The sequence below is a fragment of the Mustela erminea genome, chromosome 16, assembly GCF_009829155.1.
Source record: "Mustela erminea isolate mMusErm1 chromosome 16, mMusErm1.Pri, whole genome shotgun sequence".
Lineage (NCBI taxonomy): Eukaryota > Metazoa > Chordata > Mammalia > Carnivora > Mustelidae > Mustela > Mustela erminea.
In genome coordinates, this window is record NC_045629.1 from 9631077 (window position 1) to 9775255 (window position 144179).

The 144179-nt window shown below is 40.0% G+C and overlaps 4 protein-coding genes, 1 long non-coding RNA gene and 1 pseudogene across 9 annotated transcripts; 3 read left to right on the plus strand and 3 right to left on the minus strand.

Annotated features, from left to right (window-relative positions):
• Positions 1-15981: 15981 nt before the first annotated feature.
• On the minus strand, positions 15982-64584 carry PLAG1 (PLAG1 zinc finger). Of its 4 annotated transcripts, XM_032316333.1 has the most exons (5): positions 64371-64584; positions 30705-30808; positions 23120-23218; positions 19802-20160; positions 15982-19276 (listed from the first exon to the last, which is right to left on the minus strand). In XM_032316333.1, the coding sequence occupies exons 4-5, from the start codon at positions 20041-20043 to the stop codon at positions 18019-18021; spliced, it is 1500 nt and encodes a 499-aa protein (XP_032172224.1). In that variant the 5' UTR covers positions 20044-20160; positions 23120-23218; positions 30705-30808; positions 64371-64584; the 3' UTR covers positions 15982-18018. The 4 variants fall into 4 exon arrangements, with proteins under 4 accessions (XP_032172224.1, XP_032172225.1, XP_032172227.1 ...); XM_032316334.1 differs by lacking the exon at positions 30705-30808; XM_032316336.1 differs by lacking the exon at positions 19802-20160.
• A 375-nt stretch (positions 64585-64959) lies between these two features.
• Positions 64960-71869, plus strand: CHCHD7 (coiled-coil-helix-coiled-coil-helix domain containing 7). 2 transcript variants are annotated; one of them, XM_032316347.1, is made up of 5 exons: positions 64965-65089; positions 66586-66656; positions 68122-68191; positions 69662-69760; positions 70521-71869. In XM_032316347.1, exons 3-5 carry the CDS (start codon positions 68138-68140, stop codon positions 70623-70625), a joined length of 258 nt encoding a protein of 85 aa, XP_032172238.1. In that variant the 5' UTR covers positions 64965-65089; positions 66586-66656; positions 68122-68137; the 3' UTR covers positions 70626-71869. The 2 variants fall into 2 exon arrangements, with proteins under 2 accessions (XP_032172237.1, XP_032172238.1); XM_032316346.1 differs by lacking the exon at positions 66586-66656 and having other exon boundaries at positions 64960-65089.
• Positions 71870-72818: 949 nt separating this feature from the next.
• LOC116575161 lies at positions 72819-76689 on the plus strand. Its single transcript, XR_004279628.1, has 2 exons — positions 72819-74006; positions 76229-76689. It is a non-coding gene; the product is annotated as an uncharacterized LOC116575161 (long non-coding RNA).
• Positions 76690-97841: 21152 nt separating this feature from the next.
• On the minus strand, positions 97842-98704 carry LOC116575376 (annotated as a pseudogene).
• An 11629-nt stretch (positions 98705-110333) lies between these two features.
• LOC116574925 (ATP synthase subunit ATP5MPL, mitochondrial-like) lies at positions 110334-110510 on the plus strand. Its single transcript, XM_032315937.1, has one exon. The coding sequence runs from the start codon at positions 110334-110336 to the stop codon at positions 110508-110510; it is 177 nt and encodes a 58-aa protein (XP_032171828.1).
• A 5683-nt stretch (positions 110511-116193) lies between these two features.
• On the minus strand, positions 116194-135591 carry SDR16C5 (short chain dehydrogenase/reductase family 16C member 5). Its single transcript, XM_032316494.1, has 7 exons — positions 135505-135591; positions 132829-133175; positions 128066-128197; positions 125764-125863; positions 123635-123779; positions 122866-122991; positions 116194-120714 (listed from the first exon to the last, which is right to left on the minus strand). The coding sequence occupies exons 2-7, from the start codon at positions 133159-133161 to the stop codon at positions 120621-120623; spliced, it is 930 nt and encodes a 309-aa protein (XP_032172385.1). The 5' UTR covers positions 133162-133175; positions 135505-135591; the 3' UTR covers positions 116194-120620.
• Between the last annotated feature and the right edge of the window lie 8588 nt (positions 135592-144179).

The window sequence follows — 144179 nt, forward strand, 5'->3', positions numbered from 1 at the left end:
CACACACACACTTTCTCATATATCCAGAGGAAAGAAAACTTTAGGCCACTATCTCTCATGAACACAGACACAGAAATCCCTAATAAAATATTAGCAAATCAAATCCAGCAATATATAAAAAAGGATACCACCTCACAATCAAGTATGGTTCATCCTAGGAATACAAGGCTGGTTTAACATTCAAGATCAATCACTATAACTCCCCATATTACTATACTAAATAAGTAAAAACATCATCTTATCAGTAAATGCAAAACAGGCACTCAACATAGCATCTATTCATGATTAAAAAAAAAATCATACAAACTGGAAATAGAGCTTCCTTAACCTAATAAAAGGTCTTCATGAAAACCCTACAACTAACATTATATTTGATGATGAGAGACTGAATGCTTTCTCCCTAAGATATAGAACAAGGCAAAGATGTTCTCAATTACTGCTTCTATTCAATACCATACTGGAAATCCTAGTTTGTACAAGAAAAAGAAAAGACACAGTGACTGGGAAGCAAGAAATAAAACTGTCTTTATTCAAGATGATTGTAGAAAATCCCCCCAAATCTACACACACACACGCACACACACAAACACACACAATTCCCTGGAACTAGTAAGTGAGTTTAGCAAAGTCACAGGAAAAAAAGTTAAAGTTTTGTGTATACTTATACATCACCAATGACTAACTGGATTTTGAAATTTTTAAAAATACCATTTATAATAATAGAAAAAAAGTAGTGACAAAAAATGTGCAGAATTTGTATGCAGAAAACTACAAAGTAGCAATAAAAAAAAAAACCCAAAAGATGATCTGGATGATTAGATCTATACCCTGGTTCATGCATTATAAGACTCAGTATTTGAAAGATGTCTATTCCTGTTAATTTGATTTATATATTCAGTATAATCATAATCAAAATCCAAACAAGCTCTTTAGTAGACATTAATAAGCCAATTCTAAAATGTACACAATCTACACAATGTATACGAAAACAAAAGGAATAGCCAAGATAACACTGTAAAGGAAAAATATACTTGGAAGACTCACATTTCCTGATTTTGAGACTTTTAAAGGAATTATAACACTATGATGCTGGTAAAAAGAGAGCGGTACAGGTCAACAGAACAGAGCAGAGAGGCCAGAAATAACCAAGTAATGCTGGTATAATTGGATGTCTATATGCCAAACAAAATAAAAGAGAAGAAAAGGATCTCGTACATACCTCACATCTTATACAAAAATTAAATAGAAATGGACCATAGACCTCCATGTAAAACATAACAATACACAACTTTTAAAAGAAATCTAGGAGAAAATCTGTATGATGCAACAATCCACAAAGGAACAAATACATAATCTGGATTTTATAGAGGTTGAAAACTTTCTCTCTTTCAAAGACACACTTAAAATGATTAAAAGACAGTCACAGACTGAGAGAAAATATATGCAAAATACCTATCTGATAAAGGATTTCTATCCAAAATATAAATAGAACACTTAGGATTCAATAATAAGAAAATAATGAGTCTAGTAAAAACCAAAAGGTCTGGTTTAAAAAATGGGCAAAGGCTCTGAACAGATATTTTATTAAAAATGATAGATGCCAATAAGCATATGGAAATGTTCCCAACATCATTATCATTGGGAAATGCAAATCAAAACAACCATAAGATTCTAGTTAAAATCCAAACATCCTATAATACCAAAACACTGGGAAGATATGAGAAAACAGGACCTCTCATTCATTATTGAAGGAAATGAAAAATATGCTACAGCCATTTTGGAAGATGGTATAAAACTTTGTTACTATGTTAATCATATACTTATCATATGATCTAGCAATCATAGAATATTTGCTATCCAGGCAGCTTACCCAGAAAAAAAAAAAAAACAACACTTTATGTTGTAGGCAAAGGCCATACACAATAAACCAAGGAAACACACATAAAATCGAGGAAACTTTTCTAGGGTTTAACAGATTTCATAGATTCTTCACATGTAGTATTATAAACCAAGGCAAATAAAATTCACTTTCCAAGTTTATTACATTCCTAAGGGCAACTAGAACTCTGCAGTCTTACTGACTTGATAAACCAGTCACAGAGTTTGAAGGGAAAACAGTAGCTGGAAAGGTGAAGGGGGAGAATCCCAGAAAGAGTGGCATCGAGCAAAAGGCAAATTCTGTGTATAAACTGGTCAGGATTCCTAACCTTTGAAATAGCCATCTACTTACTGGGAAGACTCCAAACAGTCCCCACTTAAGCTAAAAGAAACTTTGTATCAGTTGCAGCCCACCATAGAGGAGCCAAATCTCAAACAAACCCAATACTCTTCAGAGAAACATACCAAAATCACAAAATTACTAGAAATACAAAGAAAAAAAAAAACATGTGAGCCATACATAAGAAAAAAAAAAATGATTCCCGGAGGCTGACCCTAAGAAGGAGTCATGACTAGAATTAGCAGGAAAGACATTAAAATGGGTGTTGAAAGGAATAAGAGTAAATAGACACCTTAAACAAACAAGAGATCTCCACAGAAAAAGAGAAATTAGAGAAAAGAACCAAATGAAAATTATAGAACTTAAAAATACACTATTGGAACGAACCATTTCATTAGATGGTCATATAGAGCTACAGAAAATAATAAATGCTAAACTACGTTGCAAAATACCAGGATATTATGCTGGGGGTTGTGCAGGTAGGGAGGTAAAAGGATCCTTTCTTGAGGGCTAGGATACAACAAGTGAGTAGGGAAGAATTAGTGTGTTGTGGGGTGTGTTTCAGGGAAGGTATTTTTGTCTACAGATAAAAGGAGAGTTGTGTGTGACAGACTAATAAAGCAGGGAAAATAGGACACTAATGATTAATGGGATGAAAACATACCAAGGAAGATCAAAATTAACAAGAGGAAGAAGTGAAATATATAACAGCTCTATCAAACTCACAAAAGTAAGGTAGAAGAAAAAGACAAATAGTCCTAAAATGATATAAATGATGATAACATAATATTATAATATTATACATTATAATGTACAATGTTTGTGATGATATCATAATATTATATAATATTATATATACTAAGTATAGAATAAGATAGAAGGGAATAAAATAAAACAGCCCAAAATATGAAGAACCAGACAAAGACGGTTAGATTAAGTGAAAAATTAAGAGCCGACTGTGAAGCTGTTGCACACACACACAAAATTAAAGCAGACAAAAAAAGTTTGACATCCCAAATGAACTGTGATGGTTTTTGATGGGTCAACTTGGTGGGGTACAGGATGGAAGGGAGGATGGCAGACTGAAGGGACTTCCAGTGGAGATAAAAACATCATGAGAGAACCAAAGCAAGCGAGCCCAAACCTGAGGGAAATGAATGATTCTGTGGCAAGTCCAACTACCAGAACTCATCCAAGAATGCCTGGAGGATTTGAAGTGAGCAGTCGTCCCAGTGAAGATAAGAAGGTCAGTTGTAACTGATCAAGCAATGCTTAGAGTTCTCCAAAACTATCAGCAAATGTTTTAAATTCCGAACAGGAAAGCCACTGCAGGAGAAAGCAATGCCTGTCGTTATTATTATTAAATATCTTCTCAGAGGTTTTGGTAAATATGATAAAACAAGAACATGAAATGACGGGCATGAACATAGAAAATATATAAAAGTATCTTTTCTGTTGATGGTATGAATGTACACTTTAGGAAGTCCAAGAGAACAGTGGAGGGAAAAAAAACCCAACCAGTTAGAATAATTGTGCAAATGTGGTTAAGTAGAGATGAAATAAATATTAAAATAAACCAACTACTTTTTAATGTTCTAGTTGTTAAAATCTAGATGTGAAATGGGAAGACAACTTTTAAATTACATAGGAAAAATTTTAACAAGACAGATTGAGGGCCAACATTAAAAGCCTATTATATTAAAAGACATTAAACAAAATCTTAAAAAATGGAGATGTCTCCCATGTTCTGGATGTCTAATTTTCAATTAGAATCAACAGGTTGTGGTGCATAAACAATGAATTTTAGAGCACTGAAAAAAATTAAATTAAATTTTAAAAATGTTTAAAAAAGAATCAACAGGTTTTTTTTCATAATTGAAAAAAAATTCTTAAACTTCTTATATTGAACACATGCCTATGAGGATAGCTAAGAGAACCAGGAAGGGTGCCTGGGTGGCTTAGTTGGTTAAGTGTCTGCCTTTGGCTCAGGTCATGATCCTGGGGATCGAGCCCTGGGTGGGGCTTCCTGTTCAGAGGGGAGCCTGCTTTTCCTTCTCTGTCTGTCTCTCTCACAGCTTGTTCTCTTTCTCTTTTTCTCTTAAACTTTTTTTTTTTTTTAAAGAAAAAAAGAACAATAGAGGGGAGATTTGCCATATTAGTTATCAGAACTTATGCTAAAGTCACCTTAAGCAAATAGTCTTGGTGTACTAATGGACAAATAAATCAGTGGAATGGAGAATCTCCACTTAGATCCCAATTTATATGAGAAATCAATTTATGACAAGTGTGGAAGTTCAGATGAGGACAGGCCAGTCAATGGTGATACCAGCACAGCCATCTCTTCTGCGAGATAGTAAAATTCTACCAGCATCTTACCCATGATATAAAAACAAACAGATTGAAATGTAAATATAAAAATCAAATCAGTAAAAAATCTTATAAGAAAATCTGGGAAGTAAGGGTAATACAGATACTCTTCAATCCAGTTATTCTATTCCTTAGAACCTATCCTGTATACTAAAGCCTGGAAATCTAAAGCCACAGAAGAAAATTTAGTCACGTCTGACAATATAAAAATTTAAAACTTTAAAAATGGGATCTATGACATCATTTGGTACCAAAGGCATGAAAAAACAATATTGCTGGAAAAAGCTTATAATGCAGATGGAAAAATGATAATTTCTCTATTATACAAAGCAAACTTACGGATTGACCAACAGCAAACATCTTGTGAAAATGAGCAAAGGATCTATGGATAGCAAGAGCAGAGGCAAAAACCCAAATGAATGAAAAGACGTTCAAATTTACTAGTAAGCCCGGGAAATGTTAATTAAAGTAACAATTAAAATATCTCTTTACTCCCATCAGACAGGAGAAACCGTAAGGAAACCTAATGCCTGTTACTTACTGGTTGGGAAAGAGAGCGATGGCGTTTTTAGGTATTGCTGTAGGAACACGAAGTGTTATAGCAACTGAAAAATAAAACGTTTTTGGAAAGCAATCTGGCAACATCCTTTAAAATTAAGATTTCAAATACTCTTCAACCCCTTCTGAGAGTTTGTCCCATGGATCAATGAATAAGGAAATGTGATCATGAATGTTTACTAAAGCATGGTTCATAAGTCTTCAAGACGAGGAAACAAAAAGATTGCCCATCATTCGCATTCTTATAAAATACCTAAGCAAATTCATTTAAATATATTGGTAAGCAATGCTTAATGTTAATGTATTAGATACAATTAATAAGTTTTGATGAGTTGCATTAGTAATGTTTGTTTGGAAAATTTTGTTAATTATACTTACAAATTTTATAGCTAGGTGAGAACTTGCACCAATGCACCAATGCATTCCTCTTATGCCCCCAAATTCCTTGGGATATTCCCAGATCCTAATAATGAAGAAAGTGACATTATGGTAGTAACATCCATCTGGAAAAATAAGCACATATAAACAGCAACTTAGAGAAGAATAAACACATATAAAAATGCTCACCTTCTTCCAACAGTTAGAAAAAAGTAAACACACGTAAATTGGTGTTACTGTTTTGAAGAGCACTCTGGCAATATTTATCAGAATTTAAGAAGTTTGGGAGAACTCAAAATTCTGCAAGCCCTGTTGAAATATCCTACTGTGGGAGGGGTGGGGATGCATTGTTTTTAGTGACTCAATACGTGATCAATTTTGAAGTCCAATAAAAGTTTCAAAAATACACATTTGACATTCACAGGTTCCTAATTCCCTGACGTGCATGCTGCCTCCTTCCTTGAGGGTACCTCTGCCACTGTCCCTCCACACACGCTGCCTTGTTTGCTCCTGACATTGACATCCTGGGCTTGCTGGCCATGCTGGGCGCATTAGTGGTCTCTCTCCAAGCTGCACTTGCACCAAACAATTCAGGAGTTTGGAAGCTGGAACCCCATCAAGATCGTGTGCTTCAGGTTGGGTGGGCACCAGGGAGGGAGGGGTATGGAGCAGTGGGGTAGTCCAGGTCATCCCCCAGTTTTCGTTCATCATGAGTGTTATCTCTTCTTCGCAATCACAGTGTCTCCTCTTCAAACATTCAAAGTGGGTATGCATACTCTGAAGCAGCATTGGTAGGGTGTTGGGGAACACTGAAGTATGCCTTGGTTGACACAACTGTCCACTTTTGAGACCCAGGACCACATACTGGATGCAAACAAAGAGGTATAGTTTTTTAACAGGATCTGGAGTGTATTTGGGGAGCATTGTGACCAGGAGCAGGGAACCCTGGCTTTCACTCCTTGGGAACTGACTCCAATGAATGTGGGCTCCATGGGAATAGAACTTGGTCTTGTCCAATACTGTAGTCCCAGCACATGGAGCCTGGTGCATAGTAGATGCTTAATCAACATCATTTGTAGAATGAATGGATTCTGTTCATCAGGAATCAAACTTGGGCAGGAGGTGCTGGCCATACTTAGAGCAAATCCAGTCCCCCCAAACTGAATTATTGTATGGGGTTCCAACCCTGAGATTTATTGAATTTTGATGCCCAAGGGGTAGTCATCATTGGTCCTTCTTCTTCCTAATAGTGAGAATTTGGGAGTCTCTTTATGTTTCTTCAAAAAGTTGAGTTTCTCCAGTATTCTTTTTGTGCTAAATTGCTTCCGTCCAAACTAGATTGCTCCAAATCTCACTCCATAGTACCATGTTATATGGTTTCATGTGGAAGTCTCCAGAGTTTTCATGTGTGATCATACCTTGGTATGTAAGCCCTAGCCACACACCCACATGAGGACATCTGCATTACAGTTGAATTTCTCTTTCAAAATGCTTACTCACTAGCAAATGATCATAACTTTAAATTTAACCAAATCATTATCATTATTGTTCACCACTTAAGTATCTTCTGCTTTCTTGAGATGTCCATGTTGATTCCATTATTGCTTCTCTGGGTTATTTGCAGCTTTTTTTTTTTTTTTTAAATAACAATTGAGTAATTTACTTTCTAAATGCTTATGTGCCAGAAGTTATATTTTGTTTGGACGTCTGTTTGACAACTCGTTTGGTTTTGCTGGCTTCTATCACTATTTCGGGTAAGTATGATGTCAGTTCTGATTTTCTTTCAAATTGTAGGTTATCTGGGACCAATATTTTTTGTATTTGTTTTTCATTTATTCTCATAATTCCCCATATTTTCGTAAGATTGTGGCTTGATCAAAGTCTCCTAGCGTTTCTAAAATATTGTTCCATATATTTTGTTGTTAGTTTGGTGTGAAAATACTCAGTCCAATTTTCTTGACTTGGTGAAACAGACCTTTTTTGGTAATCTTCTCCAGCACATGTTGATCTCACGTGTTGGATCTTCTTTCAGCTTGGTGCCAGTGGGTGGGTGGGTGGGATTCTCATCATATTTTTGGAGTACTGTCTCCCCAGTACTCAATCCTCACCTTTCTCTCTCCTGGATGCCTGGGTATTGGCTCTCCTGAAACTATAGTGGTTAAGGGGGCAGGCCCTGGGGTCAAATAACCTGGTTTAAACCCCACCACTTCAGGTTACCAGCTCTCCGAGCCTTCACTTCCTCATGTAAAATGAAGATAGTAAAAAGTACTGACAAGGGCAGCAGAGACACGTTTTCATTATCTTCCCAGAATTTGAATTTTTTTTTTAATTTTTTATTTTTTATAAACATGTATTTTTATCCCCAGGGGTACAGGTCTGTGAATCAGCACTCACCAAAGCACATACCCTCCCCAATGTCCATAACCCCACCCCCCTTCTTCCAACCCCCCTCCCCCCAGCAACCCTCAGTTGGTTTTGTAAGATTAAGAGTCACTTATGGTTTGTCTCCCTCCCAACAAGAAACAGAATTTGAATTTTAAAGGCAAAGCACTAGACTTTTAAGAGATTCTGCTTGTAGCCTTGCACGTGGTAGTGGCGTATCTCCCAGCCAGGGCTGGCTCGGCTGGGGGAAAGTCAGCCACCTGAATTGAAAGCAGAAGGAGCTCTGGGCTGTGTGAGGAGACCCCGGGGCCCTGCCTGGTCTAGCTGCATGGCCCCAGGACTAGTCTATAAAGGCGAGGGGAGAACTTCCAAGGTCTGCTTTAGTTTTGGAGTTTGCTTTTTTTTAAAGGACAAATTGATTTTCACTATGTAGAGTAAGCAAACAAATGGGTTCCCCTTCAGTGGCTTCTTAGTCAGTGGTCTAATTGCGGAGGAGAAAGGGCAAATTAAAGTTTAGATAAGATCAAGGGAAATTTCAAAGGGAGAATTTCTGTTACGAGAACTTGAAATAAGATCTAAGAACCCTATCTACTGATACCTGTTAACTAGTCACACTCCAGAAATTTTAAATAGAGCTAAAGACTCCATGGTCTGAGATTTTGAAGTCCAAATTGATAAGAATTAGAGCTCTCACAGGTTCTTAGTTTTGGTCCATCGTAGGGAAAGCATTTAGAGTGGTTTACTTCTGAAGAAATCATACGTTCTTGTGGAATTTGCTTATTTTGGTGCAAAAGGGCAGAATAAAATGGAAGTTTTGACACAATCTTTGGTGTATCAGATAAACTTTTCTATAGAACAAAGGTAATTCAAGTGATAAAATTATTACTTGCAAGACTTTCTTTTAATGGTTAAGATGGTTGATGATTGATTACACTTCAGCCAACAAATATGTGTTATTTGCCAGGTGCAGGGAACTGTGTGAACAGGGTGTTGCCCTCAAGTACTTACAAGAGTTAAAAATATACACACCCTTGAGAAGATCTCAAATGCTGTAATAAATATTCAGAGGGAAAGTAAGTTACCTTTCAGTGGGTGAGACAAGAAAAGGTATGGAATGGAAGAGCCATCATTTAAAAAGCGGGTGGAAGATGGTGAGATTTTGCTATATGGATTCATAAGCAGGACCATAGAAAGGAAGCATTGCAGGGGCAAGTGTAGGCAAAGGGATAGATAAGCACAGGGAACAGTGAGTTAACGTCACATGAAAATCAGAGAAAGAGGAAGAGGAGGCAACGGGCAGACTGCTAAGAATAGATGAGAATTTTCAGGGTCCTTCAAATCATCGACTAGTACTGACTTCACGCTCTCTTTATCAAGGTACAGTTTAGAAGCAAATATGGAAATAGCATATGAAAGAATTTACAACAGAAGATACAATAGTAGGTAGCACTTTACTCCTGCAAAAGGTAATTGAATTTTGAAAATTGGATGAACTGAACTCATCTGTCTGAAGTCTTTAAAAAATATGGTCTTGGAGACCTTTAAAAGGGTGTGTATCTGTGACAGCCACTGAGCACCACAGATTCTGGGGTGGGAAAAACTGACATACCTTGAAATCTTAAATAGGGCATGGCTTAGGCTATTAACCTACTTGCACAATGAGCGTTCCCAGGGCATGAAAATCTGGTTACGGGAGCCTTCTTAGAAATGTCATCAGGGGGCGCCTGGGTGGCTCAGTGGGTTGAGCCGCTGCCTTCGGCTCAGGTCATGATCTCGGGTCCTGGGATCGAGTCCCGCATCGGGATCTCTGCTCAGCAGGGAGCCTGCTTCCCTCTCTCTCTCTCTGCCTGCCTATCTGTCTACTGTGAACTCTCTCTGTCAAATAAATAAATAAAATCTTAAAAAAAAAAAAAGAAATGTCATCAGGGGTGTGTGCATGATAATAACAGATCAATTATGTATTTTTAGAAGCAGGACAGTTTACCAACATCATGCCTATAAGACTACCAAATGCACTAACAACACTTTGAAAGGTCTCCCCCATCCCCACCCCATAAAAAGATTAAAATTCTCTAATAACAAATAGAATAAACCAAAAGTTAAATCTTTGCAACAATTCTAATATCATAAAATACAAAATTCTGCAGCTTATGTGAGGATCCATTATACTTCTGACTCTCATCCCCTCAGAACCCCAAGCCTTATTATAAGTGGTATTATAAATCGACTATCTGCCTATTTTCAAAAAAGATGCAATTTACATTTCCACGTGTGCATGTGTAATAAATACTGGTCTACATTTCAAGTATGCTACTACTGAGTAAAGGAAGGTTAGTCTGTTCTCATTTTAAAAAAAGATTTTATTTACTTATTTGACAGAGAGATACAGAGCGAGAAAGGGAACACAGCACTGCGAGTGGGAAAGGAAAAAGCAGGTTTCCCACTGAGCAAGGAGCCCAATGCAGGACTCAACACCAGGACCCTGGGATCATGACCTGAGCCAAAGGCAGATGCTTAGCAGCTGAGCCACCCAGGCACCTTCTGTTCTCATTTTTTAAAAACTTGTTCATTAGGAGAAAACCCTTCATCATCTGCAATAATGGAAGCCAAGATAACAGTACAGAAAAGGAGATTCTGAGGACTCATTTATGCACACAATCTCCACTAAGCACTGAGCTCGTGTGTGTGTGTGTGTGTGTGTGTGTGTGTGTTTCTTTTCTAAAGCAGTCAGAATCTGGGAATATGTTCTCTGGCATAACAGCATTATCAGAGAAAATATTTCTACCAGCACAACTAAAGAATGAAAGTTGAATCTGGTCATATGAAACAGGCTTCTCCAGAGAAAACAATCAGATGTGTGTATAAATATATAAATGAATGAATGTGTGTGTGCATGTATACTATATGTGTGTGTGTGTGTGTGTGTGTATGTGTATAAAAGAAATTAGCTAATGTAATCATGGAGGTTGACCAAGTCCAAAATCTGTCAGACAGGCTGGCAGGCTGGAGATCCAGAGAAGAGTTGATTTTGCATTCTGAGTTCAAAGACAGTCTGGGGGCAGAGGTCCCTCTTGCTGGGAAACCCAAGTCTTTTCTTTTAAGGCCTTCAACTGATTGCGTAAGACCCACCTGCACTATGGAGGGTAATGTTCTGAAGATTTATTTATTTATTTGGGGGGTGGGTAGGGGCAGAGGGCAAGAATTTTCAAACAGATTCCCCACTGAGCCTAGAGCCCCACCCTCGGCTCAATCTCATGACCCGAGATCATGATCTGAGCCGAAACCAAGAGTCGGACACTTATCCGACTGAGCCATCCCGGCACCCCATAAAGTCAATAGATTACAAATGTTAAGCACGTCTAAAAAGAACACCTCCGCAGCAACATTTTGTCTGGGTACCCCAGCCTAGCCAAGTTGACGCACAAAATTAACCATCACACTAGCCAAGAGTCAAACATCTTCAGAGTAGAAAAATTTATTATTGACCTCTGTGTTGAATAGAATGCAGGTGAAGTCAAGACATTCTGGGTTTTATCGTTTGTTTTAGTTAGGCTGAAACTCCCAATATTTGACCATTTTTGATCTGCAAAAAAGGATAACTGGGTATGGCTCAATATGGTATTTAGGCTTTCCAGCAGTTGCAGGGACGCTGCCATTATCACTTAGATGCCTGATCAGAAAACCTTTTTTATAAAGCTGATTTCTTTGTAATACCCCTAGGACTTAGCACAAAGTGATGCCTTTTGCTGAAGAAATGCCTGATTAAGGAAGAGTGACAGCCAAAGTCAAGCTATGTATAGTCAGACTTGAAATTCCATCTTCCCTCAATGTAAACCATTGGTATGAACTTCTTAAGAGTGACACAAATGAAAAATGTGCAAACTACTTTTCAAATTACTTTTCCATAAGGGAGATTATGCCTTAAGTGAATTAATCCTAAATGTACTTTTTCAAAGTATTTTAACTAAGAAAAGCATCATGTTTTGATAACTAGTCCTTGAAATATTTCAAATGCATGAATTTAAATAAAAATGTATTCAGTGTTAAGAATTAACAAAGCCATGCCTTTTGATTTTCCGGAAGCAAGCTGGCGAAAAGAGGGACTGCTGACACTGCAAATTGCTCTTCAGTCTTTTTCTCTCTGAAAGTGGGAGAGCCTTGAAACAGGAAAGCCAAAGGTAAAAAAGAATTTTCCTATCCCCCTGAAAGAGGCTATCAGATACATAAAACATGTTTTCTACAGCTGATTCCTGCTCAGATTATTAACTGAATCGTCAGATAATGTAGCTCTCTGCATTCCTGTTTCACTGATGAGCCTTAGAAGTGGTGTGCGTGCTTTGGTCCAGAGAGCTGCCAAGGGAGGGTTTTCAGCAACATTTTAGACAAAGAGCCCAAAGGAAACCTCCAAAAGGATAATTGATAGTACCAGCAGACAGCAGGTGTTAAAGGAATGCTTAATGCCAATCTTTTCTCACACGAACAAGAGACATTATTGATTTATACATTCTAATTCCTTTTGTGGAGTTCTTTTTTGGATGCTCATCTGGATTACAGTTCTGATGCAGGATCTTTTGACTTTTTTTATTTAGTTTCTATCCTTCCTTTAAAGTACAGAAGTTTTAAAATAAAACGAAGGACACCCTGGAATTTTACATTTCGTTTCAACAACAAAGTATTGTCCTCGAGTCAGCTATTAGAATTGTATATTTACCCAATGAGAAGATATTTAAAATTCAAAGTGAAAAGAAAAAGTGATACCCAATAGAAATGTATCATCTATTAAAATTTCAGGAAGATCTACATTATCTAAAGCCATTCTATAATTTTATTCATATATTTTGTGGAGTTCACATATCTTTTTCTTACAGCAAACATAACACTGTAGGCCACAAGAAGCTGCAGTACTATTGTTTCGTTAGCAGCAAATTAATATTTTATATCTGGGTAACTGGACAATAAATAGCCTGCTTCTTTGGATGTGGATGTTGAAAATGTAGAATCACTGCAGCTTCAGAATGTGATTGCTATTTTACAGAGCTTATACACACACAAAAAATACGATCTTTGTCTATATTTTATACAAATACAACAGTAGTTTGTGAATACATTTTAAGTACATGATATACATGATAAGCCACTTGATCTCCCAATATCACAGAAGAGCGATTTTAAATGCAATAAAAATATACAAAATTCAGCCTGGAATGCAGATTTTTCTTTTCTATTTTGACTCAAAACTTTATCATTCAAACGTTTTTTAGAGTACTAGTCCAAACACTTTTTCGTCAGCTAAAAATACAATTTCAGCAGTCCAGCTTATGTTCAGGCATGATGCAATCCATTTCCTAATGGATTCCCAGTTTTTGTTAAATTCAACGGGCTGTTAGTAACATACAGCATGTTCTTCACTCCACACCATATTACAAAGCCCACTTTTCATTCTGAGTTAGAGTCACCTTGTGGACAAAAGCTGGGTTTGTTCTGATAACATTTGCACGTCCAAGATTTCCTTTTGCAAGTGCACGTGAATACATTGTGGTGGGTGGTGTTAAAAGTCTGTTAATGACAGATTAAGTCACAGTATAAAAATATATTGTACACCTTTACGCCTAATGGAGTCCTTTTTTTCCTATGGCTAAAAAAATACGACTGAACAAGACAGAGACGTTTGTAGCACCATGAAGAGTTGTATCCCAAGTTACATTAGCAGCATGATCCAACATAATATTGAAGGAGTGTTTCTGAGAAGATAAACATTCATTCTGGTTCATCTGTACCACTGAAGCTTATACAAGGAAGTGTTTCAAACATTAGCAATAGTTCCGTCATTTCTAGAGCAAGATAAACTTATCAAAAGACACTGCCTTTCCATCCTCAAAGGGTTGGTAACGGAGAAGGGCCTAAGGGTGATGATCTGTGTGTGCCTTTACCAACGCAGGTGTTACCAGTTTATGTGATCCAAAAGGCACTCCGTATGGGTTTCTAGCACAAAACTACACAAGGCGACTTTCATGGATCTATGGAATCACAACAGACTATCTGTGCTGTAGACACGGCTGCTGACACAGTGTGAGAACAAATAAGACAAGGTCAACTTAGGCACTATTTGGCAGAGATAACAGTCCGCTATTGCTAATGAGGAATACTCGACATTTAAAAGACCTCCTCCAATGTCACATGGATCTCAGTAGGCTAGAAGCAACTTGGGTGAACTGGTATTTTTTAATTTACAAACTGGGAAGACAGTGTGTTTTGAAACACGTAAACCTTGTAAAAAAATAAACCATTGTAAAACCTTATGAAAAGACACACACTGATTCTGTGCAATATAGCAAATTGATAAGAAAACACTGTAAAAATGTACCTGTTTAAAATACATCTACCATTTTTGAACACAAAGCATTATATATCAAAGGCCTACATATATATCATCTAATGGCACTTGAAACAAATTATAATAAGTCTTAAAATAAAAGGCATAACCTATAAGAAAGTTTCTGTAAAGGTTTAGATTCGTTTTGAAAGTGCTATATCTTGTAATATGTGTAGTATAGAGGTTGACCAAGCTCTATTTTTTAAAAAAATATTGGCCTATATATGTGTATTGCTTACTAGATGAATGATCCTGAAATATGTACTCTTTAACATTCATTATTAGCTTAATAAAGCAATCAGCTCTGGCTCATGTTTCAGTCAGTATATGGTTTTTAAAAACCGCTACTGTCCAAATTAACACAATATATCACTATATTCCACAAATGACTAAGAATAATAAAGCACAAGCAACAAATAGGCAAAAATACATAGCTTGGAAAAAACACTAAGTGAAATTAAAAAGTCGCACAAAGAGTGGTGTGTGATCAGCCAGGACAACTTAAGTTTCTGAAAACTGTACTTGGTAATAGCTTTTAAAATGTGAGTTTTAACAGTGACCAGTAACTATAAAGATGATATTTGCATACATCAGCGGATAATATTGCTTACAGTGCTGAGACCCTTCCACACTCATGCTTGTGTCTGGTGGTTGAATTCGTACACATGTGTGGAAGTTCAAACTGAATGAGGTTCAATATCTTGTCTGAGGTCCAAATTCTAAACTGAAATATTTTTACTTAATGATAATCCCTTTTTTTTTTTTTTTAACCAAGTGAAGGCACTACTAGAAATTTCAAAGATGATGATTCTGGCCATGGGGAGAATGAAAACAGCATTGGCAGTAATTATTTTTAATCACATCCAGTTGATGTAAAAACAAATGTCAATTTTTTTTCTAGAAAAAAAAGAGCCAGTTCTGAGTTACATCCTTGTTAAATCACTGCGCAATTAAAATAAATGAATCTGCCTCATGTTTAACAGAAATAATCTCAGAAAGGGTTTAGTGACCAGTATAGTCAATGTGAAAAACACAAGCCGAATTCCCTCTTCCTCACATGTGTCTCAAGTCTAGGAGGTGGCAACAGGCAGAGCGGTGTTCACATGAAAATTAAGACTACAATGTTCGCCCTGGTGCTCTAAAAGACATGCCTCCATGTATCTGAATTCCATGCAGGGCGAGAATTAGGTTAAAAATATACATATATATATAGCGCCATTCCCCATTTCCAAAATGTCTTACTGAATAAATCCTGGTACTCCCTTTTTTAGTTGTTTATTAGCAGTGAAATACAGCCTGCTAAGGCCAACGTCTCAGGTCATTAATTTGACTTTTCCTTAAGCAAATTTTAGACAAAGTAGTGCTTCCACACTTGTATTTGTAACTTCTGTGTAAAAGTACATTTTCTATTTATTTGTGCTCTGTCACCAATTTTTTTCCTTTTTTTTTAAAATGGTGATTAAAGCAATATTGAACACTAATCATTCAACTAATGATTTAAGTAAGCAATCTGTTTCATAGAAACTAAAGGAAGCAGTAATAAAGCAGAGCTAAAAGTCTACTTTCAGAGCAAATATTCTCCTAATCAAAAGCTTAGGAGCAGTTTGAAAAATTTTAAATGTATTTCCTTATTAAAACATATATAATTTTAATGCCTTTGGAACACACTTTTTTTTTAATAAAATGTATTTTTTATAATAAAATTTAAATACATAAGTATAAAAACTACTGCTCCTAGAATTAAAAAAAAAATAGGAGCATGATAAAATATCAGGAGCCAAAGCTCCCTTAAGAGAGCAACTCTGATTCTATGAAGTGCGATATGTGTGTGTGTGTGTGTGTGTGTGTGTGTGTGTGTATGTATAATATATATAGTGAAACCCCCATTTACATTATTACAATTTACATTTCTCCACAAATTATACTACTCCCAAATATTTTAAATAATGTATTATATTCAGTAATCTGCACTCATTTTTAAAAATTCTTGGTAAACATCACAATCTGCAGTGATAATTGGCCCTACAAATGAAAAAAGAAGCTTCCGTATAGGGCTAATGAGTGCTCAAATATTTTTTCTTTTTTTTTTTTTCCTTTTTTTTAAGAGATATATACTCTTTTATAAACCTTCCCCTTCATACCCACCCCAAAAGACAGGGTCCCAAAATAAGTGCTTAATAGATATGTTTCATAGGCTGATGTCCCAACCAATATTTAGAAAAGTATAATTTCACCTTCAAAAAGGCTATGGTGGTTGTCTAATATGAGGAAAGTCCACAATAACTACTTTATTCAGTGAACACAATATTCTTAATTGTTACTTTCACATTACCTAAGACAGTGCTTATTCAGCTTTAGTTTTCTCCCCCCTCTAGAAATTTAACGGATTTGCAGCTCTCCCCCAATTTCCCAGAGACGTGTAAAAGTGGGGTTTTACTGTATATATTTTTAGTTGCTTAGAACTTTGTGGTCATTCCTCAAATAGCTTTCTAATGCATTTAATTTTAAAGTCTCCATCTGAAAATAGCAAGGAAAGATAAATCAACACTGAATAAGAAAGATACCATGGGGGGTAGGGCTGTTTTGTTTTCTGCTTTTGGCTCTTATGGGAAAGAAAACTGTATTAAATTCAGCAAGAATTGATGTGAGCGATATGCTTTTCCTTTACTCCTCAAGAGTCTAGTTTCCAACCCTGGCAACAAGGGACAGGGTCCCTAGACAAGTTCCCAAGAACCAAGGGCTTCACATCTATCTTCGTAGGAGACTATCACGCCACAGAAGAAGAGACAGTCCACTCTGGGATAAACACCCCTGACATCTGTGGTTCCACAATGGCTTTCGATTCTGAACTGTGGACTGACAACTAAAACAGAATTGCTGGCTGCACCTGACCCACCCTTTGGCCATGAGAGGTGGAAATGATTAAAGAGATCTAGCCATACACTGACTCTGAAGACTCGGATGCTGTAACACAATGAGCACTATTAAACTGGAAAGAGCGACTTTGCAATGTGGCAAAACATCCTGCATACAAGTTTAAGGCCAACTACGGAGTAACATGGAATGCGTGTCACCTCACCAGGAGTCTCTTTTTTGCTATAAATACTGGTGCTTTGTGTTTAGGTTTTGTTTTCCTTGTATGTGCATAATATAGACGGCAAATATTTGAGCCAGACAACAGCAAAGTCTTCAAAATATACTGACCTGAAATTATGGTATATCTAAGAAACATCTATTATCTCCCCAGACTGGATTCTGAATTCATCTGAAAACATTTGCTTATGAATCCATTTAGAGAGGAGTAAAAATGTAAAAACTTTCAGGTTATTCATATACATTTTAGAAAATGTACATTCTGTTGCAAACATCTTTAATGAGACAAATGTCAAAAGCTAGAGCCACTGTTATTGGACAGAACTGAAAATTTTAAGATCTCAAAGCAATTTGAATGTGGGACTCGTAAGACTTTACTGCTAATAATGGCTTTCCTAGAGGAAAAAGCATCTTAAAATATGACAATTGGCAGTGAGTGTGGACAAAATACCAGGTAAACATAACTGAACGCAAATGGTTCCAAAGCTCGTTTATAAAGCTTGTTTCTATTTCATACTGGCTTAATGAAAATTGGTACTGTACAAAAGCAGAAGTTTTTATGCGGTTTTAAAGTAGGCACTAAAATAAAAATGGTCCTCTAAGGCAGGGCTACACATAGGTTTCTGTGATCAGTCCACGTCTGGGACGCCTACTGAAAAGCTTGATGGAAACGTGGCAGTGTGGTGCTGGTGCTGAAACTACTGGTGAACGCTGCTGACAGGGAGTGCAGGGAGCCGAGACCTAGAGTGTTTGCAGGATCCTGAAGATCCTGTGTCTGCGGGGGCAGCTGAGACACAGAAGAATGTGCTTCCTCTTGGGAATAGCTCATTCCCAGGCTCCCCACTGAGATAGGATTATAGGGAGGGCCGTTGAGGGGTATGAAATTAAACAACTGGGAAAAATCCAAGGCAGGCGTATTTAGGGGGTCACTGATAGAAATAGAGCTTTTTGACAGGGAGAGGTCCCCTGCACCATCATCCAGGGACCCGACCTGAGGATCCAACCCTAGTTTAGATGATGATGCTTGGGAATCCTGGGATGAGGAAGGCCCGCCACCTTGCAGCTCCATCAAATAACTCTCAATCTCCCCCTTTAGTGGCTGTTCTTTTTCAGGAATAGAAATGGCATATGAGGTAGAACTGAATGGGTATTTGAAAGAAAGGTGGTGAGAAGGATGGACAGCGTCCATCTCTATTGGGCACGTCATTCCCAAAGGTAAAGTCGTGATCATTTGGTGGGCAGGTCCCGAGCTCTGCATGGACTGAAACGGAGTGTTATAGAGGTTTAACTGCAGAGTGTTTGTGAATGGCTTTGACAACAGTTCGCTGGAAGGTAAGGACATCACCGGGAGGAGCTCATCTTTTATAGGCACAGAAACGTTGCAGGTGAATGGATCCAGAAAGTCCACCGGTTCGGTTTTGACTTTCAGAAGTTCTTGATTGTGACTCTTCTTCATGTGTCGAGTCAGGTGATCCTTCCGCCCAAATCTCTGTGCACAATACTGACAGAGGAAGTCCTTCCTTCCCGTGTGCACCACCATGTGTCTCCGGACATCCTTCCGGGTGTAGAAGCGGCGATCGCAATGCTCGCACTGGTGCTTTTTCTCTTTCACCCCGCCGGACGACTTGCCGGCGTGTGATTTAAGGTGCTCCAGCAGCACTCCCGTGCTCTCGAAAGTCTGCAGGCAGACCTTGCAGGTGAGGTCGCCGCTCGTCGCGGCATGCAAGGCCAGGTGACGCTTAAAGCCGAGCTTGGTGTTGTAGTTCTTGCCACACTCTTCACACTTAAACGTCTCTTTGTTGGGGTCATGCGTATGGAGGTGATTCTTCAGGTGATCTTTCCGGTGAAACATTTTCTCACAATAATTACACTTGTGGGTTTTCTCAGGAGAATGGGTAGCCATGTGCCTTGAAACACAGACATATTCTGTCAGTATCATGACACAAATGGCAGGGAGTCACTTTTCAAATGGAAGCTAAGCTGCTATGCTAAAACCGGCTGGCTCCCTGCTAACGGACACGCTTTAACTTAACATGCGCTACAAGGACAGTCAATACCCCTAAACACTGCAGAACTCGAGCCGCTGAAGTTGCCACTTCAGGATTCTCTGGTTCGTAGCTATTACTACAAAAGCCAGTGAGTGAGGATGAACATACTCACGTAAACGTCCATACCCTCTCCTTGTAATCTCTTTGCACAAACGGAAATTCTACTCTTAATAAGCATTTCATTAAAAAAAAAAATCCAAAGACACTAGCACATCAAAGTATGTGACTTAGCATACTAAAGCTAGCCAACATCTAATCTACGTTAACATTTCCTCTCTGCAAAGCAGCTCAAGAATGTGTATACAAATATATATACGTTTACAACGGCTTCACATGGCCAACATAATAGAAAATATAATCTGAAAGACAAATAGAGTTTAATACCTTTGTAATTTGTACTTAGAAACAAAGGCCTTGGTGCAGTCTTGTTGTATGCACTTGTAGGGCCTCTCTCCTGTGTGAGAGTAGGAGTGAACCTTTAATTTCTCAACACTGTTAAAGGCCTTGTCACACAGTTGGCAAGGAAAGTTTTTTCTTGGTTTGGTTTCACCACGCTTACGTTTCCCTGAAGGGACTTTCTGGGTATCTCTTACTTCTGACAAATCACCAGGAATGACAGTGGCCATCGCAGCCTAAAGCAGGCCTTCTTGTTGGACACTTGGGAACTGCCCAACTCCACTAAATGATTTAGCTTTAGGTGGCTTCTCAAGTTTCATGTGGTCGTAAAAGAAAGCAAAAAGGGACTGGAAAAAAAAATAAGAAACAACTAGTTTGTAACTAAATTTAATTTTTAAAATTTTTATTTGTTATGTGATGCTTTTGAATTCAAAAAGAAACCATAAAATGGATTCAGCTGGTCTAATGTAATATCTGTAGGTCTCTTTACATTTGCCAAAATACATATTAACGCATTGCTCAGAATGAACAGTTCACACACCCCCAGAAATTCCACCTGACAAATGTCGTACTTAGGCAAGGCAGTAGTGATCGCAGGAACTCTCAGGAAGCATCAAAACATGACACTCAAAGTGGCACTATGAAGCTTCAATTTCGACAAGGTAAGATTAGACAACAGAAATCTGACTAAAAACAGAAAAATGTTTCTACAAATATTTTAAGGTTGAAAAACCATCTTAACTTGTGTAAGTAAACTCTAATTGGACTCTGTGTTATAGAGAAATACAGAGAAGCGACTAGAAACTCTTTTAGGCACCCTGTGAACCATTCAGTCCAAGGAAGAAGTGTTTAATGCAGCCACGGGAGGCCTGAAAGAGTTGAAGGCACCATCCAGAGTGGAAATTTGCTCTTGATACCAGTGTTAGCACACACAGAGGGATTTCTGAGTCAAGAGTGGAAATGACTTCTTTTCGTAACAATGCACATTCTTGAAATGGTAACACCTTGTGAAGTTATTTGAGGTGAGGATCATGGCTCCTTATCACTTGGGGGAAAAAGATTTGGTCAGGGTAAGTTTCTTCACCTTTTTGCACATCACAAAAAATGATTCTGTTCACTGGGCACACTGAGGTTAGTGCATGAGCCAGAGTCCTCAGGCCTCCCGAAGAGCTGAGGATATCAGTCTTGGGCACACCTGTAACCCATGTGCAGTACAACGGTGTGACTTTTGGCTTGGAGCCCAATACCTGTGCGAGGACGCAGCATTACGGAGGCATTTCAGGTAAAAAGGTGTATCAGAGCTTTAATGCACTATGGCTGCTCTGAGGAAGAAGGACATGTACGGATCACATGGCAAAGAGCATGTCTACTTACACAGAAATGTTTGAATTGATGGGAACCTTTGGAAATTCATGGACAAGAGATAATAAATATTATTAACTGTATTTCTAAGAGTGAGAAACCACCTCCCCAAAGATCCACCTGATACAAAAGAGTTAAAGAGACTCAAGTTTCATGACTGCCAATCTGGCAAAGTACTTCTAAGAGACACAGAAATGAGGAGACCTACAGCCTCTCTTGAAAAGGATCGTTCTTTTTTTTTTTTTTTTAAGATTTTATTTATTTATTTGACAGAGAGAGATCACAAGTAGGCAGAGAGGCAGGCAGAGAGAGAGAGAGGAGGAAGCAGGCTCCCCACGGAGCAGAGAGCCCGATGCGGGACTCGATCCCAGGACCCTGAGATCATGACCTGAGCCGAAGGCAGTGGTTTAACCCACTGAGCCACCCAGGCGCCCCGAAAAAGATCTGCTTTTTGAAGTGAAAACTGCATGTGGCTAAATGATGATTAATCAACCACTACTCAGTTGGACTTTTCCACCTATTATTTACTTAGAAACAAACAAAAACCAGTCTCTTTATAGCCCTTGTTTTGGCATCGGACTGACCCTAGTTTGCCTGTAAGAGACAGATGTGTCCTGCTGAGTCCTGCCAATTCCAGTTACACTTTTTTTTTTTTTTTAAGATTTTATTTATTTATCAGAGAGAGGTGGGGGGAGAGAGTGAGCACAGGCAGACAGAATGGCAGGCAGAGGCAGAGGGAGAAGCAGGCTCCCTACCGAGCAAGGAGCCCGATGCGGAACTCGATCCCAGAACGCTGGGATCATGACCTGAGCCGAAGGCAGCTGCTTAACCAACTGAGCCACCCAGGCGTCCCTCCAGTTACACTTTTGCAGGGGCTCTCTGTTTAACCTAACTTCTATAAGACTAAGTGTATATTACAGTGCATCCCTCTGTGTTTTAACGTAGAGGCTGTCACGAAACAGGCAAAATAGGGCTGTTATCCACTCACTTGATTGAAATGGAAGGCTTGTGGGTTAAGTTAACCAGTGTCTGCTTTGTGTACCCGTTCTTTATCAGTAGGGAGACACAGACAAGGCCTTCCCTTCAAGCTGTGCGAATTGTCTAAATCTCCTCTGCAGTTTAAAAGTGACATTAACACAGTTAACACAACTGACATTACTAATGCTAACACAATATGCTCCCCAGTTTTAGATTTCCTAACTCTCAGGGACTTGTTCTTTTCCTGTTACATTCTCTTCAAGAGACAGTTTCTCTAGCTCTCCCAGAACTATTCTGCTGTGACGAGCAATGGCACTGTAAATTGGCAGAAAGCACTCTGCCAAGACAGGAAAAAAACCCAGTAATTTTGACTTTTTGATTTCCTAACATGATGCTTTTATGCACCTATTTAGAACACTGTGGGAAATGAGCTGATAAACTTGTCAACTGTAAAATCAGCACGGAATGCAAAATATCTAAGTCCCTGTATATAACGAGTATCTGAAAATATTTCAAAGACTGGTCATATTTGTCATTGTTGTATTATGAGTTCCAAGCATAAGGGGCAGAGAATTCCAGTTGGGGAAAAAAATGTAACTTCTAAGTCAATCAAAAAAAGTATTGAAAGTACACCATGAAACAATATACAGACATTTGATTATATTAAAGTTGGTGATAATATGGAGTAACAAGTAAATTCTGTTATCTTTGGATGTACATACTGAGCAATGAAGAACTGCAGATTTCAAATATTACACTTTTCTAAGACCAGCTGAAATTTTTTCATGGCTAATAATAGCTTTTCATCTCAATATATTACAGAACTCAAATTAGTTACAGGTGCATTTAAAAGTACAGGATAATATAAGGTTGTGAACTCAACATTGAATCCACATTCATAATATGCATATCAAATACTTTAAAGAAACATGCAGAGAACTGTAGTGATTCTTGTTCAATACATACCTGATGACAGATGGAAAAAGCCTCAGACCTTGATCTTAGCCAGTCCCATTGACTCTTCGTGGAAGAGAGCGGAATCCAGTCCTTCCCATTTTGGCCAATCTGTGAAACAAAGAATAAGAATGGACTACACTCTAAATGGAATCAGTATGTAAATGAAGGAAAATAAAGGATAAAAGAATTGCAATTTCATGGCACATGCTTACATTCCATACTCTGCTGGTAAGTCATGCATTAATTTTCACCAGTTGCAAATTTTTATTAGTTCTAAGCACACTTACATGACCAAATGAATGCAGAAACAAAAAGTAAAGTAGTATTACCTATATAAATGGCATTTTGTGATGCTGAATGACTCCCGCTTCTTTCCCAAATTCAATTTTTAATTTTTTAAAATCTAACTTGCCTACTGAGAGAAATGGATATTAGGGTTACTATCTTTAAATGAAACTGATCAAAATTTCATTAAATTTAATAATATTATGGAACAGACAAAGTCAGTGCATCTGGAACCTTATCAAAAGAGCAGACTCCTGAAGTAAGCACTCATCTGCCCACGGGACACATACTTGTGCAAGGAGGGTATCTCTGAGCTGCACTTTTTGCTACCTGCAACACCTGCTGATCTATTTCCCAGAATGCTGCAAGGATTGCTAAAATGGAGCAATAACTCTGCACTCTTTAGATTTCAAAACCATGCAAGGGAAATTATATACGGGTTTGCTGCAGAGGTATCAGGAACAAAGCATCATTGGGTTTTAAAAGATCACTGTTGAAAAAATATTAAAATATCTGTAAAAAATGCCTATTGGCATGATCTTCAGTTAACTAAGAACATGCATAGAGAAAAAAATCTGTTAATAATTCCTGATTGTACAAGTAAATGAGAAAAGAATGGTCAAAAGGCAGAAAAAACAACTATAGTATTATCAATTGTAGAGACTACAGGGCACAAAGAAATTAATAAGCTCTGAATATTTTAAAGTTGAATGTTCAGAACTCACGACTGTAAGAGCATGAGGGGGATAATATAAATCAAATGGTTAAAGGACAATAATAAAAGGATTCACCAATGACAAGCTAAACGGAAACAATTTTACATAATGTTCCAAACACAAATCTAATTAATTTCTCCTAATATCAAATATTCACATACTTTAAAAAATTTGATGTGTAAATACAATATTTACTAGAGAACATTCAAGCATCATTACAAAAGTAATAGAGGTACATTTGAAAGCAGCATTATTCTCATAGTTGAAAAAACAAGAAAAATACAAATTCAGACTCATAAAAGATATTTAAAAAGTTAAAGCAAAAGCTCCATTCGTTTGTAAAGCACAGGACATGCATAAATGGAAGAACTGAATTCCGCACATCAAAATTGTAAAATAATAAAATTAACTTTGTAAATACTTACTTGCCCAGGGCACATACTGAGGTTTTGGTAGGGTAGTTAAGAACATGAAAGCCTGCTTTGTGTATTGTGTTATTTTAATAATATAAATACCCTGCAAGTATAGAGTGTTTTCATCTCTATGGCCTCCCTGGAAAATTCAATGGACCTGAGAGGTGGGTGCATTTATCATCACTGCCATTTTAATGTGAGAGGCTCATAGAAGCTGACTATCCTGACAGCATGTATGTGGTCAAGAAGGGGCATAAGCCTTAAAAATTCCTTTTTCCACTCTTACAGGGCTGCATTCTAGGAGAAGGGTAGGTTGGCAAACCATTACGCAAGTGGATAAATCCCATATTACATTTAAAAGACAAGAACAGGGAACAGTGTCTATTTTCTCTGTTGGAACTGCCAATATGATCCGCAAAAGGAAACAAATATAAGACTTTGCTTCTTTTAATAAAGACAGTTTGCAAAGTAAATTTTAAGTAATTTATGTAACAGTTAAAAAACTAGCATATCTATCTGAGTGGACAGTGATTTGGGCAGAAACAAATATAGAAGCTGACTAGTAAACAATACATTTTTGTATTTTTCCTGACCAAATCAATTTTATTGCATCTCAAATAATTCATAAAAATTTCAGTGATGCTTATTCTTCAATGGCACTTATAATAAAAACTTTAGAGTTGAAGCATTTCAATATAGTTTAAAATTTCTATCTTGATTTGAAATACTAGTATAGTCTACAAAATTACCTATACTTTAGCCTGAAATAAAACAATAAATAAAGCCAAGATTTTCATTCATTTTATCGCAGAACATAATTCCAAAGTCACAGTTAATTTCCCTAACTTCAATCTAACTATTTTGAGTTTTTATGAGTGACCCAATAATTTCAAAGGGCTGCTAATTATTTCCCCAAACAAAGGAAACCAGGAGCCAGTTAGAGTTCATTATTATATGGCTTGATAAAATAAACATTGAAAAATATACCATTTGCATTTATGTAATCCTAACTAAAATGTCAACTAAACTGATCTGTGTTCTTTTTTATAGAAGTAAGAAAGACTTCTAAAAAGTAACTACTATTTTCTGAAAAGTCTACAACAAAATGTCTTCTCTCACCTTTCTTTTTTATGTGTCAAAGAGCAGTTATTATGCTTTTCAAACGATTCAAATTCTTTGCCTTGATCTAATAATTGTGAAGCAATATACCCATATACCCATTTCAACTCACTCTGAGAAAGTCACAACACTTCAGGACGCCCTTCCAGTTTTTGCTGGTACGGAAACACACATTTATTTTCTAGGGCAACTTCGCATACATAAAAACAGGAAGTAAAGGGAACACTGTGTGTGTGTGCACACACACATGTTCATCATCCTATGTTTTACATTCTAGAACAGTGACTCACACAGAAACATAACAAGCAAAAATGAATTATACATCAGAGGGTCTACTAAAACAAATTCCTATGACAATGCTGGCGTAAGAACAGCCCTGTACTGCTTCTATACGTGCAATTCCACAGTCACTCATCTAACAGCTGTGAATTCTTAGGACACTTACCTGCATCAATAATTTGTTCGTATTTAGGTTAAAAGTCAAACACACACTTTGATAATTAAGGGCAAATGCCATCGATAATCAAAGCTTTATTTATGCTCCCATATGCTAATCATAAAACACCATGAGTAAACAATGCAGAAAATGTCAACATTTGCTTAAAACATGTTTTTCATATAAATAGGTAGCTTGCAAAAGGAAACTTACCAATAGTCAATACTTTAATTCACATGTACAAAACATAACAGAGCTTCAGATAAGAAGTGAAAGAAATTAACAAGGAATAGCAGACCAATACTGAAGTAAGGGCAATGGCATAGTCAGCACACTTTTTTGATCAGGAATGTTATGTGGAAATTTTCACTGCATTCCATTTCTGTAGGTGTGTAGAATCCCTTATTAATGGAAAATAAGAGAAGTATATCTTGCAAGACTATTAAAAACAGACTGTAGGCGGCATTGGGGCAGGATCTCTGTCAGTTTTATTTATTCACTGCTCTTTCCCCTAAAAGTAAAGTTTTACTTATTTATTTATTTTGAATGAATGAAAGTAATTAAAGCAGGGCATGTGCTTTCCAGCATCAAAATGAACTATAGGCTTGCTCAATCACCATAACAGACACAGGACAGAATATACGTACCTATGTTCAAGTAAAACATAATAATGGTATGGATACAATTTGGTCCAACAAACTAAGCCACTAACAAGGTATTTTTGAAACTTACCGGCTATTTGTAAAGGCTTAGATTAAAACAGCAGCAACTGTTGTAAAGTCTAAAATTATTTGTTTCAGAGAACAAGCCTTCTCAGACTGATCCGCTGCTAAGGAATCAGTACAAGTAGGTAATATCGATCCAGTCCCCATTCCTAATAAAAACTGCTCAAGTGAAAATATGCCTGGTACCTGCACCCATGCCTGACACACAGCAGGAAGGATATAGCAGGATGGTCAGATGGTGAGATGGGGCTGCTGATGCCTCAAGAGGACAGAAAGAAGCAGGAGACAGGGCAAAGAGCTGGGATTGTGCCTGACCCACCAAAGCTTTAAGTAGGTACCTGATTAACACATTTTGTACCCCAAATACTGACAACTACAGTACTTGTTTTCCTATAGACGTCATAGTTAACTAAAACTAGTAAAAATAACTCTGCCTGTTTTGAATGACTGTACTCGATGTTTACAACTTCTGAGCAGTTCATTAAAACGTAGTTCTAGCACACCCCTTTTGACACTTAGCATAAAATTTAGCCATACTCATATGTAGAAAGTATGTTTAATGTACAAATAATAAAACCCAACAGACAAGTGAAGGGAAAAAGCCGACCTGTTTGTTTTTAAGAACCAACAGGAAAAAAACAATGGATTCCAAAGTGGAACCCACAAATCCCAACATCAGTTCTCTCTCTGTACAATTAGGATGTTCCTTGTGGGCCACCTTGAGCCTGGGTATGGCTGTTTTATTACATTCTCTAGAGTACCCAGAGAGAAGGAAGAGACAATCAAATTTTGTTTTCCAATTCTGAAATATTTTCTTGGTTATTTATTTTATAGAACATAAATGTCATGTTAAGTAAAAATTTTTTTCTTCTCTTTTAAAACCTCTCTTTTAATGATCCGTGACTTAGAAGTCAGCATTTCCTTTAAAAAAGTACATGGAGGATTCTTCCCCCCTAAGATTAGTCTTGTCAAAATAAAAAGCTAAAAACATACACATGGGTGGCATATCAAGTATTTCCATTTTCATCACATAGGGTGATCTTAGTATTTGCAAACAGGATGTGTGAGGGGAACTATTTACAAGGGAAGCAATGGTGCTTGGGAGAGAGCAAAGAAATCAGTGATATGTGAATACCAAGTAAGATTGCTTTATCAAGACTTTAATGGCTTTTAGAGCTTTTCTTGGCTTTGTTTTTTGGTATGAAACATTTCTAAAATACTGGTGCTCTGGCTAGGTATAAAGTAAGTGATTCACAGGTCAGCCCAATTTGAAAATTGCCTATTTCCCAAATTGTGAGGGGCTGTTTTTATGACTACTGACTTCTTATATTCCTGGGGTGACAACAAAAACGCCAGACATCAACTCTAAAAATGTTCACACGAATGGACCACAAACACCTGGAGCACATGCCTCCATTCATTTAGGGTTAACTGACTGATACTACTAAAATGACGAACACAGCATCATCTAGGTTCCATGTTTGAACTCTCCAAGCACTCCTACTGTGTCTGTCTACAAATGCAAATGGGAAAGCAGAAACAGCACATGTTCAAACAAAAGTGACGAGGAGAGAAGGTTTTATGTAGTTACAAAAGCTCATGCAGAGAATTAGTTTTAAGCCATCTCAAAATAAAGTGCACTTGAAATACAGGCTAGCACTGTGCTATACGAGAAGATATAAGTGTGTGTGTGTGTGTGTGTGTGTGTGTGTGTGTACATGCACACACACACAAAATCTTGAGCAGCATTAAGCTGTATCATGAAAAAGAGCCCAGTCCAGGGAAGGCTCTGTATTTGCCATTACTCTGTCCTTAAGTTATGCCCGTGTAACCCTGCAGGTCACAACCACCTCTGGAAACCACCACCTCTATGTATTCCTATAGTTGAGTAAATAGGATTAACTCTAGGCAAAAATGTCAAGTCGGGGTGGCCACTCCCTCCTCCACCTCCAGAGGATACATACACTGCCCAGGCCACCCCAGTCAGAAGAGATTTGGTAATTACATTCCTAGACCGATTTAACTTGAACGAGAAAGAACTTCACAATGTTATGCCTGGGGGTGCCTTTTACCTCTAATACAGACTGTGACACTCTCCTTGAGATGACCTGTCTCCCCCACCCCCGGGGATTCTAAATTCAGCTGCAGGGAGACGATTATTCATCTTTCCACCCCCCAGCACCTGGTCAGCATCCTGGCATGTAGCAGACACTTGATAAATATTTGTTGACCATGACTATAGTCTTGATAAGGGATTTCAGAAATCAGAACAGCAGGTAAACATGTTTTGGTGTTTCTGCAATTTCACATCAGCATAAAGCAGGCTCAGAAGACAAACCCTGTAGGAGGAGGCTGTTTGTTTGCTCAGACGGCAGAGGAGAAACGTGGGGAGCATCACAACCACCTGGGTGGGGGTCCCTCCAGTTTCTGTCAGGGGATGCTGAAAGCTAGGAACATGTGGACACATACTAGCAGGGGCCTGCAGGTGGCCCGACAGGCAGGGAGACATAGCTGGGGTGCGCTCCATCGGCCCAGATTTTCAGAACATATCTGCTTTCACATGTTCTGTCCCACAGCTCCTTGTGCGCACGCAGCCTGCATCCCTTCCGACTTATCGTTTGGAAATAGCCAATGAAGTTTTACAGGAAAGAAAAAGGAATATTCAAAATCTTGGAAGAGGATGTTCTTTATGGGAAATTAAAATGTAAGGATGATGTTGAAAATGTCAGAAAAAATGTCTGAGGGATTACTGATAAAAGAAAAATAAAAAAGGAGAAAATCTACATAAATGTAGTTGGCTCCATCAAAGGACTGAAAAACTTTTTTCTTTTTTCGAGCTGCTAAACCAGTTTCATCAAAAAGCGGTTCAAAAATGACAATGAAGTAGAAAAGGAAAAAAAAAAACCCCATAATCTGCAACACTGAAAAACCGTTAACATCTTAAAAAACTGACTATATAAATATGCAAATGACTAAAAATTTATGCTAACTAGATTTTAATGCTTAATTTTCAGAGAATACTGTGTTAGGAATTTTAGCCAGATTAGTTTATGTACATTTTGTTTGACTGTAAAACTCTGTTCATGCACAGTAGGGGACCCTGCCTGGCTCTCAGGCTGTGTCCTCTTTTCCCCAGGGCCCGCCCCTTGCCTGCGCTCAGTGGAGTTTATGACCTTGAGCCTATCCTCTGGCACTTGGCCTAGCCATCTTTATTCATACCATTCTTACTTCCCTAGGGCTGAGGGTCCTGGCCTCTAAACCTTGATCCTGTGTGTGAGGTCCTGCTGACAGACTTACCTGGTCCCACATCCACAGGCGCCTGGACTTCCAAGTATCACTATCAATTCTGTGCCACTGAGCTGCACCTACAGGCTGGAAAGCCCAGATGCTAGGGCGTGTCCCCTTCCCAACCAGGCTAGCAAACTGCTCTTGCCCCACGAAGTTCCTTACTCTAGCATCTGCCCCATCCCAGCAAGCAGAGCGAGTAGCCTTCTCCACCTGCCCGGAGTTCATCGGATCCCTCTCAGTAGACAGGAAGAAGACATAGTGGTAACATGGGATAGTCTATCACTCTGAGCAAGAGGAGAAAGAGGAGCTTAAAAGTTCATCTGCGGGCTATTTGGGGAACATGAACAAATAAGCTTTTACGGCAGCTATGCATTTTGTGCACAAAGTAAGGAAGACTGCTCACTGCCAGTATTTCAATCCTTCCATTAGACTATAACTATTAATAAAGTCCTGCTGAACACAATCCATATTGATAGACCTTAAAATAGTAAGTGGCATGCTTATTATGTGGCATGCTTTTCAAAGCTTTTAATACGGTGTCTTAAATTATTCTGAAACTGAAATAATGGATCACTTTGAAAGCCATGCCATATAATGATAAAAGCCACCTACCTGAGGCCCTGCTCCAAACTCTACAAGGTAACCTTATTAATAGACCATCACAGAATGAAGCATTCTGGGTGCCAAATACGGCCAATGCAGCACCAAGAGGCAACCTAAAAAGAAAAGAAGAGTTAGTTTGAAATTACAAAAGTGCGAGCCAATCTGGTTAATGGCGTATGAGCCAAACTGGTTTTTATTCATTATCATATTTTTATACTTTATCGGAAAATCTAGCTCAGTTCCTGTTAGAAACAAATGTGAAACACATAAAATATTTACAGTACACTGAAAAGTGAAAAGTAAATAAATCAATACCCCTAGATTTAAATATCTCCCCACCGAATCACAAGTTATCTAGATTGTTCATATTTTTATTCAAATATTACTCCCAGTTTACGGTCATTCCTCAAACTTGCTGCTTATTTCCCTCATTTACATTTGAAACACATCTCTAACAGTTTCTATGTAACAGTTTCTGGAAAAACTTTTGAGGTGTAGATCTTGTTCTAAACAACAGCTTGGAGAAACCCTCTCAGATTTCCTCAGGTCATGTGTTCGCAGGCAAGGGTGCAAACCAGAAATGTCCCAGAGTAGAGGCAGAGTAAGGAGAAAGACAATTGCTCAGCTCCTGAGTGTGTCTTTACAATGAGACTACCATTCATTTTAAAGTGCATTCATAGGTGGCAAGACCATCTTCAGCAACACTCAAAGAAACACAAACATGTACCCCCAAAGTACTCAAGTTTTCGGATTACTTACAGCTTCGTTCTGTTGGTACAAGTAAGGAAGGCCTAACACCAGGGGTAGTAGAGCAAGAGAGAAAAGGGATTGCTGGGAGGTCTGTACAGAAGTCGTCTACTTCATTTCTCCAGACCAGAGTCAACGCTCCATCGTATGTGGCTCCTCCTCCATTAAGATAAGTAGCTGACACCAATGTAATAAATATTACCAGCACCTATTATGTACGGCACCAATCTGAACTTATTGGGATGCAAACAGGCATGACCCCTGTTCTCAAGGAGTCTCCAAGACAGCTGTAGCCATGGCATAGACACCTTATGCCAAGTGAAGCAATATGCCTGTTAATTAAAATAAAAGTTGCCCTTATAAGGCAGTATTAGAAGGACAAAGCAACAATAAAAAACAATATTATGGTATAAACAAGTACCTCAGAAGGTCAGAAAAGGAAAAGAATACAATGGAGTTCTGGTGATTTTTACCTTGAAGAAAGTACATTAAAGGAAAGGGGACATGAGAGTGTGAGGGGGGGCATGCCAGAAGAACTCTGAGACAAGCACCACAGATTATTACAGATTCAAAGATGATGCTCTGGCTGGAGTGCAGTGTGGTTTATAGACATCGTAAAGATTCAAATGAGAAAAGTGCACTGAATCCCACATACACTCACATACTAATGACAAGAAGTGGGGCAATTCTGAAGCACTGACAACAAGCACTCAGGGCAGTGACGGGGGTTGGGGGGTGGGGGGGGAGGGAAAAAGGTATAGGGTATGCTTATTCAAATGAGATACAGAAGTTGGGTGCTGGAGTATCTAAAGCAGAGAGCCAAAAAGCAGCACAAACGGGCACTTCCTAGAGGAAACCGGACAGGTCCTTAAGTGCCTGACCACAGTGACTAAGGAGATGCAAAGAAGTAGACAGGGCTGTACAACTCACTCCTACACAGACAGACTCAAACCAAGTTAATGGTTAAGTCATGGTGGTATCTAGTGACAGCCACTCTAATTTAAAGAGGGAATGGGCAGAGACAGAGCTTCAAAGAGAAGGAAGAAAAAGATGGCAAGCCCCACAAAAAGACAAAACTACAATGAGTTCTAGAACCACCCTGAAATTCTTGCCTAGAGCTCACCACTTAGGCATGAAGACACCACACTTCAGCAGAAAAGACTACGGGGTGGGGTGGGAGGGAGGGCAAGAATGGGGACGGAGGAGGAGGGAGCAACACTCCCATGTGAATTGCCAGTTGAGCAAGAAGGAAGTGACTTCCAACAAAAGGATGCTTTCTTCCAAAGAGCTTTGCCCTGGAAGAGAAGAAAAAGACAGGCTGGTAGCTGAGGGGCAACTCGGGATGCCAGGTGGGGAAGACCTGGGACAGCTTCTGTGCTTAGTGAGGGCAAAGAGGCAGGGAAGAGAAAGGGAGCATTCTGGGAGACGGGACACAATGGGAGCCTGAGAAAAGGGAGAACTTTTCATCTCAGATGTGAAGAGGGCCTTCTTTACTGAGCTGGGAGAAATGTAAATTCAACCCCATAAACGTTTTCATAAAAGAGGCAAGAGATGCAAGGAGTTTGCTTAACCCTGCCAGTGCCAAGTAGAAGGGTCATATGAGGAGAATGACGGGGAGCAAGGCACTTGGCCAGAGTGAATGTTAGAAAGACGCTGAGGAGAACAAGAGAGGGTGTCCCGGAGCATCCCTGATGCTTTCAAAGAAACAAACAAAATTTGCCATAAGAATTAAATTTTGTTAGTAGTTTTTGGTGGGAATGTAAACTGTTAAAATGTTCTGGACTACATTGTGGAAATATGTAATCAAAGCCCTTTAAATGTTCATGTATGCTGATATGTTGACCTGGTAAATTTCTAAATGTAAGCCAAAAAAAAAAAAAGAAAATGAGAAAGAAAGAAAGGTAGGAAACAAAATTTAAGTATAAGCATGTTCAAAGTATGTTTTAAGAATAAAAATTGGTAATGTCTAATAAAAGGGGTAAAGTATATGTTTAAGACAGAATAACTACTTAGCATTAAAAACCTTGCATTCAAAGAATATTAAATAACAACAACAAAAAAAACTTGAATCCCTATCTCACAAAATAAACAATACTTAACTTCAGATGGATCGGAGACACAAATGTAAAACCTGAAACTAAAAAATTCTAGAAGAAAACAGACAAAAATCTTGTGACATTCAGTTAGTCAAAAATTCCCTGGGTACAACACTGAAAGCACAACCCATAAAACAACAAACTGATAAAATGGATTTCATCAAAATCCAAAACTGCTGTACAAAGGACCACATTTAAAAAAATGAAAACACAAGCCACTGGAAGGAAATCTTTGAAAAGCACAGATTTGATAAAGAACTTATACCTACAATATATTAAGACTTCCAAAACTCAACAGTAAGAAAACAAAACAACCCAACTGAAAAATGGGAAAATATCTGAACAGACATTTTGGCAATGAAGGTACACAGATGGCAAACAAGCACATTAAAAGATGCTCAACATCACAGTTCATTACAGAAATGCAAATGAATACCACAGTGAGATACCGCCATCTACTTCCTAGAAAGACTAAAATGAAAAATACTGACTATCTGACTGGATCAAATACTGGTGAGGATGTAAAGCAAATGGAACTCCTACCACTGGCAAGAAAGGTAACAATAATTACATCACTTTTTAGAAGTTGGGCAGTTTCTTAAAATGTTAAACATGTGTCTACCATATGACACAGCCATTTCACACCTATGTGTTTACCCAGGAGATATGAACACACATATCTACACAGAGGCTTGTACATGAACATTCATGCCAGCTTCATTTGTAACAGTAAAAAAACCAGACACAACTCAAATGCCAATCCATATGTGAATGGGTGAACAAGTTGTAGTAGCTTCATGTAATGGACTTTGCTAACTTACAGTAAAAAGCAACGAACTACTCACACACACAGCAACATGGAGGGACCTCGAAATAATTACGCTGAAAGAAGTTAGGCAGAAAAAGTAAATATTAAATGATTCCATTTATATAGAATTCTAGGAAATGCAAACTGATCTACAGTGACAGGAAGCAGCTCAGTGGTTATCTGGGAACAGGAGGGGGGATTGGGAAGGAAAGCTCACCAAAGGACATGAGTAAACTTCTGGGAATGATGGTTATGTTCAGTATGTTGGTTGTGGTGAAGGTTTTAGGGATGTGGACATATGTCACAACTTTGCAAATTGTAACCTTTAATTGTGTGCAGTTTATTAAGTATCAATTGTACCTAAATAAGGCTAGAAAAAAAGCCCATGTTTTCATATTGAAAGAAACAAAATTAATGAGGATGACAAAAATATCTTCAAATGAATTTACTGAAGTATGCCAAAAAACAAAAGACAAAAAACAAAAAAACCAAAGCCAAAAACCCAAACCACTTTCTGTGAACTGATAAACTAAAATCCTTTATAAGGGCAATGACCCAAAATGACGAAAATCTTTCTTTCCCAATCTGGTGGCGGGGGGGGGGGGGGGGAGTGGAGAAAAAGGGGAATCTTGGCTTAATTTTAAGAGTCACATTCAGTCCTTACTAGAAAGGCTACGTCTTGGCAGTGCTTAGAGTCACATTCTCAGCTGTTGCCCGTGGAGGAAGCCAGTGCAGTTCACCTGTCGCTTTATAGACTGGCACATCGTACCAGATGATTTAAAGGCTCCAGGAATACACTCTCGCTGGAACTGAGACCCACAAATAATACATAGTACTGGGATAAGTTCCATTTATCAAATACCAAAGGAAGCACCCACTGAAGCAACTCAATGCAGCCTCTGTACAGACCTTTTAAATATGTTAATTAGCGGTAGCCTTAAAAAGAAAGAAGTGCCTTGCTAATTGGTAGGCCCGCCTTTGATTAATTAAAAAAAAAATAAACGAAGTTACACTCGAGCCAAGATAACAAAGGAACAAGTACTAGCCAACCTTGGACAGGTAGTCAGGTAGGGGGAGTCAGAAACTGGAGTGGGTCTGGGTAACTTGAGGTGATTTGTTATTTTTGGAGCCACACACAGCAAAAGACAGACTGGAGCTAAGAGACTTGCAATGGGTGGAGGGGCCTTATATAAGTCCTTTTACCAAGGGCTACTGTACTGATAATTTACAAATTATCTTAAATGTAGGTACCTGTACAATTTGCTCCATCCACTCCCAATCCCAGCATGTTTTGAGATAATTCAGAAAACAACCAATCTTTGTGTGCTTTCGTTGCTTTCTGAAACAGAATTAAGTGGGGATTCTTCCAGTTTTTATTTAGGATAACATTTTTTTCAATGAAATCTGACCTGGAACTATAAACTCACTTAGGCCTTTGCAGTGTTTGCTGACAGGTAATTAACAAAAGGGGGTTTATTATTTTTTTTTTTTAAGATTTTATTTATTTATTTGTCAGAGAGAGAGAGAGCGAGCGAGCACAGGCAGACAGAATGGCAGGCAGAGGCAGAGGGAGAAGCAGGCTCCCTGCCGAGCAAGGAGCCCGATGTGGGACTCGATCCCACGACGCTGGGATCATGACCTGAGCCGAAGGCAGCCGCTTAACCAACTGAGCCACCCAGGCGTCCCAACAAAAGGGGGTTTAAATCTGTCTTCAGGGTCCTCTTTCTTGAAGCTCAACCTGGACCTGGTGCAGCCCATTCTCCACTACAGGACTCATGCCCGCTTGCTCCCCTGGCCCACTCTGAGAGGAACATGTATTGCAGAAAGGCTGCCCGTCCATAATCCGAATGGGTACAGTTCTGGCAATTGTCTTTACACTGCTCCTTTGTGACTCGGACTTGGGAGAGGGCCTCACCCCACAAACACTTCTATCAAATCAGAGCCTCAAGCACTACAGGGAACAGTGTGTAGAGGCAACAGGCTTGCCTTTTGGGAATCAGAAAAGTGTCTGAATCCTGCCTGAGCCTTACTGTAAGCGCAGCTTTGGACAACTTAATCTCTCTGCAAGACAGGAAAAGATACTTACCTTGTGGTGAAAAGCGAACGGGGGTCATGTATGTCCGGTCTCTGGCATCGTTCTGAGGGTTCAAAATGCAAAGCTATTATACTCAGTGTGTTACTCAGAAGTAAGTGCCAGCCCCAAATGGCCTGATGTGTACTTAAAAGTAAGGGGCTTGGATTTTTTTTTTTTCCTGGCACAGGCTCCTATTGAATCACAGCCAATAGAATCTTTGAAGGACAAACAATGGCAATACTCCATGTAAGAAGACTGCACGCATGTGTGATGCTACATGAGTATTAAGAGTGATGCTTGGTGAGTAGTGTACCTTTATCTTCTCATCTCTGTGACACAGGTGGTGTGTGTAACGTAAATTTTATGGTGGTCAGAGTGGCAGATAAGGCCAAATCACAGCTAAAACAAAACACATCCATGTGGAGCCAACAGTCATTTTGCATGTTGAACTGAACGGTAATTTGGTATTATGTGATTATGACCACCCAGGGATGGACTGACCCCTGCCTGTGGCTAACTGTGGGAAAAGATTATATTGCGTCTCCAAAAATATTAAGATTACTAAAAATCAGAGAAAACAGCTATGTATTAGGGAAAAAATGCACTCCATCGAAGTACTCGACAAGTACACCTCAAATTCCACACTGACTTCTACAACATGGGAATGTCTCTTTCACATACCATCTCAGATTAATCCCCTACCTTCATCCTCCTAAAACTGAAGCAAGGGGTGGCAAGAAGAGTGTGAAAATGAATCCCATCTTGCAGAGCCAGGCTGGCGGAGGGATTAGGTACAGAGGGAAGGCACCGGGAGGCGATGGAGATCCAATACTAGGAAAAAAAATCAGTGCTCAACTACAACACACCACAAAGGAGGTTGCTCTAGTAGATAGCACTTCTCTCAGTTTTAAAACAAGCAGTGTGTGATTTCTGAGATTTCCAAATGATCAACTTGTGTTACTTTCACACTCTTCCTTTCCCCTTGCAGAAGAAATGCTTCTACACACTAGATGCAATTTCAACTAAATAAATTTACACTGAGTCCACCTTGGCAAACTTCACCTTTGGCAACACAGTTTATGTCAAATTTACCTATAGGTAGGTACCTGCCACGATATGGACACTTGCTTGTCTTCTTGTTTTGAAGAAACTGATTGGCATTGATCCTGATCATGAGGTAATGAATGATACAGAGACCTGAGTATGTATTTTTCCACATATTTACCTACGTGATATGCATGTTTTGACCTTCCTGAGCCTCAGTTCTCTAATTGCAAAGAGAACACAGTCAATTCTTGATTAACTGGGATACCTTAATAAGACAGAAGGCCACAGAAAATCATGGCTAAAACAAAATTGGTCATAATAATACACTGACTGGTGCTACTTCTGCATTTTAAACTGAAACTCATTTGAATAACACAAAGCTACAGATCAATCTGTGCTGGGCATGAAGGGGAAAAGTGACCTCAGGAGTAACAGAAAAACCAAAAACTCAAAACCAAAAAAACAGGAAGGAAACTCGGATCTGTCTTTAATATCGTCCACTAAATCTCAGCAAAGACTCTAGAATCAGTTCCAGCACAGCAGAGATCTTGCTTTTTACTGTCCATTTCTGGGACCCTAATATCTAGAGCAGACAGAGGCCCTCAAATATTTTTTGAAGCAACAGGACGAGGAAGAGAAGAGAGGGAGGGCGGGAGGGAAGGTTTTCCTTCTATCGGCCCAACGGGTCTGCGGAAGGAAACAGCTGCCCAACCTACTTGACTATCTTTGTGAATGATTAGGAGCTGACTGAGTACTTTAAATTTGAAAATTCTCTTGGATTTCCCTTGAGTACCCAGCAATCAAGAACACCTTGTTCTCTTTCTTCTCTTGGCCCAACCTCAACAGATACTATGACACTGCAGTCACTGTGCCATCTTGTGGTCATGTCTAGCAAGTTCGTCTTCCTCAATATACCAATTAGGGTCTCCCTACCTGCACAGAGGCTCTTGGAACGAATGGGCTCTAAGACTAAAGTTTTGGATGAATAGCTCTCCACTATTTAATTCAACTATCATGGAAAACAAAAAGATGAATCAGTTACCGGTCCCACCACCAAGAAGCGTGTAATTTAGAAGGGAAGATACAGCAAAAGAATATTTATAATTACTGGTAACAAAACAGAAGGTAGAAAATGCCCCCAAATAGTGTGGATTAAGAATAATGGGAATTCCTAGAGATAAAAGATTCATTCAAGCTTTGAGGGTGAAAGTTTGGGAAGGAAGAGCCAAGTGAATGGTGAGTGGAGAGAGAGAAGCCATGGACCTGTGGCGGGGGGCTGGGAATGGTATGCAGCACCAGTTTGTGGAGCAGGGACCAGGGCAGGTGCAGTTATTTCTTCCTTGCCCAGAGCCGATGGCATTTAGTGCTGAGTAAAGGCTGAGAGGGACCAGGAGGCTGAAGGAAGCTGAGCACCAAGGAAAAAAGCACTTTTATGGGCGATGTCAGACTCACTTGTGCCTGTGGAGGCAATCTTGTGTGGGGGTAACGGAGGCCAAATGGACCAGCTGCGATGCTGTGGATAAAAAATCATTTACCTTTTTGCAGACTGAGTTTCTTCAGCTCAAAAGGGAGATCATTAAACCCCAGAATTTGCTACGAGGGATAGATGGCATCTGCTATCACATGCAAAGCACAAGCCACAGCCAGTGGCACTCGAGAGTTTTACTTAAATGCTGAGGAACCAGTAACACAAAGACCCTGGCAGTGTCTTTAACAGATAAGGGAGAACTGGCACAGGCTTTGAAGAGCAGGGGAAGGATGAGAGGGGACAGTGGCCGTGACATAGGACCAAGACTGCTCATGACACACAGGTGTTTAGGGAAAGGAGTATGGAGGCGGGCAAAAGGAGGAACCCTACCACTTGCAGAATGGACAAAACAGATGGGCCAGTGTACGGGGAGAAGGCAGGCCATGGAACAGGGGGAAAAACCATGTCACTGTACTGTCAGAAAAGCAAAAGAAGAGAATTCCATGGAGACGGTGATCACTGTAAGAACTAAATTCTACTCCCTTTTGCTTTGGAGACTTGCAAAGCAAAATGTCTGAATCTAAATGTCTGGAAAGCAAAAAATTGTAATCCTGGAAAGAACTATGTCAGGGGACAGAAGAACCAGCATGGAATGCTGGGGATGAGGAAGGAGTGCCATGGGAGAAATCTGAGGCTCGAAGCTCTTTGGAGAAATGGTATCTGCTGAAGGGGAAGGTAGAGAAAGAGTTTTCTTTCCCTGTGTTTGTTCTTAAGACAGCAGAGGCTTGGCATGTTTACATGCTGACAGGTCAGGTGGAGAAAGGATAATGGATTAGCAGGGACGAGACCCAGCACACAAGAGCAGGTACAGCAGGACAGGCTGTGTGAGGATGCTGACCAAAGACCATAAACACACAGAGGACAGAGAAGACAAAAATGAACATGGCCTCACACAGGAGGGGACACCCGAGCACAATTTTCAAGGGTGAACTGGCACTGGTCAAGTGGGCAAAGGAGGTGAACATTTCACCAGAGGAAATGGCATAAGTCAGGGCAGGCATATGAACCCCAGACTGATGAGCCTGTGGAACTTCAGGTTGGTGCTGTGGGGGTGTAAATGGGAAGGGAGCCAGAGGGTGTGACCTGGGACCAAATCATGACAGGCCGTGGACTCAAGCTATCCTTTCAGGACCACTTTACACATGTTGTTTCTTTCTTTCTTTTTTTGAAAACGTTATTTACTCATTTGAGAGACAGAGAGAGCGAGAGAGAGCGAGAGAGCACAAGCAGGGGGAGCACCAGAGGGAGAGGGAGAAGCAGACTCCTCGCTGAGCTGGAAGCCTGACATGGGGTTCGATCCCAGAACCTGGAGATGATGACCCAAGCCGAAGGCAGACGTTTAATGATCTGAGCCACCCAGGCGTCCCTACACATGCTGTTTCTAAAGCATCTGGTGATGTGGCTGTCCCAGGCACTTGGAATCCCAAGGAAAGAAAAAGCAAGGATTCTTCCAGGGTGGGGAGTAGTGACGTGGGAAAGAGAGCAGCTGATGCAATGGAATATTTTGGAGCACTAGCAAGCTGGGGAGGCAGAGAGCACGTGAAGACACGCCAAGGGAAAAGGAGAGGCTGAGAGTGTTAACAGTGTGAGACCACCAGGTCCAGCAGAGCATGGCAAAGTGGATGGAAGGACACAAGCTGTGGCTGGCAGGGCTCACTCTGGGGTTCAGATGCACAGAGGTGAGCAGGCTGAAGTGACGATGACACTCTGGAAAGCTGAATGCAAACATGAGGTACTTTTAGTTTGTATGATAGTGTCAGAATCTTGATTGTAATAGTTGACCCTTCCTAATTTTTAGATTTCTCAACTGACATCCACCTGTTTAATACTCAAGGGTACCAAAAGAGGTGCCAATTTGAATCCTTTTTTTTTTTTAAAGGAATTAGGCAATGTGAATAACCACTTCCTTAATTGATTTGCTTTGAAAATTCTGAGTAGTTCAGAACGTGGCAGGTGAGTGTTTTCCCGTCACCATAGCATGAACTTGGGAGTGTGACTCTACAGCCATCTTTCACTTGTCCTGCAACATCAATGATCTGACACAGGGAGAAGAAAACCAGAGAGGAGGAACAAGGGTCTGAAGAGCTGAACCAGAGGTTATAAACCCACACACTTCCTGCACTTTCTGACAGAGGCAGCGCTGTGTGCCCTCCTTCGCTTAGTGCCAATCTCTCAGGCAGAAGGAGGCTGAGAGTTCTGGTGCAGCGAAATGAGCAGCCTCAGGTGTCAAGGGCAAACGTAATGATGGCAGCAGGAGGGACAACTCAGAAGGGAAAACATGAAAGAGAAAGATGTTCAGGAAAAATCAAAAAGCATAGACAGCAGCAAGGGTTCTTTAAGTGGTCGTGGCCCACATCGGGGAGGGTTAAGGAAATGGGCATGCCCACGTAAGCCTAGTGACACAAGTCCTCCCAAGGGTCAAAGTGGCCAAACAACTACCAAGCCAGAGGAAGCATTTATCATTTTCTCCACCCATTTCACACCTAAAAATTTATCTGCAAAGATGCAAAGAAGCCAAGATGTACATAAAGATTTATGCACCAGGCCATTCATCTCTGCTTATGTAAGGACCACGAATAAGCTACACAGCCAATGACAGGAGAAGGTTAAATACATCGTGGCGCTCATTCACAAGTAGTCTAGCTTTTAAAGAACAAGTAGAAGTAACATAAAAGTACAGGGGAGGGGTGCCTGGGTGGCTCAGTGGTTAAGCGTCTACCTTCAGCTCAGATCATGGTCCCAGGGTCCTGGGATTGAGCCCCACATCGTGCTCCCTGCTCAGCAGGAAGCCTGCTGCTCCCTCTCCCACTCCCCCTGCTTGTGTTCCCTCTCTTGCTGTCTCTCTCTCCATTAAATAAATAAAATCTTAAGAAAAAAAAAAAAAGTACATGGGAAACAACATTAACACAATGTTAGTTTTTCAAAAAGTAGGAAAAAAAAAAGATCTCAATTCGGTTTACCAAAGTATTACCTAGGTAGTTTATTTCTAAAAATTTAATTTTTAAATTCTATTAATATATAGTGTATTATTAGTTTCAGAGGTAGAGGTCAGTAATTCATCTGCTGCATCCAATACCCAGTGCTCACTACTTCATGGGCCCTCCTTAATGCCCATCACCCAGCCCCCCACTCATCTCCCCTCCAGCAACCCTGTTTGTTCCCTACAGTTAAGAGTGTCTTATGATTTGTCTCCCTCTCTGATTCTGTCTCATTTTATTTTTCCCTCCCCTCCCCTATGACCCTTTGTTTTGTTTCTTAAATTCCACGTATGAGTGAAATCATATAACTGTCTTTGTCTGACTTATTTCACTTGGCATAATGGTCTCTAGGTTCTTTTCCTAAGCACTTTAAAGAAAAAAAATTGCCTATTTGTATTTAACGTAGTTTTGATTATATGAACTTTAATATTATAGCAGAAATATAATATCATATATCTATATTTACTACATGTGTAATAATGTAATTCTTCTTGCTAATGGTACATAACTCAGTATTTATTTTTCCAAAGACTCAATCTTTCTTTCCAACTTTTCTTTACAGGAGACTCCAAAAAGTTTGGAGGTAAGAGCAGAATGTGAATCTCCCATCAAATGAGGGGCCACAGATGCCTGTCAAACAATTTTCCAGAATGCAACCAGCAAGAAACAGACTTGCGGGAAACTCTAAACCAAACCAAAAAGACCCCACTTCTTGCTTAACCGACTGAGCCACCCAGGCACCCCAAAAGACCCCACATCTTAAACAAATTTTAAGGGGGAACAAAGAGAAGGGGTAACCAGTAGATCAGAAAAGATTTAAGAGATATTATGAACTACCTGTAGATACAGCCTTACAGGTCCTGCAAACTGTTAAAAACACTGAGACAATTGTAGATATTTGAACATTAACTAAATATTTGGTGATACTAAGACATTCTTGTTTTTGAGATGTGATGATCATATTTCATATTGTGATTATATCTCTAGAAAGGGTCTGTATGTTTTAGAAATACACACCAAAAATATGTAATGATAAGAAATAATCTTGCATCAAAACAGCGTGCAGAAAAGATGCACATGGGTAGGGGAACAGCCAAAATACAAATGGCTACTAAGGTGGTAACTACTGAAACTGGTTACAGGTATATGAAAATCCTTCTAGGAGTCTCTGTGCTTTCGTGCTTCTCTGAAATATTCTAAAATAAAAAGTCCCTTAAAAATCTCTCAAGGCAGAACTACACGTAACCGCTATATGTGGCATATTACAAACCATGGGTGCTCAATAAAAACTGGTGAACAGTGACAAAGTCAGAAATTATTTACACGTAGTTTATGACACAACTTGTGTGTACTAAGGAATGCACATGACCATTTCTAAAGCCCTAACCCCGCCACAAAGGTTACAGGCCAATCCACTGATGGATACTGCTCTACTGAAGCCAAGTAGTTCTCTGTACTTGCATGTGAAAGGAACAGGGAAACAACTATCTTCAGTAGTCACCGCCTTTCAATCAAATAAATTACTTTTTTAGAAATAAGTATTCTGGGAGAGGATTTTTAACATTTAGGCTTTCAAGTACTCATCATACAATGGGTGGGTAACTTTAACTCTCACAAGGGTGGAGAACAGGTTAGTCTAGCAGGATCAGAGAACTATGTCAGGCTGGGGGGGTGGGTGAATATGGGGACTCATGGAGGCAATGGCACACCACTGGGGAAGGGTCATGGAGCAGACAGACCAGGCACCAGGGGAAGGCATCTGTTGGCCAGGTGGGTGTGTGTGTGCATGTGCACGGAAACCAGGTTGGCAAAGTCTGGGAAAGGAGGCAAAGATGTGATGGTCTGAGGAAGAAAAAGGAAGTCCAGACACAGTGGTAGAGTCAAGTGAGGGCTTCAAGCTGCTTTGGTCAGGACAGCCTTGAACATGTCTATTGGCTGAAGAAAAATAGTCAATGCAGCATACACATTTCCATATTCCGTGGGACAAGAAAAAAAGGAATAGGTTTGTGGTAAGGGAACAGATAGTAGGTAGGGCATATCTGATAGACCCAATTTCCTCAGTGAACCTGAGTACTTACCTAATGTCTACTATCGATTCTAATTAGAATCTCAGACTATTAACTATTAATAGATCAGTATTAATCATTAGAACATAAAATATTATTTTTATTTTGTTAAATACTAGAATATAAAAGGAAAATATTAATTACTTAATAGATTTATATTAGTCTATTAATGATTATTAGATTATTAAGATCCTAGTTCTGTAAGAACTATTATCATTGTCATCATTATTAGCTTGAAATTCATAGAAGAGAGTGGAAAAGGTTGCTTAGACAACAAAAGCCATTTGAGCACTTACTTACATGAACCAGGTATTATGCTGAGAATTTTGTTCATGCATCATCTCATTTAATACTTACTTCACTTCTCTGAGCCTCACTATCTTCCTGTGTATGAGGGATAAGCACAGTACATATCTTATGGAGTTGTTACGGGCTTTAAAAAAAAAAAAATAAGTCCCTAGGTACAAGTGTGCTGGACATCAAGCACAGAGTAAGCACTTCCTAGTGTCAGGGGTTACTGTTGCTCCAAGTGAGCTACCTTCCCAATTCACCAGGTCTGTAGCAGGGCCGCCTGGCTGCCACTGCATTCCCCATGTAGCTAACCAGTCTGCCGGGGGACTCCTGCCATGAGGCCAGAGCAGTCCAGGGGTGAGCATGTACAGGGAGAGAGGTGACTGGGGGTGGGGGTGGCTGGTAGTAGGGCGGTGGCACAGCCATGATGAGGTCCAGCTTCAAAGTCTAGGGATAGGTGAAGGGAGTGACATTCTCGAGGAGGCCCAGAGTCATTGCCAGCAGCCAGGAAAGCAGATACAGGCTCCCTTGTCCGTAGCCCGCTCAGGCTGATTCCAAGGAAGCAAGAGGTCCTGAAGTTTGGAGTGCCTGATTTCCTATGGGGGGACAAGGAACAGTGTAAACAGGTCGGCGTGGGGGGTGGCAACCCCCAAGAGCTCTGGGTTAGGTGAGAACACAGGACCCAAGACTCCACTTCTAAATGTTACAACAGCTCAAGCCTCACAAAATTTGCCAAGTGCTTGCTGTATGAACCTTTCTGGAAAATTAAGACTTAGCTTTATGAGTAGGGGAAGGATATCCCTGACTGGAAGTCAGAGCAAGCTGTGTGCTAGGGACTAGAACACAAGCACTGACTCAGGACTCTTGGGGCACAGAAGAACCACTGAGTCAGGTCTGAAAGGACACTGTCTAATGAGAAGTGGGAAAAGAGAATCCCAAGCTGAAGGACTTGAAGGAGCCAAGGGCATGGTGGATTCCAGGTGGTGCTTCGGGTAACCACCTATGGTACGGGCTGAACCAAATGATCCTGAAGTCTACTGAAGATGGCGGGACTCTTAAAAAGGAGTCCTACAATGGCTGTGATTAATAGGTGTGTTACACTCTGAAAAAAAAAAAAAAGTCTCTAAGAATGTCCAGTACCTTTTTAGTATTTTAATTGGAGTGAAAGGAATAAGGTGTGACCTTTCTGGAGATGTGTGACAGCCTGGAGTTTAGGGTACCCTCAGCAGTCAAGTGATTATGCTCATTTACAGATTCACCCTCTGGGAAAACCCAATGCAGATTTCAGAACACATTACTCCCCAGGACTGAGACACAGTGAGTACTTCCCTTTCCTGAGTCCCTGGTGTGGTCATGTAAACACCAATAGTGTGGGTGAGCTGTGTGTCTCCCCAGTCGTGTCTCCTCACACTGCCCTGTGTACCACCCATGTGAGACCCCCCTCCCTCCTTCTGTATGTTGGCCTCTCTGCCCTCCTGTTATGTGTCTATGTGGCTTCCTCTATGGGTACCTGTGGGTGTGTGAGCACACATGCATGTGTGTGCACAAGTGTGTCAACTCTCTTCTGAACTTCTCTGTTGTTCTCCTTTCCCAGTTCGGGATATATAGATCTCTCTCCTCTCCCTCACTCTGGTATATGTATTTGTGCATCCCTAAGGGTGTGTGTGTGTATGTGTCCGCGCGCCCATGTCTCCTTCTCTGGCCTCTGGGAGTCTGTTTCTCTCTCCTACTGAAGGTATGTGTATGTGTATGTGGTGTCTCTCCTCTGATTCTGGGGGATTTCCCTCCTACTCTCTGGATGCCTGTTGTGTGTCTAGCTCCTTCTGGGCATGAGGGTACCTTCCCCTCCCCATCCCAGTATGAGTGTACCTAGTGGGAGTGTGCCTCTCACAACCTTCTGGGTATGTGTGTACAAATGATCTCCCTTCACATACTGGTAGGAGTGTAACTCTCTCTCCCACCTTCTGGAAGTATGTGTATCTTTCCTGTCCCCCCAAGGTCAGTGTCCACATCCCATGCTTGTATGAGTATGTCTCCCCCCTCCCACCCAACCTGGAATCTGTCTCTCTGGCTCCACCCCTTCCACCTTCTTTTACCTTTTGGATGTGTGCACTCTCTCCCCTTCATCCAGTTATCGGTGTCCCCAAGTCTGGGGCAAGACAGACACAGAGTTTCTGTATCTCTCCCCAATCTGGGTATGAGGTGAGTGTGCGTCTTTCTCTCTCTTCTCTCCCTTAAGTGTGAACAATAACTCACACATCTATTCATAGACATAGCATCCCTGGGCATACAGGTCTCTTCTTCCCACTCTGTGTTCAGTCTGTGCATCTCTGAGTCTCTCTCTCGGGGACTCTGGGTACGTTGTGTCCTCTCCCACCATAAGCACGTCTGTCTGTCTATCTTTCTTTGGGATGTGTGTACTTGGCTCCATACCCCACTGCAAGGCTTGTCGAGGACAAGGAATGGCCTTCTAACTGTTGTGGGGAGGGCTCAGGTTGAGCACGGAGGGGTATCAAGGGTGGGTGGGGGGCAGCAGAGACGAAATAAGCTACCTCCTTGCCTCCCAAACTCACTGCCCTGCACTTCACAGTTAGCAAGACACTGGCTGCCACTCTTGAGGTCAACACCCACGTGTTTTCCTGCTGACTTTTCTATGGGCCCAGTGCTGCTGCCATTCTTCTCCTGGATGCTGTACTGGGACACCCACTGGGAGGACTCTCATCACACAGCACCTAGCCACTGCTCCAAGCTTCCTCAGCTTCCCTTCACCATAGCCAATCCTTTCGTCGGGCCCTGTGGACAGAGCGCACATCCCCAGTTATTTCCTGTGTGCCTGGTTCCAGAGGGAGAAAGAGGGAGGGGGTCGGGGCTCAGTCTAGCGAGGAAGCTGGACAAGCGCAGGATAGGAGGATGCTAAGAGCAGGGAATGGAATCGGCTGTGCCAGCACAGAGATGTCATCCCAACTGCAAGACAGGCAGGTTGGGGACACACCCAGCAACCAAGTTACAATGGAGGAGGGGAGGGAGGAGGTGAGGAAGGTGTGAGCTGGGGTGGGGTGAGGTGTCACTGGTCCCAGGGAGCTGCACTCTCAAGGACACGAGGGAGGGGGGTACCACCATACCCCAGGCCCTCTGGCTACAAGGAAAGGGCAGTCGTGAATGAAGATGAGGCCCAAGGTGGGAGCCAGCTGGTAAAGGGCAACCCATGTGCTGCTCCGGAGTTCTAAGCAGAGTGTGGGCCAACTGTCCCCAAAGAGGGTATGTAATGGTACTGCAGAGTGGCTCTCTAGCCTCATCCCCTACCTTGCTGCCTCTGCCTAGCTGGGGTCCCCCTCCATCAGCATCCTCTCTGGAACTGCCCCTCCCAGGCTCTTCCTGGTTTGTTTGTTCTCATCAGTTAGGCCTCTACACAAAGGTTCCCTCATCAACATGTCCTCTCTAATCACTGTCTCTAAGGGTCCCTTCTCCCCCAGGTCTCCAACTCTTCATCCCTATATTCCTTATTTCCTTCATACCACCTGCCATAAGTTGAGGGGATTCTGTCCACTGTCTCCTTCACTCAGTCTGGCTTAGTGTCTGGCCCAGGGGAGGCCCTCTGTCATGTCTTCTCATGGAGTAAGAGATGTGAGATAAAGTGACCTGCACACAGACATGGAAATGTTTGTGGAAACAGAAAAACAGGCCCAGAGGCCCAGGAGGAGGGTAGAGACTGAGGCTTTCATAGCACAAAGCTGCCAGGCACCGGTATGGTAGAGAGTGGAAGCCGGTGCTCAGGAAGGGTATATACTGAGGGAAGAGGAGGTCCCAGGAACCCTAGGAAATGGCCAAATGTTGGAGGAATGGGCACCCTCGAAGGGAAGTCCCTAAGAGGTGTCAGAGCAGGAGCAGCAGGGCCAGAAGAGTGGGAGTGGAGGGGGATTTCAGAAGCCTATCAAGTCGTGCAGAAAACCCCAGAGGGAATACAACTGAAAGATGCTACTACTGATGGATGTTCTCTTTGAACACAGACGGCAAAGAGTGGGGCAGGACCAGGTAAACAGAAAGGGATGAAGGAAACAGACTGGACTGAGACCACCCTTTCAGGAAGCCTGGCACTGACGGGAAGAAAGAGAAGATACACAGTTGGTGGGATGGAAGGCAAAGGTCTACAGTATTTTGTTTCTGACAGAGGAAGACTGAAGCATATTTGCAGGTGGACAGGAAGAGATGGAAAATACCAGAATGGGAGGGGTGAGGAGTAACCCAGTTGGCTCCAACCGACTGAAGCATGCCTCCCAAGGCCATGAGGCCCAGCCTCCCCTAGACAGACTCCTTAGGCTCCTCTGAAGCTTGTCCAACCCACAGGAGGTAGGCCACTATTCTGGAAGAGCAAGAGGAAAAGAGGAGCCGGGCAGGGGGCTGTGTTGATGGCTCCTGTCTTCTCTGTGGACTGAGCAGGCCACTGGGTACGAGGGTGGGGGAACAAGGTGAGGGCTGCAAATCAGTGAGGAGAGGACTGACCAAAGGAAGGAAGAAGAGATACACTAAAGACTAGCTCTGTATCACTAAAGACCCAACTGTGAATCTCAGGGGTCAGGGGTGAGGGTGGTTCTCATTCCCAATAGCATGAAAATCCTTCATGATCTGATACATCCTGGTCCCAGTCCCCCTTTCCAATCTCACCTGTCATCATTCTGTTCACCCCTGACACCCTAGACTCCAGTTCCAGGTGAGGGCCCAGCATGTGCCACATGCCCAGAAGGGTCACCCCTCCCAAATGTGGCTCTAGGACCACCTCCTCTGTGGAGAGAATAACCTACTGCTATCAAACTACTTCTTCCTCTATATGTCTCCTCTGTTTCATGTCTCTAGAATGGAAGTACTAGACCCACATCAGAAATTCCAAGTGAATGTAGACAGGCTGGCTTTGTGCCTAGGGGCTTGAAGGAATGGTAGGGTCATTAATAAAATTTCTGAAGTCTGAACTGCTAGTTTTAGGGATGCTGAGAGTTTGAGAAGCCAGCCTTCTGTTCAGACAACCATGTCAAAAGAGGCCCTTGAAAATGCACATCAAGAACTTGCCAGTGAGGAAGGGACAGCAGTGATAAGGACTGGAGTTATATGCACGACAGTGGGCCACTACTTCAGATCTGGATTATAGTAACATTTCTGTAACTCTCGTCTCACACCCGTGGGCTCCACTTATTCTGGATTCTGAGTCGACTTTACTTTCCTAACTCATCCTCCTGTATTCAAAAAGCTAGAGTGCCTTCTACAGTGTGGAATGCAAACTCCCTGGGCTGGCAATCAAGACTGTTCAGAATCAGGCCTCAGCATACCTTTCTATTCTCACCTTGTGCTACCCTCAACAAACCCTCCCTTTGGTATTCTGGTGGCTGAGGACAATAAGCACATTTCTGCCTGCTCACCTCTGCTACAACCATTCATGTGACCTGAAGGCCCTCCCTTCTTTCTGCCCATTCTTAACTCATGTTCAAAGCCCACCTCAAGTTCCCCCTCTCCCTCCCTGGAACACCTGTCATGTTTACCATACCACTCATTTTGCATTTTAAGATCTGCTGCTTTGTGTTCTCTTTCATATACCAACCTATCATCCACAAGGCATAGAGAAAGACAAGGAAGAGGTAGAAGGCAAATATAAGTACCCCATGAGGGGCAGGATGTACTCTTCCTACTTCTGGCTCCCATCTGGAGAATAAGGAAACTTCAAAAAGAAGATGGTTTGCGACGGTACTCACTGGACAAGATGCAGACAGGTATGAGAGGAAAGCTTTGCAGGAGCTGGCCAAAGTAAAAAACATGCACAGTCAATGTGGGGTATGTCTCTAAATCCTCTAAATCTGGATCTGGAACTTAACTTGGAATTTTGGAGAACTTGGGATGATACCATATACTGCATTAAATTCTTTGAATTCTCCTGAATGTTAAGATAGTCAGTGACATTTCCATCTCAGAAGCCTAATATCTGAAATTAACTAAACACTATTTTCTTTTGTCATAAAAAGAATTATATTGTTTGCTGAATGAAAACCATTCAAAAAGAGACATGCATTCTGAGGGGAAATGGTTTTGCTGTAAATGTATTTTGAAGCAAAAACTGATGAAACTATTCTTACTGATATCATTAAATCCTATAAAACAAAGTTTAGGTTTATATTTTTAAAAATCTCCTTAAACTTAGCAAATTTATACCTTTTCCCCAATTCCTAATACATGGCTTAAAAATAGACAGGGACGCCTGGGTGGCTTAGTTGGTTGGTTAAGCATCTGCCTTCGGCTCCAGTCATGATCCCAGAGTCCTGGAATCGAGTCCTGAATTAGGCACCCTGCTCAGAAGGAAGTCTGCTTCTCCCTCTGCCTCTGCTGGCTGATCCCCCTGCTTGTGCTTTCAATATCTCTCCCTGAGAAATAAAATCTTAAAAAAAATAAGTGGATATGTAATATGTTCTAACTTGAGTTAGTGTCAACTTTATGACCGAAAATTTTATTTTTACTTACTTTTTTAAATAAATACAAAAATTCCGATCTGGATATAATTTAGGCTTATGCTAGCAAATTAATGTCTCAATAACTAGCTTACATGGCCTGCCCATCCTAAAGACTTACTTACACAAAGTCACAGAATTCCAGTTTCTAAAATAAGGATTGCTCCTTGAATACACATAATGCCTGCACTTTCTATCTCACAAGACTGTGGTAAGAATGAAATGAGAGAATACAGGTAAGAGCAAAGACTGCTATCCAGCCAAAGTCCTTTATAACAGATGCATGGTAGTAATACTCAAAATATTTTGGGTGATATAATTTAAAAGTCATGTTGGCTAATGATTCGGGGAATACTTTAACCAATCCAGTTAAGTTTCTTTTTCTTTTAAACAGAAACAGTCTCTTTTTGTGCTCATTTTGGTTTTGCTTTTACCGGGAAGAACTTTTCACTAAAACTCGGCTAAAAAAAAAAACCAAAAACAAAAATAAAAAAAACTTCTACTAGCTCTCATCTTTAAAGGATCAAAACATCTGCTTTCGTACTTGATCAGTTTCAAGCTCTCTGAAAAATACTCGTACAATTCCACCTTATTTTAGTGAAGTAACTGATGAAGCCGATGATAAAGGTGTTTACCTTTAAAAACTCCCAAATTTCATTTTTTGGCAGCTGAACACCATCCTTCTGAACCGTTTAACTTCAAAAATCTAGATTTAGTACAGCCTCAGACACAGAAGCAGGGTATACGAAAACATCTTTAAAATCTATAGTAATATGTGTGCTTATTTTTCAGAAGTGGTTTTGGACGTCATGGCTTGACACAAAGCACGGAAAAGCAGTGCATACAGTACAGAGGCACTGCCATACACAGGGTGGCAGCACTGAGAAGGAAATCCAGACTGACGGCAGAACGCCTGAATGGCCAATGCAGCCTCCCAAGTGTGCCTGGAATCTGATTATGAAAACACTTCTTAGACACACGGGGATTTTGGTTTTAATTAAGAAATTCCTTTTAATTCTGGCAGAGGTATTCTGCATTTTAGAAAAGCTCTCATGAGTCAGCCTCTGAAAGTGATCAATTGCACTTTTCTGAAAACAAACTACTTTCTCTTCCTCCTCCTGCACTGATAAAAGGTAAACTGAGTAGGATTAAATTTAAGCACCACATCATACTCAGTGTTTAAGCAGAGCAACTGTATCTCAAGTGTGTGTGTATACATACATACACCCATTTTGTTGTTGTTGTTGTTTTATGGGTTTTCTTCCCCCCAATTTATTTAAACTAAAACCAAAAACAGTTCACCTATTTCTCCCCACCCTCACCCCACCCTCTGCCCCTGGGAACTACCAATCTGTTCTCTGTATGTATGAGCTTGGTTTTATTTTTGCTTAAAGGTATTTAAATTAATTTAACATATAAAAAAGATCATAGAGTATTTTTCCTTCTCAGTCTTACTTCACTTAGCATAATAGCATCAAAGTCCATCCACACTGTCACAAATGGTGAGATTTCATTCTTTTCTATAGCTGAATAATATTCCATTATATATAATATAAAGTTTTATAATACTATACATTATATTATATACAATATTATATATAAGTGCCACATTTTATCTATGCATCCATCCATGGGCACTTAGGTTTTTCCCATATGCTGGTTATTACAAATAATGCTGTGCTGAATATGGGGGTGTACATATCCTTTCAAAGTTAGTGTTTTCATTTCCTTTGGATAAATACCCAGAAGTGAAATAGCTGGATCATATCGTAGTTCTATTTTTAATTTTTTGAGGAACCTCCACACTATTTCCCACAGCATCTGTACCAATTTATATTTGTACCAACAGTGCACAGGGTTCTCTTTTCTCCACAGCCTTGCCAACACTTGTGATTTCTAGGCTTTTTGAAATAGCCACCCAACAGGTGTGAGGTGATTATCTCATGGTAGTTTTGATTTGCATTTCTCTGATGATAAATGATGTTGAGCATCTTTTCATGTGTCTGTTGGCCATTTGTATGTCTTCTTTGAAAAAAATGTCTATTCAGATCTTTTACCCATTTTTTACTTGATTTGTTTGTTTTTTGCAACTGAGTTGTATGAATTTATATATTTTGGACATTAGACCCTTACCAGATAAATCATTTGTAAATATTTCCTCCCATTCAGGAGGTTGTTTTTTCATTTTGTTGATGGTTTTCTTGCTGTGCATAAGCTTTTTAGTTTGATGTAGTCCCACTTGTTCATTTATTTGTGTGTGTGCATGGCTTTTGGTGTCAGATTTTAAAAAATCATCACCAAAGACCTGTGTCAAGGAACTTACTGCCTATGTTTTCTTTTAAACCTGGTTTCAGGTCTTACATTCAATTCTACAATGAGTGTGTTTTCCTCATTGTATATTCTTGGCTCCTCCACCATAAATTAATTGGCTATATATGTGTGGATTTATTTCACGGCTCTCTATTCTGTTCCACTGATCTATGTGTCTGTTTTTATGCCAACACCATACTGCTTTTATTATTACAGCTTTGTAATATAGCTTGAAATCAGAGAATGTGATGCCTCCAGCTTTGTTCTTCTCAAGACTGTTTCAGCTATCTCATGTCTTTTGTGGTTCCAGACAACTTTTAGGACTGTTTGTTCCATTTGTGAGAAATGCCACGGAAATTTTCAAAGGGACTGCACTGAATATGTAGATTACTTGGGCAGTATGGACATTTGAATATTAATTTTTCTAATCCATGAGCATGGAGTATCTTTCTATTTATTTATATCTTCTTCAATTTCTTTCACGTTTTCTAGCTTTCAATATACATGTCTTTCACTTCCCTGGTTAAATTTATTCCTAGGTATTCTTTTTGATGCAATTGCAAATGGTAATGTTTTTTTCTTTTTGATAGTTCATTATTAGCATATAGAAATGCAACAGATTTCTGTATATTGATTTTGTATCCTACAACTTCACTGAATTAGGTTATTAAATTTAACAGCTTTTTGACAGAGTCTTTAAGGGTTTCCACATATATAATATCATATCAATAGCAAATAGTGGGCAGTTTCATTTCTTCCTTTCCAATTTAGATGCCTTTGATTTCTCTCTTTTTTTGCCTAATTTCTCTGGCGAAAACTTCCAATACTATATTGTATAAAAGCAGCAAGAACAGGAATCCTTGTCTTGTTCCTGATGTTAGAGGTACTTTTCACCATTAAGTATGATGTTAGCTATGGGCTTGTCCTATATAGCTTTTATTAAATTGAAGCACGGTACCTCTATGCCTTCTGCACTGAGAGTTTTTATCATAAATGGATATTGAATTTTTTCAAATGCTCTTTCTGCATCTACTGAGATGATCATATGACTTTTATACCTCATTTTGTTAATGTGGTTATTATTTTGACTGATGTGTGGATATTGAGCCATTCTTACATCCCTGGAATAAATCCCACTTGATCACAGTATGATTTCTTTAATGTATTACTGAATTCGGTTTGCTAACATTTTGTTGGAGATTTTTATACCATGTTCATCAAAGATATTAACCTGTAATTTTCTTTTCTTGTGACAACCTATTTGGTTTTGGTAGCAGGGTAATGCTGGCTTCATATGGTGAATTTGGAAGAATTCTCTCCTCTTCTATTTTCTGGAAGAGTTTGAGAAAGATTAGTATTAATTCTTCTTTTAATGTTTGGTAGAATTCACCAGTGGAGCCATCTGGTCCTGGACTTTTGTTCACTGGAAAATTTTTGATTAGTGACTCAATCCCCACACGAGTAATTGGTCTGTTAGTAATGGGTCTGTTCAGATTTTCTATTTCATCATGAAACAGTTTTGGTAGATTGTATGTTTCTAGGAATTTATCTGTTTTTTTCTCAGTTATTCAATTTGTTGGCATATTATTGTTCATGGTAGTCTCTCATGATCCTTTCTATTTCTGTAGTATCAGTTTTAACATCTCCTTTTTTCACTTCTCCTTCTGAGTCCTCTTTCTTTTTTTCTTAGTGAGTCTAGCTAATGGTTTGTCAATTTTATCTTTTCAAAGAATCAGTTCTTAGTTTCACTGATCTTTCCTATTGTCTTTTTAATTTCTATTTATTTCTGCTTTAATATATGTTATTTCCTTCCTTCTACTAGCTATGGGCTCTATTTGTTCTTTTTCTAGCTCCTGGAGGTGTAAAGTTAGGTTGTTCATTTGAACAAGAAGATACAGCATTTGTAAATATTTATGCACCCAAAATAGGAGCACCTAAATATATAAAACAAATATTAACAGACATAAAGGAAGAAATAGACAGCCATACAACAATAAGGGACTTTAATACCCTACTAACACCAATGGAGAGATAATCCAGACAGAAAACCAGTAAGTTAACATTGGCCTTAAATGATATATTAGACCAGACAGACTTAACACACATTCACAGAACATTCCACCAAAAGGAACAGAATACACGTTCTTCTCAAGTGCACATGGAACGTTTTCCAAGATAGATCATACGCTAGACCACAAAAAAGTCTTCAGAGGATTAAAATCATATCAGGCATCTTTTCCAACCACAGTGGTATGAAATTAAAAATTAATTACATGAAGACAACTGGAAAATTCACAGACATGTGGTGATTAAGCAGCATGCTACTGAACAACCAACTGGTCAAAGAAGAAATCAAATGAGAAATAAAAAAGACAAATGAAAATGGAAGTGTAACCTACCAAAGTTTATGGGATGCAGCAAAAGCAGTTCTAAGAGGGAAGTTCATAGCGATAAATGCCTACCTCAAAAAACAAGAGAAGACTAGTGCATATTTAAAAAGATTACCTGAGCTATGATTAGGAGTGCTCCAAAGTAGAAACTTCTTTTAAGAATATGATCTTGGGAACAAAACTGCTGTTATTAAATACAAGCAGCTCAAGTTTTAAAGTAATTGTCTTTATTATGTTATAACGTTCAAAAAGAGAGACTTTTAAGGAAAACTATAATGATCTAATGCTACTTTAAATGCTGTATTAATGTAAATGCTGTAATGTAATGTAAATGTAATATAATGTAAATGCTGTATTAATCTGTAATGCTACTTAAAACGAACTAAGATACCCCTAAGAGTCTAAAATGCTTAATGATTAAAAATTTCAAATGCAGTGGATATTCAAGTGACATAGATAAAAACAGTTCTAACACATTATCACATTCTTCCTTCAAAAATAACTACAATAACCAAATATTACTTGATTCTCTAAGTAATTTTGTGCCTCTATTTGAAAAACATATTCTCATTGTGTGAAAAGATAGATGTTTATGAAATTCTACAAACTGTCAGATAACGATATGTATTCACTTTGTTTACAAACTTCTAGGCATATAAAAATAAATTCAGGTACAGAACAGCTTTCAAATTAAGATTCCCTAATTTCAGTAGTACATCAAGTTATCCAAATATTTAAAACCTTTATTCTATATCTAATTAGATATGTTACATGATAGTTATTTCCATTTTGATTTATAATTAAATATTTTACATGCATTACCTTTTAAAATATACTGTATGTGAAATTATTGCTAAGGAATATTTGTCTTAAACTTTGTTCTTAAAAAGAAACTGAAGCAAATTACCTTAAAAGTTAAGCCTGATATATACACTTTACACTGGGCATAGTAAAATCAGTTATTTGTTTATATGACAGGAGCTCTGAGGATGCTCAAATTTTATGAAGCATTCAAAGAAAAACATAAAATATCACCAACTGCTGTTAGAAGAGTACCCTGTATTTGTAGGCATTTTCCTTCTTTGAAACATTTTAAACTCTTCCAAATAAGAACTACTAGAGCTGCTTCCACAATCCCTGGTATAATTTACCTACCTATTTTCTTATATGTCTAATTCTATTTTAGAGCTGAAACCATTAGCATTTGAATAGTGATTTGCAAACAAAATACTAATATTAGAAAAGTAACATAACCAAGGTTGAAATTTTATCCAATTAAATGACCTCAGACAATAACAAATTAGAAAAACACATGAAAAACATTTTCTCAGATTTACTTAGAAAACAAGTTTAGAAATACAAGGAAAGTAAATTCATGTTTGAGATATAGTCCCTAATCAGATATGCTGGTCATATTAATTTTAAGGTTAAAATAGATCTTACTCAGCTATATAAAGACACAACTCTCATAAACTGCAAATTTAGAACAAATTCAATTTTAAAGTAAGGGAGCTAATTTCTCTTCTTTGGAACAGAGCAGTTATAGGAATTATATTTAGGAAATACAAAAAGCTTAAGAAAGGTAATATATTCTTAAATAAAACCGTATTTTCATTTGATTTGCTAAAGTTGATTTAAAAAAAACAACAACCCTGATATTCTAACTCTTTTAGGGTATGATGAAAAGTGATGTGGGCACTATGTAATTCCAGCTTTAAGACAATACAAGAAAATAAAATCAAATTACTTAGAAAACGTAGCAGACTAAAATTCAGCTGGTGTCATTTTTAACCTGAACGTTTGAACAACCTTAATCTGTCAGGTTCAGTTTCTTAAAATTCTCCTGATGGAGAACAATTCAATCAACTTTTTATCAATACACCTTCAAGTGAACAAAACCGATTAAAACATTTTCTCAGCTTGCCTTCTAGCCAAGAGGCTAAATCCTTCATTCTCTGATCGATTTCTAGTTTAACAGTCTCCAAAAATGTATCTCAAAATTAAAGGCTCTAATATCTAATTATTGATTAAAATCATAGAAATTAAAAAAAAAACTGATGGCAGCCGTTTAGCTGTAGCATTTAATCTGAGAATTAATATTTCCATATTCAGAAACCAAAAGATAGGCTATCATAAGTAATCAATATGCACACATGCAATTTCAATATAGGTTTGAGACAATAATTCAAGTGTTTGATAACTCCAAGTCTAAAATGAGCCTCTTATTCTCAAGAAAGGTAGAGTTCAAGACTCTGCAAGGGCACATCATCATTCACAATCTGTAGGGGATTCAGTTGCCTTTTAGGAAAAGATGCCACCTCTAACCTCAAAATATTTTCTTATACTAAAGGAAATTTCCACACCAGAACATAATACTGTAAGAAGTCTAGATCCTCCTTCAGAAAGTCAATTGCTAATTAATAAATAGGAAAGAAAAATTTCCTTTAACTGTCAGCATATACCGAAAAACAATCCAGAAATTAAGAATTTTGTTGACTGTTCTTATCTTTACCTTTTGAAAAGCTTTTTAAATGTTATTAAGTGTGTAGGAAATGATACAAATTGCCCTAAAAAAGCCCACAAAGTACCTTGTTCTTAGATTAAGTTTTTAAAATCCATTTCATTAACCTAACAAAGCTTTAAACTTTCTGATGAAAAATGGATAAGATAATTTTCAATATTTTCTAAGATTTTTCAGAACATTTCCCTTAGGTACACATTTAAAATAATCTTTAAAATATTTTTAAAATATGAAAAAATTATTTTTCCTTACTTAAAAATAAAGAATTGAAAATAACCACTAAAAATTATTCTTAGAATTTAACTTAGTTTAATTCAAACCTAAGAAGATACAGAAGAAAGGCTTTGGGGGAATGTATTTTTAAAAGTTTATTATAAAGTCAGCAATTTGTATTGAAAATACTCTCTTATAGATTCCCCCAATTATCTCTCCACTTTCAGAGGGTAAATTTATTATTTTTGCTTTGTATGTAGTTATTCTTTACTCAAGTCAATTTTTAAATTTGCCATGATTTTTATTTTATTCTGAAATTCTCATCTCCCTATTTCTTTCCTATTAATTTTGGACATTTTAGTCCATTCTTATTATTCTCATTACACACTTTCATTCTTTAAACTCTTATTTTTAAAAGGCATCAAATAAACTTTCTAACACCTTTGTAGTTCTAGGTTTTCTGTTTTTAGATTAGGAAAAAAAATTCCACTTTAAAAAAAAATGCAAGGAAACATTTCAAGCAAACTGTTTATCCTATTAATCTAGGACCTAATTGCCTAAATTCACTCACTTTACATATGCACACACATTTCTTAGGTAGTCATCTCAAATTCCCAACACACACTGTGGTTAGTTTTAATACCATGATCCTGCAGTAACTCTGTTTACAAGACATCCAGGGACTTTTAAACACTAACAATTTTAATGCAGTATCACACCACTTCACTTTTTCAAAATGAGAAATTATTTGTTTTATAAAAATGGATTTCTGTTTTCTTATAAGCATTAAAAAAAAAAAAAAAGGCAAAAGCCTTAACACCCTAAGGACTACAAACGACAATACATACACAAAACAAAAATACCAAACATACAGAAAATAAAAATACCAAACCACCCTTGGTAGTTCCCCAGCACCCTAACCTTGTCAATACCACTCTGGAAAGAGAAGGCAGGGACAGGTGTACAAACTGAGTAGAATGAAAACCACTGGACAGGAGGCCAAGTGATTTAGAAGTAAAAATCAACTTATGCCTCTGTCATAATTTCTAGAAGGCTTTCGTACATGTATATTTCTTACAACATCAAATGTTAATAACTATACACTAACACTTTTATAAAATATTATGACCTACACTTTTTCATTAATTTCTCTTAATTAAGCTTGAAAATTAAATTTGCTAATGAAATATAAAACTTGTCCTATTATAAATGAAAAGCAGTAACAGAGTAGATGTCAGGTTCAGGCATTTCAATAAAAATTAGACACTGAAATACATGCAAAAAGTAAAAATGAGCTACCTCCAAAGTGATCTTATAATAAAATGGGAAAGAATTCCCACCCATGAATCCTAAAATCATAGTTAACTTTACAGCTTATCAATCTGACATACCCTGCCCTCATATTTAACTTATTTGTAAATACTTTCACACGGCTACCTAAACATTTACTAATTGGTTAAATATGCTGCCTACATTAATTTCTGTAAAAATTAAAGAAATTAAAGGTCCACTTTTGTTTTTTCACAGTGGCTGATATATATCTAAGTATTTGATGTTTCAGAAAAGGTGTTTATCAGGTCCTTAAAACATTTAAAACATGGCTCAAGGGACAATTTATAGTCCTTTTACCTTTAACATATTCACTATCTTGGATTTTGTTGAACACATTCAGTTGTTTTTTCCTTCTTCTGAAACTCTTCCCTTACTCAAATAACTAAAGAATCTAAGATGTTATCAACACAAAGAGAAAAAATTTATATTTATTCCTTATGCATTTGGAAACACATAAAAAAGAACGAGTATTCCATGCCGTTTGAGTAAACTTTCAGCAGAACCTTTTCCTGGGTTTGTGTGTGTGTGTGTGTGTGTGTACGTAAATGTGTGGGTAACAGGTAATTTTTTGTACATCTTAATTTCCCAAAGAACAGAGTTCTAAATAAAAAATATTAAAACATTCCTAGAAGGAACCAATATTTTGATTACACAACTCAAGGGGCAAATGATTATTGAAACAAAACTTTAAAGATGGTTACAGATACAGCTTAAAGTTATCTGGCTTTTCAAATACCCAAGACAGGAGCATTACATTTCATTTAGCAAACAATTTAATCCTTAGAAAGGAAAATTTCCAGAATACCAACCAAAATGTGTATGGCAACAACCAGCATTATGTTAAAAATGAAGGAAAAAAAATCCCACCTTTGTAGGATATTAAAATACAAAGAGTACCCTTAAAAATTTAAAATTATATTGATAAAGGCAAATTCACTAATTTATTTAGCTCTAGATATCTGTTTATTAAAATATTTTGGTTATAATAAACATACAGACATGGGATTTTTTCAGTACTAGCCCATATCTATAAACTATCTTCCACAACAGCTAAATTCCTTATAGAATTTCAAATGGCAGAATTAGACATATAAATTTCAAGTAATAATCTCAAAGTAGGAGGTTTCGCTAACTAACTGGAATGAAGATTTTGAATATACAATATCCTTGGATTATTTATCTATAAATTATCTTCCATAACAGCTAAACTCCTTATAGAATTTCAAATAGCAGAATAATGCATATAAATTTCAAGTAAGAATCTCAAAGTAGGAGCTTTCTCTAACTCTAATTGAAATAAAGATTTTGAGTATACAATATCCTTGGATTATTTCTTTAAATAGGTGTAATTCAGTGGTAGCTTCAGAAAAAGTATGTTCAACAGACATTATATCTGAGATATTAAAAAAGCCCAATACAACCAATTCAAATTAGATATTATGCTATGCTCTACCTAAATAATACTCTCCAACGAATTAAAGTTTTTATACTTTGCGCACTCTCAATGCATTTTCTAATTCAGATAAGCAGCCACTTGTGTAAAACCCAAGAACACGAAGAAACTTTTATACTACCCTTTGTGAGAGAGGAAAAAAATCACAGTGACAACACTTTTACTTAGGTTGACAATAAACTAATCATAACTTGAAGTGTCCAAACAAACTGAATAACTCAATGGTCTAATGTAATTGGAAGAAATATTTTTCCTTCACTTTTACAGAAACTGAATTTATTTGTTAGTAGTATGTAGTCTGTCGAAGTGGCAACTATTAAGATCCAAAAGTCTCATTTATTTTAAACAGAGAGCCTAATTCTGACTACTTATAATTAATGTAACTTTCATCAGCCAAAGTACAATAAAAATGTAAGAGAAATTTCAAAGGTTGTATAAATAATAATGGCATTCTGAAACCTCTGGACAGATGATTATTTGGGGGAAGGAGAAGTTTCCCTTTCCCATTGATAATTTAATCACTTTTCAATCAGTTTTGATTTAACAGTGGTTCGTGAGAATAATTTTTAATGAGTTCTTAGAAAGGTGTAATTGCTTCCAAAATCAGAAACCACAGATGATGTACTCAAACACTGTGCCGATGTAATGCTGTTCGGGAGGTATTTACTGAAAGGTGCAGATAGGAGCTCAGTTGTGAACACATGTTAACATACAATGGGCTTCAAAACAATAATCTGTTTGTACAGTAGGGAAAGAAAAAATAGTCTGTATAAAATGTACAAAAACCCAGCTCTAATTTTAATCTATTTCTATAACTCATAAAAAAAACAAAGGAAAATAGGCATTTATTTCAAAACTCCATATACCTGTGGAAAACGGAGCACAAGTCAATTCTATTTGAGATGAACCTTAATCTCAAACAGAATTCAGCTAACAATTAACATATTTTAAATTTTGAAAATATTGTGAAAATGTCAACCATTAAAGTCAACAGTAGTATATGATCAGTAAACATTTCCTGTTAAATAACACAAATAAATTCAACTTAAAAGATGCAAACTGATAGGTCTCAGGATTTTAAAACCTTTTAATTTCAAAGTAGCACAGTTACAGCACATGTATAGGATGGGCTTTAAAAATGGGTATGTGTAAACTTTTCCATGTTGTTGGTGTATGTGCTTTTTTCTCCCCTTAAAGAAATGCCTACTGCTTACAGTGTTAAACAATCTCCACCACTCTGTCTGCAGTTTTCAACCAGAAGTCTTCAATGTACCTTAAGCCAAATTGAATATTAGGTATTTTACAGCTTTTATAAAATGGCTGTAAAATCACATTATGGGCATACACAGGTCTTTGATCTTACTGCACAGAATTCATAACTGTTCAATAATGCTATACCATTACACCACACACCTTAAACTATTTCCATTTTTCCACAAATCCTTCCAAAATCAGCTTCCAAAGCAAAGAAAGGTAACATGAAAAGTTCCTGGGAGGCTTGTTACACAAAAGAACAGCTTGGATACAAACTAATCTACACAATATCCATCTTCTGTTGAGCCTGTTTATCTCTCCTTTCCCTCCATCACTCCTAAAGGTGGGTGCATTTGAGTAATGGAAAGAGATGGCTCTTCCACCACCACACCCTCCCAGCACCTCTGCCTTTGGTCTTCAGACAGTGATTGTGTGCAGGTGATGAAAATCATAAGAAAAGAGAAGCTGTCCCTTTAAAATGCCCTGCTCTGTCCCATATCCCACGTGGAACCAACATCAGCAGCACTTTCCCATTAACTTCAATGTGATGCAAGAGGCACCATCCTTTTATATACGTAAAACCAGAAAACTTCAGCTTAATACTCTTTACAGAGAATGAACAGGTGACAAACGGGTCAGGAAGGGAGAAACCAAGCAACGCCCCACCCCTCCCCAAAAGGTGCTCCAGTCCTGCACTCCAGTCTCTCTGTGCAACATCACCTCTCTACCCCTCCTCTGTAGAGCCCAGTTTAAAGAAAGGAGGGAGCCACTAACAAAACCTGAAACATAAATGCGACGAAAATGCAATCTAAAGCCGGAAAGGTTTATTCTTCCAATCACACACATTAACTCTATTAAGAAAATGGCATCACTTTTTTTTCCACCAAAAAAAAAAAAAAAAAAAAAACCCACCCCGCAAAGATCATTAAAAGAGAGTTATAAAATAGCAAATATAGTGTTTATCTTATCTCAGATCAATCCACATTACCAATAAGTTTAGCAGTTTCTGCACTACCACCTCCCCCCTCCCTCCCCCTCCTTCTCTTGCATCGGATTTTCACGTTTTCTCATTGTCGGTTGAGTTATAAAAGGCTTTTGCCCTTCGAAAGTTTTAAAAAATAAATAAATATTAACTCCTTGGTCCCTGCAAAGTCAAAATGGACTTCAGGGGTAAGGCGGTTCATACTTCTACCTTTAGCGAGAAAAGGGGGAGCATCCCGGATTTTTAGGGATTTTTTGCGATTTTTAAAAAAATTTTATTTGGTTATATGCCTGAGTTCTCCCTCCATTTTGGTTGTTTATGATACTGACAACAAGCTGTCCCTGCTCTGTGCAGATCTCCTGCTTTCATTTAGCACCCCCTCCCCCTACCCCCGCCCTCGCAGCCACACATCCAGGGCTCACACCTCCCCGCAGACCCCGCACCCCGACCTCGACTCGCCCACCTGAGGAAAGGGCAAAAACAAATTCATTTCTCCAAAAAAGAAAAACCTCTTTTGAAAAAGGGGCAAAGTTACCCCAAGTCACTCAAAGTGCCCCCCAAATATTGCCGACTGCGGGTTTCCGCCAGGCCCTTTGGGAAGCGACCTTCCCCCGGGATGTTTTGGTGGAAAATGCGGAGAGTTTACTCTCAAAACTGAATTTATATTAATTTTTCCCTTATTTTTCGGGTCTCTAATGTCTTCCGCTCTCGCTGCTGCCGCTGCCGCTGTCACAATATTCACAGCACCAGAGAGGAGGAGGAGGAGGAGGAGGAAAACTTTTCAAACTTTCCAGACCCTGAATAAAGGGTTTTTTTTTTTTCCCACCGACCTCACCTTTGGGTCTCCAGCCGCATCGCCCCCTGCCCTGTCAGAAGCGACTTCGGGAGTCCCCACACCCCCGCTTAATTATTTTATTTTATTTTTTATTATTATTTTTCTCTCTGGGGTCCTGAGCAGGGGCTGAGAGTAGCACAAACTTTTCCTCCTCCTGCCGCCGCTGTTGCTCCTCTGCCCCCTCGGCTAGTCCCATAATTTAAATAACCCTGATATTTCTCCCGCTAAACGCCTCTCCGCCGCCCCGGACCCCGGGAGAACTCACCGCGGGGCTTTAACATCCTCCCTCCGGCCCGTCCGCCGCCTTTACACCGCCCGCGGAATTTCTAATAATTTTTTTCTCATATTTCGGGCTGGACGCGGCGGGCCTGGAAATTGTTTCCTTACGCCTCTTTCCAGCAGCCATTGTAGTGTATGCGCTGCCCCTGCAGCCCAACTTGCAGCTGCCGCTGCCGCCGCCGCCGCCGCCGCCGCCGACGTCGCGCCCACCGCCGCCTCCCCCGGCCTCCTCGGCCACCGCCCCCGCCTCCCGCCGGCCCGCCCCCGGTCCCCGCCCGCCGCTGTGCCCGCCCCCCAGGCGGGCTCCGCCCCGGGGCCGGCCACTAGGCGTCGCCGCCGCCAGGGATGGGCTCGCCGATTGGGTTTTGGTGCCGCCCATCAAACCAAAGTGTTAAGAGGCGGGCCGCGGCGTGGGGGGCGCGGCGGGGCGGGGGATAGGGGCGTGGCCGGGCGCCCAGCCCCGCCCACTCCTCCCACCTCGGCCCTCCTCCCGCCAGCTGGGGGCGGGGCGAGACCCGCCCGCCCCCGCCCAGCAGGGCCCGGGAGGGCTGTCAGTCTGGCGGCGGCGCGCGTTGATTGGGCCGGCGGCCGCCGGGGAGCGGGGGCAGCACGTTGGGCTGCGCGCTACTTAAGGTCCTGCTGCGTGAGCCATTGACGTGTTTGGAGCTGGAGACGGCCTGGGCGCTGGCAGGGTGGCCGTCCGAGGTGAGTGGTCCCCCGCCCCATCTTCCGCGGCGACTGCGGGGATGCGAGAAGAGAGGAGTGTGGACCTGGGTCACCGCGGGCCCGAATCCTTTCTTTCGGCGTGAAGCCGCTGCCACCAGGCCTTGCCTCAGCGCAGGCCCTTTCCTGTCGCTTCTCCTTTCCACGACACCGGTTTGTTCGGGCTGGAGACGAGGAAAGTGACCCTCACTCTGCCTGGGCACCCCAGCTCTCCTTTACCCTGCTTCTCAACCTTTGGGGCGTAATTGCCACCCCCTCCCCCCAGTTTCCTGCGTTTTCCTGTCCCCCTGCCCCACTCGGCTCCATCGAAGGTCAAAGCAAGGTGTGTTCTGTGCCCGTCGTCCACTGTTAGACCGACAGGCAGCATCGCGGAAGGTCGCGAGACTGCGGATCCGCACCTCCAGTTTCTTCATTCGACTTCTCCACCCCTCCCCGCCTTGCTATGCCGACTTCCTGACCCTGCCTTTCTGCGCTCAGCAGTGGGGTAAGGGTTTTAGGTTCTCACATAACGTATTTCAGTTTCCTGCTAGTTGCATCTGCGTTTTATCAGAGCCACAGACCCCTGCCTTGGCTCTGAGCAGCATGTGAGCATGGATGTGTTCAGTAACGTTTTCTTCCTCTGGGGATGTGAACTGGATGGAAAATCAACACATACTTTTTAAAGCAATTTGCCTTTTGGAGAAGGTGTTAGAGTTATTCCTCAACTGTGCTGTGCTTTTGCGGCCCCTCCCTCAAATCTTTGGTTTTCTTTCCGGCTGTCCTTTGCATGTAGAGCTCTGTAATATTTGTTGAGTGCCTTCAGAAAGTAAGCAGGCAAGTGTTCTCTAGCAGAACACTCGATCTTCCCTTTAGCCCTTCTTCTCCTTGTAAACAGGCATTTCCTCTTCATTTTCAGTCGATACGTGAGGATTCAGGCAAAGAAGGTGACATTTAGAAATCCAAACTTAACATTGACTCGTATGTAGAATCCGGAAAGGAAAGGAAAGGAAATCTGAATAAATTAATGCTTCAGACTTGATTTGTGTACATATGATGTTACCTAGATGTTATTTTAAAAGAATTCTTGACTGATAATGATAATAAAATGCAGTGAAAGTGCATTTTCATATAAGGCACGCAACCAGAGTTTTGTGTATATCTCATTATTGTTAAGATTATATATAGGGAATATAAACAGCTTAGTAGAATTCTGTGTTCTTACATCATAGGATGGATGTAAAAAAGAAGGGTGTGGATTTACTTAGTACTGTTATCTCTTAGTGAGAAGTCAAGCGAGCAAAAGAATTGTGTTCAGGAGAGGAAGAAGCTTCTAGATAAAATTGAATAGCCACTTGAATTTCTTATTTTTACCTAGATGCTTTTGTTAGCTAGGTATATATTCATGTATTGTTCAGGGAAAATCATGAACTATAAGGATTACTTGGAAGATTCCTAAAAGTGAAAGGATACTGGAATGACTAAACTTTTTTCTCTTTTAGCCTGGACACCCTGGTCTCTGAACTGGGTGACTCTTGATTACAAATACCTCCACTTTTTAGGAGCTTACGAGGTTTGATTGATTTTCCTGAATGTACCTTATTTCTTTTACCATGACTGATACTTTTTAACTGTGTCATCTAGGGCAAGAAAAGTAGAAACCATTTCATACCAAAATTCTGACCTTTGTCTGGTTATACTGACTGATGCAGTTTTTTATTGGGTGGTGTTGTGTAGGTCATATTGCGTTACCGCTTGTTTCTCCTTCCATTTTTAGGTGGAAGATGGTTAAGCTAGAAGAGAATTCGAGAGTACATATTAGCTCAGGCCCTTAAACTTAGTGCAGAGCATTTAAAAATGCTTGTGGGTAGCTCATCAATAGTATACCCATATAGTGGAATGAAAAAATCACTTTGAAATATTAAATAGTTTGTTGATTATTGTTTTTTTTAATTTTCTTTTAGTTCCTTTCTATGACATGTCTTCCAAGATAATAGGCATACCAATTTCAGATGAACTCCATTATAGAGATCAGTTTTCCTGGAACATAGTTGACATATATGAGTACTGTGTGACTTGACTTGGAATCACTAGGTGGCTCTTAGGGAACTGTGATCATCTTTAATTGGTGAGGACTTCTGCAGAGTTCTCCATGTGTAAGGCTTGAGTTGGAAGGTTAATGGACCACAGTAGCATTTTATGACTTCCTTTAACCCAGGGAAGTATCAGTTAAATAGAAGATACCACTGGGAGTAAAGTTTCAGTTTTTCTTTTTTAGCTTTTCAAAATGCCAACTAAGCAATAACTTTGTTTTTTTAGTATATTGACCACCCTAGTGCTGGCTACAGAGTATGCAGTTAGGTTTAGTAAACAAATGTTTTTGCTAATGTTGGGTTGTACTATTTGTTCCACACTTATTTTGTATAATGATCAAGTGTATAATAAGGAAGTAATCATTAGAATGTATGCTATATTTGGGAGGTCTAGGTGGCTCAGTCAGTTAGGGATTGGACTCTTGATTTCAGCTCTGATCATGGTCTCAGGGGCCTGGGATTAAGCCTGGAAGGGAAGCACACTCCTCACTCAGCAGAGAGTGGGCTTGTCTCCCTCTGCACTTCCTGCCTCCCCACACTTGTGCATATTGGCTTGCTCTCTCTCTCTCTCATAAATGAATAAATATTCTTTTGAAAAAGAATGCATGCTGTATTCTTAGGGTATTTTTTTTTTAATGTGTTTATAGCTTAACCTTTAGAAGTAAAGATAAACTAAAACTGAACTATAACTGAACTTTCTTCCTGGACATTATAATCAAATTTCAGTGGATGAATTTAAATATGGCCTTTGTGCTGAGGCACCATGGCAATGCAAAGGAAAAACCCAACCAAATATGTATTGTCATAATCGAGAGGGCATACAAAGTTCCTTACTGGATAAGCATCCCAAAATTAATTTTTCAAGTACTCAGGGGTGTAATGAGATGTACTGATTTATTTTCTGTCATTCACTGTGTAACTCTCTTCTCTAACATCTCCCTGCAGTAAGGAAAGTATTAGGATGCCCATGGTAGCACGGAGGCTGAGAGATCCTGACATAAACCCTTGCTTGTCGGTAAGGTGATTTACTTTTAATTTTCACGAGTATTAATTTGGAAAAACAGACTTGTTGTGTTCTTATGGGCATCCATTTTCTGAAGTTCTTGAATAAAGTTATTTCTGTACAAAAATATTCCTGGCCAACGTACCCTCCTTTCACCAGAGCAGTTTTAGGTATTTATAATTTAGGTAACAAAGATCCATCCCCTCAAAGTTTCCATTTGTATAATGTGCAAGCATATATTTGCCACTGTAACACCAGACGGAATATGTAACACCAGGGAAAGTCTGTAGTCCAAAAGTGGAAAGTGGCAAAGTATATTTTTCAACTGCCACTAAAATTTGTTTTAATAGCAATAATTTCATCCTGTCCTTAAGACAGCCTGGCGACGAATAGGGCCTATAATGGAATTTGCCTATTTAAAGCCTAAAGCTTCCCACAAGGGTATCATGTACACAAAATGTTTTGTTTTAATAATAAAGTCTTATTGGCATCTATTTGGTATGACTAGCAATACTGACTTGTAGCTTTGTCACCCTGGAATAATGCAGTCATCAGACTGGTGCCATTCCCTGAACCAAATGCATTTTTCAAATGCACACATTCATTAAATATTTGGCATAGAATTTTAGCTTTGTTTTGTATATTTGATCTGTTTTGAACAGCTTTATTAAGTTTCTTTAGATAGACCGTGTTTCTTAGATCCGTGAAGCAAATTACCTATCCCTGGAGTTAAAGCTTTCCTTTAGATGACCTCTCAGAATCATACTTTTCACTTTGAAGTTTGTTATCCAATCTACTTCCAGTTTAGACAGCTTAATTTTAATTCCCAAATAGCTCCTACCTTTGAACTCACAGCCCTGTGTTGCTCACTTAGGTTTTGAAGTGATATTAATGATATCTATTAAAACTGCATGCATAATGGTATATGTAGTTGCATAATGGAGGGAATGATAGCCAAAAATACATTGAGATGAGTGGTGTTAATATACGTTGCCTTGATGTAGACCAGTTATTAGCGACTTGCTTAGGATCTTGAAACCTGCTTAACATGAAACAGTCACGTCAAAGTGAGAACTTGGAAAAGCAGGACAGCTGCAATCTGCGTTGGGAGATTGGGTTTTGATTCTCACTGTGCAGTAGTGATTTTCAGCACCTTGCACCCTGCCTCCGCTTCTTTGTTAAAACGGTAACTGGGATAAATGATCTCAGTCTGCACCCTGGCTCAAGTTCCCATGATCAGATATTCAGAAAACTGACCCAGACTATGAAAAGGAAGATGTCTGCCCTGAGCAGAATGAGTGCTGGGATGGTTGGGAAGATAATTTAGTTTCTGTTCATTACATGCTCGTTAAAAGAGCAGAAGGGAATGAGTTCATATTATCTGTTCTGGAGGGAAGTGGCTTCAGAAGTTTGGGGGTTTTTTGTTGTTTTTTTTAAGATCCCATTCACCCTCTTAAATGACGCTTTTCTTACATATTTAAGGAATCCGATGCTTCTACCCGATGTATGGATGAAAATAACTACAACAGGGAACAGTGCTCCACTTACTTCTTGAAGTATAAAAACTGCCGGAAATTCTGGGTAAGCCTAGCTTGGTTAGCTTTGTGTCGAAACTCTTCTCTTAGGCATGAAACTGAAGCCCCAAATCAGTGCATACCCACAGTCCCTTCTTGGTGATGCCTGGGGAAACTTAAGTTTTTCACTCTCCTCAGTGTTTCCTGAAGGATCCTTGCGAGCTTTTAGTGGCTGCCTCCTCCTTCTCCAGGCTGGAAGAATGCAGGTCTCCTGTGGGTCGGTCTTCCTATGAGTGTTTAAGAGCTGCAGCCCTAACACAATAACCTTGTTTTAATTTTAGTTCTGGGGATGAACAGAATGGAGAGCTTGCTTTGTCATCATGCAGTTTATGCTTCCATTTCTGCCTTCTCCTTTCCCACCACCTCTCATGGTTGTTAAAATGGTCCCATTTTTCTTGAGACTTTGGTCTGTGATTTCTGTATCTCTGAGCACTAGATCCAGCTACTTCCTTTCCAGATCTTCTAAATTAACTATTGCTTTCATGTGGCAATTATATAGTAGATCCTCTTGATAGACTGGACTCTTGTGCTCTTGTACTTGAATAATATACATTCCCATCCCAATTACCGTCAGCGCAGTTGGAATGATCACTTCTTTTTAATTAGTTTGAAAACATAATCTGAAGTCCTAGAATAAGTTTTTTGGTTCCTCTTTACACTTGGTTTTTAGAATTTCCTCTTTGAGGAAGTAGTGGCCAATAACTGGCAAATGAGTAGCATTTGATATATGACTGATTTGGATTTCTTCTTTTTATACTTACGTGCAGAATTCTGTCATGGTCCAGAGAAGACAGAATGGAGTGACACCATCTATGCCTACAGCAGCAGAAAGAGATGAGATCCTGGGGGCAATGGGAAAGATGCCTTACTGACTGTTTGCATTAAAATTGTTTATTTAATTTAGAAGCAGATGAATACTTTCAACAAAGATTACTGTAATCTTTTAACCCCTTTTAGGCCTTACCCAGACAGATCTTAAATTCTACAAGGGCAGATAGAGTTAATTTAGCCTTGCGTCCTTTGTGTTTGCCCTCAGTGCCGTGAGATAGTCTGCCAGTGCTGACTGTGCCATGCCGCTGAGTTCACATGACTTGCCAAAGGTAAGGGAGCATTAGGAAAGGTGATGGGAGGAGTGGAGCTTTTCAGCTGGCTAACAAGCAAAGGTAACAAGTAAACACTTACTGGCAATGAAAGGAAGGTGGTTTCCAAGGATGGGAAATGACACGAGCAACAGCATGGTGGAAAGAAAGCTCAAGCTAGCTTTGGAGAGTGGTCTATAGGCTGTTTCACCTAGAGTTTAAAGTGGTTGGTGGAGTGGCAGAACAGAGACTGGGAAGGTAAGTTCACGGTGGATGAGCAGTGGGCCTCAGATCTCAGGCTCAGCAAAGGAAGACCTCCATGCTCATTTCACTCCCTTGTCTTTGTTTAAATCAGAGTAGTACATTAACTGGTCTGGGAGGATTGTCGAATAAATGGCCTTTTCCTTTTTTTTTTTTCTTTTTTTTTTTTTTTTCTTTGTTTAGGGAAAGGCTTTAGTTAAAAGGTTCTGTGACTAAAATCCATACATACTGGATAACCTGAAGGCCTATACTCTTGAAGCACAGTAATGGGAAAAAAAATTTTTTTCTTAGAAGGGGGATTTCTATTTGCAGGAGGAGGTGGGCAAGGAGAAGTATGAACACACTGGGATGAGACTAGAGCTCCACTTCATTTGTGCTGTAAACACACAAATATTCAGTATGGTGATTGGGGTAGGTTGTGTGGCAGCTCTCATATCTACCATGTTTTTAAATCCAGTTTATTTCATTTACAGGCCAGTTTTAGAACCTATTATTTAATAATATTTAATGCATACTAAAGAAATCAATGAAAGCAAATAGCTTGTGTCCCTTCTCTTTATCTGGTGCTGGATCAAGAGTGTTATTTTAAAGGCTGCTGACCACAAACTACCATCTCATTGGTATAGTCCAAAACCCAGGTCAGATGTTTTTAAGCCATATGACCCTGATTGTTAAATGTGATTCTATTTGAATAAAAGTTGGATTGTATGAGAAACGCCTTGATTTGTATTGATTGCTCTAAAAATGATGGATTAAAATAGGACCTGACAAGAAACCAATACTTGTGTGACAAGTATTTCAGTATTTTAAGCGTGCTGTTTAAGGGTTTGGAATTTTACTGTCACCTCTTTAAATGTACCTACCAATATCAACATTTATCCAGGAGCTATTTGTCTTGGCCTAGCCCTTTTTTTTTTAAATAGCAAGTTTATTGAGATACAATTCAGATACCATATAAATCATCCACTTAAAGTGTACAATACAGTGATTTTTAGTATATTGAAAAAGTTGTGCGGCCACCACCACAATTGATTCTAGAACCCTTCACTCTAGAAAGAAACCGTAAGCACACATTCATTTCTTCTTAACACCTCCCGTTCTCTTCAGCTCTCCAACACTTAGGCAACTATTTTCTGTCTCTAGAATGGGCTATTCTGGTCATTTATAGGAATGGAATCATATAGTATGTGGTCTTTTGTGACTGGCTTCTTTTACTTGGTCTGATGTTTTCAAGACCCATTCATGTTAGTGTGTCAGCCCTTCATTGTTTTTTGTTGCTGAATGGCATTCCATTGTATGGATCTACCATATTTTTTGTATCCATTCATCAGTAGATGGGCATTTTGATTGTTTCCACTTGGAAGCTATTATGAGTCATGCTGTTTCTTGAATATTTGTGTACAGGTGTTTGTGTGGTTATTCATTTCTTTTTGAATATATCCCTAGGAGTTGAATTGCTTGGTCATATGGTAACTATGTTTAAACTTTGAGAGCACTGAGAAACTATTTTCCGAAGTGGCAGCACCATTTTAAGAGTTCCAGTTTTTTCACATTCTCATTGACACTTATTATCTGCCTTTGATTACAGTCATCCAAATGGGTGTGAGCTGGTGTCTCAGTGTGGTTATGATTTGCGTTTTCCTGAAGGCTACTGATGTTGAGCATCTTTTTATGTGCTTATTGACCAGTCATATGTCTTCTTCCTTGGAGAAATGTTCATTTAGATCCTTTGCCTATTTTTAAGTTGAGTAATGTATCTTACTTAATTGTGAGAGTTCTTTATATATATTAAATACAAGTCCCTGATCAGATAGAGGTATACAGATGTTTTCTTCCCTTCTGTGGGTTGTATTTTCACTTTATGTTATCCTTTGAAACACAAAAGTTTTCAATTTTGATGAAGTCCAATTTCTTTTTTCTTTTGCTACTTTCGGTGACCCTTCTAAGAAAGCATTGCTTAATTCCAAGTCAAAAAGCCTTTATCTTCTAAGAGTTTTGTAGTTTTAGTTCTTATATTTAGGTCTTTGATCCATTGAGTTAATTTTTGTATGTGGTATGAGGTAGGAATCCAACTTCTTTTTCTTCTTCTTCTTCTTCTTCTTTTTTTTTTTTACATGTGGCTGTCCAGGTCCTAGCACCTTTGGTTGAAAAGGCTGTGCTTTCTCCTATTGGATTGTCTTGACACTCCTACTGCAAATCAATTATGGATGTCAGAGTTTATTTCTGGATTTTGAATTCTATTCCATTGATCTATATGTCTGTCTTAAGTCACACTGTCTTGATTATTGTAGCTTTGTAGTAATGGCATAGCTCTTTGATGAATGGTTTCTGTAAGTGTGTTTTCTATGAAGTACTCTTGGTGACAAACTAATTGGGGACATTTGACCAGCAAATCATTAATGTGTGTAATCATAATATGGCTTCACTTAGGCAAGGATGTTCAGTTCTAAATTTGTCTTCACTAACTCCCCAATTCCTTCTTTGCCTCTTTACACTGTACCCTGATAACTCCAGCATACTCGTCTTATACCCAGATTATGTAAGACTTTGCTGTACTACTTGGGAGAGGCAGAGACCCATCCCCACTGTCACATTTGCCAGTATTGTCCTTCTCTTTCCAAGACAGTACAGGAAAAGTGAAGCTAATTAACCTGATAAATCATTTGTATCAGGATGTGTATTGGTGCAGTGAGAAAATTTTCAGACAAGCCTTTGATATCAACTATCAAATATTTTACTGTGTTCACCCACATCTCTCAGAGAAGGTGTCTCATTGCAGATTCTCCATGCGGTGGGAGAGAGTGGCATGCTGTGAGGTAGTATGTAGAAGCAATCCTTTTGAGGATCATTACCTACTTGAAAGCTCCCTGTGGATATAAGCTATATCATGCATAGTTATATCCCTAATACCAGGTAAGCGTCTAGTGTGTGTAATTGATCAACAAATGTGTATGTGTGGGGGATGAGGGGTGGCTTTTAAAATTGAACACATTGAAAAACATGCTCAAACACCACAAAAGGGTACACGATGTTCAAAGGTCCAAATAATGCAAAAGAAGATAAATCCGCCCAGAAGCAGCCCATGTCAAGTTTTCAAGGTTCTTATGCATATAAAGGATATCCATATGTTTGTTTTACACAAAAGGAACAACCTATTGTATAAGCCGGAGGTACCTTGCCTTTTTCTGTTATTGATACAATTGGGAATAATTCTCCACCCTTTCTTTCAATGCCTGCAGTTTTCCCTTATGTAGTTATATTGTCACTGAACCAGCCTCCCGCTGATGGGTTCACTGTTAGAGACAAGGTTGCAACATGCATTATTGTGTATGGTTCTTTGCCTGTTCTGTTTTCATCTCTATAATACATTGCTAAGAATAGAATTTCTAGGTTAAAGGCTCTTGCATTTTAAATATTGTGGGTATTGACAAGCCACCCTCCCTGAAGGAACACACTGGTTTCTACTCCAGTGAACAAAGCCTCTGAGTGTTTTTTCCTTACACCTTCAGTCTTACTGGTACAATATTTTTTTTAAAGATCTATATTTATTTGTTTATTTGAGAGAGACAGAGACGGGGGCGGGCAGAGGGAGAGCAGGAGAGAAACTTAAAGCAGACTCCACGCTGAGGGAGTGCGGAGGCCAGCACAGGGCTGGATCTCAAGACTCTGAGCCAAAACCAAGAGTCTGACTCTTAACAGACTACGCCACCCATGTGCCCCACAAATGGGTACCTGAAAACCCTTTCATCCTTACAACTGTCAAATGAAAAATGGAATGGGTGTACTTGCTTCCTTTGTCCATTTTTTTTCTTTTTTCTTTTTTCTTTTTTCTTTTTTTTTAGATTATCAGTGAATGATTTGGGGAACTCTTGATTTTTTAAGGAAACTACCTCTTCGTCATTTATATTCTGTATCTTTCGTCTCTTATAATCTCTGTGGAGTGATTTACATTTTAATGTATTTAGATGGACTGATGTTTTTGTTTATGTTTTCTGGTGCTCAATAAATATGAAATGAATCCAACTACAAGTACTGCTATTAGAGTTCAATTCTGCTCAACAAATATTTGCCAAGTGTCTATAATGTGCAAAGTGCTAGGCTAACGGGGGTGGAGGAGCATGCATGAGTAAGTCACCATCTGGCCCTCAAAACACTTCACTGTGCTGCGTGGGAGGAAGAAGCTGGGAGGAAGAAGTGAGCACCTCAGTAAGAGCAAGAGGAAACTTCTAAGAAGGTAAATACCTTAATAAAAAAGGGACACATGCTTTTGGGGTATCGGGGATTAGTCTCTACTGACTGAGACCAGAGTATGTGAAGGAAGAAATGTAGAACAGGTAGAGTAGGTTTACATTACAAGGGGCCTTGAATTCTATGCTTGAGACTTTAAACCTTGTTCAGTATCTAAATGAAAGCTGCTGAAGTGTGATGGAGAGGGTCAAATCAGTTTGTGTTTGGAAGAAAAGTTCAGGAGGTGCTGAGATAGGATTTTACAGTGATCCTAGATCACTGCAACCGTCTCACTGTTTTCCTCCATACATTCTTGCCTGACTGCAAGTTCCTTTGCTATGCAGCTGGCCAGAGAGTCTTTCCAAAATGCAAATACAGGTCTGAAAATTCCAAGACCATTGCCTCAGGACACATGTCTAAATTCCTTCCCTTGGTTCACCGGGTCCTCTAAGATCTGGGGACATTTGTGAAAGGGTGCAGACTTGAGGAAGTGGGGAACGGGTCTGCTTTTGGAAACACAAGACCAAACCTGTGTCTGCAAGCACCTTCCATCTCAGCGAGCGAGGCGGACACGGAAATAGCAGACTGTATCCTTTCCCTGTGGGATGTCTTGCTGCCACCTTCTCCATTGCCCATACACACCCAGTTTTCTCAACTTGAATGTCCATCTCTCAAATGCTGTGGTTAAGTCCTGCTTTCACGTTCCACTTACATGGATTGTCTCTAGTACCCCTTGCCAGCACACTAGTCAGAATGAATGCCCCCTCTTCATTCCCCTCCCATCTCTAGGGTGACACTCACCGTGTGTTCCCTGGCTAGCTGCGGATGTCATCGGATGTGGTTACATTAGGCAAACAAAGTCACCTAGGTGTTCTTTTAATTTCTCACTCTCTGTTTTTATTTTGCAGAATAAGAAAATGAGAAATGTGACCCAAGTGTCCAATGTTTTATTCTGAAAAGGAGCTACAAAGACGTGGGCTTGGTTTGCTTTTCAGCTGAGAACACAGGAACAATTTCCCTTGACAGGTTGAAGATGATGAGCGGTTTCTGTTGTGGGTGGTTGAGCGTGCAGTGGTCAGTGTGAGGTCCACCTCCCACCTGCCTTTAGACTCCGCGGGCCCGCCGGACCTCTTGGAGGGTGCTGGGCTTTGCCTCTGTCAACTGGGTGAAGCTCTTGCACACTGACGCAACATCTGCTTCACAGCACCTGCTTTCTTCCAGGGAAGCCTGTAAATTTACATTTAAAAATCTGTCTGTCTACAAAAACTGTCACCGGGCTACACAGCAACATCACCCAGGTGCAGGGGCTTGATTTTTTGGTTTCTCATCACTGCATTTAGAGTCCACAAATAAATCGGCTTGGGACCAACTCCAGTTCCTCCAGCGATATTGATAGCCCCCCAGAGAAAGGAAAAGAAAGCAAAAATCATTTCACAGCATCATATTCTGGTGTCGGCAGGAGGAGGGGAAGAAGGCAGGTTGGAGGGACGTTTTGGCAGGGGGAGGAGACGACCTGACAGAGCTGATGAGTTGCTGAGAGAAAAGTTGGGAGTGCTCGCTGGGTGCAGGGAGCTGGCACTGGCAATGAACACTGAAGAATAAGAAATAAAAGATTAGTAATGATGAAAATAAAGCTTCCAATGCCAGAATCTGTAACAAAAAGTCCCCCTTAATACACGGAAGTAAAACATGATACGATTGAAAGCAGCATTGTGTCTAGAGTCAAAATATTTGGATTTGAGTTCTGGCTCTGCCACTTACAGCCTGTACAGTAAATTGCTTCAGCTTTTAGTGTCTTTCCTATTGTGAATATGTATTTTTTTAAGATTTTACTTATTTATTTGATAGAGAGCACAAGCTGGGGGAGTGGCAGGCAGAGGCAGAGGGAGAAGCAGTCTTGCTGCTGAGCAGGGAGCCCTATTGGGCTCCATCCCAGGACCTTGGGATCACAACCTGAGTGGAAGGCAGATGCTTAACTGACTGAGACTCCTAGGCACCCCACAAATATGTATTTTTTAATGCTCTGTCTTACAGGTCACTGTGAAGCCCAAAGAAGATTTCACATGTGTTGTGCAAGTAGATATTAATATTTGAAACACATTTATAAGAAATAGACTGAATTTATTTGTAAGAAGTGAAAGCCTAGCTAATTCTTGGTCTACTTCGGTAAAGCTATATAACCTATAACCTCAATTACTATGATCTTCTCAACTTGATCCCCTCTTTCAGAAGCCCCCCCAGAATAATGCCCCAAGTTTGGCGAGTATGAAAAGCCAAATTGATTGCTGTTTTATTTCACTCCTTCACTTTAATAGTTTCACAATGTAATTTAGCTCAGAATGTTATCTCCTTATAATTTTTTTTCACACTCACGCCCATGACACTACCCTAGATGCTTCATATACACCTGAAGCCTCCAGAAAGCAAGAACAAGAAAATTCATTTTGGAAGAGGGAGATGATAAAAAGAACTGGAAACATTTACCACATCACTCAGAAGAAAATCTTTTCCATCAATGTTCAGGGCATGACAGACGTGTATGAATAAAACTGATTACCGGCTAGATTGTCCCTCAACCTGGGGAACAAGAGCCCTCTCCTTTCCCTTCCCTTCAAAAACTGTCCTCTGTTCCCTTTAGGGACCTCCTCTTGTTCTTCTGACATCCTGAAATCTTCATGTATGTCAGCTTTGTGCCACACTCCTATTCCCCAGGTAACTCTCCAACCTCACACGCAGCTTCACCTCTTTGCACCTTCCCTGTGCCTTGACACCCCGTGAGACTCTGACTCTGTCCCAGATTATATGTTGGTGCCTGTCATTTTGTTCCTGCATTGTACACATAGGTGGTATCAGTCATTTTCTGCACTGAATTGCAAAAGCAGAGACCGTTATGGTCCTTCACACTTTGCACAGCACCCTGCGGTTCACAAGATATTGTCAGAAACAAGATCGGATTTAAAACCCACCCCAGTGCTGTGAAATCAGCATTCTCCTTGGCTTGCAGACAGGAGACTGAGACCCTTGTGGCTTAAGGAACCTGCGACTGAGCGCGGTTGTCATGTCGCCTGCTCCCCACGTGCACTCCCGTCCCCCCCCAACCCGCCCCCGCGGTGGACTCTGCCTCCCCAGTCCTTTCAGTTTCTTTGCGGCTCCTGACCGAGGCCATTATTCAGATTACTGTTCATTTTGCCATTTAGCACTTACTGAGTCTGCACACAGATAAAAGGCTTCTGTAGAGGATGTAAAAGTGAATGAGAAAATTTATACTCTAGGAGGAAATGTACAAATTAATCAGCATCATTGACTGTAGAGAGGTTCTCTCCCAAACCTTTTATTGACTCTAAGGAATTCTTTCAAGATGTTTGATTCTGTGTGCGCTGTCAACCCTGTCTCCGTTTCTGCTCTTGAAGTGATAGTGAGATGTGACATTAGTGAAAGGACAGTGCTCTTTGTTTTGAAATAGCAAGGGAGAAGAACACAAAAGGTCCGGGTGATATGCAGAGGGGATTTCCAACCTCCCCCCCCCCCAAAATAAAAAGGCTGGTTTTGTCATTTTATTGTACTGAAGAGCTTCCTGACACATACATAGGCTCCTTAAAGACTCAGAGAATTGTGGATTGGGGCGGGGGTGTTTTCAATTTATAGTTCCTATACTTGGCAACTGGAGTGTCATCTTGTCTCTCTGTTTCTTTCATTTCAGATGTATATGTCATCTTGTAGAACAGCATTCCAAACCCTTGACAGCTTCTGTATATAATTCCCACTTTTGAAGAATGTCTTGCACAACCTCAATAGACTACATTTCTTTACCTCTTGGGAAAACAAAACCGAACAATGACAATACGAAAACAAAACCCAGACTGGTTAATTTCTTCTGCTTCCTGTCAACCATAGGGTCCACGGTCCCAGCCCTTCACAGCCTTTGACCCCTCAGGTCTAGCACAAGATGGTTTAGAGTACTGTGGGGGTCACTTCTATCTCTTTTAAAAAATCCTTTATTTTTAATTTTGGTATGGAGAAGTGGAGAGAAGATGTGAAAAGCTGCAGAAACGAGGTACAGTAATAGGACATGTGCAGCTGGTGGTTGAAGTTACCTGCTTGGCTTTGCACTGGCTAGATGTATACCCCCACTTCTTTCTAACTATCCTGACCTATCCTAAGCCCTGAGCCTTGGACAAAGTGCTCACTCTAGAAATATCTAATTCTGTGACTGCAAAATACCAACCTCAGAGGGTGGTTGAATTGAATAAGATGATATCTGTAAAAAGCTTTCGCACAGTGACTGAAACATAGAAAGCCCCAATAAATATGATTTATTTTTATTCTCTATTCCTACCTTTTCAGGAGAAGAAAAAGTAAACAAACAAACAAAAAACTTACGAAATCTCCATCGAATAAGGGGGTTTAAATTTTGAAAATCAGGGATCTTATACTTTGTCTTTCCTTTGCTGGAATAGTAGGTCAATACTGTCTGCTTCCATGTAGTTGAACTCTTCATATTCTCAAATAGAACTCTTAAATCTTTTTTTTTTTTTTTTTAAGATTTTATTTATTTATTTGACAGAGAGAAATCACAAGTAGGCAGAGAGGCAGGCAGAGAGAGAGAGAGAGAGAGGAGGAGGCAGGCTCCCTGCCGAGCAGAGAGCCCGATGTGGGACTCGATCCCAGGACCCCGAGATCATGACCTGAGCCGAAGGCAGCGGCTTAACCCACTGAGCCACCCAGGCGCCCTCAAATAGAACTCTTGAGTAAGAGTTTTTTAGTGCTGAGTGATTACCAAACTAATTATAGTAATTTTACTATCTGGATATCTCTAAGGGAGAGAGTCAGATGCATAAAATTGTATGGTTTGGCACCTTAATAATCTTCAAGAAGACAATAGCAGATTTACAAAAATAGAGCATTATGTTAATCTGAATAGAGACTTTTTCCTGAAATGCTTATGGCTCTAGGGTTCTGAATATCTCCCTAAACAAGAAAACAAACGATGGGATGGATTTACTTAGAAGGGGTGAATAACCATGGGTGAATGAATTATATATCGAAACACAAGGCACTTTGAAGAATATGGGTCAAAATGGATCAAAGAAATGGGTGTGTTTAGATTAGATTAAAGTTCTAGGCCACAGGGGGTTGTAGAAGAAAGACATGAACAGAGTTTAAAATTTTGCTAGAGTTCAGCACCCAGAGAGGAGGAAAGTAAGCAAGGAAAAGCTCGAGCGGTCAGTAAGGAAGGTTTCATGACCTGAACGTTAGGGAAGTACCTATCTCTTGGCATTTGCTCATTTGTACAGCAAATATTTATTGAGTTTCTACTATAGCTTCTACACTGTCCTTAGAGATTTGAAGCAAATGAGATTTATTACTGCACAATATAGGCAAAGACCTCTCCTGGGACTGATCTGATTAGAGAGAGAGAAGGAGATTTAGCGATAAACACAATAAATAAATGAAAAAGATAGCCTATTAGGCAGTTGTAAGTGCTGTGACAAAGGCAAGAGAGGGGGAGGAGCAATGGGATGTCAGGGCGAGGATGTATTGGGTATGGCAAGGGGTCCGGACAACACAGCTTAGTCCTCCCTGATGGTGGTTCAGGCCACCACCCAAATGGGTGACTTGACTTTTCTAATAAACGTCTGCTGGGTTTTAGGATGTGGAAGTAAAAGAGGTCGTATGAATGTCCTGGTGAGGGCAGGAATAGTCATATAAAGAACTTGAAAATCCTATTGATGGAGGAAATGAAAATGCACCAGTGAAAAGTAGTGTCAACGCTTTCCAGGATTCAGGCATCAAAGGACAACAGTGGGAGCAGGACCATGGGTTAGTGGAGTGAATCCTAAACCTATGAGCAGCAAGGGGTGAGTGGGTGCTGTTGTCATACATAAAATGAGTAAAGACATATCAACTCAATGTCCCGTTATAATCTTTTTGGATACTCATATTGATTAATGTATAATATTGTTCTTGTTTAGAGTCAAATTCTGGAAAATGGATTTTTGTTTCATAATATCAAAAAAAAAAAAAAAAAGCACATGAAGTTCAAAAAATAAAATAAGCTAAGACCGTGCATGAAGTTTTTGAATTCAAAAACACTTTCAATTTGGAATCTAGAGAATGCTAAATAACTCTGAAAAAACTCTTCCCATAGGGGATCCTAAGATCCAAGGTGAAAAATTCAGTTAGTTGTCCTTGGCTATCTTGTCAAGTACCTAGATGGCTGACCCAGTTTCTCACTTTTCTTCATGACATTGCATGGGTGTATTTAGAGTCAAGCTTGGAACTGTGATCAGAAGGTGAGTATAAAATAATGAAGATACTAATTTGAGCTTGGAGTCATATAACCTCAGGTAGGAGGAAGAAACACTTTTCCCTCTTTTTGGAAACATGCTGTCCATTGTCCTGGCTTCCATGGGCCCTACTAGGCTTAACACGTTGTGTATTTGACCTGTGTCTCTGACAAAGTGAGCAAAACCAATAAATCCACATCTCAGTATGTGGACGGTCCCTGTAAGTCACAGGGAGAATTTGACAACTTCTGATCTGCTGCTGTATATTCAGGACATATTCAGGAGTACTTCTCTTCAGTTCCCAGCCCTAGACCAGAAAACCAGTTCAGAAGAAGTGGAAGAGCCAGGGCCCTTGTAGCAAATTCTGAGACCTTCTTGGGGTAACCTGCAATGTGAATGTCTTTGAACTGGGGGATATGATGGGAGCAAGAGTTTTCTGAACTACTTATCTACTTAAACAAAGTTTCTCTCCTCTGATCCTTCATGCTCGTGCTTGAAATCTTGCAAAATAATACAATAATTTATTGCTTCTTAGACTAGGCTGGAGACAGAGTTGTTTCCCCGAATGAACTGAATGAATGCGACAAAATCACCTGTACCCTTCAGAACACCCAAGATACCCCACCCACACAAGAAGTTGCTCAGGTCAAAATCTTTTGCAATATTACAGCCAAATTAAAACAATGGAGACAATTATCATATGATCTCCGTGATACGTGGAATCTGAGAAACAAGGCAGGAGATCATAGGGGAAGAGAGGGTGAGAGGATACCAGAGGAAACCAGAGAGGGAGACAAACCATAATAGACTCTTAATCCCAGGAAACAAACTGAGTGCTGGAGTGGAGGGGGATGGGAGGGGTGGGGTGTCTGGGCAATGGACATTGGGGAGGGCATGTGCTACGGTGAGTGCTGTGAATTGTGTAAGACAGATGATTCATAGACTTGTACCCCTGAAACAAACAATACATTATAGGTTTATAAAAAAATTTTTAACATTTTAAAAATTTTTAAAAAGCAAACCCCCCCCAAAACTGCCATTGCACAAATGAGGAAACTGAGGCATAGAGAGGCGAAATAATGGGTCCAAAACTCAAAGCAGGCAGACTTCTAGCCCCAACTCCACCCCCCAAAAAATTAAAAAAAAATAAATGAAACAATAGAGACAACTAGAACGTATAATATGCACTGTATATAACAAAAGAAAAAAAAAGAGTCTGGATGACTCCATTCTTAACACCAACAGGCAAACGCAGAACACAGAGGTGAAAAATAGGCACCTGGCATTTACACCAATTTTTTTTTTTTTTTTTCCAAGTTTGGGGGATTCTTTGTAGCAGATATTCTGGATGTCAGAAAGAGGAGAACAGGAAGCATCAGGGACAAGTGTGAGACAGAAGTAAGCAGACAGAGCCAGGGGCACGGGAAGCATATTTAATTTTAATTTGAACCTAAACATTTTCACAGAGATGTCAGAGTTTATTGGCTTAGCTGTGTTACTCTGCTATGAGTTGCGATTGTTCCATAATGTAGCAATGAGGAAAAGGTTCGCAGATTGTGTTTTTCGCCTTCGGTTTTCCCTGCTTCCATGCAAAATGTCGAGAAAAAGTTTACTCTGTGGTTTATGCTAAACAAATTCAATTCGGCATCCAGGTATGATTGCTCCATCAGCTAACTAAAGTACTTATTTTTAACAGTGTATTTTTGACTTTAAACACTTAAGTCCATTGTGGTTTATCATGTCAATATATGTTTTGGCATGAGCACAGCTCTGAGAAGGCCTGGTAAAATTCCTTAAAGGAGTCTTTGAAAAGCTCTTGGGGCAGGAGCAGGCCTCCCTGTTCCCAGAGAAGATAGATCTGCCTCTGAATACCGAAAAGCATATTCCTCAGCTGCCTGTCCCTCCTTTTCCAGAGCCAAATCCAGGCGCTGACGACGGGGCAAATGTACCAACCAAAGAAGTTGTTTTTCAGTGAGTACAAACAAAATCCAAGAACTCGTGTTTCTGTGGGTGAGTGAGCTCACATTTTGAAATAAGAACAAATTAAATTTGTACCAGAACTTCAATTGCAATTCAATCCAAGTTTTCCCTCATCTGATATCCAATAACAACCTTAGAAGACAGGCAGGGCAGCTCCTAAGGTTCCTATTTTCATAGCAGAGGAACTAGATTAAAAAAAATATATATTTAGCAATAGTCCAGAGCATTCTGTCCAAGATGGTAGATGGAGGTGCAATTTATATACAATGTGCCTGGTTTTGTTTCCGCTTCAAATCCCGTGCACATCTATTATATAATAGTGCTCCTTGAGAATCAGTTGACTGCAGGTAAATACTTAAAATACTAATAATATTAGACCAGTGAAAACTGTTATTATTAGAAATACTGGCAGGAATTTTTATTGCTTTTATCAGTGTCCTATTAAAGTGGCACAAGAAGGATTTTTAGTAAAATCAGAACACACAGATTGGCTCAGGAGGGAAAAATGTTTCCTTGTCTAGAATATTACTGGATAATATGTTCTTTTGGTTCCTCTAGAATGTTCTTTCAAAGGTCCTTATACCATTCAGAGAAGATGGGTATTTGTAATGAGCTTTAGTCAAAGACGGAAACATTCATTCTGCCAAAAACATTTTTGGGGGACATATTCCACTGCTCAAATAACTACAAGTTGTCTCCATAATAAAGCAGTATTGTTACCATTGCTGCTGCTGTTGCTCATGCTGCATTTCCATTAGTAATCACAATAAGTAATATTTTTAAATGCTTACTATGCATGAAGCACTGCACCATGCAATTTTTGTGGATACATGGCTTTTCTTTCTCACTTATTCTTCATGACAACCTTCAACTTTACATTATAGAAGAAACACCTACGACTTGGAGTTAAAATGACTTGCACATAGTCATCTAATTACTATGGGATAGAGGCAGGATTTTAATGTAGGAAATGTGATTTCAGAGGTCACAAGCCTAAATGCTATGCGACATTGCTTTCTCTGCAGCTGCTAAAAACCATAATAATAATAACTGAAGTGTGTCATTATCCAGCTTGTCATCAGACTTGTTTTTACCAAAGATCTAAATGAGATTTGGAGAGGTGAAGTGATTTGCCCACGTTCCCATGGCTAATAAGTTAAGGAATATGTTTTTGGATTCAAATATGTTTTCCAACAAAGAGAAATTCAGTCTCCTGATTGTACCACTCCCCCTTCCATGAACAATCTCACAAATTAAATTGTGCATCTAGATTCTCTAGAACAAGGACCTCAGACCTTCTGTCCTAAATCCAAATTCCTAGGTTAGGAATTCTCAAAGTTTTGAACTGACAAAGAATCGCTTTCATTCTTCTGGAATGCAGTGGATTACAAAAGAGCTTTAGAGACCTGCCAGGTGTAGAGTCACAATTAAAAAATAACAAAAACAAAACAAAACCCCAAAACTTCTAGATGATTGGGGAGGTTTTTATTAAGTGTCAAGACCTGAGACCTTGAGGTTCAAGGAATTACATTCTTGTTTGTTTTGAAGATGCTTCCTACCTGATTAAAAAAATGTTTTATTTGTTTTCATGAGAAAATATTACAAGAGGATATGTGATAGCAGGATCTGCTGGGTCCTAGGGTTTTGGATGAAGTGGTCCCTGCACAGAACAGGAGAAGATACAAAGGCATAGCTCTCATCCAGCCTTGGCAGGGTCTAGGGATTAACTCAAGAGGTGCTGGAGAAGGCTCACTGCAGAGCCAACACAGGCATGATAGCTATCTGTTTTGATCTCTCACATGGTAAAATGGAAGTGACCATCACTCCATCAGGTGACGAAGGCTATCTTTATTATCGCCAATAGCTGAAATGAAGGGAATTATCTTCTCTCATGGAGTTCTCCTTAACTTGATCTTCTCTTTCCAGACAAACCCAGGGAAGAGATGTTGTTGAGGATTCCTCCTAGGGAATTGGCTTTTCTACTTTGACAGGTGTGTGTGAACTCAGCATATGCACAGGGTGCTATAGTGCAATGGCTTTCCAACATTCCAAATTTCTAGAGGCACTCTGTTGGAGAGATAAGCTCCTGGGGCAATAAATAACCCTAGTGTCTTACTGCCATTAAAAAAAGAAAACACCTGGGTGGTTGCAGATGAAGAGTTGCCTGTGATTGTATTCACTGGGTCCACTTTAGATAGGGACCCACAGCAGGGAAGTAGGGGGGTGCATGTTCAATCCCATCCCAGAGGGGTGACATAACTCCAACACCACAAAAGATGGTCTTGTACACGATGTAACCAGGCTGACATGCAGTCCCAGAGGCTTGGACAGTGCTGAAATGTGTGAATCAATGCCTGAAGTCAAGCATGGCCTTGGCTTTTGTAAAATCATCGAGACCAGCCTAATAGTGACCGATTAGAAGTGTTTCACAGATGAGGACATATGACAGTGAGACAACCAGTCAGACATTCTGGGAGTGAGCCATCACTCTGTGTGACCTTTGACAAGTCATTCAACGAGTCTTGTCTTTACGTTCCTCATCTACTTAATAAAAGGTTAGACTTGCTGTTCATCAACCTTTCCCTCCTCACGTAAATGCTCTGATCTCTAGTCTAGACTCGCTGACTATGCTTTGAGAACCTAATCTAAAAACTGACTGTACTTGTCAAGCTGTTCAAAGTATAAAGGAAGAAAAGCTTACTAACTGCTAGAATTTGGTTTCAGAGAGATTTAATTACAACATTTGGAGATGTATCATTCATCCATCGCTGGTCAGAGTGATGGTCAGCCATTTTTACTAAGTCATTTATTATCTCATTCTGTAATGACTAGTCTCTAATCACCTAATTCTGTTCTACCAGCTTGTGAGATGGGAGCCTTACTCTTCTATCCTCTGCCTCAAAGCCCTAAAATAAACCCATCAGCTTGTGATCATCTTTCATTCTGCTGCATTTCAAAATTTTTCTGCTTCTGATTTTCTGATGATTTCTGTTTTTCCTGGCTGTAGAATCATAGAATTATAGTCTTTCAGAACGAAAAGTGATTTTAGGAATTATTTAATTCTCTGTTTTACTTAATTGAAATTTGAGAACAGGAAAGATCATACAGTTTGCCAAAGGCCTTTAGCTGGTTAGTGACAGAGTTATACTCAACATTGGGTGCCTAACCCATGACCTGCAAATTTCAGGGAGACCCAGGAGGCTCTGGCTCTGCCAGACGGCAGAGCCCAGTCTGACCTGATTGGAGAGATGAAGACACAGCTGCCTGGCTTCAGAAATGCCCAAGCAGAGCAAGTCACAACGTAAGGTAGAATTTGGTCAGCCCACTGAAGACGGTGGAGACAGGAGGATGAAATTAGAGTCAAGGGCATTTGGCAGAAGGTGAACTTCAGAAATGAGCGAGAGTAGAAGGGAGCTTACTGATCATAAATGGAAGTTGGATGTCTTCAAATGCCAAGATGCTTATCCAGACACTTGATTACATATTTTGCCAAAATCTCTACTTCGGTGAGTTTTGCTTGTTTTTAGCAAATGTGTCCAACTTCGCTGAAAGTGCTGAACACAAAAGGACACAAGTGGGCTGCTCTGGTGAGAATAGATGGGAGGGAGCAGGTGGAGGCAGGGAGCCCAATCTTAAGAGTCAAGAGATGATGGAGGCTTGGGTGGAGGCTTGGAGCAACCACACAGAGGGTACAAAAGATGCATGGCAGCAAAAAAGGAGGGAGAACCCTGGAGACAGGGGAGCACCTGCAGGATAGGGACGTGGGTTGTGGGTGATCTTATTTTCTTTTAAAATTTTCCTTTTTTCCTGCCATGTTGTTTTATTAAGAAAAGAGTAATGTCAAAATTGCTTTATTAGGTCTGAGTCTGGAATGACATTGTGGCTACTTTAAAAAATGGATTACCTTTTATTTGAGACAATTTCAGAAAAATTGAAAAAATTGCAGAAATAGTACAAAGGACTTTGATATACTCTAAACTTAGATCCACCAATTGTTAACATTTGCAATGTTTGCACTTTCTTTCTCTTATGTGTTTTATACCCATAAAATTATATATTCTTTCTGAGGTATTGGAGAGTTCATAGCCTTTTACTCCTAAAGGCTCTAAGTGTTTATTTCCCAAGAACAGGAGATCCACTATACAACCATGTCCAGTTCTCCAAATCAGGAAACTTTATATCGATACATGATTAACATCCAATTCATAGACCTTGTGCGAATTTCACATTATGGTCCCAGGAGTGCCCTAGCCTGCAATTTTTTTCTTCTAGTTTGAGATCCAATCCAGAATCATATGTTGCATTTCATTTTCATATCTCTTTGGTTTTCCTTGAGCTGGATCAGTTTTTCCTCCTTCTTTTGCCTTCCATGAGTTATATTTTTAAAGGGTACTGCCTGATTATTTGTAGAATATTTCTCAGCTGGGGTTTACCCATGATTTTCTCATGACAGGATTCAGGCCTTTTTTTTGCAAGAAGTCCCACTTGAGATCAAGTGCAGCCTACTTCAGGCATCGTATTGGGGAAACATTTTGTGGCTTGTTATTATTGCTAAAAAAGTTAATTACTGGTGATATTAACTTTATATATTAACTTTAGGGTAAGAAGACGTATTTCAAATAGTGGATTTCTTTTTAAATTGACACGAACACGTATTTCAAATAGTGGATTTCTTTTTATATTGACACAAACTCACATCTAATCCATATTCAGGTTGGGTATACCTACAGAAATGGGAATATAACACAGTACTAGGATAGTACTATCATGGTGAAAATTCAGATGAGGGGAATGTTTCAAGTCTAAGGGAGTGTTAACCTAAGCAGGAATATTGTTTTCAGCTTCTGTATGTGACAGTTTCTAGGGAATGATTTGGATACATATATTTTTCACATCTGTTGACTAAATCTAAGCACCAAATGTAAATTATAGCATTCAGGGTATATTATGTATATCTGTGAACTTCTCCTTGAATGACCTCCTTGGTCCCAATTAAAAATAAACAGATTTAGTATGATGGCCCTACAATATATATATTTAAAGATTTTATTTATTTATTTGACAGACAGAGATAACAAGTAGGCAGAGAGGCAGGCAAAGAGAGGGGTCGGGAAGCAGGTTCCCCGCTGAGCAGAGAGCCCGATGCGGGGCTCGAGTCCAGGACCTTGGGATCATGACCTGAGCCAAAGGTAGAGGCTTTAACACACTGAGCCACCCAGGCGCCCCGGCCCTACAATATTTTGATAGACTCTCTACAGGTGGATAGATCACAGTGTTATTCCTAATTGTGGCTAGAAAGGAAAAGGACCTGTTTTTCTGGATCAACAACAAAAATTCATAAAGATTTTGGTTTTGGGGATGAAATATACTTTATCTGTAGGGATCCATTTAGAAGCTACTTGGTATAAGAAAATTGGTCTTAAAAGATGTTGATGGAATAATGCTTGAGTTTTCTACAAAAAAGCAATTGGGTTTCTGCGGCATCTTTGTTTTTGAACTGCTCTTGTTGGAATGTGGGTTGCCTGTCACTGCGGGTGCATTATGCATGGCAAAGGGAGGTTTGTTTATTTATTTCTTTATTTGTTTGACAGAGAGAGAGACAGCGAAAGAGGGAACACAAGCAAGGGGAGTGGGAGAGGCAGAAGCAGGCCTTCCTCTGAGCATGGACCCCAACACAGGGCTTGATCCCAGGACCCTAGGATCATGACCTGAGCCATAGGGCAGACACTTAATGACTGAGCCACCTAGGTACCCCAAGGTTGATTTGTTTTAATAAAAGTTTTAGCCATAGCTGAAGTATATGAGTTTAGAAAGAATAGCTAAAATGCTTACTGCAGAGTGGACCCTACAATTCTTTACTTTGGGTGTAGATTGATTCTTGTTTGAATAAATCAGATTTACTAGCCATTCTGTCTTCCCAAGAACAGCAAAAAGAAAAGGTGGAGGAAGGGAAAGTGGCTGGAAATAGGATTTCAGGAACACTAGCACTCAGGGCTTAGGTGGTGCATTAGGGAGTCTGGCTGGGATAATTCTGATTTGCACTGCTATGAACCCAATTTTTTGGAACGTCATATACAGCTCAGCAGGATGAAATTGCAATGCTACCGGAGGGTGAAAACGGTAGTGGTTCTATGCTGCCATCTGGTGGTAGATTGCTGCACTGCCTTCTCTAGTGAGTCACACTTCACTGCCCATGAGCCCTTGGCCGGCCTACTGACTGAAGTGTAAAAATTGGCAAGTTTGGCCTGCTTTCTGTTATGTGCCACAGGAACTTCTCTGTTCTTCTGGTGTTCTATTCTCCATTGTGGAATAAATGTCTTCTCCCCTTAGATACCTTGGTGGCCTTTGTACTGTCTCTCCATTCCCCATCAGTTCAAGAATGAGAACAAGAACACTAAGCATTTATGGAGTCCTTCCTAGCTCACTAAGTGATTTATAAATATTATTTCATTTAATCGTGGAAAAAGAACTCATGAGATACAGAGAATTATCATCCCATTTTATAGATGAGAAAACATAAAAATGGTTGTTCATGTTGGATCATTGGCCTGTCTAGAGCCTGAACCCTTCATCTGCGCTTAGTCTTCACAGCTTGTGTGAAATTGAATAGGATATTACCCGTTCTGTGGGCATTTTGCTGGTCTTCTTTCTAATTGTGTAATGAAAGATTTATCTCTTATGAAAATATGTCAAGTATTAGTGAGTAGGTTGCAGTACTGGGGGGAGGTAAGGAGCCGTTAACTAGTGCCCCTTAAATTTGGAGCCATGTTTCTGAGATCAGCTATGATGTAGTCCGGAGAAAATGGAGTGACTTAATCATTGTGAAAGTCAAATGAGATAAGGCATGTGAACTGAATTTGAATATTCTATACCTAAATTTATTATTATGTTATAATATTAGATTCCTAGTTAGTGTCACATGTGACCAAAACAATGTATTTAGTAAAGGTGTAAATGTTTATTTTGTGATGCTTTTGAGTTGAGTACAACTTCTTTAATTTAAAGAATAAAAACTCTATCTTATTGATTTGAAACAGATTATTTTTGTAGAATATGCAATAAATAGTACATGTTTTGTATTTTTTTTTTAGTATAGACTTTAACCAAACATATTGGTCAACCAACCAACCAACCATTTATGCACCCTCAAAGTACAGATTCTTATTAAATTTAAGAACATGACATTGTATTAGTCACCATGTTTCCAAGAATTTCTGTTTGGTCTGGTTTTTAAAAAGACGAAATATCTAGAATTAAAATACAGACTTCCGATATTTTACTTTATATTAAATATTCAACATTTTATCATTAAAATGTAGGTCTTAAAATCATGCAAATAGTAGGCATTTAATAAATACTTGCTTCCATAGCCTCACCTAAGTCCTGAGTACTGATTAATTCATCAGTACTATTAATACATCCAGTTTTGATTTATGAGGATCATAGGGGGAGATCCCAAGCTGTAAACGACCAGTAGATTCAGCCTTGTTTTGGAGATATTTGGAAGACCTTCCAGAGATAAACTAACACGAGGTAGTAGGGAGGATGTCAGAAAGAGTTTTCTTGAAGAGACCTGGTACACATAGGAGCTTCTTTCAAGCTTTAGAATGAGAAAGGAAGGGAGATAATGGCCAAGTCAAGGCCAATGGCAAACACATGCCCACAGCCCCGACATCTCTGTAAGCTGCTGAGTATGACCCATAGAACTCTGTGGGGCCCACATCGATGTGGGGGCACCAACAGAAGTGGGAGACACGGTCTTCACTTGGACCAACAATAGTGAGAAGTGTTGAAAACTGGAACAAAGCAAAGGCACTGGGCCAGATGTTGTAGTTCGGGAACTCCCAAAGCCATTCTCAGTGTCCTTTCCCTTCCTCTACTATATGGATTGGAAAGTTTACACACTCATCTTTACAGATTCCCTTGCAGGAAGAGGTTCCCATGTGAGCTATTTCTGAGCATGAGGTGTTAGTGGAAGCCCACCTAATGGTTGGGCTACCAGAAAAGTCCTTGCAAAAGACAATTTGGGCTGGAATGCTCCCTCAGTCCTTTGCCATTCTTCCTCCTTTCTTTTTCCTGGTTGGAACCAGCCCTGGATGCTTATGGCTAGATTGATTTTTTTTTTTTTTTGACACCTTTGTATAGAAGGAATCTCCTATTTGCTGCTGAATGCGTTCCTACCTGATGGAGGCTCCAGGAAGCACCAAGGTGATGTTTGTTAGTAGCTACCAGGGCCAGCCTGCTAGGGGGGGTGGGAACCAGGGATGTGGGAAGCAATGGCAGGAATGGTGGTGGGGAAGCTGGCAAATACCAAGTGTGTATAAGCCTTGGTAGGTGTGTGCTCCTGAGTTTCTGCAAGCAGGGTGGGAAGTTGGACCAGAGAGCTTTACTTTGGATTTCTTCGTACTCATCAGCTGGTGTAACCTGAGGAAATAGGCTGCAAATGTATTGGTGTTCCTACTCTTGGATTTCAATATGTCGGTTTGCTGGGTTTTTGTTTGTTTGTTTGTTTGTTTTACAAATATCTCTAATGTGCTTCACAGTTGCCTGTCTCAAGGTTTCATAAACTTTTCTGTGAAGGGGCACATAGTAAGTGTTTTAAATGCTGCAGCTCATTCAGTCTCTGTGACACCTACTCAGTGCTCCCACTGGCGCATGAAAGTGGCCACTGACAATATATAAATAGAGGAGTACAGCTATGTTCCAATAAAACTTTATTTACAAAATAGGCGTTGCTCTGGATTTGACCGAGAGCTCTAGTTTGCGGACCCTTTGCTCTAGATCTCAGAGTGGCAGAAAAGATGATCATTTTTCTGTTCAGTTAGATTTATATGTCACTTTAAATGATTTTTGCACCATTAACTTATACTGCAAAATTTGTTTGTTTCAACAAGATTTTTCTCAGGATTTCCTTTGCAAAATTTGGATGATGTCAAGGAGATTTTCTGGCCCAGTTGCCTTTCTGAGGCATAAACCTCCCCTAGCAGTTCTTCTTTTTTGTTTTTGTTTTTGTTTTTATTCATTTAACAGAGAGAGATCACAAGTAAGCAGAGAGGCAGGCAGAGAGAGAGGAAGGGAAGTAGGCTCCCTGCTGAGCAGAGAGCCCGATGTGGGGCTGATCCCAGGACCCCAGGATCATGACCTGAGCTGAAGGCAGAGGGTTTAACCCACTGAGCAACCCAGGTGCCCCCTAGCGGTGCTTCTGAAAGTGTGTTTGTTAGGACATCAGTTCCATTGGATACCCAAAAAATGGTGGTGATGATGATGATAACAAACAAAAGGGCTAGATTTAAACACATTTGGAAAGCACTGAATTTAAAACTTAGACCAATTTCTCTACAACATCCACTCAGCCCCCCAAGCTAGAAATATGCATATTATCTCACTATTTATTACTTTCCCATATCAAATCTTTCTCCAAGTCCTATTGATTTTACTTCCTAAATATTTTTCCATTTTTTTCTCTCTCTGTCTATCCCTATTCCCCCAGATATTTTATTTCAGGTTGTGACTGCTCTTCATAATCAGTCCCTCCCAGTCCCAAACCCACCCGCCAGAGTCCTTGTGTCAGGATGCAAATAAGACCACGTCAATGTCCTGCTTAAAACCCAATAATGATACCTCACAATGATACCTCCTTTCACTGCGTGTTAGATGTGCTACAAGAAAAAAATCTGCACAAAGCCTTAGACACATCAATTTAAAGATTTTATTTATTTATTTGACAGACAGAAATCACAAGCAGGCAGAGAGGCAGGCAGAGGGGGAAGGGAAACAGGCTCCCCGCTGATCCGAGAGCCCGAGCCCAATGTGAGTCTCGATCCCAGGATGCTGGGATCATGGCCCAAGCTAAAGGCAGAGGCTTTAACCCACTGAGCCACCCAGGCACCCTAGATACATCAATTTAAACAGAGTTCTTTACCTCTTGGATCTCTTACTATAAAATGAACATTTTGACTCTTCAAGGGAGGATATAGGGTGCAGCAGTTCCCAAATTCAATTGAACTCACAGCGTCCTTTTTTCCTGGAGACTCTGAGAATGATGAATTTTCCCATCAAGCCTTTTGAGAAACACTTCCCCACAGATACAACAAACAATTCAAATTAATGGGGGTTCACTCAACTCTGTATCCTCAGGCTAAGAATTAGTTTCTCTTTGATGCTGCCCAACAGCTATTTTTTCTTGGGGAGACTCTCTCCTCTCCCCTTGCAATGCAGGCTCAGCATGTGGGGAAAAGTTAGGTCTGAGGGTCAAAGAGACTGGCCTTGGAATTTCGGCAACTGGGTTACTTACTGGATGAGACCAGGAAGGCTGCAGAATTGATTGACTCTGTTCGGTTCAGTCTCCTGTCTGAATAATAACCAAGTCTCCTGTGAACAAGGAAGGATTCTGAGAAAAGCTTTGCAACTAAAAAAAGTTGCAGCTAAACTTAGTTTAGTTTTTGCAACTAAAAAAAGTTTTGGTTCCTTCTGCCCCTCGGAACCAAAAATCCTAGTTTCACATGGCCCTTCCTTCCAGTGTGATCCAGGTGACTCCCTCTGCTAGTATCCTTGCACTGTACAATGTCCCAGATACCCTCTTGCAAAGATTCCAATGATGCATTTAGTTGAGCATCATTTGCCTTTTGTATTAAATAAATGGGAATATACCTGGTCCTTGCCTTGTGTCAAAAATGCTTCCCCTCCCCTGAATTTATTCACAGAACAGGTGGCAGTGTTTTTTATTTGTTAATGAATATCCCCCTGGACATTAGAGGTGTGCTAGCTGCTAATTTTTATTCTTCAAAAGCTTCATTAAAGGTATTTAGGAAAAAAACCACTATGTTTTAAGGAAAACATGAACAAAGTGTGGTGTATTTTTTAAAAAGGTTTTATTTCTTTATTTGAGAGAGAGAGAGCAGGAGCAGAGAGAGGGGCAGAAGGAGAGAGAGAAGCAGACTCCTTGCTGAGCAGGGACCCCCCAGTAAGGGACTTCAGCCCAGGACTCCAGGATCATGACCTGAGCTGAAGGCAGATGCTTAACCTACTGAGCCGCCGAGGCTCCCCTCCATACCCATTTTTAAATACATCACACTTTGGGTGCCTGGGTGGCTGAGTTCATTAAGCATCTGCCTTTGGGTCAGGTCATGATCCCAGGGTCCTGGGTTTGAGCCCCACCTCTGCACACTCTGCTCAGTGGGGAGTGTGCTTTTCCCTCTGCCCTCTCCTCCACTCCTGCTCTCTCTTTCTCTCAAATAAAGAAATAACAAATCTTTTTTAAAAAATGGGTATGGGGACGCCTGGGTGGCTCAGTGGGTTAAGCCGCTGCCTTCGGCTCAGGTCATGATCCCAGGGTCCTGGGAATCGAGCCCCGCATCGGGCTCTCTGCTCAGCGGGGAGCCTGCTTCCTCCTCTCTCTCTGCCTGCCTCTCTGCCTGCTTGTCATCTCTCTCTGTCAAATAAATAAATAAATAAAAATCTTTAAAAAAATGGGTATGGAATATTTATTGAGGACATATGAAGTTTTCCTAAATATGAATCTGTTTAAAATGACCTAGAAAAATTCTTGATAAAATATGTGATGGACAGAGCAAGGATTTACATAAGACAATTTCTAGGAACAATTTATAAACGAGAAATCTCTGAAGCTTTTGCTTCTCTGTGATGCTCCATTTTCTCAGTAGATGGCACCCTTCTCCCTTTAAAGCTTTCATTTACACTAAGGTGTAAAGGGCTGACAACCGATTACAACAACAACTAAATCCTCTTTGGGTCTTTCCTAATTATATTCATACAGCTGTATGGCACCTGAAGTACCTTACACATAGAGAGCATTGCATGGTTAAGCCAATATTTTAAATACAATAAAGAAATTGATTCCCACGCTTTAATATATTCACAAAATTCAATTCTTCCACTCATCTCCTGGTAATTCACAGCTACACTCTTAAATATTGTCTTCTTTCCAATAGTCTAACTTCATGCTACTCCAACTACAATTCAAGGAGAGTAAGCCATTCCTTTTTTCATTCACTCATTTATTCAGTCAACAATTATTTATTCAGTGCCAACACACTCCAGACACCACTAACCTCAAAGGAGGCAGAGATACATGAATTACGGCCTTTACCTTTAAAGAGCTCAACCTTACTTGGAAGAGATAAAGAGAAACAATTATATTGTGTACACAATGATACTTATTACAATGTTAGAAAAATGTATTTGGTGTTACAGGATCCCAGAGAAAGTGGACCAAACCTAGTCTGCAGAAGGGAGTGTGGGAGAGCCCCTGGGTTATCAACATTAGCTAAGCCAAGTCTTAAGAGGTATTAGCTCAGCAAATATCACAGCAGAGCTACATTCTAGATAGGGAATATTATGGAATGGAGGTAAGGTGCATCATACTTGTATAGTTACTTCTCAGAGCAGCTCAACCTTAAATACTGTCAGTAAGTCGTCATCCTGGCTGCATATTAGATAAACTTGGGGCTTTAAAAATACCAGTTTCAGGGCATCTGGGTGGCTCAGTTGGTTAAGCATCTGCCTTCAGCTCAGGTCATGATCCTGGGGTCCTGGGATTGAGTCCAGCATTGGGATCCTTGCTCAGTGGGGAGCCTGCTTCTCCCTCTCCCTCTGCCTGTAACCCCTCCCTGCTTGTGCTCTCTCCCTCTCTCTCTGTGTCAAATAAGTAAATAAAATCTTTAAAAAAGTTTTAAAAAAAGGGCTCAATTTCCTAAGATGGCAGAGGAGTAGCAGGTTGAAATGACATCAGGTAGCAGGTGTTCAGCTAGATAGTTATCAAACCACTCTGAACACCTACAAACCCAACAGGAGGTCAAAGAGAAAAAGAGCAGCAATTCTAGAAATAGAAAATCAAGCACTTTCTGAAAGGTAGGACATGCAGAGAAGTGAATCCAAAGCAACAGGAAAATAGACTGCGGGGGGGGGGAGGGGCCAGCTCCCAGCAAGCAGAGGAGAAATGGAGCACAAAATCAGAACTTTTAAAAGTCGGCACCACTGAGGGACATCACTCCAGATGCTAAGCAGGGGTGGAGCCCTTGCAGGAACAGCGTGGTTTCAGGTCCCACAGGGTCACAGAAGTATTGGGGTGTCTGAGTGTAGCATAGCTTGCAGCTATTAGAGTGGGGAAGCTGGCTACAGAGATGGAGCACAGGCATGAGCTCTCAGCTTGGGGTTACCTTAAACTGTGATCCGTGGCACAGTCAGACCACTGCTCTTTGAGCAGGGACCTCACAAGTGGTAGATCTGGGGATACCCCCCTGGAAGAGTGGTAGGGATCTGGTGGCTTTGGAGACTCCAGGTGGGACTCTGTGGGTGAGACAGAGATGCTCAGTCATAGGCCAGGTGAGCTCAGAGCACGGCCAGAGGCCAGGGAGACGGGAGTGATTGAGTGCTTTTCTCGAAGGGCACAGTGAGGAGGGGGGGCCCTAACTCTTGGCTCCTCTGGGCTGGAGATTGGGAGGCCACCATTTTCATTCCCATCTTCCAGAGCTCTACAGAAAGCATTCAGGGAACCAAAGCTTCTGAGAGCAAACCACAGCAGATTACCTAGCTGGGACCCTGGCAAGGGTGGTGCAATTCCTCCTCACACAAAGACACTTGAGAATCACTACAACAGGCCCCTCCCCCGGAAGATTAACAAGAACATCTAGCCAAGACCAAGTTCACTGATCAAGGAGAACAGTGGAATTCCAGAGTAGGGGAGAGCAAAGCCTGGGATTCATGGCTTTCTCCCCATGATTCTTTAGTCTTGCAAAGTTAATTAAATTGTTTTAATTTTATTTTTTTTCTTATTCTAATTTTTTTAAACTTTTATTTTTTCCTCTATTAACATTTTTTTTATTTTAAATTTTTGCATTTATTTCCAGTTAGAATCTTTTTACAATGTATGTATGAATAGGAAACTGATACCTTTCTATCTCTACCTTCCCATAATGATTTTGCTTAGAAAAACAAAAAAACTTGAAACTGGCATGCTAGAAGGATTTGTATTGATAGATGGTGAAAATTTTTTGCTGCTTTATGCCAGAAATTAAGAGAAACTAATAATCCCGTTTCAAAATGCACTTAAAGAAGAGTAATTGAAACAGATCATATCTTTGTGCCATTCTTCAGATTATTTTACTTGAATTGTTTTGTAAATTGAATCCAGCTTGTGGAATCACCTAGTCATGAGTTTGCTGATTTTACTGAACTAATTTATTAGATTAAATTTGCTTAACATTTATTAGATTAAATTCACTTAAAAAATAGCTGGCTTTTTCTGAAAATTTTATTAAAATATATAGGAAAGGGCTTTATTGTAACTAAAAGTGCCCAAGTATAATAGGTACCATGTTATAACAGTAAATATTTACAATATATTTTAGGGAAAAAATGACAACACTCAGATTAAATGCAGAAAAGAAAACATCACATTTTTATCACTTGATATTTCCATTGATTCTTCATGGTCTGCAATTGTAAGAGAATCTCAAATGTTTAGATTTCTATCTATTCCAGGAGATTCGTGTTGAAATTTTTTTTCGCCATTAGAAACTGTGATTCTCTATGGGACCTTTTTAGCTTTGCACGCCGATTTTGGAACCAGATCTGGATTCTGTCTTCCTCTAGATTCAATTTTCGAGCTAAGTCTTCTCTGATGTCAATGCCAGGATAGCAGTTAACTCTAAAGACATTTTCTAACACTTCAATCTGGTTTTGAGTAAAAGCAGTTCTGGGTCTCCGCCCTCGATACTAACTCAGCTCTCTTTTCAATGAAAGTCTTTCTGAGGCTGAAAAGTAATTTTTGTATTTCAAAAATCTTTCTTCTGGCACTGGGTGATCCACAGTACAAGGGAAGGATATCCCATTGGGAAGGCTTGGGATATGCACACGTAGGTTAACATCTTTCCCTGAGGAGCCGCAGGTGTCGGCCCAGGGCCTGCGGGGTTTCATTGAGGGAACACAGTCTTTCTTCTGGTCCAGTCCTAAAATGCTCTCAATGGAAAAGGAGCAGGGCGAGGGTTTGCTTTCCCCAAGCTAAGCACCTTCCAGAAGACTGGGAGCCATCCTCGAGTGGGTCGCCCGGAACGACAGCTCTGGCCTCTCCCTGCCTCTTGGCTGGCTCTGCCCCATGTGTACAGGGCTGGGATCTTCCCGCAGTTCGCCTTATGGCTCCGCAGACCCTCTATTAACGTTTTATAACTAGTTTATGTTAACAATAACTTTCTTAAAAAATCTTTTTGAGCCTTTATTATTATAGTCATATTTTGTCCTTCATTGTATCTAACGTTATCTTTTGTATACATATAGGGTTTTTTCTTCTAAAAAATTTTGGGACACAACTTCTTTTAATAGATCAAACTATACCCTAAATCTAGCTCAGGGTTTGTTCTAGTCTCCGCCCTGAGCAAATTCTCTCCACTTTCTTTTTCTTTCTTTTTCCAACCAACCTATATTATCAACTCCTTTTTTAGAATTTAAAAAAAAAATTATATTTACAGTCATATTCCATCCCTTCATCGTGTTTACCCTTATTTTTGTGTGTGTGTGTGTGTGTGTATATATATATATATTTTTTTTTCTTTTCTTTTCTTACTTAAAATTTTGGGACATAGCTTCTTCTAAGAGACTGAAATACTCCCAAAATCAAGTGGGTGGCTCTGTTCTATTCACCAGATAATATGTTTTATCTTTTTCTTATTTATTTATTTATTTATTTTTTGGAACTTCTTTTTACCCTCTATCTTCTCCCCATGATTTGGGTTCTCTTTTGATTTAGTTAATGCACATTATACTGGGGTCTTTGCATCCTTTTAGTATTTTATTCTTTCATTCATATATTCTTATCTGGATAAACTGACCAGGTAGAAAAAGTCACCACAAAAAAACCCAGCCAACCAAAGAAACAAACAAAAAACAAGAGGCAGTACTGAAGGCTAGGGACCTAATCAATATGGATGTTGGTAATATGTCAGACCTAGAGTTCAGAATGATGATTCTCAAGGTACTAGCTGGGTTTGAAAAAGGCATGGGAGATATTAGAGAAACCCTGTCTGGGGAAATAAAAGCCCTTTCTGGAGAAATAAAAGAACTAAAATCTAACCAAGTTGAAATTTAAAAAGCTATTAATGAGGTGCAATCAAAAATGGAGACTCTTACTGCTAGGATAAATGAGACAGAAGAGAGAATTAGTGATATAGAAGACCAAATGACAGAGAATAAAGAAGCTGAGCGAAAGAGAGACAAATGACTACTGGACCACGAGGGGAGAATTGGAGAAATAAGTGATACCATAAGACAAAACAATATTAGAATAATTGGGATTCGAGAAGAAGAAAGAGAGAGGGGGCAGAATGTATATTAGAGCAAATAAATTATTGTAGAGAATTTCTCTAATATGGCAAAGGGAACAAACATCAAAATCCAGGAAGTGCAAAGAACCCCCCTCAAAATGAATAAGAATAGGTTCACACCCCATCATCTAATAGTAAAACTTACAAATCTTAGTACAAAGAAAAAATCCTGAAAGCAGCCCAGAACTGTAACATACAATGGTAAAAATATTAGATTGGTAGCAGTCTTATCCACAGAGACCTGGCAGGTCAGAAAGAACTGGCACGATATATTCAGAGCACTAAATGAGGAAAAACATGCAGTCATGAATACTATATCCAGCTAAGTTATCACTGAAAATAGGAGAGATAAAAAAAACTTCCAGGACAAATAAAATCTAAAAGAGTTTGTAAACACCAAACCAGCTCTACAGGAAATGTTGAAAGGGATCCTCTAAGTAAGCAAAGAGAGAGCCTAAAAGTAGTAGACAGGAAAGGAACAGAGACAATATACAGTAACAGTCACCTTACAGGCAATACAATGGCACTAACTTCATATCTCTCAATAGTTACCCTGAATGTAAATGGGCTAAATGCCCCCATCAAAAGACACAGGGTATCAGAATGGATAAAAAACCAAAGCCCATCAATATGCTGTCTACAAGAAACTCATTTTAGACCCAAAGACACCTCCAGATTTAAAGTGTGGGGATGGAAAATAATTTACCATGCTAATGGACATCAAAAGAAAGCTGGGGTGGCAATCCTTATATCAGATACATCAGATGTTAAGCCAAAAAGACTATAATAAGAGATGAGGAAGGACACTATATCATACTTAAAGGGTCTGTCCAACAAGAAGATTGGACAATTTTAAATATCTATGCCCCTAACATGGAAGCAGCCAACTACATAAACCAATTAATAACAAAATCAAAGAAACACGTTGACTATAATACAATAATAGTAGGGGACTTTAATACCCCCTCCACACTGAAATGGACAGATCATCTAAGCAAAAGATCAACAAACACACTGGACCAGCTGGACATCACATATATATTCAGAACATTCCATCTCAAAACAACAGAATACACATTCTTCTCTAGTGCACATGGATCATTCTCCAGAATAGATCACATCTTGGGTCACAAATCAGGTCTCAACTGGTACCAAAAGATTGGGATCATTCCCTGCGTATTTTCAGACCACAATGCTCTGAAGCTAGAACTCAATCACAAGACAAAATTTGGAAAGAACCCAAATACCTGGAGGCTAAAGAGCATCCTTCTAAAGAATGAAGAGGTCAACTAGGAAATTAAAGAAGAATTGAAAAAATTCATGGAAACAAATGATAATGAAAACACAACTGTTCAAAATCTGTGGACACAGCAAAGGTAGTCCTGAGAGGAAAATATATAGTGATACAAGCCTTTCTTAAGAAACAAGAAAGGTCTCAAATACATAACCTAACCCTGCACCTAAAGGAGCTGGAGAAAGAACATCAAAGAAAGCCTAAACCCAGCAGGAGAAGAGAAATAATAAAGATCAGAGCAGAAATCAATGAAATAGAAAGAAACAAACAAAAAAACCAATAGAGCAAATCAATTAACCTAGGAGCTGGTTCTTTGAAAGAATTAATAAGATTGATAATTCCCTGGCCAGACTTATCAAAAAGAAAAAAGAAAGGACCCAAATTAATAAAATCATGAATGAAAGAGGAGAGATCACAACAAATACCAAAGAAATACAAACAATTATAAGAACATATTATGAGCAACTATATGCCAGCAAATTTGACAATCTGGAAGAAATGGATGCATTCCTAGAGACATATAAACTACCAAAACTGAACCAGGATGAAATAGGAAACCTGAACAGACTCATAACCAGTAAGGAGATTGAAGCAGTCATCAAAAATCTCCCAACAAAGAAGAGTCCAGGGCCAGATGGCTTCCCAGGGGAATTCTACCAAACATTTAAAGCAGAATTAATTCCTATTCTCCTGAAACTGTTCCAAAAAATGAAATGGAAGGAAAACTTCCAAACTTATTTTTTTGAGGCCAGCATTACTTCAATCCCAAAACCATACAAAGACCCCATCAACTAAGAGAATTACAGACCAATATCCTTGATGAACATAGAGGTGAAAATTCTCACCAAATTACTAGGATCCAACCAAGAGGATCCAACAGTACATTAAAAGGATTATTCACCACAACAAAGCGGGATTTATTTCAGGGCTGAAAGGTGGTTCAATATTCACAAATCAATCAATGTGTTACAACACATTAATAAAAGAAAGAAAAAGAACCATGTGATACTCTCAATAAATGCTGAAATAGCATTTGACAAAGTACAGCATCCTTTCTTGATCAAAACTCTTTACAGTGTAGGGATAGAGGGTACATACCTCAATGTCCTCAAAGTCATCTATGAAAATCCCACCACGAATATCATTATCAATGGAGAAAAACTGAGAGCTTTTCCGCTAAAGTCAGGAACATGGTAGGGATGTCCATTATCACCACTGCTATTCAACATAGTACTAGAAGTCCTAGCCTCAGGAATCAGACAACATTAAGAAATTAAAGGCATCCAAATTGGCAAAGAAGTCAAATTATCATTCTTTGCAGATATGATACTTTATGTGGAAAACCCAAAAGACTCCACTCCAAATATGCTAGAACTCATACAGGAATTCAGTAAAGTGTCAGGATATAAAATCAATGCACAGAAATCAGTGCCTTTATATATACCAATAACAAGACAGAAGAAAGAGAAATTAAGCAGTCAATCCCATTTACAATTGCACCCCAAACCATAGATACTTAGGAATAAACCAAACTAATGAGGCAAAGAATCTTTACTCAGAAAACTATAGAGTACTCATGAAAGAAATTGAGGAAGACACAAAGAAATGGCAAAATGTTCCATGCTCATGGATTAGAAGAACAAATATTTTGAAAATATCTATGCTACCTAAAGCAATCTACACATTTAATGCAGTCCCTATCAAAATACCATCCACTTTTTCCAAAGAAATGGAACAAATAATCCTGAAATTTATATGGAACCAGAAAAGACCTCAAATAGCCAGAGGACTGTTGGAAAAAGAAAGCCAAAGTTGGTGGTATCACAATTCCAGACTTCGAGCTCTATTAGAAAGCTGTCATCATCAAGACAGTATGGTACTGGCACAAAAGCAGACATATAGATCAATGGAACAGAATAGAGAGCCCAGAAATAGACCCTCAACTCTATGGTCAACTAATCTTTGACAAAGCAGGAAAGAATGTCCAATGGAAAAAAGACCATCTCTTCAACAAATGGTGTCTGGAGAGAAGTCACAGGTTCAACCTGTTAGTAATGACTTGCGGCAGTTGGAATCGTGTACAGGGGGTAAGGGAGATCTGAGCCATCACCCACAGCAAGTGTGACATTCTTATTATAATTTGAAAGATACAGGAAAAAGAAGTAACAAACAGCCACCAAAAAAATCACCCTCAGTCATATTACCCATGGAGGCAATGCCTAAGATATTTTTGGTACATGTCCACCTCTAAGGTCTTCTCCAAATGATTTTAAATTTTATATCGTTTGGATTATACACAATTTGTTATCCTATTTTTTATAGCCTTGGATCAGTTGTTAGGAGCACTTTTCACTTATAAGAGTTTTAGAAACATAATTTTTAATGCAATACTTTTAGACATTTCTCATCACAATGAAAAGTTAAATGTAAGAGCAAGTAGCAAGCTCTGATTTCATAGGATATTTTCAAATTTCAGGGTTTGGCTATGGCTTGTTATAGGTTGATAACTATTGCTGGTCAGGTGTGAGCAGAGAAGATGGATACTGCACTGGTAGGTGCATAAAGGGCAGGACCTGGCGGGTCTGTGCCCAGAAAACCTTCTATTCTCAGGTGACAAGTCTGTAATGATTGTAAAGGGACCATATTCACAGACCTATTATACTAGGATCCAATAATTCAAATGTTTACCTCGGATGGCAGATAACACAAATACATAAGCATTGGGCCAAGATAAAGTGTACATGCACAAGGGAGAATATTGCCAAAACACATTACACAACACCTTCTGATTAATTTAGCTAAAATCCAGAATTGGGGTGTGTGTGTGTGTGTGTGTGTGTGTGTGTGTGTGTGTAAAATTTGGGTTCTAAAGAGGGCCCATTTTTTTCAGACAAAATTTAGGGAAAAATCAGCAATGAGTGATGACTTTCCTTTGTAATGTTCATACTAACTTTTGTGTTGCTTGGGTAAAGGCAGAGACAGAATGAGGTTCTCATACTCAGAGAATGGCCTCAGGTGACATACTACATATCTGACACATGAAGTAATAAAATCGTACAGTAACAACCTCTAGCTGCCTGATCTTTTAATCTCACTCCTCCTTTCTGAATTTCAAATTGTTCTCACTCCAGTTTCTACACTCAGCCCACCTTCAAACAAGACTCGTGGCTTGGCTGTGGAACTTGCCTTGGAAACCTCCACAAGGAACACTTCTATTAAAGGTAGCCTCTTTGGCCAATTCCAAACTCTACGGATATTTTTCTAAAAAAAATTGTGTAGATGGCAAATAGAAAAGCATCAACTCCTCATAAAGATGAATGTAGAAGAAAGAGCTGGATTCAGTATCACTTATAATATAGAAGAAGGAACAACAATTGTAGACATGAAGAGATTTAGAATTAGTATAAGTATTACCAATGATATACGTTTTATGAGCATGGAAAACTTGAATGAAATGACTGCATTCCTAGAAAGAAATACAAAGACAAAATTGATCCAAGCGGAAATAGGGAGGGGCTCCTGGGTGGCTCAATCTTTAAGTGTCTGCCTTTCGCTCAGGTCATGATTGGGGTCCCGGGATGAGCCCCACATCAGGCTCCCTGCTCAGTGGGGAGCCTGCTTCTCCCTCTCCCACTCCCCCTGCTTGTGTTCCCTCTCTTGCTGTTTCAGTGGGGAGACTACTTCTCCCTCTCCCACTCCCCCTGCTTGTGTTCCTTCACTTGCTGTGTCTCTCTCTCTCAAATAAATAAGATCTAAAAAAAAAAAAAAAGAGGAAATAGGGAACTTGGATCAACCGGTAAGAACTAAATATATGGAAATGACGCCAATATCCTCCCTCTCAAAACCCACCAGCCCATTCAGTTTTATAAGTACAGTTTATAGAATTTTCAAGGAAGAGCTAATTCTGGTTTAATGCAAGTTATTTTAGAAAACTGAAAAAACACACTTATTTATGATCTTAGTAAAAGAAACTTCTGACAAATTAGGAATGTAAGGAAACTTTATTCACTCGATAAATTTTATATGCCAAAAGATTTCACATTCACTGAATGGTAAATATTGAAGTATATGAACTATTTACTTATTCAAGAAGCTTTATATACATTCCTTTTAAAATCAATATAAAACTTTTTTCACTATAAAGAAGTTTTATATATTTATCTACTTGGACTCACTAGCCTTTTAGTCTTAATCAGATTTTAATCTTTTTAAAATGGATTTCCCTGCTCTAAGACTCTCTTTGGATTTTCTCATGTTTTTCTTCTAGTACCTTTATGTATTTTTAGTTAAATTTTCTCATCTTTTTCTTAATAAATTGAATTTTCTCATATTTTTCTTCTAGTACATTTAAATCTTTTATTTATTTGCAGTTTGTTCTACTATAGTGTAAGGTATCTTATTTGTTTTCCTGTTGTTCCAATGCCATTAATTAAGAAACCCATCTTTCTACCACTCTGCTGGAGAGCCCTTTCTTACTCTGCACCACTTAAAACTCCTAGCCTTCACACCACTCAATAAAGGGGTTGTTTGCTCAATATAAAAATAAAATCCAGTTAGATTTTTAAATGAACTTTTATATACTGCCTCTAAAACTTTAATGGGGGAATTAAGGTCTAAGTTCCATGAGAATCTGCCAACCTTTAAAAAAAAATGCATCTGGGACTTTTTTTATCAGATATGAGGACAACTACAAACTTCTCAATTTTGCTGGTTTCTTTTACTTTCTTTTCTCATTGCAAGAATTTTATGATTCCATTTTATCTTCTTTAACTTTTAGGTTTAAGATTTTCTTCTCTTTTTTTTGGATTCCTAAGGTGGAAGCTCAGATTATTGACTTGAAAATATTTTCTTTTTTCTTAATGGATACATGTAATGATGTAAATTTCCCCGTAAGCACGACTTTTGCTGCATTCCATCCATTTTGGTAAGTTGTATTTTCATTTTCATTTAGTTAAAAATATCTTCAAGTTTCTTTTCAGACTTCTTTGACTCATGGCTTATTTAGAAGTATATTGTTTAATTTTCAAACATTTGGAAACATTGCAGATTTTTTTTGTTATTGAGTTCTAGCTTAATTCCATTTGGTCAGGGTACCTGCTTTAATGTTTTTAATTCTTGTAAATTTATTATGATGTGTGTGAGAGTCTAGGATGTGGTCTATCTTGGTGGATGTTCCAAGATAGAGATGAACTTAAGAAGAAAATATATTTTCCTGTTGTTGGATGGTGTATTTTATAATGCCAATTAGATCAATTGATAGTGCTCTCCAGGTGATCTGTATCTGTACTGATTTACCATTTACTTTATCTATACAGTTACTGATGAAAGGCTATTAAAGTCCTAACTATAATAGTGGATTTGTCTATTTTTCCATTCAGTTCTATCAGTTTTTGCGTTCTGTATTTTGGTTCTCTGTTGTTAGATGCATACATATTTAAGACTGTTACATCTTCAAAGAGAATTGACCCCTTTATCATTAAGTAGTGCTTCTTTTTATCCCTGATAAACCTCCTTGTTCTGAGGTCTGCTTTGTCAGAAATTAATATATCTGCTCCAGCTTTCTTTTGATTAGTGTTAGTATAATACATCTTTCTCTATCCCTTTATTTTATCCTGAGTCTTTATAGTTGAAGTATATTTATAGTAATATATAGTTGAATCCTGTGCTGTGTTTTTTAAATCCACCTTGAAAATCGCTGTCTTTTAATTGGTGCATTTATCTATTCACATCTGAAGTGATTATTTATGTAGATGAATAAAGCATTTTCTATTTGTTGATTTGTCATTTGTTTTTGTTTCCTTCCATCCTTTTCTGCCATTTTTGATTTAATTGAACATTTTATATAATTCTATTTTATGACCTCTTAGTGTGCCAATTATACTTCTTAAAAAATTTTAATGGTTGCTCTAGAGTTCACAATACATAGTTTTGATTAATCTGAATCCACTCTTAAATAACACTACTCAGTTTTATGTGGCATGCAACCCTTCCCAACTCTCTTCCTTTCTCACCTCTTTTTTGATCTTCAGACTTGTCTCTGGTTTGCCATAGCTTGCATGTCCTGGATTGCAATTCCTTTGTTATTCCCAAAGAAACCCATTTGGCTGGTAAAATCATGGGCTGTTCTACTTTTAGGGTTGACATTACTTGGTGTCAGAGAAATAAGATCCACAAAAGACCTCAACAGCTCCAAGGCTGGTGATCAAACACTTGCCAGTACCCACTGAGGTCATTGAACTCCCTGCTTTGTCCCTGACCCTGGAATTTGAGGGTATGTTTTCTCCTGCATTCAAGCTGTAGTCTCTTTGTGTTTTGAGCTCTGCAGACTGTATTTAGGGATCTATTCAAAAGCTTTGTCCTCTTTGTTTTCATGAGGGCTTTGTCCTTTCTGGGGAGTACTTGTTTGTTTTTGTGAACCTCTGGTTTTGAGTAATGGGATCTCAATCCTCTAAATACTTTGTGGAGAGTCCCCCACATCCACTTCAAGGGTTCCTGTTGGTTTTATGTTTAAAAACTGTGGTCCTTTCTCAGGTGCATTTTTAACCAAATGGTCCAATTTAACTAGAAATAATTTAAATTTTCAATGGTCATCATGGGGGACTTTCTTTCTTTCTTTTAAAAAAGATTTCATGTATTTGAGAGAGAGCATGTGAGAGAAAGCGAAGCGAGAGCACGCGGGAGGAGCAGAGGGAGAAGAAGGTTCCCTGCTGACATAGGACGCAATTCCCAGACCCTGGGATCATGACCTGAGTCATGATCAACTAAGCCACCCAAGCACCTTGGGAAATTTCTATTTTGCCAAACTTGTTTTTCTCAAAAGTAAATTAGAAAGCTGCATCTCCAAAATTGAAAGACAAAGAGAATGAGATACCTATTTTAATTGGCATACAGAAGCCTCCAAAAGATTTCAGAATATCAGAATAGTTTCATTGAAAGATTCATGGCAAAAGGCCCATGAAAAAGTAAAGAGATAAAAGGTATCTCCCACAAAAGATTATAAGACTGACCTATAAGACTGATGTAATTCCCCTTTACTTTCTTTACCTGAGTACTCAGTCTAGTACTAAGTATTGTCTAGGATTGCCTTTCTATTCTGAAGAGATAATTAAACGGTTACCTTTTGAAATAAGACCACCCAACGCTACGGGTGATTCTCTTCAGGTATTTTGCAATCCTTGGTCAAATGCTAAACTAGGAGTCATAGTTAAAGAATTTCTTAAACCAGGGAGGATTCTTGAAATTTTTTGTAAATTGATTACCTATTGCACCTTGTCTTGAGAGGAAAATAAAATCTCACATTCTTCCTTCCTTTCCAAATCCAGAAAAATTCATTATTGATACTCTTTCTCCCAGGCAGGGATGACTATGGCCTCCTTGCTTGCCTCAGTTTATAAACTTGGCTTGGCTTTCTGCCTGACTGGGATGTGCAGGTTGTCAGTCCTTTTGGTAATCTTTGGGAGTGACTATCAATCTTGTGATGATAATATCTTTTATATTCTCCTTGAGGATGTTTCCTGGGTCCATAGAGTTGTTTAATGTTGTCAGAAATATGCACTGTTTGTCCCAGGTACAACCTGGCAAGACATTTGGAAGGATTTAATAACTTTGTGATCAGAAATTTGGTCAGATTGGAAGCTGGTATTCTTAGCCTGATAGAATTTTGTTTTTAGATTTTCTTCTCTAAGGTAAATGTACTCAGAAGGAAAGAAAAGCATGCTAACAGGTGAATGGTGGATGGATGTGCCAATCCTTTTGTATCACTTAGATGGCAACTGAATTCTTCCATGAATTAAAAAGGCTGTGCTTGTACAAATTTAGTCTTTGCATGACCAGAGGTGTGGCTCCAAAAACAACTTGAAGCCCACCAATCCCATTTATCAATCCCCAAACCTCTATCATTCATCCCAAAAAGCCTGTACATATTGTCCCAAGGAAATAAAATTCTTGCATTTTTTTCCCCATGTGCTTTTGAGGTGTCAAGATTCTACTCAGGGTCTTCTCCAGAGCTCTTATCTGGACAATGTCTTTGATATGCAAACTTCAAGGAGGCAATTTTTATCAGAAGGCTAAGGAAAGGAGGAAAGGTTATTTGAATAGACTTGATTTCTTTTATAACTAGTGAGCTTTGTATTATTTTAATTAATTCATGATAGTAATTTTAACATGGGAACTTTAAGGTCTCTGTTTGCATCTCTCTTGTATGTTCATGTGTGTCTACATACGTAGATGTGTAGTTGTGTGGTATTTTTTACCTCCAGGTGATATTGCTAAAATTAATATTTAAAAGAGATCTATTTAATTAACATAAGGAAAACTAAGCACTTAAATAAATTAGGTTCTTAGAAATATAATAGAAACTTAATCCAAATGAATTTCAGGTTCATGTGATTTAGGAAAAAATTCAGTATTTAAGCTACTTTAAGCTTGTTGCTTTAATTAAAATAGGCACTTTTTAGACTTTTCAGTAGTAAATAAAATACTTTTAATTATCTGAGGCTTACTAAAGATTAAATGTATTCATGTTAGGTATTAAAATTTGTCAGCGAAAAAGATAATTTAAGATGATGGTTAGCTGTTTAATATCTCATGAGATTTTCATGACTAATCTTAATGTAATATTCAGAATATTTATTATTAAAATGATGCAAGAGGAAGTTTACAAATGAACTTTTCAGCAATACTCATGTCTACTTAAATGGATTATCCAAGTCTTTTTGGTAACTTAAAACCTTAGAATTTTGCTAAGTTAAATTAGATGATGGATAGTCACTAAATATCTAGATCATTTCCAAACAAAATAAAATACTGATACATTAATTACGAACGGAGTTTTATCTACTTTTGGTTTCTTATGACTAAGAAACTAAAAGATATTTAGATGTGTTAGTGCTGTGTTATGAAATTTAAAAAACATATACTTTAAGAAATTATAAAATGTGTTAATAAATTTGCCAGTCTAAAGAAGGCTGATGTAACATTGCTTACTTCTTAGTTTTCACTAGAAGTTAAGCTTTCAGAGGGTTAAGAATTCTAATAAATGATAGGTACTTGGTGACCTTTTCAAGTCATTGGCAATGCAGGTGGGGGCAGCCTTACCTGGGGGTTCTGGGTTAAGATGCTCCAAAGCCTTGTTAAAAAAGTTTGGATTCCCATGAAGCCCTACTATACTCAAATTTACCAGCTTTGTGTAGGAATGGGGTTGATGGGTGTCATTTATAACATCAGAAGTGCTGATAAAATAAGTAAAGCTTTGAAAGCTTTGAGTCCTGCACCTGCTTGTAGTTATCATTAACCATCTTTACTTGGAGTACACATCAGATGGACCATCAGCCTGGTTATAAATCTCAGTAAGCTCTGTTAGATGGCAACACAGAGCATTGCTGTGTGCTTGTAGACATGTTGTTTTCTTTCTGGTGTGAATAAATGCAGCTGTGAGGTACAAATTCTAATAAATGTAATTAAGTCTACTGGGAATAATAGGGGAAACATCTTATGCAAGGAAAGCAGGATGTGTGTTTTCAGTAAGAGAAGGTATGAAGAACAGAGATGCATTCTTGTTGAAGGAAAAGGAAGTATTTTTGTCCTAATGTGAGACTATTTAGAGCAGAAAAACATAGAACAAAATCTGAATGTAAAAAACAAAACAAAACAAAAGATGGAAAAACTTGTAGAAGGTTTGTGGAAAGGAATCTTGGGAAAGAAATTTCATGCATGGTCAAGATAAATGAGCTTCAAGGTTTAAAAAAAGAAAAAACCTTTTACATCGATAATTGTACTTATATAAAACCAAACCTTAATTTTCTTCCATCTACTGAAAGGACAAGTTTTCTTGAATTGCTGGTCACTTTTTTAAAAAAAATTATTTATTTGAGGGAGAGAGAGGGAACAAGTTGGGGCAGGGGGAGAGGGAGAGGGAGGAGCAGGCTTCCTGATGAGCAGGGAGCCCAGTGCGGGGCTCCATCCCAGGACCCTGGGATCATGACCTGAGCCGAAGGCAGAGGCTTAACTGATTGAACCTCCCAGGTGACCCTGTTGGTCAACTTTTAATAAGAAATTGTAAACAGGGTTTTCCTTACCTTTTGAGTTTTCTGTATTTGTTGTCTGAATCAGGTCTTTAATTGTCTTAAATCTAGTAGAACTCACTATATTAAAAGAGCTAAGTTCTGCTCATAGCTATGTAATCTTCTATATTTGTTCATGAAGTCTTTAGTTGTCCCAGTGGTTAAATGTGTAACTAAGTATTGTTTCACAGTGACCTATGATGCTATTTGATCAAATGTTTTAAACCTTTTTGATATTTTTTAATAACTTCCTTCAAATAAAATTCTAAATACTGTCTTTTCTAGTCAAACTGACATTTGGATTTTCCAGAGAGTCCATGGAGCTTCTCAAAAGATTTGTTCTCTCTTCTTATAAAAAGGAAGATGTTAAACTAATTACGCTAATTTGATATGTTAAATTATGTAGGAAGTGCTGTTGAATGAGAAGTAATACTAAGCCTTCTTTATGTTTTATTTGTGTAGGTATATATTACAAGCATTCCTGAAATTGTGTGAAATGTTGGAAATCTCTTATGTTCCAGTATAATGTAATCAGTCATAAATTCTAATTGTTATCTTCAAATGTTGCATGTTACAGAAATAAGCAAATTTACTTGTCAATTCCATTATAATGAACTCTCATCAGATGTTTAAAAATAAGCATCTTTAAGTCTTTTTACAGATAGTTACTGCTTTTCGCTGAAGCTTTTACATGTTTTCCTGAAAAAGTACCTGATCTTTAAGGAGATTCATGGAGAAGACTTTTTTTTTTTTTTTTTTTTTGTGACAAATACAGGTTTCTGATAACTTTAAGATGATAAAACTGGACTTGATAAGAATTTCCAGAACTAGTGGACAAACTAGATTCAGGCAGAACAAGTACAAATTATAGCGGACTAAATGAACTAAGGAGGGTGATTATAATTACTATGACTCTTTGAAATACTGCTCCTTCCTTGATGCTTTGGTTTTTTCAGATTAAGGAGCACTTTTTCTTAAGTTATCTATGATTTACAGCAATTTGTTAAAGTATACCTTTGTAAAGAAAGATGAAAACATTTATTTTTTCTCCCTCCCTGGTCCTTCTGGAATTTGGAAACTCTTGAGTATTTTTTTCATGACATTGTTACTTGCGTAAGTTCAATAAAAATATGTTCTCCTTATAACAGGACACAATCAGAGACACTGGCTATATTGCCAAGAATGCAGTTACAGGTAAATCTAATGGCCAGTCTTGGTGTGACTTCCTGGCCTCAGTGCCTGATAGCTCAGTCCGAGACTCCTTATGAAAAGTTCCAGCAAAAACAGTCTTAAAAAGAACTTACATGGTCAGTCATTATTTTCAGCACAGCTATGTGAATAACCTGGGCAAATTTAATGCAAACACGTAAGTTTTACTGTGATTATCTTTGGCAAAATATGGGCATACTTACAGAGAGAAAAATTGTGTTTGCACCTTTGTCTCTATTTGATTCTGGTCCTGTTATTTGTCTTTGAGGTTTTGTTATATACCAGTAAACTGGACTGGATCCTGAACTCTTCCGGTTTCCTCATATATCTGGCTACAACTCTCCAAACTAATGTTTCCAGGTTTGTCCCACTCTTCTGACTTGGAATCAGTAAGAACAAAGACTGCTCCTAGGTCTTGGAGGGCACTATAGCAGGTCTTGTTCATTACTGAAATGGCAGCCGAACTTCAGGGACTTGAGCCTTGACTACACATCTCACACCCGAAGAAGGTTCTGCCTGATATCCCCTCCCTCCTGTGCAAATGTCAGTGACCTCCAAATCAAATCGACGAGGAAGACAATAACCTGACATCAAGGTAGACTGCTTCCTCCCAATTCAAAGGATCAGGACTTCCTACTTTAACTAAACACAAAATCTTTTATTCTTTTCTTTACATCTTTTACTCTTAGATTGGCCTGGGAAGAGAACATCATTATTCGTATCTCCCTGGTCACGGTTAAGGGGGGTGACTTTTCTATTAGACTTGTCACCAGAAATCCTGTTCTGTTCATGCCAAAGATTCCTTAGACTTACTTGTAACCAATTTTTCCTATGATCTGTCCCCTGTACCAAAGGGAAATACAAACGGGCTAACTTCTCATTGTAAGATTTTCCAAAGAGACCCCTTTTGGATGGGATGGTACCTCACAGAATATCATCCATATTTCTCTAATCCGTGGCTTGAAAAAATCAATCAGGAAATTCCAGCTAATGGATATAGCAATAACCGACCTTAGTTGGATTTCTCTGCACTCTACCTGCTTTAAGTTGTGGGCATATGAATATTTAGATAGCTGGTGAGATAAAGGTTAATATTTACTGGGATGTTCAACTGTCCTTGTCAACATCCATAATAAATCAGAAGCCTCCAGCTGGTTTTCCTCATTAACCCTTCATAGATGTCTTAAACAGGAAGTTCCAGGAAGTATACATGGCTGTGGGTTTGCTTCCACCAGGAGAGACTTTCTCCCCTATATTGAAGTAAGTGCCAATGAAAGAGGATCAGAAATCTCTCCCTAACATTAAGTGTGCTAGCCGATTCCACAGCCAAAGCAGTAGCAGCCGAAAATTGATCACTTGACTCATTGGCTAAAGTAGTCTTAGCTGTATTGCCCTTGAGTACCTACTTGCTAAATAAGGTGTTTGTGTAAAGCAAATCCCACCTGTTGCACCTGGATAAATGTCTCTGGAGATGTAGAAATTCAATTACACAGAATCAAGGAATAAGTCCATTGGTTACAACAAATTTCACCTAATGACACCTTCTTTTTTTAAATCCATTTAGCTAGTTATCTTCAGGTTTGGACTCCTGGCTAGAACCATCATACAGGCTGCATTTGTCATAGTACTTTTGATTCTGTTTTACATTATTATTTTAAAGTCTTGTACCTGCTGCCTGTCAAACCTTTGTAGAAATGATATACCCAATAGGGTGATGCTAGGCTCAGTGCTTCTAGATGAGCTCTAACATTTATGACCTTGATTAGATACAGACTTTAGATAAGAAGTACCTGAAAGTGCTCTTCCCTAACCTTCCTTGCTACTCAAATGTGGTCTTACATGTTTTCCAACTGTTACCTACTTTCCCTCCAACATAGGACATCACAAGGAAATGTTCTTCCAGGCACAAGGAGCAAAACCGCTAAATGTGGAAAACCTGACTTTTATTTCAAGGATGCTTTCAGAGAAAGATCTTGAACAAAAGGGGGAAATGTGAAACTCAGTAAAGGAAACCTCATCTAAAATGGACTCAGGAGGCCAGAAATGGGAGCTCTCATGCCCTATCACTTGTAGTCACAACCCCAATGGGAAAAGATGTGCCTTTCACTACTAGCAGAAGGAGCCCACTCTACTATTCCAGTCTGAGGACTCCTGACACAGCAATAAGCTCAGCCAATAAGAAAACACCACAACTTAGCCAATGAGAAACCATCAGAGCCTAGAACTCTCACTTGCCTCCAACGGATTTCATTCAAAGCAGCCCCTCCCACCTTCTTCTTTCTCTCTAGAAAGTAAACTTTCTCTCCTTTGATCTCTAGACTTTATGGTTTGCCATGGCATGTCCTGAATTGCATTTTCTGTTATTCCTGAATAGACCCATTTTGCGGTAAAATAACTGGCTGTTTTACTTTAAAGTCGACAGGCCTTAGTCCCACAAGTCTTCCCCCATTTAGAAGGCAATTTTAAGTCCAGGTTGTTATCTGTGCTTCTGAGCCACTGGCTATAAATTGGAGGTTCCCATTCCTTTCCTCCAGTTTGATTAATATGCTAGAAAGGCTCAACTAATTCAGAGAATCATTTACTTGTGTCTACCAGTTTATGATAAAGGATATTATAAAGGATGTAGGTGAATAGCTAGGTGAAGAGGTACATAAATCCCAGAAAGTTACCAAGTGCAGGAACTTCTGTCCCCATGGAATGGAGTGCACCATCTTCCAGGCAGGTAGAAGCATACACCAACATGGAAATATTTCCAAGGCCTGCCATCTTGTGTTTTAAAGGAGGCTTCATTACTTAGGCATGATAGATTACATCATTGGCCTCTGGCAATTGATTAAACCTCTAGCCCCTCTTCATTCCTTGGAGGCTGGGGTGAGGGTCTGAAAATTCCAACCCTTTAGTCATGGTTGGTTCCCCTGGCAATCAGCCCCCATTCCTAAGGGCTTTCCAAAATTCCCTGTATTAACATGACTCAGGTGTTGTGGAAAGAGGAAAAAGGCCTGTTAGCTGGATAACATCTACTTTATCTACTTATCTACTTTTCCCATCAGAGCCCTTAATATAGGAATCATAGTTATTTTAAATTCTTTTCTTGATAATTTGAACATCTCTGTTATATCTGAGTGTGGGTCAAATGGTACTCTGTCTCCTCAAACTGTGTTTTTTCTTGATTTTTGGCACATTCTGTGAGTTTTTGTTGAAAGCTGAGCATATTTTATTGGGTCATAGAAACTGGGGTAAGTAGGCTTTTGGTGTGAGCGTTGATGTTATCTGGCTAGAAGCGTGGCTGTGTTCAATGTTCTCTGTGGCCATAAGTGCCAAAGACTTCAAATTCCCTTAGCATCCTTGTTTCTGTCTCCTCTGTAATCTTTGGGTTTCCCTAAGTATTTCTTTTCAGAGAGAGAGCATGTGACTTATAGCAATGTAATCTGCTGCTATGCTGGGTGTCTGTTGATGTATAGTATGGAGTGGGGAGAAAGGGAGCTTTCTATTAGCTTCTGATTAGACCTCAGCCTTCCAGTGGACTTGTTTCTCAATGCTGTAACCTTCACAAATGTTCATCCAGAGGTAATAATTCCACACCTCACCGTGAAATACTAAAATACCTTTCATATACAGGTTAGAAAGTGTCAATATAATTGTAAGATAAAGAGATTTCAAGTAGTACCACACACATTGTCACAAAATGGAAGTTCAAGGTCAGAATTTAGTTAGGGGACATAAGTAGAGACAGGTGTTTATTGAGTATATAACCAACCTTACATTAGGCATTTTATAATTGTCACCTCAATCCCTACAACAATCATATGAGGAATTACAGTCATTGGCAGAATGGGAAAAGGGTTTCAGAAAGTTCACCTCACTTGACCCAAGTTGCATAGCTAAACTTATTTGAATCCCCAGCTGTGACTTGGGAGAGTCTGTGACCAAGATGAATTGAATGCCCTTTTTCCCACTCTTCTAGTTATTAGATGGAGTCATGGCTACTGTAGGAAAAACTACAATCCCCAGTCTCACTAGCAGCTGGCCCAAATGTTTGAAGAATGTTGTGTGGCTGCTTTTAGAAATATTCTTAAAAGACAAATTGATGCCTTTATTTCTTTAGTCTTTGTCCCTTCCTACATCTGCTGCCTGGAAAGCAGCCATGATGGTGGCCATCTTGCTGATAATAATGGACAGAGCCCAGAAGGAGGAACAGTGGACATGGTTAGAAGTCCTCGGGGTGGGGCATGATCTACACATTGAGGAATCCAAGGACAAAAACCTGACAAACATTAATAATTTGAGGAGGGGACAGCAGAACAGGCCCGTAGGCAGATGATACCAAGAACAAGGGCAGAGAGGTTAATATCAGTCCTAAGAAGTAAATAAGATGTGGAGTGAAATCCCCGTTTTTCAGAGAAATCGCTGTGACCCATTGGAGGTGGAAGCAGGGTGGCTTAGGAACCAATGTGAGGAGAGGAGATGGACAAATTCCTCTAGGCTGTATTTTAGATGATGTTACCAATGAAGAGAGATTTGCTGGGATGGAGTGGGATGGAGGTTTTTGTAAAGTTAATTTATTTTTGCTAGTTTTCAGCTTCACACAGTGTTTAGTACACTGACAGGATGCAGGGAACAGCTTGGAGGTGGAGATACTGAGGTGTGGGGGAAAAGCCCTGGAAAGTACTGGAAGGAAAGTGCAAGCCACAGGGTCAACCAGAGCAGGGAGGTGAAGTCAGAAGGAAGTGCCTGTGAAGATATCAGTTTGGGTTGCTGAAGGAGTTTGTCCTTATCAACTTCCATTTTCTTGGTGAGGCAAGAGAAGTTACCCTTGGGAAAGAGTGGGCGATGGGATGGGTTGTGGTGGACTTGAGAAGAAGGAAGCACAGAAAGGCCACCAGGGGGAAGAGAAGGAGCGAAGGGGGAAACATCTGCCTGGCTCTGAGTTGAGGCCCCATGGGAGATCAAGGCTAGCCTTTGGAAACTGCTAGGAGGAAGACAATGTGAGGCCAACCAATGAAGCTCAAGCCCTGCAGCAGGAACTGAGGACACGGAGCTGAGGGACCTTACCTCTGCCATCACTGCTTTACTTAGTACTGGTCCAGAGGAAGGGGTTCCAGGTGCAAGGACACTCACATTACCATCTTAGAAGCAGACTCCCCAAGGGCTGAGCACCAGTGACTGGTGCACTTGTTACTGGTTTGGTCTCCAAGTTGATAGCAAACTTATGAGGGAAAAAAAAAAAAAAAAAAAAGGAATCCAGGCCACGAATGGCAATCTCAGTGGCTCAGCTGTGGCATGTTCATAGCAGAAGGAAACTGTTCAGTAGCTTGGGAGGGAAGTGAGCTGGGATGTTTGAATAAATCCCAAACAGGCCACTATCCCAGAAATGAAGGTGCAGACCGCCGTAAGAGCTCTTCACGAAATAGTTCTGCATGGGACATTTTGCCTCATGTCAGCTCTTGTTTGCTGGCCCAAATTCTTGGTCATGTTTCTCTCAAGTGCTAACTCTTGGAGGTTGCTATTTGGGTTTTTTGTTTTTGTTTATTTCCAAACATCTGAGTCACTCTACCTCTAAGATTCTAAATGACTTCATTTGACAAATCATGACTACCTCAGTCTTAGAACACTGAGGAGTGTAAAGATCATGTATAGCCTGGATTTCCTTTTCTATCATGGACTGTTTATATCTCCCCAAATTCATATAGTGAAGCCCTAAACCCGCAGTGTGGTGGTGTTTGGAGATGAGGCTTCGGGAGATAATTAAGGATAGATCCGGTCATGGGAGTGGGGCCCTCATGATGGGATTAGCGGCCTTACAGGAAGAGGAAGAGGGAGATCTCCCTCTCTGCACCCACACACAAACGAAGGGCTGTGTGAGGACACAGAAGGATGTTCTCCGCAAGCCAGGGGGAGAGTTCTCACAGAAACAAATCACCTGACACCTTGATTTTGGACTTCCAGGCTCCAAAGCTGTAAGGCAATAACTTGTTGTTGTCTCAGCTCCCCAGCCCGCAGTACTTTGTTGTGGTCTAATACTGCATCACAGTGTAAAACCCAAAGGAACAGAACAAGGGCATGGTTGCACATTTGTATCCAGCCAAGCTCCTTCTAATGTCAAGAATTCTTCTCAGTTCTTGAGCAGCAGCTGACTCCTGATGCCAAATCATGTCATTCTGGATGATCTTTGAGGCTTCCATGTCTCAAGACTTGCTTAGGCATCAGGCTCTTGATCATGGCTTCATTAGGGCAAAACTTCAAGTGGAAACTGCTGGGAAACCAATGCGGAGAGCACTTGCTCCCCTTGGATGAAGTCACCTTGTTGTAGATTACCCTCTAGAACGCTGTAATTTACATGTGGTCTCTTCTCATAGAAGCTCTTCAAGTAAATCCAAATTTGTTTAGACAATTTCATGGGTACTGTAAAACCACAATTGAATTTCAGGCCTTTGTAGCAGTTCAGCCAAGATGCACTCCAATTAGAAAAAATTGCTGTTAATGTTGTGACGACGTGGTGGCTGCCCACTGTGCCCCAGACCTTTGTTCTTGGAAATCCCTCGAGTCTCTTCTTTATTCTTCAGCTAAATAGACAGGCCCCTGGAATGTACGCTTTTGGAATTGTAATAGGGGAGCAATATTGTGCCTCTCTCTTAATTAACCTTGTTAACCGAGGATTTGGAACATTAGCTGGTTAGGCTAAGAGGGCCTTTTGAGCTGCTTGGTACACGTCTGCAGTTGAGTAGGATGTCACTTTTGTGAAATAAAATGCCTTTTATTCTTCAGCATACACCAAATACCTTTATTATTCTTCGAGTAATGGTGTGATATGCTTGTTTAGAGAACTAATATGTGTAAGGGGCATAGATTTGTGCCAGGCACAATAAAACCTCAGCTATTACGTTTATAATTATAAAACAAGTTGTTGTCCCCCCCGCTTTTTGGAGGCTTTCTGCACAGACAAGAAATATAGGGGCAGAGTTGTCAGAATCACTCAGGCAGCTCAAGATAAATCAGTCCACAGTGGATTCCAGATTCTACATTCCCTGAGGCCACTGCCTTTCTAAGAGCATCTTACCCCCAAGATATTCATGACTTGTTTCTTTTGACTCTCACAGAGTCTTCTGAGGTACTTCTCATCGTTTTCTGCTCCCCAAACAAAAGAAGGTGAGAGACAAAGGCTCCTGTTTTTCTCGCAAGGCAGATGCCCCTCCCAGCCTGGGGAGGAGTTTCAGGGATATGGTAATTAACATATTTTTCTTAATCTTCCTTTTATAGTTAATCTCCAATCTCCAGTTGGCCAGTTCATTAAACTGTAAGCATACAATAGATCTGAAATGAAGGCATCACAGATGAATGCCAATTCATAGACCTGTCCATTCTGTGGAAAAATATAACACGATTCCCACTCTGAAATACTAAATTAAACATTTGAAATTAATCACATGAATATGTTTTCCAGTCCACTAGGCAGCAGTTCATCTAACTCAGTGGAACGTCATTTTCCGAATAAGAAGCAACCATTCTTTAATCTCTTCTAGGGAAAAAAAAAATGCTCCTACACAGAATTTGGTCGAAAATCACTGTCTACTAAGTTCATTCAGGGAATGTGCAGGACACAGTGGCCCCTGAAATACCCTGAGTGGGACTGGTATGTAGTCTGAGTACCTGGGACATGTAGAATAAAGCATTTGTATGGCTGGCTTTGGAAAGAAGGACACGGGACTCAAGGTGACAGGGAACCCTGAACTCTGTGTCCTCTGTTTAGAGGGCATTCAAGCAAAGTACTCATCCACTCTCTTCACTCCTCACTGTACCCTGCTGCAGGTTTAAGCAAAGCCACCTCTTCTGCTTGGGCCTCATCCCCAATGACCAAAGTGAAGGGCAGTTCATGAGAGACAGGATTCATTTTCTTAACAAATCAGTTGCAAGCAGAAATGACAAAAATAGGCTCTTCCTTTTTTTAACTAAAACAACAACAACAACAACAACCAGAAAGCAGATAGGAACATTATTTTCAAAGGTATTGGTTGAAAATAGTCCAGAGAGCAGAGAAAGAATGGTACTTGTAGTTTCCAGATACACTGTTGGACAAAAATGCTTCTCTTGAAACAGGATTATGGAATGCCGGGTATCAGCCATTGAGTTGGTCTTTAGTTTTTCTTGTTCTTGCCAACAAAGCTGTCCATCACATTAAAAGCGCCCATATAGTCAGCCGTAAGCACTGCCATCTTGACAGGCAAGATACTAAAGAGAACACAAGAGAAGTTTTCTTGGTTACTATCATGGAAGCGCCTCGACCAACTTGGCCGAGATGCAGGGTCACTGACTTGCTGCAGATGGGAGTCACTGGCATGTGCACACATCAGTGTGCGTGATTTAGGATCACTTGGGGCTTGTCCACTATATGGGGGGAACTGGCTCAGGGCCTTTATAACTCTTCTGGCTTTATTTACGTTTACTCTACTCACTTCTCACATCGGTTTCCAAAGCTTCACTGCACTACATCATGATTGACAGGAAGCAGTGAAGCCTTGTGGAGTTGGATAAGCCTGGCTTGAATCCTAGCTTTGTCACTTACAAACCATCCCAGGTCCATTACTTAACTCTTGAGGCTGTTTCTTCTGGAATCAAATGAAGTCCTCAGTTTTTGTTTCTGGCACTCCTTTGGGATTAGATAGGTCCCAGGACCTTTGGCAAGACCTAACTAGGACTGCTCATCTTCATGCCCACTCACCGTTCCCAAGACAGCACAGACCCCACCCCTCTACAGTCACAATGCAGAGCAAGGGGAGGCACATTAAACCTAAGACCTGTCCTCAGAGTAGAGGAAAGGAAAGGACACTGAGCTCACTGTCCATCTGCGGGCTCTCTAGGCTTTCTTGTTTCTTCCTAGAACTTATGACTACCCAGCATGCCTTTTCTTTTACTTAACTTTTTTGTCTGTTCCCTGCCACCCACCCCATAAGAAGAAAATTTCAGTGAAGGCAAGGACTCTTTTCTCTCTCCTTCTTTGCCATAACCCTGGGTCCTAGGATGATCAGCAGTTTGTGGCACACATTAGGCACTCTTTAATGCTTACTGAGTGAATATTTGAGGGAATGTGTGATGTCATCCCCTTTACTGAACTTCTTGTTTCCAAGTACTTCTCAGGAACTATGTAGATCTTTCATATCTTATAAAAGTAAATATAACCTCTACGATTATTCAAAAACATTAGAAAAACTAAGTCCTCTGTTCTTTACACTTGGCATTACTATACCACATACTTCTATCGATTAAGCAACAGATAGCCACTCTCCTGTGAACGCCCACACTGTCCTAAAAATTGCGTGACGCTCACTAATCTACAAGCTCGAACAAGCATTGACTTCTAAATCGTAAACAAGAAACTGGCTGGGAGAATAAAGGGCATGCTCAGAGTCACAAATTTAGTAAGCTGCAGGGTCATAATCCCAGATTTCAAAGTGCTTGTCCAAAGTCCTTTGCCCCGCCTCCCAGAGCCTGTTGGCTCTATCTCTCTTGTGCTAGGTGAAACCTGGTCCGTGAAAGGACATAGGAATGATTTTGGTGCGTTGTGCAAAGTAGATACAATTAACAGGAAAGAAAAAGGCATTTCCTTATGTAAGAAGGACAGTGGCTGCCAGCCATACTATGTTCAAATAACTCAAGAACTGCTGTCAAGAGGGATGGAATTAGTCATAACGCTAAGGGCAAAGCTAGAGTCAGTGAACGTTAAAACGAGATAGATTTCAGTGCCATGGAGGAAAGTGGTTCAATCACGGAATGTGTTTCCTTGCAAAGCAGAAACTTTGATGGGGTGGGGGGTGCTGTATAATTAGAATGTGAATCCAAATGGGACTAGAAAGGGTAAGCAAATATGCCCTTGGGTGTTTTCAAGAGGTGGTTATCTTTTTAGTCCCTGCCTCCAATGCTTTTAACCCTCTTATACTTCAAGTTTATCCTTTATTGCCAATTATACCCATACTATAACTTCCTGAAATGTTTGGCTTACTGTCTGCCCTTGATTCTGGGGATCTGTACTCAAGGAAGTGTGGACACAATATCTGTTCCAATGCAATTACTCTGTAATACCCACAAGAAGACCATCTATCCTTAAAAAGAAAAAAAAAAAAAGGATAAAAAAAAGACTTCAATCTGTCCACAGGTCATTCAGTAAATGCACTTCTCTCTGACAATCAGGCAATACTAAGGTGGCTGGCAGGATCCAATTCCATCTTCTAGGCTCTGCGAATTTGAGGTCATGTTGGCAGACAGGCACAAGGAAGGGATCCAAGGGCATTCATTTAACAGATATTTTTAAAGTGGCTCCTCCTGGTAGGAGAATGAGTTGTTGACTGGCTCGTTAGAGAAGTAATAGGAAGCTGATATGGTTACCTTTTTAAGAACAACACGAAGGATATAAACTTTGGCACATTTAAGTATACTTTGTCTGTCAGGATGCCATCTACTATCTTGTCAGCTACATACTCTGGTTCCAGAAGGGGTAACAGGAAAGGACGGCTAAGGAGTTAAGAAAAAAAAATTATAAATTACTAAAAAAAATCTTATAAATTAGGGATAAAAAAGGCTGCAAACATTAGCACTTATTTACTTCTTTCCCTTCCAGATCTGATAGATTTCTCTCTTTACTCCTTTATTATCAACATGCTAGTGACAACTTAACTTTAAAATGGCAAATGATGCTCTAATTAACACACTGATGATACAATATACGTATCTGCATGAAACCATATTAAACAACTTCCTGACATCTCCACAAGATGCAGAATTAGGAATCTGTGCCCCCCAACCCCATGATTTTCAGTCTTGCTGTGGAATCAGTCAGGGAAGAGTGCAGAATGGAGTTTGGTGGCAGAAAGAAACTATGGCCAGGAACGCTGGGGTTGGTTAGCAGATCTGGCTATGTCGTGGGGTGAGCTGGACCCGGCCTTCATAAACCATCCAATTAAACCATCCCAAACCATTAATAAACTCTTAATCACAAACACATTTGAAGAAAGAAACAATTCTGAAATCACTTATAAATTAGGCTGAATCCTACAAAATACCTTTTTAAAACAACATTAATGAATAGAACAATATAAAATAGATAGTCAATCATTTTTAAAAATGTCATTTCTTTGAAATCAAAGGACATACTTACGCAGTAGAACAACCTTCAAACATTCCAGTTTTTATAAAAAATGGGCACACAATAGTGGTTTTGATCCCCTTTAGTTTCTGGACTATTGTTTCCATAAATACAGATTCAGCAAATCCAAAGGCTGCAAATTTACTTGCACAGTAATCTGAAAAAGGCAAATAATGCCAATGTATATTCCAGTGTTTTTAAGCGGCATTACATTAAGCTTTCCTCATAAACACGAATACACACGGAGAATAGGACAGCCATGTCAGAGTTCTTATTTTGTATGATCTTGGTCTGGCCCACCGGAGGAAGTAAGGAATGCGTGGGGAGGAGCAGCGTCACCTACAGGTCTGTTGACAAGGACCAAGTGCCCTCCGGGAGACGCAGGGCTTCGGGGAGCCCCCTGCGGGTCACCCTGCTAGACTTTACTTCCCACTGACGAGAGGTCAGACACTGGGTGAACTGTTCTGTGGAGCATGACATGTGTGCCCAGTCCCTGACCCAAAGAGTTTCAAGAGCATCAGGGCAGGGAGACACACAGAAGAAGAAATGAAATAATAATGGATGTAGGAGTCCAGGCAAGAGAGATCACCATGGGTCATGATACTCAGATCAAATTTTCTTCTAAGTATTCTAAGTATATTCTAACTAAACCTCTAACTTTCCCTTTGCTGGAGAAAAACAGACTGGCAAACGTCAACGTCTACTTCTTACCCATCTTGAGAATGCAGCGGGAGTGGGAGGTGGCATCAATGTCAGTTTTGAGTTTTCTGTCTGCAGTCATACTCACGCCAAGTGAACACCTGAATCTTGAACTCACAGAACACTTGGAGAAGAACTGGCATTTAGGTGGACTCTGACTCTCCTTTTCCTCACAAAGTCAGAAGAGGCAAATGAGCCATCCTTCCTCTGGGGGAAGGCAGCCACTACAACCGACAAGAGTCACGTTCCTAGACTGCGGCGGGTTAGACAGTAGAGGCAGGGAAGGGGAGAGGGGAGTCCCGAGCAGCTTCTAGGATCACCTGAGTCGTGGGGCATGAATGCAGCTCATTGAGCCCTTGCATCTCTGAAATTCAGATGAGCAGAAACAACCCGGACTCAGGCAATCTGCATTCTACGTAGCACTCCCACTGATTATGAAGCAGGGAGCCAAGACCCACACCATGGGAATTACAAAAGTCTTACACATGCTTCTAGGGTGAGCAGGGCGTGGGAGAGTCTTGTATCCTAAGACAAAGATACTGTGCCAGGAAAAGGATTCATAGGAACTACAAATAGACCAGCAGGAGTTCAGAGACCCACAAGGTCACAATAAAACCTAGTGAACTCTAAGAAGGATGGAGGAAGGGGAGGCCCACTTATGGGGAGATGTGTACAGATGCATAACATTTGGGGTGACTGATGGTTCTGGGAACTCTATTCCCATAATGGAGCTGAACTGTGCTTACCATCTTGAGCTGTGAGTCTGCAACCAGTGGGAGAGCAGAGAGGTTAATTTTAGATTTCTTGGACTGGAGAAACTTTCTTCACATGCCCAGCAGAAGGAGACCACTTAATGAAAATTTCAGAAGCCAGAGTGCTTCTCTTTACCATCCCATTAACAGGGCCAGGGGTCCCCAGATAGTGACTATGCTAATCACTTGCATAAAAAGAATTTATCAGTAAGGTCTCTCTTTTCCTCTTTAACTTTTATTTGTTTGTTTGTTTATTTATTTGACAGAGAGCTAGAGAAAGAGAGAGGGAGAGTACATAAGCCAGTGGGGAGAGGCAGAGGGAGAAGGTGACTCCTGGCTGAGCAGGGAGCAGGGAGCCTGATGCAGGACTGGATCCCAGGACTCTGGAATCACAATCTGAGCAGAAGGCAAACCCTTAACCGACTGAACCACCCAGGCCCCTCTCTGTTTTTTTAAAGCCCAGGAGATTGCGCTTACTTAATCATTCTAAAGTGCATAGTTCAACTGCATGTAAGCAAATCTGATAGGCAGTTCTGCTGTACCATGTTCTCAACCACTTACCTTATTGAATATGTTTCTTAATTTATAACCCTTTATCATTGGTACATCAAATCAGTGTTGATTGTTCAGAGCTAAGTAAGATAAAGTTATAAAACTTTTTGCAACTGCTAAATAATACATTTCTCTTACCTGCCAGTTTATTTACTCCAACTAATCCAGCTGAACTTGAAATGCAAACCAAATGTCCATGCTCATTAGCGATCATAGCAGGAAGAAAGGATTTATAAGTCTAAGAAGAGCAAGAAAGAACTGTTAACATTTTACACTTTTTTCAGATGTTTATATGATCGTTGTGATGAAAAGAGTCTTTTAAGCTCATCAAACTACCTGAAGGCACTGGGGTATAAAAACGTAAACCTCTGGCAAGCAAGCCTCTTAGTTTGTTCAACCTGGCAAATCAGTATTTAATGACGGCAGTTCCAATATTGTTCAAAACAACTTATTTAGACTTATATTTCATGTATATGTGACTTTAAAAAACAATATTCTGACAATAATTCAAGAAGTATGGGAGAATCTTAACTGTGGCAGGCACAACCCACACACCAGTGAGAGTACTGGAGATATGATAATTAGATTTATATTGCCTTTTTTCACCTCTTGGATCATATTTGGATTTCAAATTTTTCTGAACATTGTGCACAGGACATGCCACTATTGGCTTTGGTTTAAAAAATCACTTTGTTTTGAAGTTCGTCTCTACTTCTTTGAATAATGGTTTCTAATTTCGATTCCATGTCAGCAGAGAGGATATGTTAGAAAGAATGGGTGTGTGCTGTGTCTCAGTAATATAGAGCACCTTCACCTTTGATGTGGGACCTGTGGGAAAAAGAAGGTAAAGGAGAGAGAAACGAGCTTTGACAGAAGATATGTTCTACAATACAGAAATAACTCATTAGACAGGAATACTTGCATATTTCAATGAATTTCTATTTCATATTTATTTTCACACTTGAATTATATGAGTAAATACGAGAAAAGGGATCTCTTATAGAAGTCAAATGACCTTTGCGTGCATCACAATGACTTTCCACGTGATAACTAACACTTAGAGGCGGAAAATCAAAGCCAGCCCACAGCAAAGCATAATGAAAAGCTCCCTGAGTTCTGATGGTCCGAGGTGAGTCTCTTTACTTCTCCCTGGGGACGCATCCCTTGGCAGCATGGCCACCAGGAGCCCTCTGACCCACTAGCAATTAAGTGCCTACTCCATGCAGGGCTCAAAGAACGTATGCAGACTTGCCTAGAAAGAGTGTCCAGAGTGAGAATGACTCAGGGACACCAGGACTCTGGGGACAATTAGAGGAAGAGAGAGAAAGCAGGGAAAGAAGAGACCCAGGAAGAAAAAGAACGCAACAGAAGTGGAGACTATGAATGAGATGATGGTTTTATTTTCATTCTGGCCCAAGAATCTAACTTCATTCTAACAAAGGAGAGGGATATTTGGGACAAGAACACAGAAGTCACTTGCAGTAGCTCCCAAAGGAACACCAACAATACCACCAGTGCCAGGACACTTGTGGTGAAACGAAGTGACAGAAACCGACAAAGTCCAAATAACATTTGAAGGCTGCCGATGATGGCAGGGCGGGGAGTCTGCTGGGGAGGTGTAAGGAGGGTGGAGGGAGCTCAGAAGTCTCCAGCAAATACACCCTCCCAGCAGACAGCCACCCAGGGCAGTGGGGCAAAGAGAGGCAATGGGGGGCATGCCTGTGGATGGGGACGTGTGGCAAGACTAGGTTCAGCAAAAGCTAGGAAAACCCAAATTCTGCAAGGGGCACATCATATTAGAAGTCAGGGGCTATGATCCTTAATGTCCGCGGCACCTGTCCGGTGCCCTTTAATGTCACCCAGGCTACTGGTAGAAACTCTCTTTTCCTTGATCAGATACTGAGTGAGGTGACTGCACATCTTGGTTTGCCCAGAATAGACCTGATTAATGCTTGTTTATTAATAATGTTCTCTTTCACTTTCTCTTTTCAATCATCATCATTATTATTTTTTATTATCTTTTCCACTTTCAAAAGGGTTCCAGTTTTGGGAAATTAAAAGGTCACCTTTGTCAAGTTTATGTGATGTCATTTCTGTGTAGCCTTGAGCAAATCTTTTAACTCCTCTGATCCCTTATTTCACTGAGCTATTTCAAGGATTATACAGGAAGTGCCTAGGACAGAACCTGATATAATCATTAAATGACAGTAAAACCGTAGGACAGTTGTCTTTGCAGGATTTCCGAGCAAAGGCTCACGCATGTGTAGGTTAAGTTGGATCCAAGGCGGGGGAGGGGGAGCATTGGGGTCAAGCAGGAGAAATCTGAAATTGAGAAGTCCGTGCTTTAGTTAGAGGTGAATAAAATTGTAAGAAAACAAGAGGAAGGTACTTCTAAATTCAGAGTAACTTTAGATTTGTTATGAGAAGAAAAAATAATTACCCATAAATGTGCTTTAAAATTCACATCTAAAGCCTTTTCTATCAACTCATCTGGGCAGTCGAGGAAATTTTTGCCTGTCACGACTCCGGCATTGTTGATTAGGATGGAGACATCGCCAACTTCTTTTTTAACCTGCATTGAATAACAAGAGCAACACACCACCCATGGAGTAATTCTTTACATGATCGAAGCTTAAATTTCCATAGTTTTACAGGCTTCTTATCCTAGTTAACTCAGATGGAGGTTACGTACTCTGCAAAGTATGCTTTATTTCCTCTGCTGAGTGTACAGTGCGTCAGAGATCCACATCTGATGCTTTTCTTCTCAGTTCTTTCCCCCTTCCTAGGATGGTTCCAACACTGCAGGGCTACTTTCCTTAACAGAGCAGTTAGAGCCATTCTAGTCCCTCTTTCAGGCTCCATGTAAGTAGTAGGTTATTTCAATCACTGAGGAGGGCATTACAGTCATGTTATATAAATCCAGACCCAGCACACACCGAGATGGGGCGGAGTAGGAAGGCACAGAGGAAGCATGACATTTCTAAACAGGTTTTATGCATACGCCACAGCTCAGAACCTGTCTGTCCTGCTTATACCAACTAGCTGGCTTTCTTCCCCCTACCACAGCTTCTAGGTATTTAGATATGTGAAGGGAGGATTAGAGTAAGCCCCATTTGCTGCTGTAATGCTGGCCAAAGTAGGTACTCCATAACTTGTATTTAAGAAATATAATTTCTGCGTGGGACCTTGGAGCCTTTCACTTATAGTAAATCTTTAGCTTGTAATCTTGGCTATTATGGCAGAAGTGAGTGCAGGATTTTTCAGGATTGGTGCCATGAGATGGTGGTATCTATCCCTTTGTTCCTTTCTGTGCTTAGAATTCCATTCCTGTAATTTGTATCCTAAGCAGGCGCTCTGCCCCCCCAGTCAGAGAGAACCCCTGGTTGCAGTTGCCCTGTGCTGAACAGGAAGCTCACAGCAGTACCCCTTACAATGCTAGCTGTGTGTGTGTGTGTGTGTGTGTGTGTGTGTGCATGCATGTGTGTGCCTATGTGTGTGTGTGTACAGCTCTCTACATGGATGGCACATTCTGGCACAGAGCAGGAGGTATTACTGAAGCCAGGTGGAAGCTACCACCTCATCCACTGCTCTGGAAGGCCTGAGCCCCAGCAATGAGTGTGGCATGGTAGGGATTTCTGAGCCAGTCTAGGGAAAACTGAGGATGAAATAAATAGGACCAAGGAAACCTCACCTTATGGTAGCATTTTCAGATAAAAGCACTGGAAATAGATCAGTTTTATTTGGAGAGTGGGTAAAATATTTAGTCAAATTCAAGCTGAACTAAAGTCAAGGCTAGAAACAACTAGCCCTACCTAAGGCAAAATTGGATACAGGCTTCTGGTTACAGGATGAATAAATCACAGGAATAAAATCACAGCAAGAGGAACATAGTCAGCGGTACCCTTGTGTGATGGCAGAGAGCAGCTCCACCTGTGATGAGAATACCCTAGCACGTAGAGCTGTTAAATCACCACGATGTATGCCTGAAGCTAATATAACATTGTGTGTCAACTATACTCAAATGGGAAAAAAAAAAAAAAAAAAAAGCTGGACAGGGCTGTGGACTGGAAGCCAGTAGGATAGTAGCATCAGAAGCTCATAGCCTTGCTCAGAGTCAGGGATGGCAAAGCCAGAAATGACATCTCAGAGAAATAAACAGATGTGTGTGTCCACTGCCCCCTCTCACCTGAATAAAGCATGTTATCATATACTTGACAAAATTAACAACAGACTTTAATTTCAAAATGGCACCTGATTTCATTATCTGTGGCTTGTGTCTTTGCAGCATATGAATACTGTATCTTTATGAATCATACCTTAAATGTACTGGGCTAAGCACTTGTGATAAGATTTTTCATGTGAATAATCTTTCTTCCTATTGCCTTATCTGTTTTGTATATAGGTTTATCTCCCCCCCCCTTTTTTTTAAAGGATTATCTTGCTCCAAAGTCTGCTTTTGCTCTTTAAATTAGCTTGGAAAGACATCACGAGTATTCAGCCTCTGCCACATTAGGGGAAAAAAAAGGATCAGGTTTAATTGTATGAGACATATATTTAAGTATTACTGACCAATGATAACCCAATAAAATGCTCATCCATGCAATCAGAGTAAGCTTGTTTGCACTGTGTTGTTTTATAAGAGACATAGGGTAGCAGCTAAGGGAAAATGCAACAGACTAGTTTTCTTTCTTTCTTTCTTCTTCTTTTTTTTTTTTTTTTGCATTCATTATTCTCCTCATTGTAAGAATGTGGCAACAGTGTGTTCAACCCTGAATGACAAGTCTAGTGAGACTCCCACATAAGCTGGGCCTGCCTGCTGGTAGAGATTTCTCTACAAACAACCCAACTATAATAAAAGCCAGAAGATTGGGCACCTGCATAGCCCAGTTGATTTAAGTGTCTGCCTTCAGCTAAGATCATGATCTCAGGGTCCTGGATCAAGTCCTACATGAGGCTCTCTGCTCAGCAGGAATCTGTTTCTCCCTCTCCCTCTGCCTGCTACTCTCCCTGCTTGTGCTTTCCCCTGCTCTCTCTGATAAATATATAAATAAAATCTTAAAAAAAAAAAGAAAAGAAAAGAAGGAAAAGCCAGAAGATCGTGCAAGTCAGCATCTCACTTTAAACTGTCCAAGATGGCTGATATGAACTTCCCAACCAGTACTCATTAGTGGTGGTGGGCAATAAAGAAAGGTCTGTTTCTACTAGTGATGACATGGTTTAAAAGATGAAATGATCCTGAAACTTGACCTTGAACATCAGGAAGCAAAAATAAACCTTAAAGAATTCTCATAGCTGTCACAAATAAGCCCCCTCCTCCCCGCCGCCGCTGTTGAACCAATGCAGTCAATTGATTCTGATTTGACTTGTCTAAGGGATCAGTCATTAAATGTAGTCAGGACACTTCTACATGCCTCAGCAAAGGTAAACAACCATGACACAGCCCCACTCTCATGTGTTTATTGTTTTGTTTATTGTTTAAAATAATTGCTTACCTTGGTTGCCAAGTAGCAAACCTTTCTGAACTTAGTGCCAAACCTTCCTGAACTTAGTGCCAAACTATGATCTGAGGACACTAGCTTTCAAAGTTCTTGGGGTCTGTGGAGATGACACAATGTCATACCAATCTGAAACCTTTCATCATGATCACTGCTCTCTGGAATACTTTTAGAAAATTCTTTGGTATCTTTCCTCTCTCCAGAGGAAGAAGTGCAAATGGCCAGTTTATGAGTGGAGAGTAGTTTGCTTCCCCTGAATTCTGAAGAGCACCTAATCAACTCTTCTTAAGACCCATAAGTAAGAAAAGCTGAATAATGAACTGGTAATATGTACCATTTCTGAACCAAGCATGTTGGTCAGAACTAAGCCACAGATATGGGGAAGAGGTGGTTATTTATAGAGTGCCTCATATTAGCTTGCTAATATTAGTTAGCTTGGATGGTCTTCAGTATGTGAATACGAACCGAAGATTGCTTAAGAGTGGCTACAGAAGTTGTTTGCAGTCAGCATGAGGGGACAGGCCAGGTGATCATCGCTGTAAGCACACAGACATTCATCTGTGAGGTTGGCACTTTGAGGGAGGCACCAGCTTGTCAGGTTGGGGTCTCCAGACTGTATGGGGCTCCGTGGGACTGGAGATGGTAGTCACAGATGTATAGAATTTAAAGACAAATTTCAACAGAAGCTGCACACTCACCTGCCAATGACTTGCCAATCTTACCACTAGGAAGTAAGGTGGGAAACAGCAAGGGTATTTGAGGTAGGGGCTAGAAGCTGTGTAAGAACTTTCCAATGGGGCTGGGCTGCTCTTTGCAGGCCAGTCTGGTTCCTTCTTTCTCGCTAAATTGGGGAATTCTGGGGGCCGCCAAAAAGGTGGCTCAGGAGAGTGATGAGCGGAGTACTCATGCCAATGGGGGTATAGAGAAAAACCTTATGAGGGAAAAGAGGCAGCAAATAAGTACCTGCCTCGATGAACAACAATAACAACAAAAAACCTCTTACCACTGGGGTTTTGATTTCCTTAAAGTCTTCTTTAAATGTGCAGTTGTATCATCACCAAAGGAGCAACTGTGGTTAAGCATCTTTAGGATGAATGAAATATTCTGATTTTCTTATGATTACTTAAGAGAGATACACATTCAAATGAAAGGCACTGTGGTGTGGTAGAAATAGGGAGTTTCAGCTCAGACCGGATATGGGTTCAAGCCCTGGCTTAGTCAAGGGCTAGCTCTGGGACCACTGAGAGGTTATTCATTATCTGTATGTCTCCTTTCTCCTTCAAGAAGAGGGCCACCCTCTACCTCCTATACTGTAACACAGTCTGTACCACCTGGTTGGCAGGGCCAAGTGTGTACTATGGAGTCAACAGGCTCAAGGCTGAGCCGGATCTTTGCTACTTAGTACCTGTTCCTTAGGGGAGCTACTTACCTCCCTAAGCCTTGGTTTTCTTATTTGTGAAACGGAGATAGTCATGGACCTCACTTTATAGGATTAGGATACAATACAGCTGGGGTGTTTCATGTGTATGGTATACAATGACAATTCACAAATCCTAATTCTCACTCCCCAAAACTTTTTCAATTAAAGGGAAGTTGGAGACAGGCAAAGCTGCACTGAGCAAGACAAAGGGAAGAGAAACAGAGGCACGCGAGTGTATCCGTGTACAGGGCTTACTACCCCCAGGGAACAGCAAGACACAAGATCTACCTGCTCGGCCACTCTGTATATGTTTTCCCGTTGGCTGCAGTCGCAAGTATAGGCATAAACTCTCGTGGCTCCAGTTTCCCGGACCATCCTGCACGTTTCCTCGTTCCCCTCCTTGTTGATATCCCAGAGAACAAGCACGGATCCAAGGCGGGCAAATCGGAGGGCCAAGAGCCTTCCCAGTCCGCTCCCAGCTCCAGTGATGAGCACGATTTCACCAGCAACATTCTTCCGTGGTTTGGGGATGATGGTGAAAATCAAAGACTCCAGAAAAGCAATCATGGATTTTCCTAAGAAAACGACCAATTCCTTGGATGACTTCAGGCTGGAAGCCATGTTGTGGATGAGACCTGTAAAGGAAGAGAGACCCACATAAAGCCATCCGTGACCACTCCCTCTGAGTGTGTGGACTATATGGAGCTCATGTTTTCTGAGATAGCAGAAGAAACTGGGATGTGTTATTTAAGCTTCTATCTTGGTAGCAGACTCTGAACTTAGACACAGGGAATGTGTCTTGGCCAACTTTCATTCACAGAACCAAGCTGGGCCTATATCTGAGTAGGACAGGACAGAATGTTCCCTAACCAGAAACTATAACCTCACCAATATTTGACCTGAAGGAAAAGTTAATTCTTTCTCACAGTTAACCTTTCTTCATAATAATCCCAAGTCCCGCTGACTGCTTTTATGTTCAAAGTCATAACTATATTGTAATGTTTATGTGGTAACTGCTACCTTTCTGGTTTTACTTTTGCCTCCTTTGGGGTTTGTATTGGTATTATTTTTTTAAAGACTTCTTTATGGGGGGGGGGGACAGACGAGGGGGTTGGTGCAGAATTTGGAAGGAAGGTGACCTGAAGGGCAAGTGGTGATTTTCAGACTCTCATTTTAAGTTCAATTGTGGGGTATGTGTCTTCAGACCTGCAAGGATGAGGGTCCGCCTTCCCACAGTAATGGAACACCCTGGGTACCCTCCACAGGCAGCAGGCTGGGCACTGTCAACACTCCTTCCACGAGAGGACCCACACCAACTCATCCATGCCCCCTTTCAGGCACACCACTATGAGAGTCCATGCCAGAGGGAGAGAGTTTTTTTTTTTTTTTTAAAGATTTTATTTATTTGACAGAGAGAGAGATATCACAAGTAGGCAGAGAGTCAGGCAGAGAGAGAGAGGGGAGGAAGCAGGCTCCCTGTGGAGCAGAGAGCCTGACGCGGGGCTCGATCCCAGGACCCCGGGATCATGACCTGAGCTGAAGGCAGAGGCATTAACCCACTGAGCCACCCAGGAGCCAAAGAGAGAGAGTTCTATTTCTCTCCTCAGTGGGCTCCAACACCATATGGTGGCTAGAAGTTTCACCACTGACCTGGGCAAAGGATCTTAATGCCAGAGGCCCTAAACTTCAGATTCCACTGTTCAGTGCTGGCATGATGTAAGACCTGGAGCAAGGTCTTTCCACTTATCACTGTCTGGGCAGCTGCTTATTAAGTTCTCAATAGCTTGGCATCCTGAGGTCTCTCTCATTTGGGGTTTAGGGTGTCTGCTGAGTATCTGCACAGGTAGTGCGGTGTAGAGATTAAAGTTTGGGTTGGAATTCTGGATCTGCCACTGACTTTTCTGCAGACTTAGTTAAAATATTTTATCTTTTGTGCCTCAGTTTCCTCTTCTAAATAATGGGATTCTGCAGCATGCACCAATCGGGGAGCTGTGGAAGTTAAAACTTAATACAGGTAAAGTGTTAAGGTGTGTAATACTATCCCCTAAGATCCCTTATGAAATTTCTGAGCAAATTGGTGGTGAGGGGGAAGGTTCTCATTGCCCTGCACACAGCTCCTTCTTCCAGGGTGTATAGGGTGGGGGTGGGGCAAGAGGAGTTGGGCTGGATTTCAGCACCTGCCAAGTTACATATCACCTCTGTCTCCACTCCTAATGCCCATAATGTGGGGGAACAATGCCAGGACCATAACAGCAAAATGACTGGACTGGCTAGAGCTATGATTGGTGTTCCTGCTAGCATATAAATTACGATCCCTGCCCATAGCAAGGAAAGACGGTGACAGTAAGTATACTTACAAACAAAAGTAAATGTAAGGTTCCGTTTTAGTGTAAAGACTCTGTCTTAGGAAGTTACAGAGCACATTAAATTTAATCGGGTTACACACTTTGGTGTGTAAGAGCCTGACTACTTAGTTCAAAAGCTGAAATAATTTGGGGCACCTGGCTGGCTCAGTCGGGAAAGCAGCAACTCTCGATCTCAGAGTCGTGAGTTCAAGCCCCATGTTGGGCGTAGAGCTTACTTTGGAAAAAAAAAAATGCTGAACTAACTTGATGCAATGTAAACAGATGTCTTGTGCCTCCCACGCCAGGACGCAGCAAGCTGCCCCGGTGAGAGCTTTGTGATGGACTGGGCAGGGTGGGGAGAGAGTGGTAGACGCGCTGGGCAGCAGAGAGCTGCGGGGCGCTCTCGCCCGCTCACTCCCAGCCTCAAGGCCGGGGCTCACCGGCCCGCGCCCTCTCTCGCAACGCCACCCACCCCCCTTCCTCAGGCCACCCCGCCACAGCTTTACCGCCGGCCGGCGGGTGGCTGGCTGGGCGCAGAGCCACGGCGCCTCGGAGGGGTGCAGCGCCACCTCCTCGCGCAGGTCTCGCCCGGCCCCGGGTCTGGACTTGGGGAACTCACCCGGGACACGCAGCCTTCGCGGTCGGTCGACAAGCAGTGGTCTGACACCCGCGCCGCGTCGCAGGATCCCGGCTGCGCGAGGTTCGGGAGTTTATCTCCCCGTCTGCCCTAGGCCAAGTCCGAGGTGGGGGAGGCTCCGCCCTCGCACTGGGTGGAGCCTCCTTGGGGCCCCGCCTTGGGGCCCCCTTGACTCCGCTTTTCTTTTCTTTTCCTTCCTTTCTTCCCTCTTTTCTTCACTCCCTCCTTCCTTTCCTTCCTCCCTCCCTCCCTCCTTTCCTCCCCCACCCCTCCTCTTTTTCCCCCAGGCTGCCAGTTATAGAGGCGGGACATTCGATCGCTATAGCTGGACGCACACGGTTCAAATACAAGAATCAACCCTGGATGTTGAAAAATCCTGATATCCAGGCTGCATCCTGGATTATTAAGTCAGAATTTATGGGTTGGAAGGTTCCCCAGGTGTTTTCAAAGCACAACCTGGAGGGGTAGGGACAGTGGGAACCCTTGTGTTAGAGACCGAAAAGGAGGCCGGTGCAGGAGTCCTTGGGTGGGGGGCAGGGAGTGCGCAGGGAGCCGGGTCAGTTCTCTGCAGAGTGCAGAGCAGGGCAGGAATTCCCCAGCAAAATCTGATTCCTGTAGTTGGGATCAAGGTCAACAGCTTCCCTGGCCTGATGGCTGTAAGGAGTGTGGGTGTGGGATAGTCTCTTGGAAAGCAGGTGGAGTGTTGGGCAGGAGTGGGTGCGGCACTGGCGGGAGACCAAGAAGTAGGAGAGGGCGTGTTTTGTTCTAAGGAGATGAGGTAGAGAAAAAGTCAACAACATACTCTGGTCCAATCAGTGCTCACTGAACACCTCTGTGTACCAAGATCTAGACAGTATAGCAATGGTATATCTGTCAAAAAAAAATGTATATTCTCTAATATAGAGTAAGTCACTGCTGAAATGCTTATTATATAGGGTGGAGTTTGCTGGGTGATATAAGAAGCTGGAATATCCATAAATTACAGAGTGTTGAAGGAAAGCCAGGGAGTCAGGACAAGACTGTTTGGAATTGACTCAGGGTTGTGTCAGACACACACAAGGGGTGAAGGCTCGAAGGATAGCAGGTTAGCCAATTTTTGCATGAGGAATTAAACATTCCTTCTTTATTTGGCCATGAGAAGAAACAGGTGGGTTGTATAAGTCTGGAAAAGTTGGTGCAGCGAAGAGCTGTGAAGGTCATTTTGGTGCGTTACAGGTGTTCTGTAGGGAGTGGTGAGCTGTGCAAAGTGCATAGTTGTGCTGTCTGCAGGTGAATGGGGCAGGTGAGTGTGGACGGGTTTCAGCTCAGCAATCATTGCCTACCAGCATGTGTTGTGCCAGGCAAGTGTTGTGCCCAGCTTGGTGTTTGGCTCTGGAGCACTGCAGAGCTTTGGGGAGCCGGTTGGGGAGGTGGAGGGGACACATGCATGGACTGCACATGTGTGGATGTTAGTGTCAAAAGTACAGAAATAACAGACATAAGACCAGTGAAACATGGAACTAGTCGTCAGTGAAAGTTTATGGCTCACACCAGAAAGTTTGCAGACTGAGAGTGCTCAAACCAAAACCTGGAATGAGTCTCATATTATTATTATTATTATTATTATTATTATTAAGATTTTATTTTTTTATTTGACAGAGATCACAGGGAGAGAGGCAGGCAGGGAGAGAGGAGGAAGCAGGCTCCCCACCGAGCAGAGAGCCCGATGCGGGGCTCGATCCCAGGACACTGGGATCACGACCCGAGCCGAAGGCAGAGACTTTAACCCACTGAGCCACCCAGGCGCCCCATCAGTCTCATATTAAAGCAGCTTATATAGTGAAACGGCAGTGACTATTCTTCACTGAGATTGGTTATAATATTAGAATTTTCTTAAATGATAGGAAATTGGTCAGTGGTTACCATCTATCGACCTTGGGAAATAGTTGCAAGTTTTGTCAGAGGGATAACAGCTCAGGTCAAGTTAGTCTTATAAAATAAGCTAAATTAAATTTTGCTCTTATGACTCAACTGGCTTTGTCTGCTCCAAATTTTCAAGGCTCATCCTGTTTTTTTGTTTTGTTTTGTTTTGTTTTTAATTTTCACAATAGACATGCACCCCCATGCCTGGGGTGCATAGAATAGGGGCCCCTAACCAGCCTGCATCATGAGGAGAGGTAACTGGAAAGGTCTTTCAGATTTTGGAGATGGAATGGGCCAAGGTGGGGAGATGAGCAACCAAGTGGTAGTGGATTCTGGCACAGACTAGTCTGTCCTGGGCTCCAGCTCACATCATCTGCCTGCAAGAGGTCAGATGGGTGGCCAGTGGAAAACACCAGCCCATGAAGTCTTCATGTTTTCTTTGAGGGAAGTTCTGAGCTGTTACTCTTCTTTCTAATGAGAAGTTCAGAGTAGACCTCAGGAAAGAAATCTCAAGCATTATTAGAAATCCCATTAAAACAAAGTATGAATGTAAAACAGTGGCAATTTCATTAATGATGTCATTAAGGAAAATATAAGTCTTGATGTTTGGAGAAGACCCCAATCTGACTTGAAGTAGGGGAAACTCAGCAGGTTGACTATGATCCTGAAAGATAAGAATGTATTCTTATCTTTTTTAAAGATTTTATTTATTTGAGAGAGAGAGCACAAGTGAGCAAAGAGGGAGAAGCAGTCTCCCCGCTGAGCAGGAAGTCTTACTCAGACACAATTCCAGGACCCTGGGATCATGACCTGAGCTGAAGGTAGATGCTTAACCGAGTGAGCCACCCAGGCACCCCAAGAAAGTATTTTTTAAAAGGTCTTTTGTGGCAAAGGCTGGGAAAAGCCTATGCAATGACTGAAGTTGTAGACTAGGCTGATGAACATAGGAAAGAAAACATGCTCTAACTTCATTCTTAGGGAAATGAATACTAAAGTGTTTCTTGCCTTACAAAGTGACAAATATAAGAAAAAAAGAGCATGTCTTCGTAAGGGGGTGGTGTAATTTATACATTGCTGAAGAGCAAGTATATATCGAGAGCTAGAAAGGTTTATACCCTCTCACCCAGTTCCACCAATGGGACTTTATATTTAGAAAATAATCAGGTGTCATTTGTTGACTTCAGGAAGGGAAACTGGTCAGTGCGAGTCATGGGTTGGAAGGGAGACTTTTGACTGTATTGAATAATGCATTACACTTTTGGGGAATAAGCAGGTTAATAAAAACAAACTGATCATTATTTTCTAATAAATATGCACAGATGGAGGGCTCTACAACCATTTTTTATAAAATCATATTTTTAAGGGTATATAGGAAAATACTTTTACATAATGTTAGTTTAAAAAGCATAGTATAAGACTGAGGTGGCTGGGTGGCTCAGTCAATTAAGCGTCTTCCTTTGGCTCAGGTCAGGATCAGGTCGTAGGACTGCGGAGCCCCATGTTGGGCACGTTGCTCAGAGGGGAGTCTGCTTCTCTCTCTCTCTGCCCCTCCCCTTGCTCCTCTCTCTCTCACTCTCTGTCAAATGAATATATAAAATCTTTAAAACTAACTACCTAACTAAATAAATAAAAGCATAGTATAAGAATAAATATATATGATCCAGTTTTTCTGATAGTCTTCATTAGAATGCATTAGAAATGCTGGAAGTAAATTCACCGTCTTAGCATTTTTTTCTTTTCAAATAGATGAACTTTCTTCTTTGTGTCTTTTTGTATTTTCCAAACTTCGCATTATGTGTCTATTTGTATTTCTAAATAAAAATGTTTCTTAGAGTATACAGACATACAGACATCTCCATGTAAGCTGGTAGACTGAGTATATGCATTTATATCCTGTTTTTTCCCGCAAAATTCCATTGAAAGGGAAGATATAAAAATGTGAATAAAAAGAGTAATGCTTAGAGTAAGAAAGGGACTACTAGTGAGGACTAACTAGAAGTTAGAGTTTAGTAAGCAGATGGATTCTATTTCTAAAAACCAGAGCAAAAGATACCTTAACCTAAAAACACATCTGGGGAAGGTATGGCAGAAAGAGTTCTTCTTCCCAACAGAAACCTTGGGTAACTCCAATTCAGTAAACAAACAGACAATGGAAATAGGACATGGAGCATCCAGATGGATGAAGAATCTTGATACAAAAATAAAACAATAAGAGTATTGACATTAAATAGAGGACAATTATTTTGTAATTTGGAGCTAGATAAGGGAAACTCATCAATTACTCATGTGACTACACAAAAAATGTAAACTGTATAGCAAAGTAAAATGACATGCAATAGAGTAGGAGAAAATATGTTCACATAAAGAATTGATAATAAGCTATATTTTATAGCATTCCTATAAACTGATTTGAGTAAGGCAGTAGGAAAAACAGGTAAAGAAATGCAGAGGCAATATATATTAATGAAATATTACACAGCCATAAAAAAGAATGGAATCTTGGGGTACCTGGGTGGCTCTGTCGTTAAGCATCTATCTGCCTTTGGCTCAGGTTGTAATTCCAGGGTCTTGGGATCAAGCCCTGTGTTAGGCTCCTTGCTCAGTGGGAAGCCTGCTTCTCCCTCTCCCACTCCCCCTGCTTGTGTTCCCTCTCTCGCTGTCTCTTTCTCTGTTAAATAAAGAAATAAAATAAAAAAAAATGAAGTCTTGCCATTTGCAATGATCTGGTTGGATCTAGAGAGTATCATGCTAAGTCAAATAAGTCAGTCAGAGAAAGACAAATACCATATGAATTCACTCATATGTGGAATTTAAGAAACAAAACAAATGAGAACGGGGGAAAAAAAGAGGAGAGACAGATCAAGAAACAGACTCTTTTTAAAAAGATTTTATTTATTTATTTAGAGAGTACATGCATTAGTGGGAGGAGGGGCAGAGGGAGAGGGAGAGAGAGAACCTCAAGCAGACTGCCACCTAAGCATGGAGCCCACTACAGGGCTCTATCTCACAACCCCAAGATTATAACCTGAGCTGGAAACAAGAGTCGGAAGCTCAACTGACTGAGCCAACCAGGCACCCCAGATGCTTAATCATAGAGAAGAAACAGAAGTTGCCAGAGGGGAGGTGGGTGGGTGGATGGGTTAAAGAGGTGGTGGGGATTAAGGAGGTCATTTGCTGTCATGAACACCAAGTGATACGTGGAAAAATTGAAGCACTATATTTTGCACCTTTAACTAATACTATACTATATGTTAACTAACTGGAATTAAACTTAAAACTTAGAAAAGAAATGCACAGGCAATTCATAGGCAAATAAATACAAATGACTCTGAAAAGATCCTAAATTTCCCTGATATTCAGGAAAATGCAAATTAAATTGGAATATTATTTTTATTTAATCCTTCAATACTGAGACATTAAAAAGTTAGATTAAAATTCAGGAATGGTGAACACGTGAGAACACAGACATTCTCATGTATTGTGCGTGGGAGTATAAACCGGCCCATCCTTTATGCAAAGCAATTGGGCAGTAACCATCATGCCTTGTGATGCTTCTCCTCCAGGTCTAGGAATCACTGAAGCTTGTTTGCAATAGTAAAAAATTAGAAACTCCTTAAATGCCCATGTACCCTATTAATCATGGTGTAATCACATGATAGAATTCTGGGAAGTAGATAAAACGAATGAAGTTAGAACTATATTTACTGGCAGGAAAAGATCTCCAGGGTGTGTTAAGTGAACAAAAAAGCACAGAGTTATTCCACTGAAGTCAAATTTATGAGTACATTGTGAGTGTGTGTATGTGTGTGTGTGTGTAAATAGAGATGGAGCCATTCTCAGTGGTTACCCCAGCAGGAAAGAGAATTAAGAGGCATGAAAGGAGGCCTCCCATGTTCTGTCTGTTTCTGTATTATTAGATTTTTTTTTTTTTTTACAAATGTCATGCATTGTTTTATTATATCAAAAATCCAAATAATGATTAAAATGTACATACTTGCTGTCTAAAAAGGACTCTATTTTAAGAACATATTGTTTTTGGGGATTACTTTGCAAAATCTAATCACTCGATGATGCATTCAAAATATAGTTTTACCAAAATATATTATCTGGGGAGACTTGATTTTGGTAGTGGGAGATTCTAACATTTAGGAACAGAATTCATTGATAGGTAGATCTGCTCTTCCCATGACAATAGGAAGCAGTATTAGATATATTTGACTCATGTGAAAGTGTACAAAGAACAACACATAGGAATAGTAATCCAAGGGTTGAAAGAGATGGGGCACTTTTACTGCCACCTTACTGGGAAAGTAATCATATTCCAAAGAAACTAAGAAGTTTCAGAAGACTAAGGCTCAGGGGAGAAAGTGATGGGACGGGGCATGTGACTGGAATTCCCTGTGCCCAGCACACAGCCAAACTTTCCCCTTCTCCCTGTCCTGGAAAAATACAAAAGGAAGTGGTGTTATACTTTATTCTTGCTCCTCTATTTATTCCAAGATCATTATCGCCTGTAATGAACTTTTTAAAAAAATTTTTGAGCAATCATGAATTTATGGTAATGAACGTATGCAGATTTGACCTGGTTTTCTCTGCCTTGGTTGTGTAATCATTCTGGAAGATCCTTCAAACACAGCCAGTATCTCATGGTACACCTCTAAGTTTTCTCCTCTCTTTACTTTGCTTTTCTCTTCTTGAGTTTCTTTCCCCTTTTCATTCTATCTTTAATCAGTGGAAATACTACTATTGAAGGACATTAATTGCTTGTATTAGCTTTAGAACAATTTGCTGGTGGATGGATCCGTGATTAGGATGAGAAGCAAGACAAGCAATTTTCCCCTTCTTCAACCCCCACCCTATAAAGTTTTATTGAAGTGTAATTTGCATGCTAGAAAGTTCACTTATTTTCAGTGTCTAGTCTGGTTTTAGTAAATTTACGTTGTTGTGCAGGTGTGCATTATTGGGGTGCATTCAATCACCCCAATATCTTCTCTTAGGAGCACTTTAAACTCACTATTTGGCTTATTTATTGGAGAGTGGAGGTAGCAGATATGGTATAAATTCTGGCCCCAACACACTGTCTCTAAGGTGCTCCCCACTTCCCCAGTTCAACACCCTCAGCAATGTAACCTTTCTGGGATTCTGGGCATATATGGATGGTTCCCAGCCAATCCTCTTGCAATTTATAGGCTTTGTGTTTCTGTCTCTTCTCCGCAGTACGTGAGCACCCAGTTTGGACAGATATACCCCTCTTCCCTACCTCCTGACAAACACAACAAACTCCTGGCAAGCCAGCTCAACGTAGCCTGAGCCCCCAGTAATTTTACTTTCTTATTACCTAGCTCCTTTTCTGCACTGATTTATTATTTCATTTATTTTATTTAATGTTTAAGATTTTATTTATTTATTTGATAGAGTGCATGCACAAGCAGAGGGAGTGGCAGGCAGAGAGAGAGGGAGGAGCAGGCTCCCGCTGAGCAAGGAGTCAGATGCAGGGCTTGATCGCAGGACCCAGGGATCACGACCTGAACCTAAGGCAGTTGCTTAACTGATTGAGCCACCCAGGTGCACCTGAACTGATGATTTTAAAAGATGAAAAGAGGGGCACCCGGGGCGCTTAAGCCTCTGGTTAAGCCTCTGCTTTCAGCTCAGGTCATGATCTCAGGGTCCTGGGACAGAGCTGCGCATTGGGCTCTCTGCTCTGCAGGGAGCCTGCTCCCCCCCCCACCCCACATGCCTCTCTGCCTACTTGTGATCTCTGTCTGTCAAATAAATAAAATCTTTAAAAAAATAAAAAATAAAAAAAATGTTTACCCAGAGTTTTTCAAACCCAAGTTAGATTTTCTTCTAATAGTTAAGTGTAATTTTGCTTCACAATCATTTGACCCCGAGGACTGGCTTCGTCATATACATGGCAGACATCACTCTACATCTTCAAGGTATCATGAAAAATATACTTTAAGTACATGAAATACACAGTACATAAGAAATTGCATCTTTTCAATTACTTACATTTATAATTTTAAAAATATAAAAATTATAGATGACAAATTAAAAATGTATGAGAAAAGATATATCACTACAAAAGTTGTTTTAGGCGCTCTTCAGACAAGTTAGAAGACCATTGACATAGAGCATGTTTTCTTTCTTTAAAATTTTTTTATTGCCCTTTCTATTGCCTTGATAATGACCATTTTAGCATTTTATCATGTTAGTAATAGATGTTGCAATTAATAGTTACCAATTTGTAAAACTTTTGAAACTTGCTTTATCTAGCTAGAAACCATGCAATAAAGTAAACAGCATATCCAGTTATCAAATATAAATTGCTAGGGTTAGAAATTAGTTTTGAGTTGAAAGAGCGCTTGGTGATTTGTTAACCTCATTCTATAACCTATACCAAGTGCTTATTTAAGCATTATTTATAACGGCCCAAATATCCCGATCACTTGTGGCCTATTCATACAGCAGTATATTATATGATAATGAAAAAGATTGAACACAATTTGTGGAAAAAATTCACCGACATAATGTGGAGCAAAAGACTGACCCAAGTAGATCCGGGCAGAGGTGACACAGGTGTGTTCCCTATGGAGAAACTGATCCAGCTGTACATACTTGGTGAACTTGACTTAATATAGGTTGTAGTTCAACAGGAAGTTTACTTAAACAAAAAGACATTGTGCTTCTTTCACCAACTTGAAATCATGACAACTATTTTATATGAAGTATTCCCTGATTTTACCAACCTCCTA

Bases quoted from the DNA above. Each gene is read 5' to 3' on its own strand.
- PLAG1 (XM_032316334.1), bottom strand. From the start codon at position 20,043: ATGGCCACTGTCATTCCTGGTGATTTGTCAGAAGTAAGAGATACCCAG. The intron at 19,277-19,801 runs GTATTAAACTCT...CTGTGTTTCAAG, and splicing joins TCTAAGTACAAATTACAAAG to GCACATGGCTACCCATTCTC.
- CHCHD7 (XM_032316346.1), top strand. From the start codon at position 68,138: ATGCCCATGGTAGCACGGAGGCTGAGAGATCCTGACATAAACCCTTGC. The intron at 68,192-69,661 runs GTAAGGTGATTT...TACATATTTAAG, and splicing joins ACATAAACCCTTGCTTGTCG to GAATCCGATGCTTCTACCCG. The intron at 69,761-70,520 runs GTAAGCCTAGCT...ACTTACGTGCAG, and splicing joins AAAACTGCCGGAAATTCTGG to AATTCTGTCATGGTCCAGAG.
- LOC116574925 (XM_032315937.1), top strand. From the start codon at position 110,334: ATGCTCCAAAGCCTTGTTAAAAAAGTTTGGATTCCCATGAAGCCCTAC.
- SDR16C5 (XM_032316494.1), bottom strand. From the start codon at position 133,161: ATGGCTTCCAGCCTGAAGTCATCCAAGGAATTGGTCGTTTTCTTAGGA. The intron at 125,864-128,065 runs GTAATTATTTTT...TGCTCTTCTTAG, and splicing joins ATTTTAAAGCACATTTATGG to ACTTATAAATCCTTTCTTCC. The intron at 123,780-125,763 runs GTAAGAGAAATG...TGCCTTTTTCAG, and splicing joins TGGAGTAAATAAACTGGCAG to ATTACTGTGCAAGTAAATTT.